The following is a 144179-nucleotide window of genomic DNA, read 5'->3' on the forward strand; positions in this document are numbered from 1 at the left end:
AGGTTTCAGCACATGGAGTCAGCGTTAACAAAATAAATTAATCCAAAAGAAGAATGAGCAGCTTCTCAGCCAGGGAATTTACCTGGACTAAACAGTTTCTAGGTTGGGAGAACACCAAGCACTTGGGGAAGACACAGACAATTATGAGAGCAAGGAAAAGGTGGAGAACAGGGAGAGGAAAGGCAATGGAAGCTGAGACAAGATCCAACCCCAGGCCTGTTAGCATCTCACCTTTATTGAAGTCAGCAAGCAGCCAGCAAGAGAACAAAAGGGAGAACCAAAATGCTGGCGCTTGGCCATGAGCGGATGGCAGACAGAGAAGAGGAAGGTGTCAGCTTCAGACAAGGCTCCTGGGCCACTCAGCAAGAGCGGGAAGAAAGGTGAGCATGGGGAGAGTCTCTTGCTCTCTTGGGCTGAAGGCAGCCAAGAAGTGAGGGCTGGGGGAGACCATACATCAAACCACACACATGTGGAGCACACAAGGCAGCGCAGCCTTCCCACTCCTGCTCCTGCCCTGACAGCACGGGACAGGGAAGGGTGGCAGCAAAAGGAAGGAGAACAGCAAAGGTAGCCATTTCTGCCTCTCACAGGCCCAAAGTGTGTGACCTATGCTCTTCTACCACCCATGCTCCTATCTGCTATCAAACTGATATGCCAGTATGTCTTCTGATCACTGCCAACTTTTTTAACCACTTTTACCCATTTTCTGCTCAGCCCTTCCAGAGCAGCAGCATGATTACACCACCTTGCACATCCCTGCAGAGGTTTGACCTGTTGGGGCTCAAGGATCAGCTTCACACACTTGCACCTGAAAGGTTTCAGGGGAAACTGGCTGGCACAGAAGCGTCCACTGAGCATCTCAGGGTGCGATTCAGGGAAGTCTGTGCCACTTCACTTTCACAGAGGCACCTCAGGACAGCGATCCGACAACAATAAGCAACTCGTTAACAGTTCTCATGAAGAATATTAGACAATGAAAACAGCATAAAACAACATTGCATAATATCCTGGTGCCAGATGTTTTGGTTTCTTTTTGTGCTCAAGTTTATAAAAACATGCTGAAGGGCTCAGTCAAAGACCTTACTTTCCTCTGCCTGGGATCTGTTCCTGCCTTCCCAAATGCAGTCAGCCTGACATTGTGACACAAATGGTGTTAATTAGTGCAATTTGCTTTTTCACTCACCTTTCACTTTTGTCCCAATGCGTCCCCCTCCTCTTATTTAAGGTTGCATTTCTCTTAGATTATACCACATACTCTTAATGCTGAAGTTTGCAATTCAGAGTGCTCTGAGGTAGTCTTACACACACAAGCAAATCCTCTAATTTTAGTGGAGAAAACACATTTTTCACAGTTGTTAAAATCAGGGTATTGCAACCGTGTTAGGAAAATCCATTCTGTTGTTGAACCATCTGAAACATTTCTTCATGTTTGAGGAGAAATATTACTAAGCACTAAAATATTTAGCACTGGTTTGTGCCCATATAACTCAAGCTCTCCTAGAATAATAGGATAATATCCCAGTACTGAAATTATTAGGATTCTTTCAAACTAAGTAAGACAGGAAAATTAAAAGTGCAAACAGCAGGGTACAATCTCATCAAATATCTGGAAAGGAGGACTATTTTCCAAGTGGAACATCAGTTCTCACTGTTTAGAAGTATGTTTCCAGTGAAATGCTGGTAACAGACACGTTGCATCTCTGCATCAGCCTTGCATAGTCCCCCCCACTCCTGGGATTACTGACGTTCCTTAGCCCACAGCTGTCTCAAAACGGTAACATTTTCTGCATTGCTTCAATATCATCCTTCCCACATCCCCATCAACAGAGTTCCCATCTTTCTTTGCATAAGAACTGAAGGCAATGTTTTGTCCTAGTTTAGCATCTTAGACCAAGGGTGTGCCACCGGACACAAAACAAAGAGGTTCTTCTTTCTGAAGCTTATGTATCCCAAGCAAACCCCTAAAAGTCCAATCAACAAGAACGGGAAAGCTATTAATTTTTGATGTTTCTGATACACACAAAAAGTCATTTTTTGACAATTGAAAACAAAAAAACACAAAAACCAACATACCTACATTGATATTTATAAAGGTAATAGGTGGATTTTTTCATTTTTTAAATAAATGTTTCAAAATAAGTACTTTGAAAGCTTGGTCACAGAGCACAGTCCAGCATAAGAAAGCATGTCCATGGCCTTCAGAGACTCTCTACAGCTCAGCCATGAGGGCAGAAAGCCCTCTATCTTAAAGCCCGATGATGCATCTGCCACACTCACCCAGCACCACCTGTATTTGTGTACATGGCGGTCAGAGTAGGGTTAAAAAAGACCAACAGAATATTTAAGTGCTGATGTCTGCTTTTTGCCAGAGCAATCTGTGCAACAACCAAGATCTAAGAAAACAGAAATATTCTCTATGGGTATTTTTTTTGCTAGATATTCTGGACAACTGGAGTTTCAAGCGAGACCTCTTGTGTGGTAGAACACGGGACCTGGCCAACATTTCTTGGTTAGTATAATGTGGACCTGAACAGAGAAGAGCAACAAAGCTGGTGAAGGGACTCAAGCACAAGTTGTATGAGGAAAGGCTGAGGGAGCTGGGGTTGTTTAGCCTGGAGAAGAGGAGGCTCGGGGGAGACCTCATCACTCTCTACAACTGCCTGACAGGAGGTTGTAGCCAGGTGGGGGTTGGTCTCTTCTCCCAGGCAACTATCAGTAAGACAAGAGGGCATGGTCTTAAGCTGTGCCAGGGGAGGTTTAGGTTGGATATTAGGAAAAATTTCTTTACAGAGAGGGTAATTAGGCATTGAAATGGGCTGCCCAGGGAAGTGGTGGATTCTCCGTCCCTGAAGGTTTTTAAGACGAGACTGGATGCGGCACTTAGTGCCATGGTCTAGTAACCACGGCGGTGTTGGATCAAGCGTTGGACTTGATGATCTCACAGGTCCTTTCCAACCCGGCTGATTCTATGATTCTATGATTTCCTTCTCAATGCCAACTAGGTCTTTCAATGAAGGACTAAAGTAACGGGGTTGTTCCAGCTTACTTACTAAAAACCAGTGAGGAATCAGCTTACATACTTAAGTTGAAAGGTGTATTGAGACTCCCATGACAGATACTGGTTAATAAAACCATTAGAGTCAAGAGAGCTATTCATCTCTTTGTAAAGCAGATGTTGGTATCTGGTCAGATCACTCATACCCTCAACTCAGTAAGGAAGACCTCCATGGACTAAACTGGTCTGGCGTTAAAAGAAACCAGACTGAGAGGGAATTGGTAGCAGCACTTCATTAAATGAAGAAGAAACAATTTAAGGACAGAGTGCATGTCCCAAGAATTGGGTTGGGAATTACAGGGATTCAGCCCATGTTTTCAGACAAAATCATGTCAAGATAAAATACTTCACACACCTGATATGGTTCAAAAATGTTCATTCCTAATTTTCCCCTTTAAAATCTCAGCTTAACACAAAGAGTCAAAGACACAAGTCATGACTCAACAGTCAGTGCATCTGAATCTGAAACAGCTTAACTTGGTATATCCACCTGGTTTTCTCATTCCTAATTTTCCATTACTTCATTCTTCATATATTTTCCTTCCCGTGTTTATTGCACACAAACCCTATCACTCATCCCAGGCTTGCATTTCTGTTTTCTTTCAAAACATTTAAACTTTCCCCAACCTGTTCATTTCCTGTAGCCAAACACCACCCAGGCAATTGCAATTAATATACTATGGTGAGTGCAAAGACATATGAAAGTAATGTGCTCCCTTTGGCTGAGTTGGTCTCTTGAAAGTAAACAAACAGCTGAGAGCAGTCAGATAAAAAAAAAACAAAAACAAAACAAAAAACAAACACCACAAACCAACAAAAAACCCCCAAACTGAAACCAACCAACCAACAAAATCCCCAGCCCCACCACCACTATCCACTGAGCCTAAGAAGCAATTATGTCCCAGTACCTTACAATGACCTATCTAGTACCTCACCTCTAAAGGACGAGCATAAACCAAGGGCACACTAAAACTAAACATTTATTTATTAATTTCTCCCTGCCCGCTATTTTAAAAAGACAGACTGACAGACAGAAAAGCACTATGTAGGTCTCACCTTGAGTAACATTGCCCAGTGAGAGGCATCTGTTCCTAACAGAGTACCAGCTACATGCCCAGGCAAGGGCTGAAATCAGTAGCAACAGTTGGTACTTACATCAGAAACAAAGCAAGCAAGATGCAAAGTCCTTCTCTTATTTTTCAAAACATGCAGGAGTAAGAAGCACATGGAAAGATCCTTCCCTCAAAATGGTCTCCAGTAAGAGGAAGACCTGTTCTGGAGGTTTGGACTGGTTTGGAGAGGTGGAAGTTGAGGTAGGAAGAGTTCAGACCTGTTTGAAAACCCCATTCTTGGCAATCTAGACAGCATTAGCACAGTCCTTAGGGAAACAGTGCCTCCCTAACAACTGAATAAAAACTAAATATAAGAAAGGGGAAAAGTAAGTAAAATCATGACCTCTTGCATTTGAACACCAGACCTTCTAAAGTGTGCCACCATTCTTGAAGATTTTTCCCACTGCCTTGCCAATTGCCTCAGCTTCCACCTGGAAGGGGAGACGAGTCTTTGTCTTTCCAGCTCTTGATTTCAGTGCTGGGACAGCCAATGCAGGGTAATGGCAATTGTCATGGTGGTTTTGTATTCATTTTCTTTCAGCTGTCATAACTAGAAAGAAGCCATTGGTAGCAAGGATTTCTGCCATCTTCAAGCTGTACATCTGTTCAAATTTGTCTGTACAGACAACATGGGATGCAATTGCCCTTTCCCCTTGTGCTGAAGTCTGTTTGCTTGTACCGTTTGTCCTGTAAGGGCTTTGATTTTGGAGGCTGAAAAGTGAATCTCCGTGGATGAAAATGGCTTCATGTATTCAAAAAGAAAAGAAGAGGTGAGGCCTTTGCTATCAGTGCTAAACAGTTCCCCTACAGATCATGAAAGCTGAAATAAAATTAGCAGTGGTCCATAAAGCTATGAGGAGAAGCAGCTTGTGCAGGACTCCTCAGCTTGTACAGCAGGACTGGAAGATTCTGGAACTGGTGGAAGCTAATTCTGATTCAAATGGGGCAAATTACAACTAATCAAAATGATCTGCTAGAACAGCAATGGATGATTATATAAGTGAGGAATTTAAAAGCCCACTGGATCACTGTAATGGCATATTTTAAGAACACATAGAATTCCCATCATCTATACAGCCACAATAATGAAGATTTATTTAGGACAAATCATCAGAGGAGAACGTAGCAAAATATTTTGCTATTTAAAAAAAACCAAACCTGAGATTCACACTTTAAAAAAAATTAAAATATAAATAAAATGCTATATATAGATATAGCTGTAGACTCACAATACAGTGAGTTTACAACAGACCGCTCAGATTTTAACAAGTCTCAAAATGGCTCTGCATGACCTTTGAAACAACAGAACACTGACAGTTGGGGAACACAATCTCAGGATTATGGGCTAGTCAGTAAGCTTTACAGAGAGAAAGATTATAATCAAGGCTTGAAAAAAAAAAAGCAGCAATCATTTCACCACTAAAATGGACATGAAATCAGCTTCTGCCTCCCTGCATCACTCTTAGGCAGTTCCAAATGAGCACTTTTTACTCACTCCCATAGTTTTACATGTAATAAAAATAGAGAGGAGGAATATATGACCTTTGAAATTGATCTCAAGGGGACCTCTCTTTTTTCTTTTTCCCTCCTCCTTAAACCAAGCCAGTCTAACTCTACACAGCTTCGACTCGGCAGAAAGAGCAGCAGAGAGATGAAGAGGCTCATTACTTAGAAGAGGTTCACACCTCTTCATTCATTTTACTCTATAACTAGCTAGCCAATCAAAGGAAAAAAATACTGACAGCCACTTTTAAAATGTGTTTCTTTACATGATCCTGCATTAAAATAGACTGCACTTTATAGGTGACAAAAGGAAGACTGGGGAAAATGTGGGCCTACCGATGAATGAGATAGGGAACCTTGTTACACAGGACATGGAAAATGCTGAAGTGCTGAATATCAGCTTCGCCTCAGCCTTTCCTTGCAAGACCAGCCTTCAGGAATCCCAGGTCCCAGAGACCAAAGGGAAAGACTGAAGCAAAATCAATAGACCCTTAGTGGAAAAGGACTGGGTCAGGGAATACCTTAGCGAACTGGACAAACTTAAGTCTAAGGGGCCTGATGTGATGCAGCCATGAGTGCTGAGGGAGCTGGTGAATGGCAAAGTGAGGCCACTCCATAATTTTTGACTAATCGTAGTGAGTGGGAGAAGTGCCTGAAGATGGAATGAAAGGAGATGTCACTCATCTTCAAACAGAGCAAGGAGGAGGACCCAGGGAACTTACAGGCCAGTCAGCCCCACCTCCACCCCCGGGAAACTGATGGAGCAGCTATCCTGGAAACCATTTTCAGGCACAAGGAACAAGATGACGCTCATCACAAATAGCAAGCATGGCTTCACCAAGAGGAAGTCATTCTTGACCAACTTGCTAAATTTCCATGACAAAATGACCAGCAGCCTGGTAGATGAGGGGTGAACAGTGGATATTGTCTACCCAGACTTCAGGAAGGCCTTTGACACTCTTACATAAGACCTGTCGGATACAGCAATGCACTTCACTCGTAAGAGAGAAGTGGCAATATTTTCATTGGTATAAACCAGAGATTTAAGAAAGTTTGATCAAAAAAGTGAGAATGACTTGACAAGATTTAATAGCAAAGTACACTTGACTATTTACTGCATAGAGGACAGAGTCAGACAACACTGACAGGGAGACCCTCCCATTGAGTCATGAGGTTCAGAGAGGCGCCACTTGCATCCTAAACTCCTTCTCAGAGGAGAGTTTAGGTGACAGTGGATCCAGACTCATCCCAGACTTGATCAATTAATTATGTCTAAAGGATTATATGTGTAAATGATGACATCACTTAGGTAAGATTTCAAAGTTTAGCATGCTTCTATACACTTACCAAGAATCTGTTGCAGCAAGAAACCTCTCAATCTTGAGGAGTAACCTTGAGAGGTATCCCTACTCAAGGGGAGATCCTGGTATGCTGCCTGCTGCTGTGCAGGAGAGCTCAATGCGCCCTGGGCTGTCTACTATTTATGGAATAAAATAATTGACTCATAGTTGTATTTTCATAGTTACCAGAAAACCTACTTTCTTTTAAACATGACTTGAGTTGGACCTTGACTGGGCACATTGCTCAAATTATCCCTTGGCTATTGTGTTATCTGTCTCCCCTGAATTCAGTTTGAGTTGGACGCAGCCATGGCAAACGATGCATCCGTTACAACTGACACTAGTGGTTATCATGTGAGCAGAGTTGGGGAAATACAGGTCAGGTTGGTGAAGAGATGGCAAAGGGAAGCACACAGTCAGAAGATCCTCACAGACAAGCTGTTGATGTGTAGGCTGGATGAGCAGACAGGGGCATAGAAAACTGACTGAATGGCTGGGCCCAGAAGATGATGATCAGTGGCATAAAGTACAGTCAGAGGCCGGTGAATGGTGAGGTATCTCAGGAATCACTACTGGCTCCAGTCCTTCTTCACCAATGGTCTGGGTGATGGGCAGAGCATATCCTCATCAAGTCTGCAGATTACACAAAACCAGCAGGAGCGGCTGATACATCAGAGGGCTGTGCTGCCATCCAGAGGGACATCAACACTTGGGAGGAATGGGCTGACAGGAGCCTCATGAAGTTCAGCAAGGGGAATTGCAAAGCCCTGCACCTGGGGACAACTCCAGGCACCAATACATGCTGAAGGCTGCCCAGCTGGGAAGTAGCTTGGCAGAAAAGGACCTGGGGTGTCCTGGTGGACACCAAGTTGACCACGAGCCACAAAGATGATGGACCAGAACATCTCTCCTGTGAGGAAAGGCTGAGAGAGCTGAAACAGTTCAGCTGGGAGAAGGAAAGGCTCAGGGGGAATCTCATCTGTGCACACAAACACCTGAAGGGAGAGTGGAGAGGACGGAGCCGGGATCTTTGAAGTGGTGCCCAGTGACAGGACCAGAGGCAACAGGCACAAACTGAAACACAGGAGTTTCCCTTAGAACATCACGAAGCACTTTTTCATTGTGAGGGTGACCAAGCCCTGGCACAGGCTGTCCAGGGAGGTTGTGGAATCTCCACCCTTGGAGATACTCAAAAGCTATCTGGCCACAGTCTGGGGCAACCAGCTCTAGGTGGGCCTGCTTGACCAGGGGGTTAAACCAGATGACTTCCAGAGGTCCCTTTCAGCCTCAACTAGTTCTTAATTCTGTGATACACTCCTCAACTTTTAATTAGAATAGCACAGATACAAGACAAATCTAGAAATACAAAAAGCTGTAGATTCAAAATCTGCTATATTTAATTAAAAAACATCCATTCTGAGCAGTGGTTTCAGTTTTCCTTGTAGCATTGCTTTCTATACACTCATTAATATCGGTTACTATTCTAAGTCTTATGGCAAAGACTTTTAAAAATTACACAGTTTCAGAGCATTAGAGAACCACACAAAGTTTTCCAAGTGGTCTAGAAAAAAACACCAGATTTAAGACAATCTTTGATAATGCAGAACAGAAAAAAACCTCTCAAAACTGTAAGCTCCAACTGAAAACAGCAGATAAATAGGGTAGCACAATTTGTCCTAAACAGTGACAACTCTGCTTCAAGTTGGCTGGATACAGGCTGCTCTGACTGCTTGGTTCTGGATGTCAGGCCACTGAAATTTAAAATTATTTACATTATAGGCTCACATATACATACCTACATACGAATAGATTTTTATTAGTTACTCATATTTAAAGGAAAATATGACCCTAAGCGCGTCCACTGGAATAATACATGAATGGGAAAAGGTGACTGGAGCCCTCAGAATTAAGCAGAAGATAAACTATTCATTCAACAGAATTTCAATTCTCTGAACTTCACCTTCAATTAAAGACAAGCACAAAGAAACACTTACAGAACTTTTATCTGACTGGGTTCAGAAGTTCAAGATTTTAGTCATCCCTACCCAGGGCTTGATTTTTCTCCTACAGAAGCACTTGAGATACTCAAATGTAAAATCTTCATATCACATTCATGGCTTACACAATCACACCCACTGACTCACACAAAACTGTCAGAGCTACAGAGAAGGTTAATATTGCTTTTTGCAAATTATATTCCTGACTGAAAAGGAAGAAGAGTTTCTACAAATACAATGAGATGAACATCTTTGCTCCTGTGTCTACCACCTGAAGTAAAAAATGGTGTGCCTTTATGAAAAGCAAACAAAAAAGGGGAAGATGCTCTATCCTCCAAGCCAACATTCATAACATGATGCTGCTGCCTTTCACTGTCATTCCTACATATGTGTAAAAAAGTCCTACAATATGTATACTGCCACAGCATATCATACAGCATTCTTTAATTCCAGTATTGCACAGGTCTTCTGCAACAAGAATTGTTAGACCTGCTGGTCCTCCCAGGCAGCAGTATTTTAATTTCAAATTAAGGAGTCATGGCACTGTCTTCCAAGATGCCTGAAAGATACAGAACCAGATAAGCAGATGAATCCATGTTGATAGAAAAGCAACCTGGAGAAACAAAGGGACTACATCATGTTCTCTATCAAATACACACTGAGTATATCAAATCCACTACCGAGTATCTCTGGAGAGAGATCAGACACAAAATGCCTCTGGGCTATTTTCACTGCCAACTTCCAATTTCCATCATTTGCCTGTGAAGGATGTGAGGTTATCATTAACCCAGTCTAAGTTACTTCTCAAGCACAGGCTATCCCTGCGAACAGACACTGAAACAAGAGATTTCTGCATCATAGAAATAAGAAAGCTTTAAGTGTATGAAGTTCAAACCTCTTGCCATTAACTGCTTTGACTTAATACATTTCATGTCTTTACCTGAACGCAGGACAGTTTTTAGCAGTCTCTTCCCCTCACTGGTTATATGAGAATTCTGTAAGTTGCAATAAGATACACAAAAATGAACAGCTGAATAACTAAGTAAGTTGTTGTTTTGAAAGCACAGACAAGTTCAAACATTACTCACTTCAGATGAACAATGTTGGAATGATTTTACCCTTTTGATTAAAACTTCCTTACATCAGATGTTTCCACGAACTGTCCAACACTGTCAGATAAGATAGCTACCCTTGCCTATGCAAACAGCGCTCACACACAGACGCGACATCAAACAAAACGGACAGTTACAACAATGAACAAACTATTTTATTTTTCTTGCTAGATAGGAACATCCCATTGAAAATAAAGAATAAAAAATATATTCTGCTGTAACACTCTGAATGCTTGAACCTCATGCTATAGCACAGAGAAATTCTGGTACAGCAACATCACAGTATTCCCTGTGCACATGGGTGCACACAAAGCCTCGAACAAATATTTATACCCATAATAGTGCCATGTACAAAAATGTCATTCCGTAAAGGCCAAACAGAAAATTTAAACATCTTTGTTTTTTTTATGCCAAGGGCAACATAGAAAATGAAAACTGTTTTCAGTCAATTACTTCCACTTAAACTATATGAGATCTTTTTATGCTGAAGAACCCAAATTCAGCATAATAAAGTGTGGAAGAAGTAGTATACAATTATATATATGTATAAACAATATACTGAACATGTGTGGCATGATGTTTTCCTTAATACATAATTGTTGGTGTATCCATACAGAAGTTAAGTCAGTATTTTTCTAACATAAAGAGAAAATATTCTCTTTCTTCAATCAATGCTCTGACTTTTCTCACTACAAAGAGCATGCCTGTATTATTTGTCTAAGCACACATGCGCCACAAAAGATATGCAAAACAAATTGATATAGATAAACTTTAGTGTCAAATGTCTAATGATGTAATAACAAAAACACTTCTCAAAGTCCAAATGACTTGCTGAATTAAAATTGCATTGCAGTCACTTAAACTAACGAAATACTTGGACTTGTGAGTCACCAAATTCACTATTTTGCAGCAGTATCTCTGTTGAAACCTGATGAGTATCAGATTACTAGTAAAGCAAGGCATTTTCAAAAAAGGAATTTGTAAAAAATACATTTATACTATATGCTTTCATATAAAAAGGCATTAAGAAATATAATAAACCCTAGTATTTGAGGACTACACCTTCCCTAACAAACAGTTTTTATCACTTTACTATTATATACGGTTTCACTATTACATTCAGTTTCCTACACAAAAAGTATATTTTCTTCTCCCTGATGTATATTACAATCACAGTGACAACAAACTGTTTTATTATCACCACTCATTCTTGCAGCTTAAACAAACAGCACCAATTTTACCCCCCAAAAAAAGGTTTATCAGTTACATAGTAGCACTTCCTTACAGGAAATATAAACCCAAAACATAGTAACCAACATGTCTTTCCAAAAATATATCAGAATATATGGCTCAGATTTAAGGGATGAATATTCAGGAGTATTGCATAGTACAGGGATCTCACCTGTATGAATAAAGACACCCTTTGATTGTTTGTCACCTTCTGACTCCAAGAACAAATTAAACAGGTGCTAAAGAAAGTGATACACAGCTAAATTTACTGGTAAAAAAACCAACAAGAAATTGTACAGTTCTCTCTGGCACAGTGCAAAGTACACATTAAAAACTGAATATATATGTACACTGTGTATGTATTTTTATATATATATAGTATGTATTTCCCTGACACATACACATGTACATATAAAAAGTACGAACACACATATCCATGCCAAACTGAGCAAAAAGATGGAATGTTTACGATGTGGATGCATTGTTCCAGTGAAATCAGTTTGTCCCAGAAATGGCTGTTTATACAGCCGTTCCATGAAACAGAAATATTTATTGCCTGCATAAATTGACAATATACCATATATTTGTCCTCATAACTTACTGAAGGACTGATAATCACACTTTATAAAAGCTTATATTTGTATTAAGCCCTCTCTTCCATAACCCTTCCTCTCTTCTGGAAGACCAGACAGAGTATTCACTACAGAGATGAGATCTTCTATTTCAAGTTTTTCTTGCAATATAAAAGTTTATAGCCACCACTGTAAAAATTTTAAACACCTGAAGCTGGTTTATTTTATTATTTCCCTTTGGGATTCAGCTGTTTTGGTTCTGAATATGAACACATTGGCTGAAGCCTGTAATACAGAACACACTTTTCAGGATTAGGAGAGCGCTGTTACCCAACCTGCCCACACCCAGTATGATCAACTGTCCTTGCCTGCCAACTTTCTGAAACAGTTCACAAAAATACCAGGATGAAATACAAATCCCTCCCCCCCTGTTTATCCTGAATGTCTTTTTAACATTTTGAGAGCACTTTCAAAAAATAAAGACTATTTATATCAGCAAAACAGTTTCAAACAAAGGCGATGGCTGTGAACCTGAGAGCTTAGTGTGATACAAACACACACATTTGTGGTATCTCCACTGTCTAGTACTTTCCTTGTTTAAGTCGTTCAATGTGGTAGCACAACTTTAGGGCAGGCCCCAGCTTCAGTCCCATATATTTCACTATCATATCACTCCTGAGTAAGAGCAATGCCTTCCCATCAATTTCCTGCAGATGGAAGAGAATAAACACAACATATAACTTTAACAAGTTGCATGGTAAAACTGGAAAGTACATTATATTTCTTTATACTGTCGTAAAAAAATATCTACTATATATATAACAGTAACTTAGTATAACTTTATATTTACAGATGACCACTGAAATTTAATTTATTTTAGTATTTTTTAATGTATGATTAAGGTATTTGAGTTGTTAAAGAAAGAAAAATATAGTAAATAAAAGGAACTGACCAAACAGCCCTCAAAATTAGGTCCTGACTGGGAAGAAAAAGTGAGTGGGTCAAGGGGGAAAAAAAGAAGCTGCAAAGGAAGGTCTGTGCAGTTACAGATTAAATGATCCAAGCGCTGAGGCCTTGCACTGAACCTTGAACACAGTTGTGGGAGGATTTTGGCATGTGCATGCAAACAGTCACACAGAGGAAGGGGTTATAGACCATCTAAATCTGTGAAATAAGACAGATCTATGTCCATGTCGAACGAGAGAGATTGTTAGGATCAAGACCAAGGACAACTTAGTCAGATTTTAACAGCCTGACTGAGAAGCTGCTGAAATATGACAGTCCTAAGCTCTTAGTATCATTACATACTGTAGACAGGCAATTAGTTTCATAAAACACCATAAAGAGGACCACTCTGTCTTATTTTTTTAAACATAAACCTGACAAAACAAGTGACATTTACTGTTGTTATACAACTAAGAATAAAACATAAGACAGGAATCTCTATTAAAAGTTATTTTGAGTTTTCCTTCCAATCCAGCTTACTCAGAGATTTAACTGTTAGTAGGAGATGGTACAGAACATAAGTGAAACACTACTACAGAGAAAGCCAACCTCTTTTTGGAGGGCCATATATACAATGAAGTAAGAAAGCAGTTCTTTGCTGAGCAACCTGACATAGAAAAAGCACAGCAAGAAGGTACAGGGGAGATCAAAACCAGCACAAACTGACACAGTTTCTATCTCTAAAGATAATATCTAGTCAGACCTTATGAAACCCTGTGCATTGTTTTTCCAAACAGATGAATTCAACATTTCAATTGATTCTCTGAATTCTAGTATTAGTGACCAAGTGTTCTAGCTAACAAGAGATAACAGCATCTCTACTTCGGGACGTTAAATCTCTAAAACAGGGGGGCCAAATGCCCCATAGTGTACATGGGAATACCTTCTTCTCTAGAGGTACCAGGGATGTTGGCCATTAGAACTTGGGTACTTCCAGTATTGGCATTATTCCATATACGCTGGAAAGTACTGGCTACTTACTTTAGTCTAACAAGACTGGAACACAGAGAAAATATACTGCAGGAGGAATTTCAAGTGGAAAAATAATTTTCAGCCTCCCTCTAATATACACATAGAGTCTATTCTACCTTCAAGTGTAAGTAGAGTGATAGACATGAAACCTATGTTTTAAGAGATTAGCGTGACACACAATCTACTGGAAAGGAATGGATATGCATCATACATGTCTCCTAAAGAGTTCTGCATGTGGAGCCAGTGCCTGTGGATCAGCTTCTTTCACAAAACGCACTACTTCATCTATTGACCAGGTGGAAGGGTCCTTATTCAATATTCTTGAAGGTTCCCTTTTTAGTGAATTCAAATCCGGTCCAGTTGTGGAACTTGCAGCTTTTAATATAAAAATATTGTGAAAGGAAGAAGTATCACTTGTCTGTACAGGGATAACACATTTCATTTCAGGTAAGACACTTCAATATTAACTTTTGGCTTTTATTATGCATTCTTTGCAATATATTAAAATGAAAGATGCTTTATTTTCCTTCTAATGATAGTGAATTGTTCCTTTTGTTTTTAAATGCCTTCTATAACTGCAAGTATTTACAGCAGCACAAACATTAGCACTGTGACATACCTAGAGGGATTAGTTTGACTTGTACTTGGCTCCTGGGTCCCAAGACGATATTGACTGGGAATGTGGCAAAGTCAATTTAAGCCACGCAGACAGAGGGAGCGACAGTAGGAAACCCTATCCGTGTATTTCAGCAACATGGAAATAGCTGATAAGATGCTCAAGAAGTGATATGCATATAGGCCCTGTCTGGTCTAGCTTGCTGCAGGTTCTGTAACAGCAGCAAGAGGAAGGTGCAGCAGGCAAGACCCACCTCAGCCTGCACAGCACTATTAGTTCTAACAGGCTTAAGTTCTGCATTTGCAGTTACATTAGCAAGCCTGACATGCTTGGTAACAGCACGTTTCACTCCATATGCAAGCTTTCCTATGGCAAAGAAGTTCTTTATTCATAACTTTGTATGTTAGTAAAAGCAGTTATATACTTTGGAAGGTTTTGTATAATTGCATACCTTCAATTCGCCTCTGTATTCGATTCCTACTGACTTCACAGTAACTGCTGCTCCCAGCAGAGCTCAAAGACAGACTGCGCAGGATTGGGGCTGAATTTGAGGTAGCAGTTGCTGGTTGATGGGAATTTCTGTAATATGCAGCACTTCCTGCAGTACGGTACTCTGTGGAATTTCGACAGGTTGGGCTTGACAGATTTACAGAATTAAGTGCAGAATCCATAGAGTCCTCAGAAAATCGGTGTTCTTTGGAAGTGCTGTTTTCCTCTATAGGCAAAGTTTCTGCTACACAAAAAGCAAGTATCAATATGTTCAAAGTGATGGACATTATACCTTTATTATTTAAGACCTTGCTATGTTCTCTTGAAGATACTGACAGATTATAAGCTTGTTAACCAATCTCCTGGGAGGCAATCACTGCTTTTGAAAGTTTCCCCTTCTCCTTAAGTAATCAGTGGTCTCTTACTGTATTTTTAAAACTTTTTTTTTTGTAGCAAAATATTTAATATGTCAACTTTGAGACAGCCTTCATAAATCATTTCAGTTGTATTTATTGAATCCTATGAACAGGGAAGTGACAAAGGAATTTTTTTTATAAAACTGTCTAGTGTTAATACTGATAAACCAAATAATTTTAGTCAAGAATTTTCATTATTTTTAAAACATATTCTTAAAAAGCTAACCATTGATATTATGTAACAGTTATTTTGCAAGACATTTTTAATACAAATAAAAAACTCATGTTAGCTAATAATTGTTTAAATTGTTCTAAACAGTAGAGGGAGGCACTAACTTCATAAACAAAACAAGTGGACAACTGTTATCTATGGATCCCAAAAGGTTCAGACACAGGGGCCATTGTTAAAAAGGGAAAAGGTTACAGGCAAAGCCATAGAAGGCTGTGAGTGCCCTGTACAGCACACTAATGTAACATGTTTTTGACCACAGTGCTGTACCTACAGACCCTTAGTTCTTTGCACAGGGAGGGGTCTCAGAGTCTGTAAGTGCAGACTCTGGAAAGCTAAAGGTACATGTAAGTTACTGAACATACGGAGCAAGAAAAAAAACCCCCAAAAAACATCAGATCTCATGAAGGGAGTATAACAATATTCTGGTTTTTACAACTTATCATCTAATTTCTACTCTGCAAAAGACAAACAACACCCACTCAGAAGATTTATGAATTTTTAGAGCTTATCAATACTGTTTCTAAGCCAGATTAGCAAAGTTCAGCAGGTCCTTTCCCCTGTGGCATGACACAGGAGCCAGGTTTGCTTGATTACTGAAAACTCCACTCCTGTTCAACCCAATTCAGGTCTGTTTGGAAGAAGCCTGCTATGTGAGGGGAAAAAAAAATCCCAAATAAACAAGACCACCACTCCATTCTCTATCAATCATACATACTCCTCTCTGTTTGCATCAGGCCAAGCAACAGCATGAGAATGAAGTTGGAACCATGATGTACAAATCTGTATGAAACAAATGCTGCTTTGGCAGGAGAGTTAAGAGCTGGAAAAATATAGCTAACAGGTTCACAGAAGTGTAAGCCCCACACTACCATCTTGAAAATTACTCTAGTGAAGTTATAAAACATATGCTAGTGAAGCAGCATATTCTTTGGAATAAGATCTGGTATATTCTGCGAAACAAGTTCATGAAATAAGCTTTTTACTACCCTTTTATATGAAAACTTTCAAGAACTTCTTGGGCAAATCCCGAATTAAAAATAAAGGAAGAGTATTTTCCTAAAAGAAACAGCAAGCTTCTCAAGCATGCTTTCAACTTGGTTCATGAGGTCTCAGGTTCTCTGCTGAATCCTGTTTAAACGTGAAGAACTATTAAGTGTATTTTGGTCCTCAGCCAGCATAATCCTGAGAGGGAATAAAGGCATTCACAGAGCCAGCTCCCTACTTAGTGAATTCAGTAAGGTAAGATCACAGAATCACAGAATCATTTAGGTTGGAAAAGACCACTAAGATCATCAAGTCCTACCATTAACCCAGCACCACCGTGTTCACCACTAAACCAATTCCCTGAGTGCCACATCTATGTGCCTTTTAAATACCTCCAGAGATGGTGACACAGCCCAATGCAGCCTGTTCTGATGCTTGACAACCCTTTTGGTGAAGAAACTTTTCCTAATATTCAATCTAAACTCTCCCATGTGCAACTTGAGGCCATTTCATCTCATCCTCTCTCTTGTTACCTGGGAGAAGATAGCACTCCCCACCCCCCTACAACCTTCTTTCATATAGCTGTAGAGAGCAAAAAGGCAGAAGGGGCTCAGTGAGCACTTCCACCAGCTCCCTCAGTACCCTGGGTAGATCCCACATGGCCCCATAGGTTTGTGCATGCCTTCAGTGGTGTATCAGGTCCTGACCTCAGTCCAATTTCCCCTGGGATTATAGAACCATAGAATTGTTTAGGTTGAAACTGTTTAGGTTGAATCACAGAATTGTTTAGGTTGTCGCTGTCTTACAGCTCATGAAGGTTGTCCAGCTGTCTTCCAGGAGGCTGGGTACATGGAGAACAACTGCTCTTATTATTAAAGACCAAGGCAAAGGAGGCATGAAGTACTTTAGCCTTTTCCTCAACCTTTGTCACTTTGTTTCCCTCCACATACAATAAAGGCTGGAGATTCCCCTTAGCCCTCCTTTGATTGATGAGAAAAATAAGAAAAAAATTTTCTTGTCTTTTACAGCAGTAGCCAGGTGAAGTTTTATCTGGGCTTTGCCCCTTCTAATTTTCTCCTTGAATAACCTCACAGCATCCTTGTAGTCCTTCTAACTTTCCTGTCCCTTCTTCCACAGGTCATAAACTCTCCTTTTTTTCCTGAGTTCACGCCAAAGCTCTATGTTCAGCCAGGCCAGTCTTTTTCCAGCATTTGTCTTCCAGCATTTGGAGACAGCCTGCTCCTGCACCTTTAAGATTTCCATCTTAAAGAGTGCCCAGCCTTCCTGGACTCCTTATCTAAGAGACAGTGTAACATCATTTACTAAATTCAACAGTCATTGAATAAAAAAGTTCTTATGGACACAAGTCCTTCTCTTTCATATAAATAATTCTAAAATAACCACTGCAAAACTTTATAGTTTGTCAAACTTCAATCACAAAAGCAAAGAAGAAGTTACTAAGATTTTCAAAGAAAACAAACAGGAAAATTAACTCATATTTCTCAGAAGTAGTTCCAGCAACTTATAAAAATTAGAAACAAAAGCTATCATTCTATAGAATTTCAGAAAGATTTTAAGAGCTGTAGTCAATGATGAGCACTATAAAATTAAAAGCTAGCCAACCAAGGGAAAATTAGAGCTGTGGAGAATGAAATCACTAACAGAAATCTCAGTCCAAAGCCAAAAGGTAGAGGTGATACTTTAAACAATTACAGCAAAACTATTTTTGTAGCTTTCATAGTAAACAACCAGGAGTCCAAACATAAGATTTTTTTTGAGAAATAATTGTTTCACATAATCTTTCTCAAGATTTCTGAAGACAAAAAAGATTTTAAAAATTGACTGTATTACAGAAGAATTTAATTGTATTTATTTCAATTATATCCCAGATTTCTTTCTGATGTTTTATACCCTAAAGTAAACAATAATAAATAGGTTTGGGAAAGATCAACTCTGCTTTTTTGCCCTAAGATACTCGCATTTGAATTTATCTTACTGTAAACTCTCACATACACAAGGTGGAAAAGGTGGCATATTTCCCATCATTTTTTAGGGAAGGTGTTCGGCAACTATAACGTCCAATCCACCTTCTGTTCCATCCATCTAGCTGCTCTACAAACATCCAGCAAATGGAGCTTTGCAATCCACGGAGTGACACATTCCTCCTACCTCGACGTTTTGAGCAGTTGTGAATAACAGTGCTAGAGAAAGAGGTGGGAGGTTCCACTGCAGAATGCCTGATCTCTGCACAGATTAATAAAAGGCCAATAAGAGGCCTTATGTTTCAAATGTAAGGATGACAGTATACTGTTTAAGCACTGAAGGCCTTAGCAGGAATTGGATGTCTTGTTTTCTCGAAGTTCTTCTGGGAATTAGAAGCCAGTTGTTCTGTCTCATACACAACAAAATGATGTAATCAGATACAGTAGTAAGAACACTCTGTTTTCAGGGGTAGGGAGTCTGAGTTATTCCCCACTCCCTCCTCCTTTATCTTTCATAACTTAAAGAAGAAATTGTTAGGGAGCAAGAAAGGCAGTAAAGTCTGCAAAACATATCCCTGAGTAGATCAGAAGGAAAACGAGCTGTTTGAAAGACCCGTTTCCCACAATTATTCCATTTCACCTTCAAATGATATTTCAAAACAACTATTTTAAGACAACATCAATGGAACAAGAACTTTTTGGGGGCAGATCTTTCTTGCTAACCAACCCATGACTGACCGCTATAAAATTGCCTCCAGATTTTCAGTGGAGGACATTGCCCTAATGGAAAACACACAACACTAGAGAACACTCTGCCTCTTGAAATGCAGAAAGTACAAATTCAAACTTTTGAAACCATGGAAAAACACTTATTTTAATTATTTTTTATCCAAGTAACTGCACTTTACAATGAAGTACTGATCTTAAAATGTATTTTAAAGACTTCCTCTGTAAAAGAGATCCATTACAAACAAGGATTAAGAAGCAGAATGTGCACTCATGTTTACTTTGAGAAAGATTTCTAGCAAGATAATGTAGATCTACTTAACCATTTGTTTTGCTCCAAATGAAACAACTTCATTTGAGCATAATTAAGTGCTTCACACTTATTATGTTACCTACCAGAAATACCTGACTTAGGTGTACAATGTATCTCTGGAATTAAGCCAGTGCTTCTTTCGGAAAGACACAGAAATCGATAATCAATGCAGAACTGTATATAATAACAGCTGCAGGAAATACGAATATGTGAATATGCTACATATATACAAAATAATAAGAGGTACCATTTTAAATAAGCTATCATTTGGAACATTTTAATTTTATATACTTTTCTGCTTTAACAGAAGAGATTATTCTGCCCCCACTCATGCTGATAGATACAAAATCACTTCAGGATCACATAAAAAAAGGGGAAAAAAAAGAAAAAAAAAAGGAAAAAACCTTATCCCCATCATATTTCAAAAAACGATGTGCAAATATCTTGTAGTAAGAGAAAGTATGTATCAGATGGGATGAGTCAATATCATCAATTTACCACGGCTGAACGAGTTAAGTAGCAAATACAGAGTAAAAAAGCATTTTGCTGTGTCTCTCTCCCTGAGGTTTAAACCTAGAGGCTTTACTTCACATCCGAGGCAGACTAAAACTAGACATATGCTCAGTTACTGCAGCTGAATTGCAGCACAGGTAAAAAGTGCTATTTATTAGTGAACAACATCAATCTAACAGTCAGCTGCCACAGGAAGACTACACCACTACCCTGGCCACGGCTGCCTTGGATTCAACCCTTCCCTGTGCTCACCAGAGTCCACAATGAGTCACTCCAGAGAAGTAAACTGCAAGATTGAACCAGAATGTTTTTTGTGCTTTTGTTACACGGTTCAGCTCACTAATCAGCCAGAGAGAGGGAGTAGGGGTGGGCTAGGACTCAATGCGGGGACAAGAAGGCAAGGAAAGCAGGAGCAGCACAACTTTCACAGGCAGACAGCCATAAACTCTGCTAAATTGTATCATCAAGCTGCACCCTTACTCACTTAATGACCCCTGCCTAGAGTTAAAGAGTTGCTTCCAATTTATCTCCTAACCCATTTCAAGGCAATTGGTTTTCAGCCATACACGAAGCAGGAGGCTTCATCTGTCACCTCCATGCCTGAGCCCCTTCACAGAAAAGGCTGCGGGTTTAGGAGAAGCACTGCTGTGACTTGCAGTAGATCTTCCCTAAGTGCAAAATCTGTGCCAGTGATCAATAATTAACATACTTTCACCCTGACCTGTCAAAGGCTAGAGACAAACCAGACACATATGTTGTACTCAGTCCTTTTTGACTGGAAATACTGAAACCATAAATAATCCTCATATATAATCCCGACATAATGTAATTACCTTCAGATGGATGAGCATCCTTTCTGGGAAGTTTAGGGGAAAGAGGAGCAGTATATGGTGGAGAGTCCTGAGAGTATCGTTTAGCATTTCTGTTTTCAGGTACTTCTTCTTTGGCTGTGAAGAGGAAAGTCACCATGTATTATTCCAGCATAAAGCTGCTCATGGGCAAAGTCCAGGGACAAACATCAGCCACTCACCAGGTTACAGCTCAGTTTCTTGTGTCACACAGCCTCAGTCATTTCAATACGAGCTTTCTAAGCTGAATTACCCTGACCCTGCCTATTTATTTTTCTGAAAAGAGTTAAAACTAATGACTTGCACATGACAGATAGGATTATAAATTTAATTCCTCCATTGGAAAGATGAAAAAACCCATATTTTCTAAAGCAGCACCCAGAAAACAGACTCAACTACCAGACAGCTGAGAGGAAGCTTCACTCCCAATACGAATCTCCTGAAATTGCCCTGACAACAAGGCCATCTCAGCTACAGCTCCTGGTGAATCTTGACCCGGGACTTGTAATACCACATCCTGCAAACAATCTGTTGGGAGATGTTGGGCAAGTCATTTCCTCTCCCCTTCACTCTATGTTCCTGGAGCAGCAAAGATACTGGACTCATGGAAAATTTCACAAGCAGCCACCCGCAAAATCCACCTTTTCTACTAAGAAGACTGGACTGTACATAGCAGAATGTAAAATTTTTGGAGTCACCACTAAGTAAGGTGAATAAACAAAAAAGAAAGGACCTTTTGCTAATGTTGGAAGGGTTAGACTGAATTGCCTTTCAGGGCAAGCCCCTTCTTGTAGGCAGCAAGTATCTTTCAGTAAATTTATTTTATGATCCAAAAATAATTTTTAACAAATAAAATGTGAAGTTTTGAGCTTGTCTTTTTAATGGTATCACAGTGGTAAAGTACATATGTTTTCTGGCTTGCGTACAAGGAGGAGTTCGCTGAACAAAATTATTTATGCCCATGTGGTATAAGCTATCCCTTCTGTCAAAGCACTACCACAGTGGAACCAATCCACTAAGAACTGAAGTGTATTAATTTCAAGCCATTCACATCCTAGAAAGACTAAAAATTTACATTTCATAATTTCACCACATTTCTCAAAAATACCAGCACTTGAAAGTAGCAAGTGATTAACAATACCTGGCTTGTTCCTATCATACTCCATAGGACTATGTGCACATCCCATGTAAGGGCTGAAAGGCTGGCTACTGAAGAGATTATCACACTGCAAGCTGTGGCAGAGCTTCTCCAAGAAGCGCAGGACAAATGATGCACTGTTTACAGAAGGGAGATTGATGGCATGCTTTTCCCCATCAAAGGAAGCTGTGAATAAGAAGATTACATCACACATCATGAAGTATAGTAAAATACCATCATTAACTTAAAGGAGAAGACATTCAGATTTGATTTAAACCACACAAGACACGAGAGGAGTAAATAATCATTCCAATAGTTTAAAAAATTCACATCCAAAGGACTGTGTTTACCTTCCATTGGATCCATGTCAGTTTAAATTTGCTCTATAGGAACCGGTTTTAATAAAATAATTTGGGATTCACACTAGTATAACAAAACTTGCAGCTATTTCCTCACCACCAAAACCTTGTGTAATTTCTGCTACTTGCTTATAAAACAGTAAGCTTTCCACCACCTATTTGCAGGAGATAGCACACAAAAGAACCTTTAAAATACTTGCTTAAAAAAAAATAAGCCCAAACAATTATTTTTTTTTAAAGAAGGAATGAAACAAACAATTTTAACATCTTTTTTCTCGGTGTTTAACTGAAGGGAGCATACTTGTGGTAATGTGCTGGCATCCATTACCATTGAAATTTGCCATTTATTTTATCACTAGAGAAATCTATACTGCTGTCAGCACTACAGTGGTCAAGCTCTCACTTATTTCAACAAAAGCTAGGTGGCAGAGACACCACAACAGCCACAAAAGAATCTGTAGTCTTTTAAACTGAGTGATTACAAAGAGCCCGGACATGTGCCTTGTGCTTTTTCCTGGCTGATCTCCTTCCCTGCTCCTCAAACACAATGTGGCAGCTGATATTTTTCCTTTTTTTGTGCAAATTAGTAAGGTTTTGAAAAGGCTCAATACTACCAATATATGGATAAATAATTAGCATTACATCAGCTGAAACTTTTAGTTACTTCTGATTAGAAAGACTTTACAACAAAGCATGAACAAACTTGTAACTTAAGCTAAGCACTGAAAAGAAGTGGCACAAACACCAGGTTTATGCATCAATTTGTCTTCTTGGTTTTCAGCCTGTCATGCAGTTTCTGTTGTTAACATAAGTTTCCAAATGATAAGCAGAGCATTAAAGGATCACATTTTGTCGGTAGCAGATGCATTAAAAAAATTTTAAAAAGCCAGAAATGACATGAAAGCCTTTATTCACAGATTTGAATTAAGGAATATTTCCATATTGTGTTGCAAAAGAGACAGATAATATACACAAAACCAAAGAAAATGCCCAAGCCTAGCATATTTTAGGCTTCCTTAGGAAATCCGAAGTGTCAATTACACTGTTGATGCAAGGAAGCTTCTGATTAGAGTTAATGCAAGTTAACCAGCTAGCATCAACAATAACGTGCTCCCTCTCCCATCTGCTTTCATGACAGACTGACCAATGCAAGTGCTTGAAGTTTAAGAGTCAGTACTACAGGACAAAAGTGTTTCCATGGCCTGTTCGATTTTTCCAGGCTCCAACGTTCAAATGAAATGCTAATGATTAACAGTCCCACATGTGGCTCAGACACAAGGTCCTCTACATCCTGTTTGGGGAAGGGGTCTCCAAAGGCAAATTTTTGCTTGGAACTCAACCAGTTCTGGAGAGCAAATGGGCTGTGAGACCTAGCACAGCCTGACCTCCTGACAAATTTACTGCAAGGTAGTAGCCAGCTACAGCAGAAATTTTAAATGCTTTATAATAGCTTTATGGATCTTCCTATATGACTTTGGGGAAATGACTTATTCTATATCCCTTAATTTCTCATTTTGAAATAAGTATTAGAAAGAACAATGTTATTTAAAAGTTGTCAAGAGGATAAAGCAAGAAACAGCTGAGGCATTGTGACTCCCCAGGAGAACATTCCATGGGAAAAATCCACAAATAAATATTCAGTGCAAACACAGCTCCCCTGTAGTCTGAACATCTAAGGGCAAACAGAAAAACTCCAACCAAGGGTGTGTGATCTAGACCCATAGGCTCAACTGTCTGCTCTGCTTGGGGACAATATGAGCATCTTTCTTCCCAGACAAATGCTAGGGGAAAAAAATTAAAAGGAGTGCTTCTGAGGTGCAATAACCTCAACCTTTAGTGATATATAAACAGGGACTGGAGCTTGCGTGTGCAATCCCAGCCCCCAAGAGTCATACTCATTTCTTTACCTTCCATTGGGTGTGTTATAAATACCAGGTTCAAGCCAGGAGAAAGATTGAGAGCTAAACTATCAAAAAATGTGTTTTTCTGATAGTGAGGAAACTTATCCAAGAATCTGATTTTTATTCTCTCTTGAGAAAATTTATCTGAGCCTCAATCTATTGCATCCCACCAAGCACCACAGTGTCTGTACTACAGGGAGAAAAAAGGGGCTGACACCACCACCATAATGGGCTTGCTAATCAAGCTTTTAATTTCCTTTCAGTTATATTTGCCTGAATTGAAACCTTATGCATCAAGCAAAAATGAAAGGGTTTGTGCCTTCGTTTGAGTAAGAAAAGATGGAAAAATCCTAAATTCAATTTTATTCAAAACAATTATTTTCCTTGGCAGCTGAACCGAAAGAACCCCCTAATTATTCCACAAATTTTAGCAAGATTATTTTATCCATGTCCTCATCAGCACAGTTTCCTCCTACAGCAGGTATAAAACTTGCCATGAAAGCATCAGTTCCCCAAAAGATTTAGATTTCTTTTCTTGTTTTCTGCTGCAACATCCTTTTTTCTTGTCAGTCTAAAAAAAACCCCAAACAAAACGTGAACAACAAACCACCCTCCAAAACCACTTTAAATCAAGAAAAGCTACAAGCAAATACTCTCACAATTTTATTCTGTAATTCCTTATTTTATTCTACTGTTGCTTTCCTCTTCTTCCTTGCTGTTCATGTACACAGATATCTGCAATGTGCTACATTAATCTAAGTCATATTTTGTGGTTCACAAAATATATCATACACAAACTTTTGATACAGTAACAGGGAGTGTTTGCTCACCTGCTTCTCAGCAACCTGTTTGACAAACCAATGAGAAGGCAAGAGTTCAAGAACACCAGAAACCCCCTGGGATCTTGTGGCTCGCTATCACCTGGACCAGGACTCTACTTCAGGAGCAGTCTACATCACCAGGTTCCTCAAATACAGGGCTACAGAGCTGATTTCTCTGAATATAGGCCTTGGGGTGAAGCCAGATGCAGAACAATACTTCCTTTTTGTACAGAATTTTTGAATGTAAACAAACCACAACTTCGTGAGAAATCTGAAATTTCTTTCTGCTCTTTGAAATAATTATTTTCAACTACTCAGTCACAGCCCAGAGTCACCACTGGCCTATGATTTAGTCCTTCGTGATAAACAATCACAAACAGAACACTGGCAGTGAAGATCTCGGTGCATTTTACTGTAGAAAATCGACTTGTCTGAATTAGGTACAACAGGGAGTTAATAATATAAAAAACTTTCATGCGTATTGCAAAAATAAAGCAGTATCAGTTTCAAAACCACACATACAATGCCATTAAGTCTTTACTACACAGCTGAGAAGCAGCATCCATTTTGTGAACAAACTCATGGGGATGCCTAAGCAAGATTACTGTAGTTCTGCTGTACACAGGTTGGGGTGCTGCTTTTTAAATATTGTTACGCAGCAACATCTTTATGAGTATTTAATTGAACCTCTATTCCACTAATCATCTTTCACATCTGGTGTTAATCTAAAGATATTAAAGTAATACAAAGTCTTTTTATCACCAGTGATGGAATTATGAATTGATGTGCTAACTGCTATATAGAATATTTCCTAGCCTAGAAGGAAAAAGTGTCAAGAACAGCTATTCAGTTTGAGAGATAAAGATAATTTATCTACAGACCTGTCATCAAAATGTAATAGAAATAAACCTATTCCATATTAGGGGACATAGGTGGATGAAGATCCTGCTACAGTTCTGGGGAAGGGGGTAAGAGAAGCAGCAGCAACTTGAACATGCGGAATCACTTGCCTGGAAGCTAAACAGATTAGTTTGAGACTTGTCACCCACTTTGTTAATGCATTAAGAACACAAACACCAAGTATGGATAAGATTATGCAAATGACTTGAATTAATAAAGCTGATTACTTCACTTGTACTGAGTTTACTTGACCAATGTCTGGCTACTAAATGAGGTGCACAAGCTCTGCTTAGTATAAGAACCTAACTGTGCATACGGAATTTAACACTGCTATTGCTAAATTCTAATTTAAAGAATTGTTCAAATCACTCTGAACCCAGAGTGAGAGAGATCACTCACCACCAGTAGTGAGGGAGTTCACAAGTATATGTTCTTGCCTGTGTTTACATAGTTACAAAAGTGATATAAATTCATTGCAGTTCTTCAGTTCTTCTGCCCTACCTCAAGTTCACAACCGAGTGAAGAAACAGAAGAAACCAAGCATCTTCACATACCAGTTATCATTTCCCCTCCGTGATGGCCAGATTTCAGAAATCCAAAGACTGTTTTGGCTTGATAGGCACAATCCACACAAGCCTGTACAGCCTGTTGAAGCACCACATTGACAGGACCTGGTCCAAAGTGGTCTGGAAGCTGCTGAACCTTCTTCTTATCCAGGTGAGGCCCAGAATTTCCATGTTTGTTGACATAAACACACACTGAAAAGGTACAAGCCATATTTACTGCCAAGAAACCAAGACACGTTTTCAAGTTAGAACTGCAAAGTGTCATTTTAGTTTTAATCTTGAGGAAAAGATGTGCTGGTCAACTCAAGAAGCTGAACATGCACACGTGCTTTCAGAGCATGCAGAAAGTGCTCTTCCACCAAGGTTCTCCTGCCTGAGTCCTAAACCCACTTTTTCTTCCTGTTCTCTGAAGCCCTTCTCTACCTCACTAATGTAACAAGACTTGTATTTTGATATCTCTGCTCCTACACTAGTTCCAATAAAGTACGAATTACTGGCAGGTACTCTAAACAACTAAGACAATTCTAAAAAGCTGGTCTTACCAAGTTACTGCCTAAATCTTTTCCTGTTTAAGAAGCTGCAACAAAGAGAACCCTATGTTATATACCTACCACTGATGCTTGTTCTGAAGCACCCATATGACACTAACATATACATGCACACAGGGCCATTATACACACACAATGGCTACTGAAGGCCTGTACCTTCAGAAGATCCAAACCTCTCGCATGTGATTCCCACACTGCAACGTGGCCTTCTCTGCTAAATAAAATAAACACTTATCTAGAAACACTGTAAGCTTAGCACAAAAAAACCATACAGGACTTTTGAAAAAATACTTTTTAAAGAGACAATGTGAAATTGTCTTCCAAAGAGACTTCCAAGGCAGAAAAACATGGGAAAAAGATGTAACTGATGATTTTTTTTTCTTGTTCAACTTCGCTATCATATGCCAAAAAAAGGTACCCAAGACATTATTACAGCTTAATAAAGAAATGTGCCTCTGTGGTGATTAAACAATCTAAACATTCTATTACACAAAAGACTGACATTTTCTGAACTGTAGTATGACTTGCGCTTAGATAAAAACCAGGACTTTTAAAACTGAAGTATTTCCACAAGAGTCCTCATGCATATCTGTTTACTCTCTGATGTGTGCAAATTGGAGGAAACCTATTTGTACAAATAATCAAAGCTACGAATCAACAAAAATAGTTTCTACAGCATCTTCTGTCTGGGCTCATCAACAACAACTGCCTTCCAAAAGGTTTATTTTCCTAGGAAAAAAGTACATGTTTTCCCCTCATCCATGACTGAAATTGGGAATGAGAAGAGCCTGACAACTTCAATTGTAAAAACAGGTTTTAAATGTAAAAAGGCATCCCAAACAAAATTAGCATAATTTATGGAGTTTTTAGGAAGATCTGAGATTTCAGGTGACAACACACAAATTGTTTCACTACAGAGTTACCAGTTCCTCAATGGGTTAGTTCATTTACTAACTTATTTCTTTTCTGCCAACTCTTTTCAAGATGCATTTCATTACATTTAAAAGAAAAAAAAAGCAAACATGAGGAAAGAGGAACATATTCCCTCTGATTGCCTTTACTGGGTTTTAACAGAGTTGTTTCTTTTCATGTAAGGGTATACAAAGATAAAATCTCCATTTTGTTATATTACAGTACAGCCTGCATGATATCAGAATACCATAGCTACATCTATTCCCATTTCATACATTAGGCAGTGGGACAGACATGAAAGAACTGTACAATTTCCTTCTTCAGACAGGAACAAACTGCCAGGTCTAGCAGATCTATCAAAAGCCCCTGTGCCCCAGCACTTATTGCTGTAATGCATGCATCAAAATACTAGTTCTGCAAACTAACTCTGGTTCCTACAAATATCTTTAAAAAAATAAAGTAGCTGGAAAACAATTTAGTAATAAGTTTGCAGCACATTTGCCATAAAATGACACTATTATTCTCCTTGATATGGAAGCCATTTCAAACATTTTTTTCTTTGTCTTTTACCTGTGGATATAACTGCTGCAGTTGCACCAGACAAACTAAATCCATCTTTATGTATCTGTGTAGTGCCATTGTCCCCCTCAGGAGATGACTGAGGAGAAGGAGATGCGGGAGTCGGTTTTTCTGGCAAGACTTTTTTCTGTTTAGAGAAAAAAAAACAAAGTCAAAATGTTTAATGTTTTTTAAGGAGTCTGCAAAACCTTTCTGCTATCAGTTACCATCTTAATGAATCTGTGTGGTTCCTTATTACACAAGTATCACACACAGGAAAGAAGGTAAAGTTGTGGAAAGGAAGATCAGAAACTGTCAGTTTGCATTTACAGCTACTTTAGTAACACAGTGAAAGATAAATGACTTATAAAGGAACCCATCTTTACCTAAAAAGTGGGAAAAGAGCAAGCTTTCTATACAAATTAATGAACTCTTCTAAGTGTTACAAAGCACAGAAGAGATGTTTTGGATTATTTTCCTGTCCATGCCCTTCCAATCACCTGGGTTTATCACAACTCAAGTAAGTTAGTTGGGCTGTGTATATACTGCCATAAAAGACCTGAGTCACATCCGAACAGAACCTCACAGTGCACCTCTATTATCCCTCAACTTGTTTTGAAGGAGCTGGAATTCTCAAGTAACCACTTGCAGGAACTGGTGCTTCATGAAAGATATCAAATAAACCTGTCATTACAATCCAGTCATGTTGTTGCCAAAACCTTTCTCTTTCCCAAACCAAACTTATTTGAAGCTTATCATATGACAGACAACCACAGTTTGCAGCACAGAGATTTCGAAATTGGTCAGTGTGCATTATCTTTTCCACCTGAGAAAAGGAGAATTTTTTTGTAATTTGGTTTGGACTGGGCTTTAGAAAAGAGATGTGCACAAGAAAGACCTTTTTAATGTGGTTTGACATACTATGAAAATACATGAAAATTAAAGAAAGAATAAATTAGAGTTGATCACTTCTCCCTTCACTACTTATTCTCACACGAGAACAGATAAAATTCTCATTCTCTCACCTAGTAAAAATTAAGAATATCAGAGATTACTCAAGGTCTTGACACTGCTGAAGGCAGTAGAGACTTGTGGTCATGTGGTAAGGATTTGCTGTTAAAACTGATAAATAGTAAAATAAAAATGCAGTCAAGTCGCTAAGGAAGGCTAAGCCCTCTTCCATTTAGCAGTATTCATCCTTCACACTTTTAGAAGCAGCATATTTTCCAAATAATGTATTAAAAACAATGTAGAAAGCAATCAAAACATACACTTTCTAAAAAAAGCAGTGCTTAACTTCTTTACAACATCTATAAAGAATAAATTAACTTCCTTCTGAAATCCAGGGCACTTTGAAGAAAAATTCTGGTCCCCTTACAGTTCAGAGAAGATAGGTTTCACTGGAGAAAGTCCTTAACAATATGGTACTGGTGGAATCATTATGAACATAAGGAATGGACTGCCAAGGTTTGGCATTGCATTGTGAATGAGATGAGGTGGCACACGTTAGACACAGAACCAAATAGTGATGTATTACTTGTCAGGAATTGCCTAAGTATCTTCACACTGGGTGACAGAAAGGTCTCCCTCCATCCTTAATACAGGGAACAAAAATGGACTTGGGAAGACTGAGCTTTTGATCTGAAATCTAATATTCCTGAAGGTCCCCTGGAGCAGGGGCGGCAGTTGTCCGTTACCATGCTGGAAAATATGGGTGGTCAAGTCAAGGAGAACGATGAGGAAATAGGGAAAAACATAGCCATGAAAACAAAATACAAACACTAAACTAAGAGGAACCATCCGCTCTCCATACTAACTCACAAGTGTGGCGAGGCCAGCCAGACATTTCCTACCTTCTCCCTCAGAAGAAAACACAGCACACTATACTTGCTCAGCTGAGGCTCTTATTTTGTATCCCACACTGAGGAGCAACAAGCTGTGAGCCCAAAGCCACGGTGTTTCACAAGGCAGGCCATGTTCCCAGCAGGACTCAGCACATTTCCTTGGTCTGGTTGTTGCTGGCTGGCCCCTGCCAACTCTGGCTGCCTGTAGAGAGCACTGCTCACAGTCTGGTAACACTGGGCCAACTTCACTGGCTTTACCCTGACACTTAAAAACTCTTTTTTTGTGGGGTTGAATTTAGGGCTGTTACACACACTCAGACCAAGGTGTTTCCTCAAGAAAGTCTGAAAGGAATTCTTTGCACTGTTATGCGAAGTGTACTTTTAAAATATAATGAAAGAGATGTAAAGAGGTTTCTTCTTCATTATGACAGAGTAAAAACATACAGTGCAAACCGTGAGAAACAAATGGAAAACAAAATCCATCATGCATCTCATGCTTGTAGGGAAGCTTAGAAAAAAATTTAAATAAAGGAGAAAAATGACGCAAGAGCTCAACATTCCTAGCTGTTTAATAAAAGTTAATATCTGCACAGTGATAAACATTGCAGCATAACAAACCTAAAAGGGCAAAGAAATTCAAACAACTCCACAGAGTAACAGGCATAGACCAATCTCCCTAAATACAGAGGTTTTGAACTACCACACAGCCAGCTCACACTTGAAGCACAATTATTCAGTCTAAAACCTGGAGGAGTTTTTTTTGATCAGTCTTGGGGGAGATAGAAAAAAAAAAGAAAAAAAAGCAGTTTCAAATCTCTAGGCACATACCATTTGCATATGTCCTGTGAGGTATACAGGCTGTATGGCACTCCATGTCAGATACACCCTGTCTGTGCACAATTCCCACAAAGCTGCATTTCGCCTCTTTACCCTTATGCTAACAGGCGTAATAGCCCAAAGAAAAGCTTGCACATATGTATAACATCTTGGCAATTTAACCATGTAACAAAGCAATAACAACTTTCTATGAATTCTCAAAAGGAGCTAATTTTTCAAGTTTTTAATGCAAAAGTTAATGTAGTAAAACTCCCAAATTAGATACATCAAACTTAGATTTTGCGAAACTAACTCTGTTGCCTGGTCCCACAGAGGAAATCAGCAGTGCACAGATTTCACTATGCATCTCAGAATCACTGCCCCAAGACAGGTAGTGTCAGCAGTAACCCCCATTCTCCATCAGTTCCTTCCCCAGGTACCTCACACAGATCAGGTGTCAAATGCAGTGCTCCAAGCAGACACTTTCAGACATCCAGTCTGAGCCCAGAAGCCTCTTCTAAGGGCAAGATATCTCCAACTATTGTTTCAAAAGATAGATAAAGCCTCTCGATTTCTTTTTAATGAGAGAACAAAATTCATACATGAAAGTGAGCATCCTGCCATACCTGAGTAAGACCTTAAGATTTGACAGTCCAGTGTTCAATGTTGTACTTTAAAACCTCCCCAGACTCGTGGAGAACATCCCACCCACTAGCTAATGCTGAACGGAAGCACCCTTCTCCTCTTTAATCTGTGCCTCTGTGCACTTTTATACACCAAGCAAGAGACAAACAAAATTGGAGACCAATGCCATCAGTTGCCTACCAGTTTGGGTGTCCAACTGGAAGGGGCAGGCAGCAGAGAAGACAGTGCTCAGCTTTCAATTTCTGGTCCCCAAGATCATTTCTTATCTTGTGGTCATCATTTCAACAAAGTGTTGCTTCTAGTTTTGTACTAGAGAGTTCTAGTTACACTCTAATAATGTTACTTCACTAGCACTTTACACTGATCAGCACTGTCACTGAAGGGAGAATTCCCACCTGTGCCATTACTTCACCCCTTTCCACACATCACTAGCAATAGATCCCACAGCCCACACTGATACAGAGTGAAGGAGAAAAGCCACAAAACTTCTGCTTTTTTAATCTTTGGAGGGGGGTGGGTAATGAACACAAAAAACCCCCAAACAACAGTGTCCCCCACCTCCCCACCAGTGCTAATGCAAAGGAGGAAGGAGTAAATTGCCTGAGGAAAGACATTGCAGGATTGCTACTCCTCTTTGACAGCCTGCTGTGCATGAGCAAGCCTCAGAAAATAGATCGTACTTCCACAGCAATCCAAATTGCCCGAAATCTGCCCTGCTGTGATCCTATTCTTCCTTGCAGCAGCTGTAGCACTTGTGCTTTTTTGGGGTGGAGCAGACAAAGAAGGAAATAAGAGGGACGGATGTTGTGCTAGTTGTCTACCAGTTGAGCTTCCTGAACTATCTCACTCAGACAGTTTACCCACCAGCGCTGGTACCACATGGGAGCAGGAAGTGGGGTGAGGGTACAGCAGTGCCAATGTGTACCTGATCAAACAGCTCCACTGTAGGTGAAGCTGGAGGCAGCTGCCAACACTCCAGATCTGACTCAGCTTGGCAGGGAGAAAGGCAGAAAGGCATCATGTCTTTCAGAACAGGGCAGAATTAGGCCCACACCTAGAGAAATGCTTTGCCTGAAAGAAGCTTTGCGCTTTATGCTAGTAGTATCTCCCGGATTAGGGGGTATCCATGAGATTCATTTGGCAAATCCAGCTGTATGCTTAAGAAGCCTAAATTATGCAACAAAGGCCTCACTGTTCTTTTGTTTCTAAACCCAAAACAAAACAAAAAAATTAAAAAATTACACATGCTATATATATAGTTCAGTAACAAACTAACTCAGACTAAAAAGCTTAAAGGCTTTCCTGGCTCTTGTAATTTTACTAGGAATGGCTATTTCAGAATAGCATTTTTCAACACCAACTACTCACCCATAAGTAACTTAATAATCTTGTTTGGGAATAAAATAATCCACAAACTCTTACACTGAAATATTCCAGGATAGCTATTCTAGATTTTTTTCTTGTAATCAGTTGCCGAAAACAGTAAAGCCCTGAAGGCTGAAGAGAAGACAGAAAATTTAATAATAATAATAATAATAATAATAATAATAATAATAATAATAATTTAAAAACTCACTCCAACATTTTGCAGTACAAAGTAAAGTAGTAGATAAGGACTAACCTTTTTTCCAGGTTTTAAACTTTTTTTCCTTGTTTTAAGACTTTCAGTATGAGAGGTGCTTTTTGTCAGGGGAATATTTTTAGGAGACCGGCCCTTCTTGGGAACTGCAGACTGTCCAGGGGGTTTGCCCCGACCTGGTTTCCTGCCTCGCTGTGCTGGTACTGGAGCAGATTTCTGTGGAGACTGCATTGAACGCCGGGTCACTTTGGAAGGGGAAGATTGGATTTTTGCACTGCTCTTTGTAATGGAAACTGAGGAAAAACAAAAACAAAAGGGAAGGGGGGGAAAACCTCAAAATGAACAATGGAAAGCAACTTTTCTAACAAAGGTTTAAAAAAAGAAAAGTGTACTGCACAATTTATATTGTAAAATAAATATACTTTGTATTTTGAACTTAAGTGGTTGGCATGAAACTATGTAACTCTATTGAAGCCAAAGAGAGAACTCTTTGTACCCATTCTTTTAGAGGAGCTTTCCTAAGAGAAAAACATTCAAATAAGAATTGGAAAAAAAAAAGAAAAAATAATTAATCCACTCACCTTATAAATGCTTCCTATAATTTAATTATGATATTTATAAAGTGCCATTCATCAAGAAGGCCTTCATCAAGAAGGCCACAAACTATACAGCCTGTAATGCATCCCTTTTCCTCTAAAAGCAGTTTCCACAATTACAGGACATGCCAACAACTTCCAGGGCGCTACAAAACAATTTTGAGCAGCAAAGAAAATCAGCCCACTGACAACGAAAACTGATGACAGGTAAAAAGTCATTAATAAGCATTTCTCTGAGATGCCAGTTTAGTAAGTTAAGTTCACATAACTATACCCAGATTTTTCTGCCTCAAACCATTTGGAAGAAGGACGTCCAAAAATCAAACACAAAGTATCATTTTTATTCATTCTTTACATTGAAGTGGTTTTCTCCCATGAAATGGGTGAATCTCCCATCCCAATACAAATTCAATATGGGATCCCAATAGATATCCACTTGGATATGATCCAATATGCATATGATATGACTGCACTATAATCTGGTGTGAAGCTGCAGGATGTGATCAGATTTCACTGAATTGAACTTCCTAGTTAAGAGTCTTTTCCATCCAATTCACTCTTCTCTGAAATAACAACGATGATTTTATTTTATCTATTTCCAACCCAACAGACAGATTAAAACACTAAAAGGATGCCAAACAGAACCTTCATATAAGGACATATCCTCACTGAAAAGACGTACCACACCATGCTATAGCGGTACCTGTGGCCAAAAAAAAGCAAATACTAAGTCCAGAAGGCCAACAAATATTCCATTTTGTTGACCTGCTTGCTGGCAGGCAGACAGATTTTACAAGTTGCGGAACAGGTAAGTAGAAGATGAAAATAGAAAATTTTGTGACATCAAGCCACCCTTGTTGAGAAGTATGATAAAGAAACACACAACATATTTAAGCCTTTACGCCTTAAGTTAGACGGCTTTCTAGTATCACACCGCTCCTACCACAGCCTTTTGCATCCCGCTGACGGTAAAATTCAAGTGATTTACCATAACCTTAAATACTATGAACCTAATGTGACACAACTCAGAAGTATTGCAAATTAGGGTTCAAGCAAGCTTTAAGTACGTCAGTGACCAGTGCCTGATCCAAAGCACTAATGCAGACTGGAACTGGAGCACACGGGGCTGCTACTTCTGGATTTTTGTGATTTTGGAATACGTCTTCTCCAAAAAGATTACTATGTTGAGGCTTTCCGGTAACAAAGGAAAACACAAAATAAAACACAAAGATAAATTTGAAATTAGATCTTAAGAAAATAACATATATAAAGACTGAGTAACTCTCTAAGTGATACTCAACAGTACAGCACCTAGCTTTACAACTGTTACTTTAACTCTGTATTTTTACTCAGGAGTCAACTGTTATTAAATATTTGCAATAGAAAATGTCACAGTAAGATGAAATACACACTGTGTCCAGACTTCTTATAAAATACAAGTACTCCTGACACACATTTCTAGAGCTGTAGGAACATTTACATACATTCCTATTTGCCTGATTCGGTTACTAATCTAATATTCCTAAATGGCAGTTCAGAAGAAATCTCTTCATTATAGCTGGTTGCAATCCTAATACATCAAATACAGACGTGATATTCCCTAGGTATCTGAGAAGGACCACCTTCTGGATGTGCGAAGCGATCACTTTCCTTTTATTTATGTATGCCAAAATGTATTTTCATATGCAATGACAGCTTAAAATAAGATGAACAGAATTTTAACCAAATGCTGGCACAGCATTACTTTTATGTCCATGAATTGCTGAATGGCAACTCATGTTAAGCTCTATGTCTGGAAAGCAAAACAATATCAACTGTATGCTGTACAATACAGTAATACATGTTGTGCCCTATATTTGCTTACAACAATATAAAATGCAGCTATTTACTTTTGCCACACAACTATGCATTTAACAAAACAATCATGACCTTGTAAAGAAATGTTTAACAAATTCTTTGTGCCTCTGCCTATGCTGAAATCTAGCCAATGCATTCCTGTTCTCGTATAGTAAAGACACAGATTATGTTAAATATATAGCTACTTTCAAGTCAACAGGTTCTAGGACCACAGGTATGAGTTTTTGGGACGCTGGACAATCCCTATTCCCTTCCAGAAGGACATTTACTGGACAAAGAGTAACAATGCAATCACCTCCAACCACTTCAGGTTGCACTATTGAACCACACGCATCAAGTACTACCTTATCTCAGCATCTTCCTACCTGTGTACGCCAGAGGAGCAAATATTAGCAGCATTAACCATTAAAGGGGGGGAATCAGGTCCCACTGGTATTTTTCCTTCTGCCTAGGGCTGAAGCTGCTTTTTACAATAGGCAGGACTGCAACAAAGCCCATGCTGCCTGGGCAGCCTCCTGGAGATAGCAGCAAATGAGGAGGCTGCTATTTGCATTTGTTGATTTAAGAGAGGATAGGGGGAGCGCAAGGGAGTGGGAGACTGCTAAAGTAATTCCCATATTGTCTGCAGGCTGTATTGACAGTGATCATCAGTCACCTGCTCATACTTCCTTCAGCCCGGCCTTCAGAGGGAGACCAAAGGTTACACCGGGTCACAGGATCTGGAGGGAAATGAAAAGACATGCAAAATCAAGCTGCCAACCCACTGCATCTGTAGACAGAGTTATCCCCACATGGCCACATGTTCCAAAAACTAAGACATTTTAATAGTCTCATGAGAACTTGTTAAAATATAACGATGAAGAGAATAGAGAGGAAAAATGCCAAGCTCTGCTTGCAATTACTGCAGTATTTAGTTGGGATATTTACAACCAAAAAAGCACATTTGCCTTTTCAGGATGCTGCTTTGCATCACAAAGGCCTTCTCATTTGCACAAACAAAATCAAGCATTTGTGTCATGTTGCTCTTCTACACAAATATCCACTGCTCCAGTTTCAGCAGTGGGATGCACAGCTTTTCTTCCCAAGTATCTTATTTACACCCAAAACCTGTACTGGCACTCTCAACAACCAAACAGCAGAGACCACACTATACAGACATACTTCACCATAGTAATGTTAGCAACTAAACAGCGTTTTCAAAGTTCACAGAGCTCTAGTTATACTGCCATGTTTGTTTGGACTATAGGTGACTACCTTCATGCAACTCACAAACAGCTTTCACATTTTCAATCACTTGTCTTTCAAAACATTCTTCTTTTCCCCCCCCCCAAGCAGTTCTGTGAGAATGCCAACACCTACAAACTTTGTATCCAGTGTACATAAGAGAAATCTCAAATCCTGTATCTTGGAACTCACAGCCTAAAGATGTGGGGCTGCAACTCAGCCCTAGTTAGAACAAGCAGATCCACAGCAGTCAACTGAGCTCATTTGCATGAGAAGGACATGAAAGATTAGACTTCACATGAGGACCAAATTCTACTTTGCAGAAGCAAAAAAACTGCCCAGACACAGGCAGGACTGCACAATTTGACTCCAGAATATTATCTCCAAGATCTCTTGCCAGAATAAGTCAGATATTAAAGGCAACTGTGAAATTTGAAGTTACTGAAACCTCCAGTACTTGGGAAGGGAATGGAACAGATGACAGCTCAGAAGCCTGAATTCTCATGCAATTCTAATTACTAAAATTCCCTCAAATAATCCACAGTGACAGTTTCACTCCATGTTTTTATGCAAAGCAGGGAAAAAAGGTTCAGATTTGTAATATTTAAACATTATAAATCTACTGTTCAGCTAGTGTCACCAAACAGCAATTACAAGACAAGACTTAAAAAAGCTCAAGTGAAATTACACAAAGCAATATAGAGGCTCTCTTTGCTGTACATTCTGTAAACACAGCATTGCTACCTGAGGTGAAGGTGCCAATTAGGACAGTAAAAACAGCAGTTCACTGTTTAAACTAGGGTTTTTTTCAAGACAGAAATTATTCTATTTGTACTGCAGTATTGGTCCTATGCCCCCACCGATAGGCAAATCCAATGCTCTTCTGAGAATAGAAAAACTAGGTCCTTCTCTCATCTACAGCTGAAGAAAATGAGGCAAAGAGATTAAGCAACTTACCCTAAATCCATGTGAGCATTCCACAGCAGAAGTAATGGAAACATATCTCCCGAGTTCCAGCCTGGAATTTTAACTATAAAATTAACCTTCTTTAATACTGTAAGTTATTATCATGATAGTTTTGACAACTGGCAAAGGAAGTGGAAAAGATTAGCAATTTTTCAAAACAGCTCACTGCCAAGGATTATAAAAATTTATGTCCTTATGTCTCAATTGAACAAGAGAGCCATACAAAAGCATAAATATCTGTAATACATTCCACCTCTTTCTATCTGTGTTTGGATTACTTCTGATTAAGAGGTAGCTGCAAGATACTAATTAATATGTTGCTATGATACAAAATCAGTTAAAAGTAATTATTTTGCTATCTAAAAAGCAACACTGCACTTGGAAACTCCAACATCCACCTTGGCAAGACATGGACAGTACAACATGCAATTTTCTTGATTTCTAGATTTTAGTTTCTATTGCCAGTATAATAAAAGAAAGAAAAACATCTCTTGCTATTTTCTGCACAAATTTTTAGCCTTTCACAGCCTTGAAAGGTGAAATGGAGGGCTCCAAGCAACACAAGACAAAACTGGAGGAAAGGAAAAGCATTTCTCTCCTCCTGACTTTGTCAGGCAGCATTGTAGCACCTTCAGTCCCTCACCTCTAGCCCTAGTCTCCCATATTTTCAAGAGATAGGCAAGACAGCCCCTAGAGAACTGACCAGTGAAAATACCATTTAAGGTGCATCAAAACCCACTGCTAGCCAAATTACACATATCACTTTCAAAAAACCCAACTTTTAATAGCTCAGCTGGGGCAGGGGATGTGTGGGAGTAGGGGGTACAAGCAAAACAAAAGAAAACTACAGCAAAAATCTCTCAGTTAGTACCCAGAAACCAAGACCTTCCTAGTTTCACCCATCAACAAGCACTGCCACTGCAATCACATTAGCAAAAAAACCCAAACCAAACCAAACCCAACTAAAAAAAAAAAATCCCCTGTATTTTGTTGATAAAAATCTGAGACGGAAAACAAGGAAGAGAACTAGTAAACACCTCATAAACTATCAAAGCAGCACAAACTTGAGTTACCTGAAGAGAGTTTCAGTGTGCTGATAATGAATCTAGCAATAAGACTAGCAAAGCCCATGCCTACACTCAGGTACAAATTTAACAACCTGATTTTTTACCCCATCATTACTGATTCTGCCCTGGTTTTGCCATTATTTTTCCCCAAACAGCATAAGCAGTATGAAAGGTGGGCCCAAAATGAAATAATAAAATGCAACAACCTTCAGAGGAAGAAAAAAAGAAATACAGCATGGATAGTGCAATGCCACAATTTGTTTTGTCTCAGTATCTGAATGACAGGACTGATACTCTGGACACAACTTATATGTACTAACACAGATTTGGAAAAAATCCACTCCCAACCACTTGCTGTGGTTTGGCACAACTAACTTACTAACTCCTTACTGCTTAGTCTCCATATAAGTATTACTCGAACTGCAGGTAGGAGGTCTGTACAGTAGTACAACTTTCTGCTCTGAGTATATTGAAATATCTGCAGTTTAATACCTGAACAAGTGCAGATAAAAAAAAAATCCATGTAGCAGTCAAAAATACATGTGTTGGAGTACTTCCAATTTACAAGAAAATTATAAACTATAACTACCTTATAAATAAACATGGTAAGATGGTGAGGGAACCAGACATACAGTAAGGTCACAGCTTTGGGAAAGGCAAAACCTTTATTTAAGTGATTACTGCACTGTAGCAGCACCATCCAGGCCTTGCTGCAGGATGTCAAGAAACATTAATACCAAATAAAAAAGCTTAACATTTGAGAGAATGTGGCAAATCAGATTTTAGCCTGAAGCACTGAGGAGTTTTTCATGTACAATTCTGAAGACAGCATAAATCTGCTTACTGTATGTGCCTGACTTAACTACTGTGACCTGCTCATGAAGAGAAGCTGGCTGCACTGACAGAAAAATGAAACCTCCAGCAGTATGGAATTGTACCATTTCACCTTTTTTTTCTTTAATGAAACTTAATTACCATGCTTATCTGATTTCTTTTGCCTATTCCAAACAACGTAGTCTTTTCACAGACCTAACTAGCTCTGTCTAAAGTTTTAGCACTTCTTTTGTTTCATCTGCAAATAGGGCAGTGCTTCAGTTTATACTGATGTTGCACAATCATGTGCAACTCAGCTGAAAATATAGCACAGCTATTTTCACGTAATTTCATCAATAACAGAGAAGACCGTCTCCAGTATCTAGCTTGGTAAAATCTACCAAAGTAAGCATTGAGAACATGACTGAAAATTAAATAAAACTAAACTAAGAAATCATAAAATAGACAATAAGATACTTTTAAATCTCTGCTTGAGCCTGTGCTATTCTTATTGCTTCAGACAGCTTTTGAAGGAGACCTTTAACATCACAGGCTGATTAGCGTAATGAAAGAAGATTGCTCTCACTGACAATAAATGCACTGAATTGGGAGAAAAGCAATGAGGGAACACAGGATGTGGAAGAGTGGGAGACAGAGAGGAAAAGAAGGAATATGACTAAGGATAAAAGTTACAGTGTATCACATTGTTTGTTTTGTTTTTTTTTTAATTACTTCATTGTCTTCCTTTGGTCCCCCAAATTTTCTCCTGTAGAGCACAGAGAGCAGTTCCTCCTTTTTGAGTTCTTGCACCACCTTCATCCTTGCATCCAGCTTCATAAGGCCGTGGGGATCACAAATATACAGAAACTGATCCCTCTCCAGATGCTGCTCACATCTAAGCGATGGATACTACTTTATATTGAAATCACTCATAACTTGTCCCCAGTTGTTCTTCTGTTTTTTCTCTTTTATGGAAAAGGGTTTACTTCTATTATAAACAAAAGAGGTGGGTTGTCTAAGTAAGTGCCATTTGCATATAATAACTAAACAGTAAAATAAATTTATACAGAAACAGCAAATAGAAATTGTTCTGAAAATCTCCAGTCATCTGCCACCTACTTCAATCATAACCCTCAGACACAACTAGTTACAGAGCATAACAAGAGTATTCTTAGGTATAGCTTTCTATTATTCAACTGAGTAAAGTAAAAATTGCAATCTATTCTGGTTAAATAGAAAGCACAATACATTTGGCCTAGAAAAAGAGTGAGTAAAAAAAAGATGCAAAAGATATCAAGCTTTAAAAGCTTTCTTAAAGCATATCAAAAGCAGAAGTTATACGGACCCAAGAGATGACTGAATTTCAGAATGACCAAACGCAGAAGGTAATACTAGAGCAACAAGACAATGTTCTTTTGCATTCATACTCACTCAAGGAAGCACATCATATCAGTTCATTGCTCTGTAATAGTCCAAAAACCACAAACACCAATTCACAAATAATTACGGAAGGAACAGAAAACCTAACAGAAGCCACCACTATGTCCCTTAGTTTCAATACCTTGTGCATTTCTGGTTCCAGTGGCTCAAAAATGCCATAGCTGAAAAGGAAACAGTAGAGAAGAACAAGGGTGACCAGGGGAATAAAACTAATCCCAGAACAACAAAAGTAAAATCTTCCTGTACAATTAGTGGAAGTACAAGAAGCTATTTCAATACAAGAAACCAAGGACAACAAATTGAACTACCAGCAAGAAACAGGAATATCTCCTTTTCCACAGAACATACACTCAAGTAGAGAACTCCTTACTACAGGATGTTTTAAGTGTCAGAAGTTCAGATGGCTCCAACATATAATTGAACAGATTAGATCAAACTCCTCCAGGAGGTACTCAGCATAAAAGCATTATTCTGGGCTTGGAAGGTGCTGAGTTATAGAGGGACAGATACTAGGAATAATTCTGCAAACTTCTCTCCTATGTGCTGTGCTTTTCTTCAGCCAGTGCTGAAGAAAGCCTGCTAGAACCTTCAGACTGGTCCAGCATAAACATTATCATGTCAAACTGTTTCACCTGCTATAGTTCACAACAATATTTATGGGTGACAAGTCATCTCTAAAAGCACATAAGTGATCAAGAGACACAGAGAAAATAATCTACTGCATCCTTAAAATATTAACCTTGAGGCAGTAGGTCAAGCCAACATCAAGCAGTGAATTTAAACCATATACAACAAATTACTACTATCGGAGACATGTCTAGTGAAACAAACTACAATATTAGCTAAGCACAGCTTCTAACAGTATAAATACTGAATGCTACATTTCATACCACTGTACACATACCCTGACATCCAGCCAGGTCCACTTAAGTCATGTCTTCTGGTAAGGACCAAAGACAAAACACAAACACAAAGATTAAGGCCTGAATGCTATCAAGAGTTGGTCTAAAACAAATTCTCTACGTTATCTTCTATTAACTGTGTCTTAGTTCATGAGCTTATCTGTCTAATACCAATGAGAGTTACAGAAGATACAGCTATGAAGAGCAAATACACCACGTAATCTGGCCTGAATAAACTCGCCCACATCCAAGAAGCTGGTGTTTAAACACCTCCCATGGCAGACGTCCTACATTCTCTCTGGGCATCCTAAAAGGCCAAGACAGTAACCAGCTAAAATAAAATCTTTCCTAATTTTCATATTGTCCCTCTTGCTCCATTTCATCTCTCTTTCTAAGGGTTAAATTAGACCACAAAATACATCTCATGGCAGGAAATTGTTGTCCTAGATATGGATGAAATTTAAAGCATCCTTTATCACATTCATACTTAGATTGCAGGATATTGGCTTTGCTTGTTCCCTAAAATCTGAGGCTTTTGTATTTTTTTAAGCTCTTTAAGTAGTGATTTAGCACATGTAAATGCTTTCAGGAAAGGTAGTTACAAAAATCCAGAATATTTCTCATATTCACTCTGACATTTAAGCCACTCTCAGTCAATTATTTTTCACTTTCTATTAAGGAAATTTAAGGCAGAAATACTAAAGTAACCTGCAGGAAAAAATTCCAGACCAGAATAATACTGTAATATTCCAAGTGAATCCCTGCAATGTAGTATCTGTCATACTTTCTTCCTTAACAGGAGTAGTCAATGTTAACGTGACTTAATGAAGAATCCTGACAACATTATCATATTACTGAATTGAAATGACTTGATTACACTCTTCTTGAAGCTATTACTTACATCTCAGTAAAGGACTATCATTACAGTTCTTCAATGGCTCAAAAGCAATCAAATAACAGTGAAAAACATAACCTGAGAACAAAAAATATTTCATCTAGCTATGTAAAATTGACAAGTCTGTATAACATCCACAAACAGCACAAAAAATAAGCACACAAAGCAAAACAGAAATAACAAATTATTTATGCTCAGATTGGTGAAAAAAGGAGCAAACAATTTCAATAAAACTGCAGTTAACTTTGTACTCACTTTGAAAATCAAAAATACAAAATCTCCAGTCTGCAACCTCTCTGCACTCAGTTTCTGTCACATGTCCAAATTTCTCAGTTTTGACTACAAGTCTGTAAGAATCTTACTTCACGTTTTATTTATGCCTAAAGTGTTTTTGTTTTCCATAACAAAGCAATAGTATCCTACCTGGGTAGGTATTTCAAGCCTTCAGCAAATTTGAACATACTCAAGAATTTTGTTTGGTTTATTACCTGAACAACTGGATTACATAATCAGCTTTACTAACTAATTGTCAAACAATTCCTTGAGCTCTATCAAGCACTAATCAGGCAAGAAAAATTCTGTACGTATTACCTCAAAGTATTGCTGGCTTTTCAGCAGTGAAACTGGAGTAGACTAAACAATTTAATAATATTTCTTTCCAGAAGATGAAATTGGACTGAGCAATCTGAACTGTCACAAAAATACCTTCTAAAAATTCTATGCCACTTATTTACACAGCCCCTTTTGTACATCATAGAATGGGTAAGGCTGGAAGGAACCACAGTGGGTCATTTGGTCCAAGCTCCCTGCTCAAGTGGGGTCATTCCAGAGCACATGGCACAGAATGGCTCTTGAACATCTCCAGTGAGGGATACTCCACAACCTCTCTGGGCAATCTGTTCTAGTGCACAGTCACCCACACGTTAAAGAAATAATTAACTTACCATAATAAGACAACTCATTCATGATCTCTCAAGACAAGGTCAATTCTCTAAAGAAGCTGAGAAAGACACTTCAGAGACTGGGAGCACTGCAACATTAAGACTGAGGTCAGCTTGTTACCTATTAGATGACTTCTCATCAAATGTAGATCATTCTCACCTGAATTTGCCTTTCCCTCTCACTGCAGGTTTGTACCAGCAGATCATCTTGGACAGTACAGCTACACACAGAGTTGCTCCCTTGCTGAAATCCACCAAAACAGACTAAACTCGACTCCAGGTACTATGACCACTGGCAGTAACTACAGACAGGCAGGCAAGGGCAAGGATGCAGAGGTGCCCTTAACTAATTTTAGTTAGATTGTCCATAGAGTTCTTGATCTGCTGGCAAAAGACTGAGAAAAACAATGGGGATGGAAAGGGCAGAAAACATGACTGATTTCTTGCCTTCCTACTTCTACTCCTTTGGTACTTCCAGTGGGAGTTCTGTGACACCAGTGTACTTGTTTCTTACTCACCTAACACCACCTGTGAAAATTCTCATTGAAAACAAATTTTTCCTGTTAATGATATTAAAGTAATTAATTAAAATATGTTTCCCCTCTTTAAAAATCTCTCTTCCTGACAAATTTTATGGGATGAGGATAGAAAAAGTTTAAACAGTTTGACAGAAAAGCCTTACACTACAGAAACCTGACAAGTGGTCCCCAGAGTAGCAAAGGGATTATATTCAGGGATATCCCTCTTGATGCCATCTCCCTCCTTTCAAAGGCAGGCGGCTTTATGTTATAAAGCACAGCGGTCATTCGTTAAAGGGACATTATGACTCACTCGACAAACATCCTTAAAGGAAGAGGATGACAAAGCATTCAGAATAGGCAGCTTCAAGACAGAATTTTTTAAGTATGAAGGAAGAAACAATAAATACATAGTTTAGACCTTCAATCATTACAGAAGCAAAGACTACTTTACTTTTTTAGCTATTAGCTTAATATAAAGTGCTGTGGCAGCCAATATATTAGTATCATCAAACCAGAGTGTTTATCAATAACACAAACAGCAAATCCAGTCTAAGTCCAAGATTTTTCACAAGCACACAAAAATTAGAGATCATCAGAAGTCCTCCTGATAGTATTACATAAAACATGTTCCAGATTTACTATGAACAGGCAAAAATTGTTTCCCAGCAATTCCTATTAGCTTTAAACTACATAAAGAAAATTCAACAACATTTCATGCTCATCAGCTACTCACAAATCAAATCTTCAGTGTTATCTGCATACAGCCAGCTGGTTTTTAAAATTCTGCTGTAATTGAGGAGAAAAATAATTAAGCAATATTATTAGTCATCTTACCATCATTCCCTGGTGGTTGTAATGCATCTCCTGTCAAGCTACACCATCCGACTGGGAAAATATCTCGAGAATCACATCTGCACCAATAGTCAAATGCTCCTCTCCAGCCATCAAATGTAACAAAAACTTCATCTCCTTTAACATCTCCAATGGTTGCTGGACAAATCAAGTATGGGTTCTTTCTGTCTATAGCTTCAAGTTTCATTCCAACTTTAAAGCAATTTGGCACAGGTTTTGGCGGTTCCTACAAAAATAAGAGTGGCAGAATATCCGTATTTCCATGGCCTCTTAAAATAAGAAGAAAACACAAAAGAAAACAACAACCCTTTATTTTTCCTCAACATCCTTACTACTTATACTCACTATTTTCAAAAAGTTATAGCAGACATTCAAAGAAACTTATACATATTGCAATTTTGCCTTTGCTCTTCTGTATTACAAAAATCTAGATTCTATTCCCACAAAGATAGCTGGAATAACTAGCCAAATTCTCCATGACAGAAAGACCCTGCTAAAAGTATTTACATAAGCAATTGTTTGCACCCAATACATTATGTCTGGGCAGCAAGACAGCAAAGACACTAAAATGAAATTATTACATGCTAATAAAGAATAGGAGGTTTGCAGAGCATGGATATTTCTGGGGACTGATAATTGTCTGGCAAAAGCTTTACCTCTCAATTAATCCATGAAAAATTCATTAGCATTGGACATTATTTATAGGCATCTGCTAGCTCAGTTGGCCTTAGACCAATTCCAAGTGGACAAAAGAAAAACAAAAATCAAGCCTATGTGACCAACATATGTGTACTTCCACAGCAGGACCTGTGATCCAATGGAACACCAATCACCACCTCAAGAACCTTATTATTCAAACCCATCTCAGATGTGCTAGCCCAGAGAAGCATGGCTCATCACACCTCAGAAAATTTATATAATCTTATCTAAAAAAATTATAATTATATGAAGTTAACACCAAGTGATGTGACTGCAGGTCCGAACCCAACTGTTTGATTTGCTGACATAGTTGTCAATATCACTCTCAGTATCCAACATGAAGACACTCAGCGTCACAGCAGGGTTTTATCACCTCAACAAAAAATTGAACCAACAAGTCATTTTAATATTACTGTTGTTTTTATATAGTTTTTCCTGTTTCACGGTAACTTACTCAAGAGTCATGTTTAAAAAACTGAACAGCTTTTTCTGCTATTTTCAACTACTTCTTGCTACATTTTAAATATGTGCCCAATGAAAATGTTTAACAAAACCCTTCCAAGTACCACTGTATTTCAACAGCTCTCATTCCCCCTTATTTTTTTTAACTCCTGTGCACAATCACAAGTACAGTGCTGCTAAGAAATGTGATATGCATTGTATCTAAAATCTGTGAGACAAAAAATGAGCAAACACAATATTTCTAAATAACACACCATACTTTGAAGTCTCAGCTAAAAGTAGAAATGATGGAAAAGAAATGCCAATGTCAATGGACTAGTAGCAGATTGCTTTCTGTCTAGCTCTGTAGCTTGTCAATCCAGTCCAAAGTAATTTTAAATAATAGTCTTGCCTTCCCTGTCTGTGCTGCAGAAAACAGGGTAATATCTTGGCATCCTCACTAAAAAATGTAACCATGGACCAAGTGATAGGAAGTTGTTTACTAGAAATGCTTTTCTTCTTACCTTCCTAAAGAATGCTGCAGGTGCCATTTCAGCTCCATTGAGAGTTCTTAAGAGAAACGTTGGCCAAGATGATGCATTCATCTGGAACCCTGAGTAACAAACAAATAAACAGCCCTACTTTCAGTTTGTAATACACAATAGGAGGAGAAGGATATAATGTCTATTTTACTAATGCCTCATTCCCTCTATTTTAGACTTGGCCAAAATAAAAGCAGCCAAGAAGGAATGAACACGGTCACTTTCGGTACAGAAAGCTGTGCAGTGCATTTCCACTCTGAGTCACTTGCCTGCAGAATCACTCATCATACAGAGGGATATTATAGATAAACTTCTAGGATTTAAGGACATGCAAGTTCTAACACAGTAGTTCGTAAGGTTGTCCCATATAGTTCCTGGTCCAGTGGAACTTCCCCAGCCCAAGCATCTTCACTTTCTCTTCAGGTCTGCTTTTCTCCTCTCATTCTAAAACAATATCCTCCTCATTTATTGAGGAGACACCTTTTTATTTTTGAGAATCGTGTCATTCTTTCACCAGACCACAGACAAAAAAAAAGAACAATTGGTTTATTTTCCCTCCCCCATTAAAACAAATACATAAATGGCCATAAAAACCAAAGAATGCCTAAGAGTGAAGAACAAATACAATTATTTTAGTAAGTATGTGTATCATATTGAAAAACATAAATCAGAAGATCTTTCTACTTTATTATTCTTCATTAACAAGTGAATAAAAAGCACAAACAACAATCAAGTATGTTTAGATGAACTACCTTATTAAGCAGAACAAAGGTTTGGCTGAAAACATTTTCATTCCAGATAATCTTTCCTCATAATCAACTACTTTTCAGTTAAAAAGACAAACCAAAAACCCAAAAAAATCCTTTTGCTTTCTGTGCTTTCCAAATGAATGTTTTAAAGTAATGAGTAAGATAACAGACATAGTGGACATTTTTTTCTGCATCTTTAGCAGTTATATGTCTGGCATAGTTCTACAGAAAAATAGACATAACAGAGCAAATTGGAATTTTTTCCATAAAGCAAATAGTACCAGAATCTGCCAGGAACTGACAAGTTCCCTCACAGCTGAGCCTCAACAATTCTCCTAAAAAACTAACTCGAAAGGCAGAATATATCTGCAATTCTTGATAAGTTAAATCATTTACTCATCTAAAATTGGATTATATGCTATAATGGTTCTTTAGCTCATAGCTTTAAGCTACCTTCCATTGAATAAACAGTTTTCACGTTGGAACCACCTATGCAACACTCAAACTAATGTAAAGCTCGTATGTGATAAATGGTGTCACAATTTGAAGACTGCTGAGCTGATTTTTAGGCCTGGTTTCATACCAGAGTCTTTATACAACCTAAACATGTGTGGTACGTGAAACACAATATTCCCAGCTAGCTTGCCAGAAAACAGATACAAGCAAGACAGAGAAATGACAACCAAACAAAAGTTTCAATTAATTTCATTTGGCCTTAAAGTTGTCCTGGTAAAACCAGAGAAAATGTTGTCTGCATTATAATTTGTTCAGAACATTAAGATCTCAACAACAACACGTTCACCTATGGAAAACAGAGGCCGGAAAAGGAGCCCTTTGTTACAATAATCACTTTCTCAAAAACGTTATGTAACATGCATAATTAAACCCATGTAAAAATCAGGTAGGAGGAACTGTTTTATCTAGTTATTATGATAGAAGCAGAACATTAGTATCCAGAAGGTTCCCTGCTACTCAGGAAAAAAAAAATCAGTTGCTTAAATGTCTAACAGGAGGTAATTATACACCCAATTAGCTCCCAGCTTTGCCCAGGAACAGGATGCTGTACAAGTGCCAAAAAGGCTTTTTCAAAAATTTATCTAGGTATGCCAGAATGTTTGATTGCTGGAATTCAGCCTATCTCTAGAAAAATCTAGGGCAGGAGGAACAAAATAATAGCACTCACATTCTTTTCTGAATAACCAGCAATTGTTCAGTGGGCAGGTAAGCTTACATGCCTGGGTGCAGGAAAACTGCTTGTGAGGTTCTGCACAAACAGCCTGATCAAATAGGAGTAAGAAACAGTATCTGAGGAGAAGGCATCAACCTTTCTACTGATGAAAGTTTCACTTCTTAACAAATTGACTGCCCCCATTATATATAACTGGAGTTGTTTTATTCATCAGACTGGTTTAGAAACACATTTTAAAAAGTGCTATGTTCCTGAAGCCATATATTTAACACTGTACATATGTGCAGCTGAAGGAACTGGTGTACTCTTCCCTTTTCCATACTGGTATCACTTCATTCATTCTACAAGGTTATATCAAGAACTTCAGAGAGGTTAAACTGAGAAACTCCTCAAAAAAAAAAATCTTTTCCCCCAATGTCAAGAATTTTCAGTGTTTTCATTCAAAACCGGTATATATCCACAGGAAAGAAGGGCAAAAAAAGCCCTTCTGGGCTTAAACTGTATCTATCCTAATAATATTTTTCTAGACTGGCACCCTGATTGCATTGCTTTTCTGAAGGAACACAACAGCACAAAAATCTGTAATCTCTGCAAAGTATCTTAATGGTTATGTCAACTGCTCCTGTGTCTGTCTTTCTACAAGCAAATCAAGCTTCATGCCATAGTGAAATGAGACTTTTCACTTTGTCTTTCAAACAGAAGAACTGGAAGTTGCTAATAAACTGGGATGACAAGTTTTTGAGAGGCTACTAAGAGAAATAATGCCTATCCTCACTAAACGTCTGATGAGAAATCTGTAAGAATTACTGATGACACCAAACAAGAAGTAGGTTCATAACTATAAGATGGAATCCATCAGCAACTCATTTCTGCACACAGTTAATTTCTTATATTAAGATCATTATTTCTCGCATCTTCTAAAAATTTCAGAACGAGGTAACAGGTGAGAGAGTGTTCAGGTAAATTTCGGCCATTAATTTTCCTCCTTCTTAAAAGTAAAACTATTTTCAGACCAATGTGAAATCTTCAAAGACTTCCACATGTAGAAGTTTAAGCTATAACAAATACAGTACAAGAATGGAGATCTAAATATACAGGTTAATCACAGCAAAGAAAGGCAATGTCACGCTTTACTACTCCTAGTAGTAAAGTACTAGTAGTACTAGTAGTAAACTCCTAGTAGTTTATTCAAAGTTAACTCCAACTATTCATCAGCTAGTGAGGAATTCCTTTGTACAGTTCCCTATTTAATAAACTCCCTCAATAAGACTAAGCCCAAGCCCTATTTCTCAGTTTGGGAAAACACATTGTGTTGTTACCCATATTGCTCACGGAAGGCAAAAGAAATTCTGCATGCTATTTCTAAGCATAAGAAAGCTACAGCTTGCTCACAAGCATTTTGTTGCACTCACAAACTAGCTATGATAAACTGATCTGACACCCCAGAACGTGTGTCCATTTGAGGCGATGAGAATGACATGCAATACAAGACTGCAGTTTGCTAGAACTCTGGAGTGCTACTTTTCCTACCTCAGAGTAGAACGCTGCAATTCCACACTAAACCAACCCTGTGCTGCCTTTCCCAGAACACAACCAATTCACTCAGTGCCTGAGGAAATATTCCAACAGCCCCGCAGAGACGTGTCTCCAGCAGCCCTGCTGAGGCTTCCCGGGCCGGTAGCAGCCAGTGCCCTCTCCTTGGCTGATTGGATGCACTGATGAAGAATATAGGGGCAAGTTCCCCCAGCTTTTTCCAAGGGCTCCCAACAGAAGCACACATGGCATTGTGCAACACTGTACACTTGTAAGGCAGGTTACACGTGAGGGAATATTTACAGAATGGGCACATGGCTCTGTATCTTATCATTAAGAAAGTTGTCGGACATTCCCATTTAATACTAAGGGACTATTAAAAAAAAACAACAACCAACCAACAAAATCCCCCCCAAAAAACAACAAAAATGCTCATTCTTATATCAGAAGAATCCAAAAATAAGAAAAAGTCACAATTCAATTAGCCTGAAGTAGTTTGCTTACCTCTTTTTCAATTAAATTATGGTTTGGTGAACTGTTAATGCTATTGAATAGTGAAGACAAAAAGGTAAATTCGATGTCATGAAAGCAATCCTCCACACACATTCGTTCAGAAGCTTTGTTTCTTACCCAGCGGAGGCTGGAGCATGCCCCCTTTCTTTTCACAGGTCCCGATGGGCTGTATGTCTGAGGAATCCACAAGCCTCCAAAAGTCATTTTTGTTGTCACTTCCATCCAGCCGCAACCTTAGCCTGGCACCAGTGATTCCAATGACCGTAGCTATACAAACTGAGGTAACATTGCGAGGATCACGGGCTTCCAGTTTCATACCAACTTTGAAATCATTCGTAGGTGGAATTCTAGACTACAGTAAAAGGTAAAAGACTTTTTCTTATTGATGTTAGCATTGTTAAACTTACCAGTCAGTTCAATATACAGCTTTCATCCATCCAAACATATCATGTAAGTGATAAATACAAAGAAACTTTTGAACTTCAAGTGTTTAGCAGCAAGTCACAAAAGGCAGCTGATAAGCCCACCAAGAAGGGTAACAAGGGAATTCTGATGAAGATATGAACATAAAGACAGGGAGCTGTGGCTAATACTTTAAGTGAATGGAAAACAAGGACATTGGGAAACATGACATTCAACTCAAAAAAAACCAAAAACCAAAACACAAACCAACACACACAAAAAAACCCCCCACCAACAAGGTTTATTATCTTTCAATTCAAAAGAAATGGTTATCCTCACTGTAATATTATTTTGGAAATATAAAGAAAATTCGGACCCTACTGTCCAAGCTCAAGCTAAGAGTTTCTGCATCAAAAAAAGCTTGCAATACAAAGAAAGAAGACAGAAAAAGGAGTTAGTGCTAACATTTTACAGAAAGAAAAAACAGTTCTAAAGTCATATAAAACTTCTATACTAAGACAAAAACTGCAGCTTGTGCTTATTCCTAGAGAACTGAATATAATCAATAACATACAATAAAATGCAAATTTAATTAGCATAAGGAAAAAATGTGACAAATACAACTTCGTCTTTGAGCAGAACTTTTTGTCACATGCTAAAGATGAACAAAAAAGAATATTTTTTACTCATGTATCAACACTACTGGCAGAGATTGACTGGATCACAGTCTGATTATTTGCCCTCTGTGGAATTGTAGGCAATGACATCACCTAACGATGTTCAAAACTTTGTATTAACACTAACAGAGATTGAATGCTTCTCACTATTCTCTTTAGATGTCTCCTAAATTTGTGAATGGAATTTTTCCCAACACTATAATTTAAATTCTATTTGCACTTTTGCAAATAACAACAAAATCTACTGTGCATTTACAGAGAGCAACCTGGCCTTTTCTCAGCACCCTTTCAATGAGGTAAGTAAGTCAAGCACTGAAGTTTCTCTTAGGAGATGATGACTATTCTCCTATCACACTGAAAGCTCTTTTCTGCAACGCTTCAGTACAAAGTTGTTTTTGAATGCAGACACCAATGTAAGCAGCCTTTTTCATGACATTTAAACCCAGTAGCTATCCCATACAGACTAACATAATCTGACTTCTAATACAGGAGGAAGGTAGAATACCCAAAACCATGGGCATTCACACTCACAGGATTCCTATGTCCCCTTCTCCTGCCCACCTGAGCAGGTCAGGCAGGGATCCCATAGTAAGCAGATACAGGTGTGCTTATCTGTCTGGGGACACAGGAAAAGACTAAACAAACCTGCTCCTGCAACAAGCATTAGTGATATTTTTTTCTCCACCACATTTGAATGTTTGAAATACACCTTCCTCTACTTGCTGTGTTGTGCAGGTGCACTATTTACAACACACCCTAGATCGACAGCAGGAGCCCTGGAGGAGCCTGAGTTCAAAAAACAGCGGCAAGCAACATTCAGTGAATGCTGAGTGTAGCATCTGCCAATGCTGCACTCAGACAGCAGGCTGTCTGAAAGGGGAGCCTGAGCATATTAAATTTAAAGGGCAATTCAATTTCAGGATATTGCTTGTCAAGCTGTTATTTTCTACTACCAGGAAAAGCAACAGAAATTGAGAAATTGGAGAGTTTGTTTATTTATTTGCGGAAAAGGTGAGCTTGTTTAAATACCAATAACTCAAGGCATTCTACTAAAAAGGTAACTCTTCCATGCTAGTTTGTCCTTACAGAAAAATAACAAAACCCCGCTCAGTAACAGCCTTGTTTAAAGTTCTGCTCAAACCACAAGGGACTGAGCTTTTACATTTAAAACTTCCAATTGCTTCAAAAAAAGTTTCAGGGCAAGAGAATGGGACGTGAAATGCATTGAAATTTTACGTAGTAACTAAAAACAACTTAAAGCAACAGATAAAATACCTTCTAAATTAAGATAAATACTTTAATCAATTTCCATTAGCTGTCTGTGCCTGTGTCTTAATTTATGGTAGAGGCTTTAATTTATTGTTCCCTAGGTCATTTTTAATTACTATAAAATTTAAACTTTTAGAATTCCCACAAGTCACAAATTCTGAATATAATTGTCAAATTAAGTTTCTCTCTGCTCTTTATTTTCTGGCTGGCCACAGCAGTGTATTTATTTGTGCTATATAGATAATGACACGTAAAATTCATGTGTAACCCAATAAAAGTCAAATTAATCCTACACAAAGCACAAGCACTTTAGGTTTAAAATCTGCAAACATTATGTAGCGAGAGGATCGAGCTGTGCACTAATCAACATTGCACATCACTTTCTACTTAAAGGTCGACTCTTAGAAAAACTGAAAATCTGCATACGTAATTGTTTTGAATTTTGCTATGCATATAAATTAAAGCTCATCTTTCCAAGCCACACACTTCTTAAGCAATCCAGGTCACTTAGATTTACCTCAGTCAGTGTATGTCACCTAAGCATCTCTATATAAGGTGTTATTTGGTTGTTCAGTTTGGACTTCTTGAGCATTATTAGGGAAGAGGGAGATGCAAGAAAGGCACACAGAAAGGCTTCTGAGCAGCTTCCTGCAGTAGCTACATTTCTTAGGAGCATACACAGTGGTTTATGGTCTGTTAGTATGACATTAACCTCAGGATGATCCAGGGATATGCCAGCACTCTCTGCCTCTATCCAAGCAGAGTTTGAGGTCTGTGCCTTGAGCTGGTATCCACTGTGAAAAACACATACTGTGAAATTAATTTCTGAAGCTCCACTCACATAGAGTGATCGACATCACTCCTCTTAGCCATGTCTCATTGAAAGCAGCAGGCAAGGGGCTCTTTGCCCTTTATCCTCATCTGCAAGGAGCAAGCTGAGATTCAGGATTTAGCACGAGGAAATGCTACCACCTGTATTTCTCCTTATTCTCCTGCAACTACTTTAGACTCACTGAGTGATGGTTCCTCCCCTCCTCAGACTAATCCATTCATGTTGCTTTTTATTTGGTCTCCCACTGCAGGCCAGTATCATTTACAGTACAATCGGACTACCAACACACCCTAGAAGATACTTTCTGAACATGCCCAAGCCACTAAACTAGACGTGCACTGCTTGTCACACCTATTACACTTCTATCAACCTGAACTATCCAATTCCTTCAGCAACTATCTTCCTAACACAGTGAAGGCATACAGATCAAAACACACCCTATTACACAGACAAGATACTCCTCAGCTTGGGAAAACACCGGCCTTGACTCCCAATACAGAAAGATGCCTGCAGAGATCGACTCAGTCTCCAGAGGGCTGAATAACTGGAGGTCATCAGCTTACACAAGATGGCACACTTAAACTGTACCTGCAAATATATACCAAACCATCAGGCGGGGGGGAATCAGACTTACAGGCTACAGTGTAATATATAAAATAGTACATTAAACACCCTTTGTTATAAATCCAGTATTTCCTTTGTATTCCTATACATTCCCTTGATATTTTTTTAACTTCAATATCTGTTACTTCTTAGTAAAAAGCGCTCTGCTCAGAAAGAGACAAAATTAAACATATTTGAGAGATCCAGGAAAGAAGTGGTGACTAAACTCTGCTAAACACGCATCTTGTAGCTAGACAGAATTGAAAGGAATCTTTCAGAAATGGGGCAGAGGAAAGGCTCCTCTGACAATCAGTAAATTTCTAATTCTCACTAAATCCATGGTACCTCTAAGATTACTGAAAAAGGTAGAAAATACTTTTTAATTCTGATAAGACCATCTGTTTTCATTAACTAGTCTTTTCTTAAAGAAAAACAGAGTCCAAAGATACAATTTTAATGAAACTCTCAAAGTTTGGCTTGAGGCGGAAACCAAGAATGAAAAACTTCCGTAGCTCTCATCTGCCCAAACTGTAAGCTACTGATAACCAGAGATCAAAAGGAGTAAAATAGGAAGTCTAACCATAAAAGTTGCTCCAGGATCACCCTGTAACATGCATACATACACACACACTCGCGAAAAACAGTATCTGGCATACCTGTCTGAAACAATGTAGAGGGGCAGCTACTGATTCAGTTTCTTTCAGATAATCATCCCAATTAAACTGTTCTGGAAGACACAAGAGAAAAAAAGACCATATACGCAGTTTTAAAATGGAACTTAAATTAAAAGGGGGGTTGGGGAAAGAAAGGGGCAAAGTAACCCAACTATCTTGTAGAATACCTTTTTTTTCAAGAATAGAATTACTCTCAAATGGAAACTCTACCTTTGAAATACATACAACCTTCAAAAGAGCTTCAAGAGTACCATTAAGTCACAGGAGTGATCACACAAAAGGCAAAATTAATATAAACCTTCCCAAATTATTTTTTTTGTAGTCCACATACAAAAATATACAAGTCAGGATACCTAGATTTAATTCTCTGCATAAGGATCTCCTGAGCATCCGTGTATGAATCACATTAGCCTTTCTATATCTTAGTTCCCCTAACAGCAGGGTTGATATAACTTCATATGAGTACTGGGATGATACACACTGAAAAACACACACATAGATTCTGTTGAAATGTATATTATGAGCACTATCCCCAGTCCACTCGAAAGCAAAAAGCCTTCCAATGGCATCTTTGCCTATTTTCATCTGAAGTCTGATAAAGGTTTCTCTTTGTAGAATATTAAGTATTATGGCAATTAAAGGTAAACATTAAGAAACAGAATCATGAGGTTTTTTCCAGTGTTAAGAGTGGCATTGTTTATGTGCATGGGCAAGTGTACTCTGCATTTGATTTAATCAGTGTTATCAGTTTTGCATGAATGGAAAAACATGAAGTACTAACATCAAAGATACAAGCAAGCATTAATTAAATTAATATAAAGTGGAAGATAAATGCTTCAATGGCACAGCTAATATTTTTGTTACTAAATTATCTGAGTTATTTTGCTTATTTTTCTTGTTTGGGCAGCTGACGTCTTTCTGATGTTCCTGAATAATAAATTACTCCTGAACCTCAAAATGATGCAGTGATGCCACCCAGCGGCTCAGCAACAGCCATTCACACAGCCCATAGCAAAATCCTTGGTGACGACCAAGAGCCCACACAGGGCTTGCCAGTAACCCTTCCAAAAACACCACTGGGTACAGACACTTAAACACATCCCTGCAATTTTCAAGAAGAGAGAAGCAACAAAGAAACAATCAGAAAGCGGCAGCATTTTTCAGCACTCACACACTGCTTCTCTGAAAGATGCATGGTGGCTCAAGCGCAGTGTGTCTCCATTAGCACAGCATTTAGATTGTCCCCTTGGCCTGACAAGATCCCCTTTTTTCAGCATAACGCTCAAAGGTGTACAAATGATTTGTCCTTGGCACTGTAGATGCCACATGACTGTTAGCTATGTGATAAGTCAACAGCAAGTCAGTGAAATCTCAAAAGCTGTTAATTTGGTGGTCTGTAGTATATATAGGCTGGTAACAAAGACATTTCCATACAACATCTTGGAAGTCTGCCTATTTTGGAATGAAAATTTTATTCATATATTTATACGGTAACACCGATATTGTATTACTCAGAAAAGGCAGGGTATGTTAACCTCAGCATATGTTAGATATTTGTATTTCAGGAAGGCAGAAATGGCTCTTCAGAGCTTTCTCCAGAAAGTAGCCTCCAGATTTGTTGCTCTTCTCATTAATAAGCCAAGGAGGGTACAAAAACTAAAGATGATAAACAGCTAGCAAGGTTTTATCTTATAGAAGTTCTTCTGGGAGCCTAATAATAAAGTTGCCACTTCAGGTTGCCTTCCGATTTACAAAAAAAATTTTAAAATTTTGGTTTTTAATCAGTTTGCCTTAACAAACTACCTAACTCAATAAAATTAAATCTAGCAAAAAGAATATGTCAGCTGTGTCCCAGCTGTTTCAGAGCTAACATGATGTAAAAGCTGTAATCATGATCAGAACCTCTCTGTGTTAGGGACTGTGTAAATATAGATCAGACACAGCACCTTTTACCAGGAGAAACCCCCAATCACCTCCTCCAAAAAAATTATATACCAGCATATCCCAAATAATCTCAGTTGTTATAACAGGACTGTAAATTTGGTGGAATGACCCAAAAATACAGAGGGAAACAGTCTTATTTCTTCCAGGGAATATTTACTAGAAAGAGATGTAAGGTAACACAAGCAGCCAGTTGCAGATAAAGCCAAGAGTAAAACAAGATTGCCTGGCTCTTTGCTTTAAATCCTGGCTATCAAAAGCTGTTGCATCAAGCAGAAATGTCCTGGAATTAAAATCAGAACCTCTCCACCTGTGAAGATACCCTGCATTAAATTAGAGCCAAGCTCTCAGAGATGGTGCTAATTATCATTTAATTACTGCAGTCATAGAAATAGGAGATGTATGAATGTTTGCAACATGTAAGATGCATCTCTAGAAAGACAATCACGTTGAAAAAAATATCTACACAAAAGCTTCTCTGTATTCTCAGTGTGCAGAGGTAAAGAAGCAGCTCTATTATATATATATTTCTAATTCTGAAGCCCCTGAAAACATGCAGCTTCTGACAACTAGAAATTCTTTAAAAAAATCAGCTCGCACTAAATGATTTAACATGCACCTCACACTCAAATCTGCAGGCTGAATTAAACAGCTCAAGAAAAACTTGTTATGCAACAAGCACAACTTTATAACCTATCAGCAAAGTGAAAATAAGAGAGAAGGAAATTTTACACTGAAGAACAAATCAGCATATACTGGAAACGGGGCGGGGGGGGAGGCAGAGAAAAGAAAAACAAACAAAAAACCCATACCAAAAAAAAAACCAAAAGAACACACCAGAACTTTTTATTTTAAAAAAAAATTAGTTTATAGCCAACACAGGAGGGAGGCTCTAAAACAGCAATTCAAAACAAGCAGCATGGACAAAAAGTCTGATTAATTTAAAAATTAAGGAAATTGTTTATACCCGGTTGCCTTCATTACTGGAATTGACCCATTGCTCTCTGCAGTGCTGTACCAATACCCTATCACTTCTCATCAAACCTGCCAATCCTAAAGTAACTCAAGCTAAGAGTGACCCCAGGAGGTCTCTAGTTCAGCCTCCTGCTCCTCCAGGGTTCCATCAGCTTCAATGTGAAGATTTTTTCCTTCCATTAAGGAGGAATTTCTTATGCTCCAGCCAGTTATTCGTTGCTTCTTCTTCCACTGCACCTCAGAAAAACCTGGCTGTGCCCTCTCTACAGCTGCCTGTCAGGTAATTGAAGTTAGTGAGACCATCTCCCACAAGCTTTCTCTTCTTTTGGCAGAAAAAAACATTTTCTGGTTTCTATATCACTTTTTTTGCTTACACCTTGCATTCCAGCACCTTCATTTTTTTTGGTGGACAGCCAGCCAGCCTGCTCCAGTATAGCAGTGCCTTCCTTGTACTGTGCAGCTCAAAAGTGAACCTAGTTCTCCAGATGCAGTCTCTGAAATACCCCAAAGCAGCGAATCCCTCCTCCTGGCCCGCTGCCTGCAGTCCTGCCGACAGGATCCCTATGCAGTTGTCATCTTTCACCACCAGAGCACACTGCTGGTCCACACTCAGCTCTCCGCCTGCCAGGGCTCTAGGGCCTTTCATGCTAAATTCCTTTCCAGGCAGCCAGCTTCCCTCCTAGGTTGCTGCAGGGCTCTGGTCTGCCCGAGGCAGGGAGGGACTCTCCATTCACCTTTGAATCCCACGGGGCTCCTCCACGGGGTCATTCAGTTCCCTTAGCATGGGCAAGTACATCCGAAGAGCAGTTCTGCCTTCCAGCGTACAGTCTACCCCCCCCATGAGATGCCGCCCACAAACTGGCTTGACAGTGTGTTCTGTCCCATTGTCCCATCTGACAGCAAAGTGTAAAACAGCATCAGCTCTAGCCGTGACCTCTAAGAAATGCCATGAGCTACCAGCTGCTAGATGGACTTTGTACTGCCTGGCAGCCCAGTCAATTTTTCATCCACCGATCCAAAGCACATCTCACCAGTTTGGCTGAAAGGACACTACACAAACTGTACAGAAAGCCTTGCTGAAGTAGAGATGAACAACTTCCACTGCTCTCCCCTTGTTTACAGAATCACAGCAGAAGGTAATCAGTCATGTATGGTTCACACCTGGCAAATCCATCTCAGCTGTTCATAACTCCATCTTTGTCCTTTATTTGCTTGGAAATGACTTCCCGGAGGGTTTTCTCCACAGTCTTCCTAAAGACTTGTATCAAGCATGCCAGCCTGCAATTCCTCAGGTGCTCCATTATTGTCCTTCTTGATAGTGGGCATACTGTTTTACCTTTTCCAGTCATCATGAAACTTCCTCAATCACTATGACCTCTCCAAAATGAGCAAGAAGCCTCACAGTCAACTACCTCAGCACCCTCAGAGGTGTGACACCTGCCACAAATATGTGAATGCCAGTTTGCTGAAGTGCTCCCTGTCTTCCACTGTACATAATGCTTCACTTTAGTGTAAGTCAAAAGTTTTTCAAAATTTAAATTCAAGATTTAAACTATGAGTTAAGCATCACTTGTAGATTGGCAGAATTTAAGGTCCTGGTTTATTTAGGTTAGTTTAATACAGTATCACTACAGCCTAAACACTAAACACAGATGGAGCACCTCATGTCTTCTCATATCACCCCAATGTTCCCTTGGCACACATCTGAGACTTTGGACATAGAGAAGTATCTTTTCTAGTCTTCATCCCACAATCTCTCTTCTTCAAAGATGAGATTTCCTTCTAATTTTCATTTACATACTCTTGCAAATACAGTAGTTTAAGCGTAAGGTATGTCATACACCACTTTATGCCGTGTACCTTCTTCTATATGTTGTGATCATTCAGTTAGAATTTTTCTCGTCCTCATGTCTTTCTCTACTCACTTTGGTCTATTTTTTCACCTGTATCTCTGTGTTTCCCCTCCTCTTCAACTTTTCCTATCACACATCCCCCTGGGAACTCTGGAGACTTCCTGGATGTTAGCCCAAAGCATTTAAAGGCATTTTTCTTCATCCAGCATCAATAGGCTCGTTCTGCTTCCTTGCCACCAAAAAGCAACAACCCCAGATAAAAATTATCTTCTCATCTGTAGAAAATCAGAGATTTTGCAAGGTACTCTTCTCTTTTTGACAGAGTTGAGCCCCGGTTTCATGCGTAAGTTCAGTGCCCAGACACTCGATTAACATGTAGCCCAAGTGGAAGAACACAGATGACTGAATAAGGCTTGCCTGCTTAGCACTGCTTCTCCACAAAGCTTTTTCAACACTTTGCTCTCTGCTGCAGGAGGTGGCAGGGACATTTTCCAGTGACTCATGAAATATGGTTATCTTATCCACATATGAAAAGCATATTGCTAGTGGGGGGGTACCCTATGGGGCTCCATCTGTCATGTCAGACAACATGATTTTAAAACACAGACACGCTGAGTCCAGTTTGACTGGAGCTCCTTTTACACTGTAGAAGAAGCAAAAAGACACAAATATGATTCCTTTTCTGTCTCAAAGTAACAGGGACAAATAACAAAGATGACAGGTTGCCCAGAGAGGTTGTGGAGTCTCCTCCTCAGGAGATATTCAAAAGTCATCTAGACATAATCCAGAGTAAGGCACTCTCGGAGACTCTGCTTGCAGGACTAAGATGACTTCTAGCGGTCCCTTCCAACCTTGTCTATTCTGCGACTGCTAGAACCCCAATAAACGGAAAAATTAGGTCTGGTAAATGGAACAGCAGAAGGCTCTATTATGGCTGGTTGTAACAAGGCATCGTATCTTTTATGCAAAGTCACCACCTCAACTACCCAGCTACCGTGTTGGTATCTCAGCATGTTTGTTCAGTGACTATGCTACTCCTAAGGAACTTCTCCACCGGTACCTAAGAAAATCCCTGAGCCAGATCATCTCTCAGGAGTCACAGGGCACAGAAATGTGAGCAGAGTAAGAGTTTAAATAACTCTGTGACACTTTTCCGAGAACTCCTGAAGAGATTTTGTACTTAGGTCAATAGTACTCATGACATTTCCTAATGTTCCAAATTTGAGCAACCATCATGAACATACAAAGGATATGTAAGGGTGCTGCTGTTCTCTCACTGCAGCCCACAAAAGCTAAACTGACAGCACCCTCGTGTATATGCTGCCTTATGGCACCTGTTGAGGACAGCAGAGTTAAGTTCGGTAAGAATCTGGATTATTTCTGGCAAGTGTGTAGTTTCCTCAATTTACTATGAAAACACAAATTCTGTTTTCAAATAATTTCTTTAAAGTAAAATTAGAATCCTAGTCAATTTAATCCAATTAGCAATCCTAAAAACTCAGCCTATTAAACCAAAAATCCTTTCTTTGGCACCAGCAAACATATTAAGGAAAGAGAAAATAACTTCAGCAAAAAAGGCATGAAACTGAGAAATACATGATGACAAGAACAGACAAATGAGTAATGGTCTAACAATATTAATGTTTACACAGCATCTTTTATCATACATACAAAGAATACTTGGCTAGTAAAACAATCAAGCTCAAGTCAAGCAGTTTTAACTATCATCTTCTATACCAAAACATACTTTCCTAACAGAGTTAGACAAAAGTAATGGTATGTTTTTAACTACCCACCAATAAGAACACAAGAGAGTGCCAAAAAAAAAAAAGCTTCAGGAAATAGTATGATCCCAACACACACTTCTTCTTTTAAGGTACCTTAACTAATAACCTGTCAGCTGCAATACCTACCACTTTTTAAAGACGGGTTGTTTGCCTGCTGATTCTTTCCATCTTTCTCTTTTTTAATATTCTTTGAATCTAAAAGACAAGATTCCGTTACATAATAAATGTAATATTCACATCATAACGATGTCCAGCATAACACAGAATGCTTTCAAACAATACAGAATATCTTGTTCCAAATACTGACGTTCTTTTATTCATTTCAGTGCATAATCAAAGGGTACTCTAAATTTATTCACTGCACTATTTTCCGTTCAAAATATATTGAGAAGTACACCATAAAAAAGCAGAGCTTTTGACTACTTTATATCACATTATCAGAATAAATGTAGTTGCAGAACATGTAGTATTAGCCCTACAGACAGTAACTCTGTCCTAATTTTTAATAGTTTTACTCAAACCACACAGAATTTGAGATCCTTAAGATTACTGGATACCTTTATAAATCTTGTATAGATCACTCTGAACTGAGAAACAAAGGGAAAAAAATAAACCCACCCCAAAAGCATATTTCTGAGTTAAAGATTCCATTCTATATTTAGATTCTTGAATACTCAATATTCTCAATATTAAATTCTTGAATATTCAAAGCAGTTATCTCAGTGCACATGCTGGTTATTTAAAAGAATCATCCAGAAGAATCTACCTTCCCTATAATTCATCTCTACACGCATTCAAAAAGGAGTCTGTCATATTTTATTTTTGACAGATTTCAGCACATATGAGAGACACAGTGGAACTGGGCAGCTCAGAAGACTGAAGGAGACAGTCCACTCATTCCTTTTAGTCTTTAATATATGTTGGTTTGGTGACCTGCTTTTGACACTCATGGACTCAAGCACAATTCAAATATGACACCGAGTGGGCAATGCTTTTTTTTTTTTTTTAAAGTTTGCTTTGGAACATTTTTTACTGGATAGGTTCATGGAAAAAAATCCTTATGGAGGTCAACTTCAGATGGAACTGCTGAAATTATTCAGGATGATGCCCACAAGCTTTAACCCAAATAATTCCTCAGGAGTAGGGCTTTAAGCCACGCAAACGGACACCCTACAACTACCTGTGGGAACCTGAGAAGGGAAAGTGTTAGAACTAATTCTACTGGGCAGCAGCAATCAACAGCAGAGCCTTTTGCCATGTTCTATAAGCTCAGTTAGTCAGGTTTTCCCAAAAACAGTCATGGGACTATTGCAAACATCAGGCTATCAAGCTTACAGAATAAATAACTTCCCAATCCACCTATTTCTAAAGAGGAAATCAGTAAGTCTCTCATGTGGGACTCCACTGAAAAAAGAGAACTAATAACTGCTTCCTGTGAACACCCAAAGCTTGAAAGGACAGAGTGCCAGATTTCAAACAAGATGACAGCCTTTTACGATGAGAGACATCAAGAATAGGTGGAAGAATGTGAAAAACTGCAGCCTGGACACCACATGTGCTCTTGCTGACAATCACCACACGAATTATTTATTCTCTGTACCATTTAAGTTTAGTGCCTATCCCAAAAATATCACAGCAAATATGACAGCTGAAACAAAACACTCTTAGCAACACAGTTTTCTTATCAGCCGTTGGAAAACTACAAGAACAAGAGGAGATGATTATATTAATGAGAACTGGATTTCTAAATAGCAATTTAAACATCTAGATCATTTGAGGTGGAGGCATTTTCATTCACAGTAAACACAAAGCACTGTCACTATCACTTGTTTTTGATGGCCAGAAATTTGCTCTTTAAAATGCTCAAGTAAATCTCACCCAGCACATGCAGAAGCATCCAAAAATATGTCTGAATAAAGCCAAGATTGCTTTCAAAAACTTCCCTTGCTTTTATGCATTCCAACCTTCAATGGGAAGTTGGGAATACCATTACAAAGCTGGAGTGTTTTGTCTAAGCAGATGAAAAGCTGCTAGCAGGAAGAATTACCACCTGATTCTACATGAGACCCTGTATCTACTACCAGCACAGAAAACTTTTCCGTAGTCTATACTTCACAATTGCTATTATGCCTTGGTCAGGTGTGCCTTTTCCAATGTCAATAGTTAGGGTGGATAAAAAACTATGGTTTATTTTCAAAAGCAACAATAAAATTTTATTGAAATTCAATTTTATAAATATAAACACATGCTTTTTCTTTTTTTTTTTACTTTAATGCATGCCAGTCTGCATTTGAAATTTTGATATTCTAAATTCTAGTGAATTTAGTTTCCAAAGATCATGGAAAAAAAATTGAGACAGAAGACTATTATATCAAATCACTGGACTGAAGATGACTCCCTCCGCACACGATCCTCAGCTTAGTCAAACTTTGAGATCAAACCTCAAAAATGAGATTATGAAAGAGGAAAATACTTCTACAGGTACAAAGAGTTATTTTGTTTTCATCTCCTTCCAAATTCATCTCCTAGCCACATTCAATGACTAATTCCTTGAAACCTGAAAAATGGACTTGAAAATAGGAACTTTATACATATACTGGAGACAGGGGAGACTTAGTAGTTCTAGAGTCTTGAAGCTCATGGTGGCAAAAAAAAAATAGGTCAGTTTAATTCATTATCTATCTTCTTCTGTTCACAAAGTCCATTTCCAAAGAGACAAGTTTCAGTTTACTTTCCAATGTAAAGCACAGTATGTTTCAGATCATTTGCCCAAACAAGAGTTAGAATGAAATGCTGCTACTGTGGACTTAACCAAATGCTACTCGGTTCCCTTTAAAAAAACAACAAAGAATGGGATATCAATTTCAAAGAAAGTTTTAAAAATAAAGTAATACATATAAGTACATAGAATTTATATATTTGCTATGTAACTAAACATATTTAACCTATAAAACATACAGGCTAAATACCTCATGAAAGATTGCTTTCTTCTAGGTAGCAAGATCAGAGTACAACATATACTGAAATTATAAAAGCAACACATTCTATTGTTCACCAACTAATTTTTTTTCTACAGTGCACTTCACAAGCTAAACCTTTAGATACAAACCAAGATTAAAGATTATTTAACATAGTGTTTTCTGCTTACCGATCCAAAATTCCATGTGTTTACATAACTCCCACCCTATCTGTAACCACAGAATTCTGCTGATAAGATTACTCAACAGAAGACAGTCAAGAGCAACCACATCTATCATGTAAGAAATTAAAGACGAAGAAAAAGACAAAGCTATCTTGACTGACTTGTGAATACCAAAAAAAAAAAAAAGAATCAGAGAAGGCAGTGGTAAAGCTCTGGTAAAGATAATCCTGGTGACCAATGTATATTTCCTCCTATAAACTCCCAAGTTGAACTCCAGCTTCTAGCTTGAGATGCTTTGAAACTCTGCAACACTTCTTTCTAGAAGAATTAACCTTTCAACAAACAAGATGATTGCTTTGTCTGAGTGATGGCAAGCATCACATCTCTTGACAGTAATAGTTTTTATCACAGAATGGTGTGCTACATGAGGAGGCATGCATGTGCTATCTTCTAAGACTTGCTATTTGCTTATTGCAATGTGGGGAAAACACAGTTCACAGTCATGCTTTCAAGAGTTATGTAGCTATCTCTCAACCCCCTTAAAGTCTTCAACTCTTCTGGGTGTTCAAAACATTACAGGATAACACTTTTCTCAAAGAAACCCCTTGTCTCTTTCCGATGGATGAGAATACCTTTGCATGACTGAAACTTTTGCTCTTCCTGTGCCATGCAGTTACTCACCTTCAGATGAGCTTTAGTAAACCTTACTATCGCTCAGGAAGGAGCCGCCTTCGCACTCCCTACCACACAGGGTTGTGAGCACCTTTTAGCTGCCCTTCACCAAGCCTCAGTGCACACAGTTGAGGATATCAAGACAGAGTGAATACGAAATTTCTCCTTTCCCTTTTTTTTGTGCTTCCCTAGTGGGATTCTTATCTTATCTGCCTGGAACAGGGAGTCTCTCAGTATATTTAGACAACAGCCATGCTGAAAACCTACAAGAGAAGGGGATAGACCTCCTCCATAAACTCTTGGTGCAACAATTAAACGGATGACTCCTGCCATTACAGAACATATATTATAGCAAAAGACAACTATTTACCAAGGGAACACACAAGCACATAAAGCACCTTGGGCTGAAGGTGGAAAGCTCAAGGAAAGTACAAAAATGTTAGCAGCCTTTTATGGGGGAGGACTACCAATCTGAAAGCTTTGAAAGCAGCAGCAACCTAGTTTCAGACAGTGGGTCTTTCTCTCTTCACATTCTCTTTGTTTCACCAGGCCAAACACTCATTTCTTCTTAAGTCTCACTCTTTATTTCAGCACATAATTCACAATTAACATCTTCAGACATGACACAGCAGAAATCACGCCTCTGTGGTACACTCTGTATTTGTGGATGAATTTCTTTTAAAATGTTCATTTTATCTTCCAGAAACAGCTGCCAATGCCAATCATCTTGATAAAAGTTGATTCCTTGTACTACTCAGTTATTGTCCTGCTAAATTACATGCAGTTACAGAATAAAGCCCTCCATGTTCATTAATAGCACATCTAGACACATTCTTCAATTTCAGAGAACAATTGTTTCAAAGCTGCCACAGGACAGAACAGCTTTGGTTGAATTTGCAGGACAGCCAAATTTAGCATACTTATTGTACAACAACGTGAAGTTTGAACTTACTTGTATTCAGTACATATCACAAACTGTCTTTTTAATCTAACAGCATAGTAATTGTCAACTAATATCCCACTGGCTTCAAAAAGAGAATTTAGCATGTTCTGTATTTTCATTCTCTTGTACTAAAGCTACCAGGCCTTACCTTTAACTGCTGTTCTCCCCATGGTAACACTTCTGTGATCTTCCCTCTCACAATAAAAACGCTGAAGTTGAAAGACCAGTTAATTCTTCCTTTCAGCACAACAGTTTCCTGTGGAGCAGTAATACAACAAGTTAGGGGGGAGGCTGTTGTTGGCACTTGGGTTTTCTATTTTTGGAAAGGATGATATTTTTTGTATTAGTGTATAATTATCTTGCTGGTTTTAAGTTGCAAATGTTTAACAAACTATGTGTAAAGAGTAACATGTAAACAATGGTTACATACTAGGAGCAAGGGTACCAAATGCAAACTTTCATTTCGTTGTTTTAGACAGTTCATTCTATAATTATCTGCATTTTCTGTGGCTTTTTAATACAAAGAAAGATATAAAGAAAGAAACATTACTGAAAAAGGGAAGAAAGACTATTATATGTAACCTACTCACCCTGCCTCACTTGTACAGTTAAACAATCATCAACTTGAACACCTCTGGGTAAAACACACTATCTTCCACAACTACAGCTGACGAGGGAACAAAACACTGATGTAAAAAATTTACACAAAGGCCCAAGTGCTCACTGACATCCTTGCCCAGTACAACTTGCAACAGAGCACAGAGAACTTGTTGGGGAAATGCTAACTGTAGATAAAAGCAGTGAGCCAGATTCTTGTAGGGTTTAGAAACCAGAAGGGACAGATTAGTTGAACTAGTGTAAAACAGCAAAACCAAACTTTGTGTGTGTGTCTGTACTGTGATTTTCTACTCCAGCACCTAGGTTTTTGAACTTTGACTGTGTACAAGTCAAACTCATTTGAAGCATTTAGCCTTGAAGCGACAAAGCAAGCAAATTTATTATTTTTTCCACTAATTTTTCAAGTAATAATGGGTAAAAATATATTCAAATTTCTGAATTATATTCTTATATATATATGTTAACTTCCTTCCAAGGAACACCCATGAGGTTTAAAGCTCATATCATCAAAAGTTTGAGATTTTTTTCAAATTTAAATATGTGTATACTTTTTCCAAAATTAATTTTCTCAAACGTAACATTTTTAGAAGATATTTCTTTTATGTAATGGTGGAAAGATGTAATAGTTAAAAAGCAGGCTATCTACTTGGGATTTCTTGAATCTTTTATTCACATGCTAAAAAAAATAAAACACACATATGTATTACATCTAACAAGAGAGGCATCATACAACTGAGTATTTTCCTGAAACTGTGACATTTTAGTGAAACTTCAAGGGAACTTGCACACCGTGCTGATGGACTGCATAATGAAAACTTTATACAGTGCAAGTCTCATGGCTAAAACTAATTAAATGCATTGCATATTAATGTTTTGTTAAAATACCAGGGACTGAAGAATTTGTTTAGTGTGTGTGTGTTGCGTGTGAACATTCTGGACACTTACTACAAAAATTCTCAAGATTGAGACTTGAAAGCAGTTATAAATAAAACTGAATACTACCATAAAATAAGCAGGTTTTGCTACACAATAGCATTCATACCATAAGTGATCATCAGGATTAAGAGCAGAAATCCTTTTAAGCCATCAAATGAATTTGAAATACTTGATACTTTCATAGACTCCCCCAAAAATTCAAAGCTTTTCCACTGCAAGTAATAAATCATGAAAGGTGATGCAGAGTCAAAGTAACTGTTTTTACAGATTACTTTAAAACAGTGAATGGTTTTTATCTTTTTGTTCCAAGTACCAGATTGCACTTGGTGCAGTAATAAAGATTCCAACCCTGCAGTGATAGTCATCAAGTTTAGCACAACCGGAGCGTCTGTCAGGACATAAAAAGGATTCCAGCTTTTCATTAGCTTGTGTTGTACCAGATAGGCTGTTTTACAGCATGCCCACCAGCCTGTTAAAAATATAAGACAACTGAAAGTTCTGAAAGTGCTGTTTGAAACGAGGTAAACCCAACTGCAGGAACACAATATATTGCTGTTTTGAAGAGGTGCTACTTAAAACTCAGTTACACCTAAGTATTCAATTTAGAGCTGCTATTAAATTAGCGCATAGATTGTGCTGTTTGTCACAGAAACATCCCAGAACGGGATTTCTGAGCCTCCATCTAACAACCACTACATGCTGCTGAACTACCACAAAATGAAAACCAGTTACCTCCAAAACAGAGCAGGGTCAGCCTGAAACAAAGTGTAACTTCTTTTGCAGGGGCAGAGCAAGGAACAACTTTCCATCACCTCACATAATTAACTGGTAAACCGTAAGCAAGGCAGTTATGTCCTTTGCTAACCAAGACAAAGTCGTCTTCTGTCACACTCACCATCACCAGCCTGGATCAACCCACAGCACACCCACCACAGAAGAGAAGAAAACCACCAGCAAATACAGGGGCGACACCTCCAGGGGACATTTTGGTAAAATTACACAGCAAGGACAGAGCTCAGGGCATTCTTGTACAAGCAAGTTGAGTGAGAAAGACGGGTTAAGAAATTTATGTAGCAGCTTCTAGAAATTAAAGAAAAAACTAAACAAAACAAGGTCAGGAAGATATGAGCAAACAAAGAAATGCAATGGCAAGGCTGCAGTACAATGGCTTTAAGGTGTACAAAGGAGCAGAATGAGAACCAAAGTTACTAAGACCAAGCTAAGCACATAGGTTGTCAGTCATGGACAGAAAATGGCCAAAACATTTAGGGACTGTCAGTACAGAATCCAGTGAGAACCGTTTGCTGTAAATTGTGGAAACTGAAAAGTCAAGTGGAAAACAATCCATGAACCCAGGCTAATATGGGATTCCTTATCAAAATATCTTCAATCCAAAGAGTATTTAAAGGACCTCAACACTCATGAAGTGTGTTATTTACATACATCTCAATTCATCCTGTAAACCAAGTTTTAGTCTTTCTCTGGTTAACATCCCTTGCATCAGTTACTTTTTTAAAAATCAGATGGAATGCATTCATCTGCCTTTAATTCCTTACTGAAGTTTTTATTGTTAATCCCCGAATCACTTCTATTAGCCACCTCCCACTGTGCAAGTCCTTTGTCAGAAAGCCATATATTAGCAGACAATCCTTTGCTCTCTCTGCATTGCTAGTACATAATACTAGGTGTCAGAAAACAGGATGGAAAACATTTTTCCTGCCTAACTTTGCTCTTTTTATTTTGAAAGAATTACCCAAAGGACACGTATTGCTGCATTTCAAAGAAGCTAGTATTCTACAGAAAACATCTAACTCGCTCTGTTTTGCCTGCCATGCATCTCCATTATCCTTTTCACTGTAAGCCAGGCACTCAAATAAGCCGAACGTCCTGAAAAAATCATGCATATTTAGGGCTTCCCAGCGCAAGTTTATCTTGACAGCATGCTTGCTCATAAAAATACATAGCACATAATTATGAAGATAAACATAACATTTAAAAGAAGCCTAATCACCCAGGAGATTGTGGGTTTATTCCCTACCAAAAAGATTAAAGTTTTTCTGTCAATGACTCTGCATCTCTTTTCGAGAGGTAAGACAAGAGACGCCAATTTTAGAGCCTGTTAGCTTTTTTGACCCTACCACTGGTACAAATGTAGTAACTCAGACCTCATTGTTGGTGATGTCACTTGTGGAATGGACAGCTGTCAATGGGCAGTCTCTGCTGGATAAGGACTGAGGTTGTTCTTTTACACAGGTACACAGCACAGAGGAGGAATCTAACAGAACATTCACTCTGAAGCATCAATGAAGTTCTTAATTGTAGCTTGAAATAAAGGCAGATATTTTTCAGGCTTAATATGAACAAGGAGTTATACTTGCCCCTCTTTTTCTTCTACAGATGCTTCCATATTAAAATTCCACATGCAAGCTGGGAAAATGATTTACAAACAGTTTGAACAGCAAAACCAGTTATAGACAGAAAATTAGGTACAGTGTAAGGTAAGAAATATTCTGCCCCAACTCCTTCATATGTGTAAGTCCCACACTTGCCTTCACTGCCAGTGTTCATGTGCTGTTACCTTTAGAAACACAAGAGACAGCAGTTACAACTGCTGGCCACACTCCCACTGCTCCTCACCTCCTTCCTGCTGTTTGTTACCGCCAGCACTGCAGAGGCCTTCAAGAAAAGGACTTGTGCAGCCTTTCCTTGGAACAACACACAATCCAGCAACCGCAGTTCCCACTCCAGCTGCCACACATGGGTAACAACTACCCACAGGCACCAGTCGCTTCCCAAACAAGTGTGATTTCACTGCATTACTTCAAAGTTATCTGTCATTAATCTGGAATACCCTTTTCTTAAACGTAATCATCTATTCACATGTTGTCTCTTAATTAAAAGCTCTACTTCATACCATTTTCACAAGTCTTTAAGGGGTTGAAAAAAGACAAAGAGAGTAAGACTTAAAAAGAGGTTTTTAATAAAATACAATGGTTTCAAATTTCCAATACTTGAAAATTTACTCTCCAGTAAGTTACCCAGCATGTAAACTCATCTAGTATGCTTCAAGACAAAACAGCATCTACTTCCTTATTTCCGTAATGCAGATAATCACTTCACACCTCTTAGAGCATACTGTGACATCATTAAAAAAGAGTAAGATCTCAAAGGCTTAAAGAAAAAAACTTACACAAATGAATCAGAACTTCACAAAATGTAACACAAGCTTTGTAGTTGTAAATTCAGTATTATTTAGCATTGCACATATATGATTTCAAAACATTAAAGATCGGGTCTTCTTTCATTTATACACACAAATATATAATCAGTCGGTGTTCTGACAAGAAATTTGATCCAAGTTGGAATCCCTTTTAGTTCACATTCTTCGTACAAAAAAAAAAAAGAGATTCTTTCAAGGAAAAGAAATTAAACTTCCAGATTTTCATACAGCAGAGCTTCTAATAAACTGTTATATCTAAAAACCTCTTCTAGTTAATAAAAATAGAGCTAGGACAGATAAACTTTTGTCAAATTTACAAGCTCTCAGAACAACAAATATTAGCTAGTCATATATATCATTACAACAACTAAGCTTGAATATTTCTTAAGTTGTTAAAGGAAGAGCATGGGTACTTAGTGCCTTACAAATATATTTTTGTAATGTCATTTGCTTTAACAGCAAGAAGAAATTTTCTGCACTTGCAAAAATGCTCTGAAAGTCACCAGCAGTGTACTGCTCGCTATTTATGAAGTGATTAGCATAAACAAACTTTTAAGCTGTCAGCAGTAAAATACTGCCTGTAAATGTTCTGCTCTCTTACCAGGTAAGTTTACGATCTGCTTAAGAATATGAGCAACTGTAATTACAGTAAGTCATACATTTCAAGACTACAAAAATCTCTCTAAACTCTCAAACCCTATTAAGTGTGTTATTCAGTACAGAGTAAAGCATTGTATATTTTGAAAAGCAACATTAACAAGGTTTAGACCAAAGACTTGTCCCAAAAATTCCTGAAATAAGAAATAATACTTATAAATAACAACATCAGAGAACTAAGGTCTCCAAATTAAACAGCATAGCTTGTATCAACACACAACAGAAACAATTTTTGTCACGTAGATTTAACATTTACTAAACTGACAGTAATTTTAAAAATTGTAGTTTAGAGCTGCTCTATGGCTACCAGCAAAAAATGAAAATAGCTTTTCTCCTCCTTCCCTCCCTCCCCATCCTGCTTTAAAAGTCAGAAGATTTGGGGTTGTAAAAACCTGAAAAAGGAAATGGTATGTGTGAAGTCAGCAGTTCAGCAAAGCGGCTGACTGACCATTAACAGCTTTAAATATTCCTAAAATGCCAGTCTTACCACATGAAAGGTATTTCAATCTTATATTCAAATAAATAAAAAATACAGCTTACATTTCTATCTTGAGTAAAACTGCCAGTTTCAGGAGTTTACTAGTACATATTTACAGTAGCACAAGACTTTGACAATTTGTTTAAACATTTTGGTGAATTCACACTGAAACCTCTGTGCTGTTTTCCACTTCCCTCTTCAAGCCTGGAGTACTCTTCCTGAAAACATTCATCATCATTATTCAACCTGGCTTTGTCCAAATGCCTAACTCAAATTTCTTTCATAAAGCAAACTAATTAAACTATGCACACAAAAAAATCCCAACATAATTTTGTATGATTAGCACTGGTTAAGAGCTACATACCTGTATGATATTCTCTCTATACGCAGACACATCTCCTCTGCCTTCTGCTCAGCCTCTCTTGAGGCAGAAGTGAGGTCTCAAACTATTTGTTCTGCGAGGCATTGAGCATACTTTTAGCACAGTGTAAATACAGCAGGTAGGGGAGAAAAGAAATTGCTGTTGCAAACACAGGAAGAGATGCCCAGATGCTAGAGATCCCTATACAGCTTTTCTGCACTTGTCTTTAGCAGACAACAAGCAACACCACCAGCAGCAGTCACACAGCATGTATATATAAGGGGAAAAGGGGGAGAAAGACAAGCAGAGGTGGGATGGCAGAAAAGGGATTTTTCACCCTTTTAGGCAACTTTGGCTTTCTCACTTCTACACAGACTCCAAACTGGAAAAGGAACTGTGGAAGCTTGGTTTCAGATATGATCAAATGGAGTTCTATCCACATAGTGCATAGTCAGCAAACCCATCCCTGCAGTCCAGATTTTTTACTCACAATAGTGTATCCAGAAAAACACAAACACTTTTAGTTGGATGCAGAAATCTGTAGAAGTCAAACAGCATGCACAATTTATTTTTTTCATTAAAGGCATGAGGAATAGCCTTGGGCATTTCTGCATAAGAGCCAACTGCTGCCAGCACCCCAGGTGAAGCTGGCTTATTTCAGAACATTTTTGGCTCCCCTTGCTTGTACTCAATGCCAGCAGCAACATACTTCTGCTGCCATCCTCTTCCAGTGCATAAAGTATCTGCCTCTCTCTCCCCACGTGAGAATCCAAACAACATAATGCTGGCTGAGGCTCCATGCCGCTGTACATTAACAAAGACACAACTTGCCTCACCACATTTTTCCACTGCTGCAACACTCCACAGTGTACCCCAGCTTATATAATGAAATAACTACACTGATCCCATGTACTGCTGTCCAGTCAGGGAACAAAAACAAACCAACCAACCTTTAGCAATTTCCTGATAGCTTCCCTTTCCAGAGAATTTTTCTGAAGAAAGACAAGCCCAGAGAGCTGCTTGCTGTTTCCAGGCACACGCGCATCCCTGCACTGGGCTCATCTGTTGCTGGTGCCGAAAACCTTCTTCAGTCCCTTTACACAAGGGATCTTTATGCAGCTGCCAACAAAAATATTTGTCCATCTATTTGGACAAACTTTATCATAGAATCATAGAATATCATGAGTTGGAAGGGACTCACAACGATCATCAAAGTTCAGCTCCTGGCCTTGCACAGGACAACCCTGAGAATCACACCATGTGCCATTCCTAAGCACCATTCAGTCCTGCTGGACATTTCTGCAGCTAACAAAGCACTAACAGGTCATAAAAGACATGACAACTCCTAAATGCTCAAAGGACTAGACAGCTGCAAATACTCAGCTGCACTATTTGCTTCACTCTTCAAAAATGAAAGAAGACGAAAGACTCAAAGCATCAGGCACATTCACAGCAAATCTGTCTCTCTCCCATTTCCCATGACAACAATTATATATAATAAAACCCCACCCACAAGTGAAGCAAGCAGCTACAGGGCAACCTCCTCCACCTCTTCCTCAGCATGACTACACAGCTGCCACTGTCCAGTCCAGGACAGAGGCAGAGCATCCCCCTTTCTGCTACTTCAGGAGATCACCCTTCTGGAGGCAAACCCCCTCTCCCTCCTCCACTCAGTGCTTACACCATTGAGCACTAGGGAATATTCAGACTAGGTAGTATTTACCTACAACAAGCTGAAAAAAACCTACAAGCCACATTCAAAGTTTTCCATCTAACTATAACACTGCTCATTTTGGGAATGAGGATAATTCAGAGGATAATTCATATCCTCTGACCTTCCCAGAAAACCACTGTCTGACTCTTTATAGCCCTCCAGTGCAGGGTACACATACAAGAGGTTTGGAATGGGAGGTGCCATCAAACATGTGGCAGCCCTTTTAATCTCTGAGCCCCTGAAAAACGATAGTGACCATAAGAGTTCCACCAAATTTAGCAGCTCACATTCCTCCATGCGCAAGACTCACTTTTACAAACTATTCTTTTTAAGTGGTCTTTTAAAAGTGCCCCAAGAATTGCACTCCTTCCACTGAACCTTCCTGCATTAATCTCTGATAGATTCCACACAGTACATAAATAATGGAACATGCTTCATTTTAGGTATGCACCTCATTAAAATGGTGCTACTCTCTTATAGGTTTTATAAACTTCAGCTGCTCCCTGAACTAATGTATGCTACAGAGGATGAAAGGCTCAACCCCATCTTTGCCCTACACTAAAAGGAATATCGTATTACCTTGAGAAGATAACTGACTCAGATAGATTTCCGTCAAAGAAGTCCGTCACTTTTATGAAAAGACTGAATTCCCTTGGTATCTTAAATAGAATTTGACCTGATTTGTGAAGCTGAAGGCCTAGAATCAAATGATTTAAACAACCCATCTACCTTTAATGCAATGTCTTACTTGGTTTCGATGATAACATACAAATGGGGAGAATACATACCATTTATGGGTTAAAAATAAAAATCAGCCCAAAACACTGCTCATGCTTAACCTGCATACAGCAATACTGTTACAAAGCCAAAAAAGAAAATGTTCTTTAGGATTAGTTTGGACATAAGGTATCTAGACGGTATGTTCCCTGTGGAGCAGAAAGGCTATCACCCTGCTAAAACAAATGAAAGCACACTAAAATTCTGTTAAAGGTTTAGTATTTCAGAGAGACTTTGATATTAGTCTCTGCAAGTAATTCAGAAAAGCAGGAAGAGAGCACATGAAAGAACCACAGTAAGCACACACTAGGTATTGCACCAATTTGGATCCAAAGCAATCAACCACTACCCATAAAGCAGGTGCCTCAGTTAAAGTGCAGAACTATGAACCGCTCTTGAATCTACACTGCTGAAGTAAAAGAGACACGTAACGTAACACCATAAAGAAGTGTATACTTCATTTAGATCCAAGATAAGAAAATAATAAATTTTTGGTCATATCCCAAGAACATAGAAACTAAAACTATTACTTTTTGTGACAGGGAATTTGAGAGGAGAGTTGTTAAGGGTAAACACACAGTATATCCCTGCATACACACACTGCTAATGGTATAGCACATTATATCCCCTCAGGTACAAATGGTTTAGTTGTGTACACCTGTGCCCAATGTCCATTGTATGCAAAAGAAATTATCAGAGCAAGCCCAGATAAAAGAGATAAGGTGGCAGATAAAGACAGCTACTGCTTTCTGAATGGTTGTGAAGCAGCTCCTGACTTTCCTCCAGATCTTTGTCCTTGTTGAGGAAGCAGAAAGACTAACAAGGAAGAGATAAAAGTACCTCGGAGGGTCATCATCACCACTTATGCACCAGTTACTCTTTGTGTATGTACCTATTGCAGATAAAAGGGGAGCCTGCTCAGTGTTGGCTCAGGTACCTGAAGATACTCTTCCCATCCCAAAAGAAAAAATATCTACTTGAAGAGATCACAGACACAGAATACAAGTTTTAGGCAATGTGGGGAGTTTACACAAACACACCTGGACTGAGCTGGTCACTCACCAAATCATCTATTGCTGCTCCATGCCCAGCACTGCAGCAGGAGCAAGGGGCGGCAGGAGCTGGAAACACACCCTCAGCCCTCACTGCCCACACAGGTCAAGTCAGCTGGCAGGTGCATGAAGGTACAAAAATAGTACTTACACAGAAACATACTCTTAAAAAAAAAAGCTACAGCTCACTTAGGGACTTAACTGTCTCACTTTTTAGAGGCTTTACTTCAAACAAATTAATTGCCTCTCCGCTTAGACATCATAAGTAAAGCTGTTCACACACACCATTATCAGTCGGTGTTACAATGCAAAAATAAACTTAACTGCATATAACTAATACTAAAGCTTCTACCACTGAATTATAGAACACTTGGACCTTAAAAGAAGTCTTCAAAGACACAGTAGGGAATTGTATTAGGAAAAGTACCTTCATATACAAAACCCACAAATCACAGTAATAAAAAATTATTCACCAAATTGTATTACAATGTTAACAAATATTCTGGGACTTCAAATTACATTTGAGCCAAAATGTAAATCAGAAGGATTTGCAAAAATACCAGGACTACTACATATAATGAAAACATCTGTAACATTCAAGCAAAAATAATTTTCCATTTAACATTTCCATCACTTTATATCTACACACTGCACTATTAAGCCGTGACAACTTCATACAGGCTTTTCTGCTCTTCCCACATGCCAGAAAAATGTCAGAATTCTGGGCAATTTATGTTGCGTGTCTTACACTTTAAAGAACACAAATGGTATAGTCCTTCACATTTAAGATTTTAATCTCTGGAAGAAGCGCACTAAGGCTGAGTGCCTGAGGCTATTTCTTTCAAATGGGAATGAACAGAACTTTAAATGCCCTGCAGATGTGGAGGTCACAAAGTTAGTTAACAACCTCCCTTGTGTAGACTCCTTGAAGCAGTTTCTTGGTCTCTACCTGTAATTTGTTCTGTATCTACAATTAGACAATATCACAGTAGACTGTCAAATGGTATTTCTAAAGATTACCTTAAAACATGCAAGAACAACTATGTATTTCACCCAACCTTGTTTGAGGTAGGTGTATCCAGACAAATAAGAAAGCCAGCATCACTGTCCTGGACAGTTAATGGCAAAGGGCGTTTCCTGTTAGTGACACTATTTCGTACCAGGGCATAATTGCTGAGAACACTTCATTTCTCCCCATACATTCACTCAGTAAAGGGAGTAAAGAGGACTTGCTCACAGCTCATGATCCCATTGGAATATTAAGAAAACAATGAAAGACACCCATGTACAATGGGCTTTCTATGTTTGCTTTGTGTTTTCACATTCTCTCTGAAGTAAAGCCACATCATTGTTTTATACACGCTGATTTTAGACAGGTAATGGAATTAATACTTCCTCAGTACTACAAATTTCACACTAGCAAAATGCCTCCTTTGAACTCAAGCAGTTACTCCAGAAAACAATGCCTCTGCATTATGAGAGCACACTATCTGGGCACAGCAAGGGCAGTCACAGTGAAGGGAAAAATAAAAAACATCTGCACATTTAAAGTAGGAATATATGAAGTCTAAGGAAAAATATTTAAAAGGACTATCATTGTTTGTTTCCCAAAATTCCTACATCAAGATCAGTACTTACACATGTCCAAATGTTAAGAATAATCTAATTATGTTCCATTTATGCATCTACATAGCTTCTGATTGGTGTGAAAGTAGTTTATACTTGCAGCTATAACACATCATGAAAAGCCAGCATTTGTTTTTGTTGAATCCAAACATTACTATAAAATTATAAAATACCAAGCAACCTGAAAGATATTACACAAATATTGCTATCTATTTACATCAAATAGAAAACTAGAACACCAACTCCATTAGATGAATTTCAAACAAAATCAGTAAATGCTACTTTCATATTCAAGACCAGACCATATTAAAGTTAAAAGCCACACAAGCACTTCCCAGTCTCAACCTCAGTTTCACCATACACTGTTTCCTGCTGCCTCCTGCTTGCATTACTGTGAAACTTCCCATAAATAAAGTACTAACAGAAGCGTCTCCAATGTGTTTTCTTTATATCAATTCAAGTAATATCATCCTTAAATAGTACTTACATTTTATGATACCCTAAGTGAGAAAACCAGCTCCCCCTGCCCCCAAACGCACAGCCTGGCTGTACAAGTAATTTCCCTGGACGCACCACCAGTGAGGTCACTCACATGGGCTGTTGGTTGCTGCAGACTGAGCAGCACTTGCTGGTGGCCTGTGAAAAACTGGTACACCCCAACATGGTCACTCCCCTATTTATTCCGTAACTTTACATGACAGCTCAAAACCCAACTGTGACACAGTGAATGCCCTCCTGTCACTCCTATTCCCACCTGCACCAGTTCTGCAGTTGTTACTGACCTGAGCCTCACCAACTGCTTTTCTCTGCCACTTCTCAAGAGTAAAGAGCAGTATGAATGCTTTAAAAATCCATAAGTTTAAGACTGCTACTCTGAATATGAAAAGATTCACAACCAGTCAGACTTGAAGAGCTGTTTACAAGTCAGATGCGGCATGCTCTGAAAACCTACTGTCATATCCACAGAGTCTATGCTTTTTAAGTTTTAATCACCACATCTAAAATAGTTAAGAATACGCATGAGTCACAAGTGAAGTTTACATTAGTAGAACTCACTAAGATATCAGTATTTCACCTCTTCTAAACCTTTTAGGTTTTAGAATTATTTTTTGCTATCTCCTACAGCCTAAATAATCAGTGAGAAACAGAAAATAACTGTAGGGAAAGACTTCAACTTGAAATTGCAGTAACACTTAAAGTGTGTCTCCACTCCTTAACAATAATTCAGCATGAAATTTAACTTGAATATTGATTTAATTACTACAGCCCTGCAATGTGTTCTGTAGTTTGTCACAACAGCTAAGACAGCGATGATGCACGACACTGTAAGAACAGAATTTTTTATACTTAAACCACTTTCTTCGGAACATCCGAATATGACTCCCCGTGCAACATACCCTCTCTAAGTCGTTAACCAATATTTGCCACATACGCAGTTTAACCCTCATGAAAACGGGAAGACCGCCGCAGCGCATCGCAACGCGACAAGTGCCCCTCACCCGACCACCGCGCTGTCTCCAAGCGGCACCCCCAGCCCCCTCACCAAACACAGGTGCGCGCCCCGAACTGTTAGCATTTTTAACGCGCATCCAGTTTTTCTGGATAATGCCCGTTTCCCAGCACCGGGGGCCGCGGCGGGAGCGGGACAGGGGCAGCCCCGCCGCCCGGGCCAGGAGGGTGCGGAGCCGCCGCCGCGGGGGAGACAGCGGGGCCGCCCCGGCCGGGGGAGGCGTGTCCTGCCCACGCTCCTGTCAAACGCCGCCGGCCCCGCTGCAGCCCCGCCAAGGCGGCACCGCCGGCTCGGGGACCTCCCGCACCGCCCTCGCTCACCGGGGCTCCCGCTGTCCGGGACTCGCGGCCACCCCGACAGAGAGGGAGGCGCTTTGTTGGTGCCGGGAGGCAGAGCCGCCCCGCTCCTCTCGCCCGGGAAGCCGCTCCTGCCGCGGCCACCGGCGGGTCCCCGCGGGCGGGGGGCGGCGGGACCCTCCGAGGAGGGAAGCGGGCAGCGCAGAAAGGGCGGGACGCGGTGCCAGAGCGCGGTGCAGCCGCGGTCGGACCCGGTGCCGCCTCCAGCGCAGCGGGGCTGGCGGGGAGGGGCACCCGGGGGCTCCCGGGACCGCGGCGCCCGGCGCGGCCACGGCAAGCGGAGGTCGCGGTGCGAGTCCCGGGAAGGGGCGCGACCGCCGCCTCGCCTCCCTTTCTCTCCCCGCTCCTCCCTTCCCCTGCCTGCCGCGGGGAGCGGGCAGCGCCGCCGCCACTCACTGGGCGGGCGGGCGGGACGCGGGTCCTGTCAAGCCGCTGCTGCCGTCGGCCGCCTCACGCCGCCGCCATGTTCCGGGGGCACGGCGCATGCCCGGCAGCGGCACCGGGGGCGCGGGGCCTCCCCCCCACCGCCCCCCTTCCGCCCGCCCGCCCGGCGGGGCAGCGGCGGCGGCAGCGGTGGGGGCGGTGCCGCAGGGGGAGGGGGGAGCGGGGGTCGGGGTTTCGCGACAGCCGCCGCGTCCCGCCCCGCGCCCGCACCTGCGGCGGCAGAAGCGAGCGAGCGGGACCTGCGGGGGGCCGACAGGAGGGTCGAGGTCGGCGCGGGCTCCTGCGCCCGAGGAGCAGGACCGCCTTGTGAGGGGGAAGATCACCCCCGGCAGGTGTTTGTGTGGGAGACTTCGGGGTGTGAGGGATCGACGGCAGGGGTTTCTGCAGGGAGACCTGAGGCAGCCAGCGTCAGGCGCTGCAGTGCCGTCGGCACCGTCCGTGTGCACGGACCGGGACAGTGACCCGCCTTATAGTGCACAAGGGATCGCAATATACATGTACAATTGTATATAATCAACGTGTATAATGCGCGTTAAAATTGGTGCATATTCACCTGGGAAATTTTACACAATTATTTTGCAGAGATCCACGCTTTATAAAAACTGTATAATAGCCAAAAAGTGCCTCCTTAGCTTTTTAGGAGGGGGTATTCCCATTGTATAAGCTTCGGGTATTATAATTCAGACCCCAAGTGGTATGTAGACATAACTGGTAAAAAAATCATAACTTAAATACTACCAACCTTCAGGGGGTTTTGTGCCCAAGTTTCAACTTCACTATTTAACATGACTTGAAAAGTGAAATTTTAAATTCTAAATTAATCTAAGGTCATGAGAATGCGATTCTAAGAGTTCTTTTCATGAACAAAAAAACAAAACAAACCCACACAAAAGAAAGCTCAAATATATAACCAACCCCCCCTCTAAATCTTCTACATGAAAGTGGAATTCATACAGCCCATTTTAGTATCCTGCATATACTGCAAGCCACTACTAACAATTTATGTTAAGCACTCCCATAAGCAGTAAATGGTTCTTCAGAAACAAGGAAAATGAGCCCTTGCTGTAATTATAAATATTTAATATTTTGACAACGTGCTAATCGAAGTGAATTAAAATACACAAGAGAAATAGTGAAATATGTGTACAGAAAATCTTTATAGCGAAGTGTGTTATGCTCATCACCAATGCAGATGAATGCTGCTTAATTTGAAATATTTTCCCCTTTCTGTCATATGGAACTTTTGCAGGAAAAGGAGAGATTATATTCATCATAGAGATGGATACAGAAATGTTCCAAGTGTCACAGAATAAGTCCCTGTGAAACACAGAGGAAACAAAAACATATTTTAAAGTCATTCTTTAAGCCCAAGCCAGTGCTAGGTGTAACGTCTGAGGAATCTGTTCCCTGTGAGCCAGTGGGACACCATATCATTGTTTTCTACAGCTGTTGCTGCAGAGCATGTCAGATGAACTGGTGCAGTCCTGTACCTGCTCATAATTTCCCCAGGAGGCTGAAATCAGGAAGCCCAGCTAACAATAATCCTGCATCTTAGACCCCTGATGCTATGAAATAGAATAAACAATTGATGTAAGAATAAATGTCTGCAAGATCACAGATACATCACCAGTAAAAAGAGCAGAAGAGAACTTTTAACAGTCTCTTGTAATCCAGGAGTTGAAAGGAGCTATGATGCCTTCACGTGTGTCCTTACCGTACAAGCTACAGCTGAAGTAAAGCAAAAAATTTCTTTGCAGGATTATTAGAAAAGGAATAAGAAATCCTGACATCTTCCATTTTCCAGCAGAATTATGAGCTTGTTTTCTGGTGGCTCACTTATCATTTTTCATTTTCTTTTGTAGGTATTAAACTGAAATATTTGGGTCAGAAAAACTAGGCATTTTGTAAGTTCTCAATGTTCTTTACAAAGAGGGAGATAAACACGAGTGCATGCATGAATATATAAGTATGTATGTATAAATATATGTGTATATGTATACATATATGTATGGCTTCACAGTTTTTTGGAGGGAGATTCTGTAATTTTAGAAAGAAGTAACAACATCAAAACAAAAGCAAGACATTTCATGGAAGTAGGCTCCAATGAACTCATACAATGTGTCAATATGATGTTCTGGGAGGTTGATGCAGGCAAAAAAAATGTTTAAGAGAACTGACAGTTCCTCAAAGAAATAACATTAGGACTATAAGTAAGTGAACTCTGTGCAGAAGAAGTAAGGGCAGAGTAAAAGATCAGCCTGGCTGTCACAAGCTCCTTCTGAACCTCAGATAGGAATGAAGCATCCAGAAAAGAAGCTGGGTCGGGTTACTTGGGGGAGTTACAAAAGTGTAGCCTAATTATGCAGGAATAAAGTCAGAAAAGGCAGCAGGAAATGAAACACGACTAGTAATTTTGGGATATTTGGACTGACATGAAATAATTTCAAGTACATTGCCAGAAAAGAATGAGGCAAGTGATTATGCCAGTATCAAGCAGAACTGAAAAGTTTTTAACAGACAACACTGAGAAAGCCAAATTTCTCAATATTTTTGCATCTAATTTTTATTTTTATATATGTATATATTAGACATTATTGATAATGGGGAAAACAAGCAGATTTCATATTATACTATCAAAAGACCAAGTGAGAAATTATTCAAACAAAATTTGCTGCTTTCCTGTCAACTGGATTTAAAGGACTGGATAATGAAATCTCACTTACTAGTGGTTATTGTAGATTACACACAGTGAAGGAATATTACAGGACAGAAAGGAACAAACAGTATTGTTGAAAGGAAAGAAGGAAATAGGAAATTATATATACCAATCTATTTAATCTCAGTGCCCAGAAAAGATACTGGAGCAAGTAAACAAGCTATGCTCAAGCAGTTGTAACACAATAAGTAACAGCCAACACAGCTTTGTCAAGAACAAAAATGTCAGATCTAATCTCTCCTGCAACAAAGTAAGAGGAATCATCAGTGGAGGAGAAACACTGAAGGTCATGTTGAATGTCCCTTTGGTAAGATTTTTGACATGGTTTCATATGATACTCTTTCAGTAAACAGTGAAAATAATGTAGATGAAGTTATTTAGGAAGCTGGTACAAGCGCCTTGTTGTCAGAAGGATGGTAATGAACTCAGCAATGGTTCAGAAAACATGTTTACATAACTGGAGATTATACCAAACTGGGAGGCTTTAGCATGCTGGAGGACAGATGTAGGATTTAGAATGATTTTCGCACACTAGTGATTTGGTCTGGAAAAAGGAGGGTTCTATTCAACAGGGATAAATGCACACTACTGGGCGGAGGCAGATATGATCAGCTACACAAACAGGAAAGGAGGAACTAATGGGTGTTCTGCAGTGCAAAAAGCTTCAAATATGTGACCAAAAAAAAAAAGAAAAAGTTCTGTTATGTGAATCACAATCTATACAAAGGGGACAATGTCAGAGAGCTACAGCGAGAAAGTCAAACCACATGAAATAATACAAAAAAAGAAGCATAGACTCTTTGTGAAATGGCCTGATTTACATGGCCCTAGGAAAACTCAGTAGCCATGGTCTGTCTGACTTCAGAAAATATGTAGCCCATGAAGAGTGCAGAAAAGAACAATCTGAATGATCATATGTCTATAAAACATGACTTGAGAAGGAACTTAAAAAAAATCAACAGGGATTTAGGTTGAAGGGGGGAAGTGGAAGAAGAGGAAATAACATACATATCTATGCAGTACTGATATGAATGTATATCAGATATATGGAGGACTGTTGCGAAAAGGATGAATTTGTTCCATATTGGATGGTTCAAGGATGGGTCAGGTTTAAAACAAAGCAAGAATAGTAGAAAATAAAAATGGTAAGGATAGGGAAGAAGATTGTCTGTGTTTTTGTGCAGCCTTCCAGCTCAGACTCTTCAAGAAGAGCTGGGCACCATTGGTCAGAGCTGGCACAGGTAGAGTGGCCCTCAGGCAGCAAGTGGACTCAGCCACCTCCCATGGCCCCTGCCAACAACACAACTCAATGAATGTAAGCTTTCTTTAAGCCTATTGGAAAGTATCAGCTTCCTTAGGGAAAGCATTTTGTTGTTTCTGCAGTGTGCATACCACTGTCTTCCAAAAATAAATTGTTTCAATAAGAATTTTAAACTGCTTTTCTATTTTCTGAATCCTCCTTCTTTCAAGCTGTCCCAATATGATTGCCCTGTGAGACCAAGTATATTGCAGATACATGAGAGGATGTGCAGCTTCACTACCTGAAGAAAGCCATAATTTAGACATAAATAGGTCTGCCTTCACATTCAGTTTATGTGAATTCAACCAATACTGTAAATTTTTATCTGACAGCAAGTTAACATTGTGTTCTTTCCCAAGAATGAAGTTTACCTTTTCCAGAACAGCCTCAGAAATCCTTCAAGGCCTGAAGTGTGACAATGACATATGCTTTTAATAACATCTTCTGTAAATTTTTTCTTTCTTTTATGCTGGCTTGTAGAAAATGCCATCACCTCCTTCACAGTTTTTAAACCATGTAGATTAAGAGCAGAAATAATTTCAGATGACAAGTGTAAAGAACATTCACTGTGACTAGAGTAAGTAAAAACATTCAGGCATTCTAAAGCAGTTTCATTTAATGCTATAATATTACAGTATATACATAAGATGTTTAGACATGCATGTAGGAACTGGTAACACTGAAAGAAAAAAAATTATGTTACTTCCACTTGCATAGCTGCAAACCTGAAAATAGCTTCTCTGAGGTACAGGAAGCTCACAGAAACAAGTGGGAACAGAATATTTGCCACACAACCTGTTAAAATATTTGGCTGTATTAGTTAAAAATTGATTTGTAGAGGAAAAGCAGGGAGAAACCAATTTCAGGTAAGACAGATTTAAGCTATGGGTAAGCTCTTGCCATTGGCTGAATAGTGATTAAAATTGCCCCAGCAAGGGGAAACAGATTTGTTGTATTTGTATTATTTAAAGTGAGTGCTCCCTGCACAGTGAGAAACAAAAAGAAGAAAAAAATGTTTATTCCTAAAATCTTGGGGACAAAAGCCTGCAATAGATTTGTAATACCAAAAAAAGATTAAATTTGAAGTGGTATTTTTTGTATAGCTGAAATATCAAAATCCTCAACATGTTCATAAACTGACCAAGTAAAACCATTTCAGTAAATAGAAATAGTTTGTTTCAGTATTTCTAAATACCTGATTTTGACCCTTTCTTTCTTTTCTTTCACATAAATTGCATTGTGTTTGAACTGAAATTATGTGAATCAAATGTTTTCAGAACTCTTAGCTCTAATATCCCATTTTAACACTTAAAATATCAACCTTGTTTGGGTTTTTTGTTTGTTTTTTTGCATCTAAGAATGGCAGAAAAATCATCCCTTTACCAGAGACAATTTCAGTGAATCAGAACTACTGATAGGGAGTCATGGGGAGCTTTCCAGCTAGGCTAAAACTCATTAATAAAATGGCACAAAACATTTTATGAAATGGATTTACACATGGGATTTGAAATAAACCATGGAATCAGGAAGCAAAACTGCTACTTCTGAGTTATAATTATAGAATCATCAAGGTGGGAAGAGATCTTCAAGTAACTCCTAAACCACTAAACCATATCACTCAGTGCCAGATCCAGATGCTTTGAACACCTCCAAGGATGGTGACTCCACCACCTTGCTGGGCAACCTATTTCAGTGCCTGACCACCCTAACAGTGAAATTTTTTTTCTAAAATCTAATCTGAATCTCCCCTGTCTCAGCTTAAGGCCATTTCCTTTGGTCCTCTCACTGTAGGCACGGTAGAAAAGACCAGCTCCCACCTCACTACAACCTCCTTTCAGGTGGTTGTAGAGAGCGATGAGGTCCCCTCTGAGGCTTCTCTTCTCCAGACTAAACAAACCCAGCTCCCGCAGCTGTTCCTCATAAGACATGTTTTCTAGACCCTTCAGAAGCCTTCTTGCTCTTCTCTGGACACACTCCAGCACCTCAATGTCCTTTTTAAAGTGAGGGGCCCAGAACTGAACACAGTATTCAAGGTGCAGCCTCACCGGTGCCCAGTACAGTGGGACAATCACTTCCCTAGTCATGCTACACTATTCTTGATACAGGCTAAGATGTCATTGGCCTTCTTGGACACCCAGGCACATTGTTGGCTCATGTTTAGCTGCCTGTCAACCAGCACCCCTAAGTCCCTTTCTGCTGGGAAGTTCTCAAGCCACTCCTCCCCCAGCCTGTAGTGCTGCCTGGGGTTGCTGTGACCCAAGTGCAGGACCCAGCACTTCGCCTTGTTGAACCTCCCGCAGCTGTCCCTAGCCCATTGATCAAGTTTGTCCAGGTCTCTCTGTAGAGCCTTCCTATCCTCGAGCGGACCAACACTCCCGTCCAACTCCCGTCTGCGAATTCACCAAAAGTGGCCTCAATCCCCACATCCAGATCTTTGGTAAAGATGTTTATTAGGACCAGCCCCAATACTGTTCCCTGGGGAAAACGCTAGTGACCGGCTGCCAACTGGATTTAGCTCCATTCACCACAACTCTCTGGGCTTGGCCATCCAACCAGGTTTTTTACCCATTGAAGCATCCACCCATCCAAGCTAGTTTTTTTTAGGAGGATGCTGTGGTGTCAAATGCTTTACTGAAGTCTAGATAGGGTAATGAATGGTTGAGCTCTTCAGTTACCACAGAGGAACTATTCTGACTCCAGCTTCATATTTTGGCAAGCAAAATCAAATTCTCCTTTAATGTGCTAACATTTCTCCTTTGGATGCTCTTTAAAAGTGAAAAAGAAGTTCAAGAAAAATAGAGCACCCTCATCCCTAAGAGAGAGAGCAAAAAAGATGAAGTGCTAGTAATCCCTACCCTCGAATTCAACAGTTGGTGCAAAGGCTTCCATGTCTCTGCCGCTGGGACTTATCCAGCTGTCTGGAGCCATCAGGGCCGAACTCAGTCCCAGGCACGCAGCAGAAGGTCTGTGTGGCAAGGTTTGACAGCTCTCTGAGTGGTTAACAAAAAACAAAAATCCAGCTCTTCCTGCTGTGGGAAAGTTTTGAGAAAATGAAAAATTAAAGCAAATGCACTGTTGTCCCCCACTATTTTTAAGCAATCTGACACGGTCATACTGACTCATGTGAGGGGTGACTCTCTCTCATATAGAGCCTTTGGACCCCATGGTCCCACTGCTTCCAAATCCAGTACAGTTTCTGTGATGCTGCCAAACTGAGCACTTCTGCCATGGGATTTGCCAGTTGCTGTCAATAGTTCCCTGACATTTTCTTTTGTCTCCTTGACCTGCCAGCACCTACTGGCAGCCTCCTGTGGCCCCTTAGCTCTACTGGTGGGGGGGAGTGGGCAGAAGGAGGCCAAGACATCGAGCAAGCAAGGTAGCAAGGAAGAGTCCAGCTGGCAAGAGGAAAGGGGATGCGGGCCAGAAGCACAAGCTGGCCACCACCTGGGCTGCCTTTGAGGGCAGCAACTGTGACCTGGGGGAATCGTGGAAAGGAGCCGCCCCAGTTGGCAACAGGATCTCAAATCCACCATCAAATGAATCAGGCCTCTAAATGATGTCTAAGTCCTGCTTGTGCTACACGCCTTGGCAATCATGCCCCAGATGGAATGCAGATGATAGGGAGTGCCATGGATGGGTGAAAGGCCAACTGCTAAATAAATGTGCTGCATAAGAATAAAACCAGAATGGTGCTTTTCTTGAAGCTGAGTATATCAGGATGTTAAGCCAGGTTGCTATCTCTTTCCATTAGTACCCTAAAAACAAAAGAACAATTAACTGATAATAACATCACTAAAGCACTCTTGAAAGTTTAGTTTCAAGTTATACATTGTTTGGCATGATGTGACCAACCATGTACACCCTGAGGCCACCACAGGCATGAATAATATGACAAATGCCATTCTTTGTGTGATCAGCACTTATTTCTATTTCAGTGCAATGAAACCTGAGATGCCAGAGTGGTTAATCCTGTCTAGTGCTACCGCCAAGGCAGAGATCTGTCAGCGTTGTGTTTTCAAATGATGACAGAGGCAGTTTGTTTGCAGCTTGCAGCTTTACCTCACAAATGCCAGTGACTTCTGCTTTCCTTAAAACACTGTTCCGTGTAAACAGCATAGCTTGGTTAAAATAGAATGCATAAAGTACTGTTTCACTTATTCAGCTTCTAAATCATTTATTTATTCATTTATTTGTAGTTTAGTTTATTTGACTTTATTAAGAATAGATCCTTCTGCCCACGAGGGTCCTCAGCACCCACCTTCAGAACACTGTGGGCACTGTGGTAGTGCGGGCACCTCTGCCAGGCACAGCTTTTCTCAGCTTCCTGGTGCTGGAGCCCCACCAAGTGCAGAAGGGCCCAGGGTGTACCCTGGCTGCTGGAGAGAGTGGAGGGAGAGCAAAAAGGCAGGTGTCCAGGGAAAGGGGGTAGGACAAGGGCCATGAGCACAAGCAGCTGCTGCTTGCACCTCTGTCTTTCCCTTTCTACAAGGCAAGAGTGGTCATCTCCTGCCACCCATCCCTGTCCTCCTGTGGAGCTGCACCTCATCTGCACAGCAACAAGATCGAGCAAGGAAGGATAAGGGAATGTCAAAAGCTCTGAAGCAGAATAAGAGTCCCAAATGGAGCGTTCTTATTAATATTTGTAAGTAAGTATTATTTTTACCAAGACAACTGTTTGAATTAATAATAGACAATGCCAAAACAGCAGTACATAGAGGTAATGGGGTTTTTACTTTCTCTGTGTCAAAACATTACTATTAAATATTTAGAACAAATACATAGTTTGTTAGTATAAGAAATGATGTTATGGCAGTTGAACTATTTTTTTACAAAGATACAAAAATAATGTGCTTTTCTGTTCCCATATATATACCACTTTACAGCTTTCAGCTTTTGAGTGAAGAAAATGAAGCATTTCAACTATTTTAGTTAGCTTTCAATTTTAACAACATTTTCCCATGTGTTACATAAAAAAAAAAAGTAAATGTTCTTTGTTAAAAATATGAGGGGATGAGTAAAGTTCAGGTATCGAGGAGGAAAGAAACAGTAAGAAAATGCCAGAATAACCCTACACCATTTCTGTACTACCTCCAGGAAGTAAAGATGAAGACTGAGGAAACAGAGGGAGAGATGTTGAAACAGCAGGATGAAGTGAAGAACAAGTCAAGTCAAACAGTACCTTCAGAGAGTTTTGAAATAAATGGTGGCACTGCTAAAATAATATGCACTCACTCTTAGGCAGAACAAAGAGATACTTCTCAGGAACTTCTTAGGACTACTTTCCCTGCCTCAGCCTTAAGAAAGGGTCAAAGATTTTACTGGTCCCTAAGGCAAATCCTGCAACACTTTGGAAGCATCTGCATAAAAGGATCTTTATCAAGAACAGTCTATAAGGAATATTGAAAATAACACTGACAGCACACAAGCATTATTTAAATCAGAGGTATATTATCTACTGTGTTTTAGTTTATTCTTTCCACCTCAAAACAATGCAAACAAAATTGTTTCAAAAACAGATGACGAAACAAATTAGAAATTCTCTTGAGACTTTTATACAAGGAAAGCCCAAATACATGGGGCTGTTTAATGTCAAGATGAGTGAGGGGTAATAAATAAATATTTTAAAAAAAGAGAGAAATACAAAGAATGCAAAGTCATATAGTCTTTTTATCACAAGCATAAGAACATACACTGAACTTGAATATCAGAAAATGTGAAGATCTAAAATAGAAAAATCTGTTAAACTCCTTACCAAAATATAACATTGCTGTTACAAACAGTTAAGAGGATATCACAAAGGGATAGACCTGTAGAGATTAGAATAGTCCTGTCTGTCTTATGATGATAATAATAGAGATAATTTTAAATAGGGAACATCCCTTCAGGTTTTTCTTTTTTAGCAGACAGTTGGTAAGGGTAAGAAAGAAAATTCTTTTGTTTTGCCTGTAACAATTGCTTGTAGTTTTTATACAATCATTTATGTTGTCATTGTCAGAGGCAAGTCATGGGACTTCTGATCTTATAAAGTACAAAAATTCCTTTGTTCTTAAAGATGAAAAACTGTCATGACCAAAATACCAGCTGAACAGGAGGCAGGGAAGGAGAATCATATTTCTAATGGAAACACCAGAGATGTAAAGAGAATGAGTTGCATGAAAAGTAAGATATCAAATATCTGAATTATCAGAACATAGTATTTTTTTCTTTCTAGTAGTTCGATTTTTTGCCAAGGGTGTAAGTTCTTACATGCTTGGCATTAATAGCTTTTTCTTTATTCTTTCACTGTCTAAATCTTTATTCTTGTTCAGTTGCTTGTGAAGTTATTCCCAAAATAACTTTAAGTAAGCTCTAATGGAAAAATTCCCATGCCTTCAAAGGAAGGAGTATATGAGCACAGAGGCAGAGCCCAAATCCTTTCAAATGAAGCCCTCTGAACTTGCACCCAGTTGTTGGTGCAGAGGTTGATGTTCCCATCACGAGTGAATTGTTTCTACACATGCAATAAGGATCCTTGAGCTCTGCTGCTGACTTAAGTGCTTGAGAGGAGAATTCTTTACAGCAGGATACTGCTGCTGCCTGGGACAGCAGCAGTGCTATATAGATATGTAGGTACCAGATATATATATACACAATACAACACAAAGCGTATTTTCTGTATGTAAAGTATATGTAAAATGGGAGAGAGATGGGAGAGATCAGACTTGAGAATGGCTGGAAGGTGCAATGGAAACTGAGAAATTGAGGAAGTATGGCATGAGTACATCGTGTAAGCTAACATGAAATAAGATGCAATACTACTTTTGCACCGCTGAATCAGTGCTCTGCTCCTGGTGGCATTACCCAGTGTGTGCAGCCTGTTAGAGCCTGTTGGCCACTGTTGCCTGTTACAGCAATCTGTGTGAGTTGTGTGAGTAGTCAAAGCATCCCTAAACTGTAACTACCTCCTGGTCAGCACTCTCCTCTCCAGATGGAACCTCCAACTGCGATGTGGGCCCACTGATCTGGCAATTTTTTGTGTATACAAGTGGAGTTTTGCCCATTACCTGCTTAAAGGACCTCAATCTCTTAGAAAGAATGTGAAGCATTAGCCCCTTGGCCACAAGCTGGTCAGAAATGCATTGGCCTCATCAGTCTTGCCAGCCATCTGTGTGAAACTGTCTTAGCAGGAGCTGAGCATGTCTGAACACAGGTTGGACATTTTTGTGCTAGGAATTGTCTAATCCAGTCAAGAGGCAGTGTAATGGAGGGGTTGCCGCTAAGTGAAGTGGCAGATGTGATCCCATACCTGTTATAGGTCTTTTCCTATCTCTGTGGAACACATAGAGTTAACTTCTGGATGTCTTCTTTCTCAGGTTAAAGATGCCAGTAGCTAAGGAAAGAAAAGTGATTTACCTTCAAATAGTTCAACTGACCCTACTCATTTATCACTTTACAGGATTTCATTTTTCAATGGAGTCTATTGTTTCAACGCCATTACCTCCACTTTTAGCAAAGACAATTACAGGGCATTTATTTATACACCACAGACACATTGCTTAGATTTTTACATTCTTTTCACCCGAAATGGTTCTGTCACAAAACAGTTGTTTGTCTCAAGCAAATATTTCTTCTGTCCAAGTTTTACTTAGAAATGCTCAAATGTCTTTTTATTTGCACAAGACAAAGACCCTTTTTACTACCTGTGACAAGTGAAGAACAAGTTGAGGTAATACACTGACAGGACATGGATTACTTAGCTAATGTCATACTATTGTATGGACAGACTTTATTTGAGGCTTGTAGTTTTTTAGGGTTTTTTTTTGCTTCTCTTAATTGAGCTAAAAATTATCTTTCTACCAGACTGCCCTTGTAAACAAATAGCAAGTTACTAATGTCCTACTTACAACTACTTAGCAGCAATGAAAACTCAGTTATTTTGGATTTTCTAAAGATTATTATTTAACATAAAGATTGTAATTTATTATTTAGATAAAGATTATTTTAAAATATTGTTATTTTAAAAACATTCCACTCCCTTCCCAGTCCCCAGCCATGTGATAACTAGTGAATGGATATTATCACCTTAATAATTTGAAGATTAAAAACCTCCACTTTTTTTTTGTTTTTAATTTACAAAGTGGCATGTGCAGAATAGGGCCCTGACCTGCATTCACAGTCAACCGTTGCAGTTTATGGCAACATTTCAATATTCATTCCATCTGCCACTCTTGGCTATGGCCAGCTAGCTGTGGTGGTGCTCTGTTCAGACACACCACAGCAGCAGCAAAGTTACAGGACCCTCTTAATTCATAATTTTTGGCTGGAAGCTGTTCCTTAAATACATTTGTAAAATCTCACACATGCTGGAAGTGTGCCAGGACATTAGCCTGTAGAAACCATGAGGACTGACCAATTTTTCTTGTGGACATGAACCCACACTTTGGGGTGTTTTATGCTTCCAGCTGAAGCTGGAAGTGTTTTATGCCTCCATGCTCACCATGGAATAGCATATAGATGTAATTTGTTTGGTTGACTTTTCTGAGCCAATGTAAATACCTGAAGGAGTGATATTGAAGGACAAGAAGAGAGTAACACCCAAGAGATTGTGGGATGAGAAAACAGAAATGCCATTGCGCTATCCCATCATGTATCACTACACTATCCAGTCCTAGTCACAGGAAACTCCTTTTGAAGATAGAAAGTTTTCACTACTGAAGAGACTGTAAACTCAGTTTATTTTAATATACAAAGTCAGAAACCTTTTTTTTTTATGATTCTTAATGCTAACTCAGTAATAAAATATGCTTTGCAAAATCATTTCCTAGAATTCTTTGTTGAGTTAAGTTTAATAAATTGACATTCCAAGATGCCCAAGGCATTTGGAGAAATGACTACTGCATAGAGATGACACAAAGAAGTGTCAGTTTCTCTTATTTTGGTTATAATTAAACTCATGTAATGCCCTTTAATGAAATCTGCCCTTTTTTGCTCATTTTCAGTGCTTCAGTAGCTTTAGGAAATAGTGATCTTATGAAAATATAGCAGTAGGACATGAAATTACCTTACTTCAGAAATCGCAAAGTAGTTATGCAGGAAACAGAGAGGTAAATATCAAATCTGAAGATTGGGCTACAAACTCTTGTGAGATGGTGTATGCTCCAGCAGAAGGAAAAAGCAGCAGACTGAACAGAAAAAGAAGGTAACTGCTGGCTTCGTTTTGCAACTTTGGAAAGCCCCCAAGCTTTAGCTTAGCCCCTCCAAAGCTCTACATTTGTTAAAAATAGGAGGTAAACTAGGACTGCAAATCTGTAAATCTGACTGTAAATCAGGATGTGAAAATCAGATACTGAATTTGATCAAAAATATATTCCAACAAAGATATATTCTCAGGGAGAATAATGGGATCCAGATCAAATTAATTTTCTGTCTCTCATGAGTCAGGACTGTGTTAACATCGCTTCAAATAACACTGAATCCAAATCACATTGCTCTGAACAACTTCCACATAATATCAGCCTGCATGATGTTACAGGTCCTGGTGACCCCACCCTTAACTTACCTGAAGTCTAACCCCATAAAAAAAAAAAGATACATTTATATGTGGTTTTTCTTTTTTTTTCCTTTTAGCTGCATTTGAAGTTTATGTGCCACAGTAGATTTTCATATATATCAATATTTATTTTATCAAGATGCTTCATGGTTTCCTTGAAGCTTTGTTGGCTATTTCCACTACGAAGAAAGCTAATTACATCAGTCACTGATTACAGGAGCATGTCTTTGGTGCTATCTTTTGTGGTTTACAGAGGCTCTTTGCACATCCCTGTTGCCCTGAGCACTGGAGGAGTCAGATAGGAGGAAGCTGGTCTCCTTCACAGTACCAAGCCTGCTTTTCCAAAAAACAACCTGATGAAGCTATCATGCAATAGTGTTTCTTTTGCTATCTCCTAATTCTACATGGGTTTTAAAGCTGCCATCATCAGAGCCTCAGCAGAAGACAGTTCCTTATGTTTGGCTCTGTACTGCGGCAGTGTCTCCATTTCTGGAGCTACTAGTAAGCAAAAGGGTTTCTTTCAACTCAGAGCATCGTATGCAGCATAAACAAATAAAGCTGCAAACCCCAAACAAAGATATACCTATTCAGAGCTCTTAATGTCATATGTAATCCAGAATTCTTAACTATGCCTTTAAATCCAGCGTTGTGCAGATTAAGTGGGACTACAGGCCGACTGACTCTTACGTATTCAGCACCTCCTGAACACCTGTGTGCTCAGTACCTCCCTTCCCTCTATTCACATATTAATATATTACAGAATAAAAATGCTTAATATTTTAGTATGTACTGGATTTGCCTACTTGAGTTCTCACAGGGGCTGAAAATCAGAAAAATCAGAAAATGTTTAAAAAATTAACTAAAAAAATTTAATTTTGGACAGTCTTTCTTTAACAGCTTTTAAGATTATTTTTCTACATCAAGAAGCGAATGTGAAATGAATGTTCCATTGAAGGTTCAATCACAATTACTAAAAGTAAGGCATGAAAGAGAGCATCAGAAGCATCAATCAGCCTATGATTGAAATAAAATAGAAAGAAATCTTCCTGTTACAATGTGGGGGAAAATGACAGACATAAAATGACATAAATTTCTCCATATTGGCTATGTTAAACAGAAAAGAAAGCTCTAGATTTGCAGTAATAACAATATTGTCAAAATAATACTAGAGACTTAAGGTGCTGAAAAGGGCTTAGCAAGGATATATCATTATCTAGAAACATTCCAATCTCATGAAAATTACCAGGAACAAAGAATTTAATTCAAACAATCATAATGTAATTGTGGCAGTAATTTTTAATTTTTTTAGGTAAAGAAAAGTATCTGGGTGAATCAAACAAGCCATATTTCAGAGGCGTGTTCAGTATAAGGGAGCCAGCATGGCAGAAATGCTAACAGCCACTGCCTTTGGGCACAGATACAAAAGTCTGAAATACAAGACAACACACAGTTCAGATTCCTGCTAAACAAATGCTCAAGAAGGAAGTATTGGATATGATTTGGGTCAAACCTTTCCCAGCTGCATACACTTAGGCAGACTGAAGCTGGACCTTCCATGAAATGAATATGCACTATAAGGAATGTAAATCAGGCTGATTGTGTTTGCAAGGTTACTGAGAATTTTTTATGTGTTTTATGCAGTGAATCAGCAAAACAATGCAAACCCAGGAGACCCAGGAAAATGCGTATGATAATGGTAGGAGGTATTCATAAAATAAATAAAGTCAATCTATGGAAACTGCATAGCTAAAAGCTTTATCCAACTTGCGGTTTTCCTTGAGAAGGGCACTATCAAAATGACTCTAAAGATTTTTAGCCATTATTTAACATGACTCCATACAAAGAGAAGCAAAACAAAGAGAGGGTAACTTTGTAAAAAATATTCTGATCCAACACTTCTGTTTTCCTGCAGTCAAGGACAAGATGGCTCAGAAACATTCATTTACTAGCATCACTTTGGCATTTCTCCCAGAACTTTCAGGGTCTACTTGGCAGAAAATGTGTAGCTGAATAATTTTAGTGTACTCAACATCTTTTATCCCATGCATCACAGTCATATTCCCGGAAGCTCTGCTTAAGCTGAAGGTGTGTAACCATCAGCAACCTCTGTATTTCAGCTTCCTTGGTGATGAGAAGGAATCACTGACAGTCTCTGGGACTATTGCTTTATACAGCAGCCTCAGCTAAGTGTTAGATAACCTCAATCATGCATGTGTGGGAGCAAAAAAGAAGGGATACACATATGTCAGACCAGAGGCAGCAATCCTGATCACTTGGCACTAATAATCAACTCTAGAGAGGGTTATTATCAATACAAACACTACCAAGAATGCTCCATCTCTTGAAATAACAGGTTGGTATTGGCCATATCAGTATGACAAAGTCCATCCTACCCAAAAAATTTACTGATCTTAGAGCAGCGCACAGACAGTACTCAAGACCAACATGAATCTCAGTTCTGTAGCAAAGACAAAAGTGAGCTTGAAATATACCCCATCTTTTTTCTTTCCCTTGCAGAAAATATCTTTACTGCTCTTTGCCTGAGAGAATATCCTCACCGTGTTCATACTGAAGGGGAACCCTCACTTCGGCTCAGGTGATGTGCATTTTCTGCCACGAGATCCTCCTCAGGAACAAAACTGAGCATTGGATCAGGCCTTCCTCTCATGCACTACAGTCAAGGTTTATAAAATGGCATCTCAGCAGCTTCTACTTCTCTGAATATTAATTTCCTCATCTTTCCATATAGCCTGCTTAGGGGTTAAGTGATTTAATCTGTTCAGTGTAGAAAGTCTTGTTTCTCAAAATTAAGGGTAGCTGTAGGATAGAAAATCCTTGTGTGACTTCTGAGGCATGTGGCAGACAATCACATCATGGCCAGTACCAGGGGCACATCCAGAGTATCTCCAGAACTAGCCTGCAAGAAAGTCAAGTGGCTGCTTTCTCAGAGGATGCCCATATGGTAAGTGAAGGTTTTAAACTGAGTTTATTACCATTGTGACCTCTCTTGTGATTAAATACTACAATTAAAAAAAACCCATAATGTTCATACAATTAAAAAAAATAAGATAATGGTAAAAAAAAAGAAAATATCAAATTTTGGAAAAGAGGAAACTGAGGAAAGAAAGAGGAAACTGGGCAAAGAAGAACCTAGGGGAAATGTTCTAAGTCAATGGCTTCCATATAGATATGGTTAAACAACAATTTCAAACCCCCAAAAAGCCCCCTTTGCAGACCTCATCAGTAGGTAAATAAAATGTCAGTGCTCCTCTTTTGCATACTAGTTTGGAAGGTCTAATCATCAGTATAAGGACAACGGAATTGTGTTATTATTTAATATACAGAAATTATTTGAAGAACTGATGGGTTATTACATATATTGGGTGTAATCTGCAAGACACCGGCCAGTCATAGTTAATTGATTGACAACTTTTATTTCCATATTTCACTGTTCAGACCGTTACAGAGGATTTGCATGTTTTTATTTTTTTCCACACCTTTCCACCTCCTCACTGCCAATTTAGGAGCTGTTAGTTTCGGTTCATAGTAATTGTGAGAAAATAAAATTCCATCTGTTTCTGTCAGGAAAAGGAAAGATATGGAAGGGAATGAGAAAATCGACAGAAAATTCCACTTGCTAGACATCCTTTACTGCTAGCTATTACTTTTCTAAGGGGTGCCTTAAACAAAGTACCTAACACTTAGCATATATACTGTATTTTAATTTTATGCATGTCCTTAAGTTCAGCACTTCCAAGAACAACGTGTCAAGCACTATTCTTCCACTGTTCATCTAAATCCATAAATATGATCCCCATGTGCAAATAGTGGCATACAGACCTATTTAACTAATAAGCAGCCTGAAACCCATTTTTTCCCTCACTGGGTTTTCAGTTCCAGAAATATTTCTAATAGAAATGTGTAGGAACTCATGCCAGAGTTGTAGAACATAATAGCAAGATTCAGGCTTCTGTCTTTGCAATCTGTCTTTCCAATAGCTTTGGAATGGCTCAAAGGTGAACAAATAATGAGGAAGAGAGACCAGAGAGATGGGGAGGGAGGCACACATGCTCAGACAGAAGCAGAGACAGATTTAGGATAAAAAGCCATTAAAAGTTAAATGATCTGCAAAGAGTAAAGCCTTGAAATTCAATTTCACTCGGTATCAAATAGGAGATTTAAGAGTGGTATATTAGAAGAGGCTCCTTTCATGAAAATGCAAATATCAGCAAGCTGTTTTAATTATAGGCTGGAAATGTTGCATGCTGGGAGACCAGAAAAAAATGCAGGAGAGAGCAAAACCATAAAATCATCCCACTGGTATTTTCAGGTCTTCTTTAAACAACAGTATTCTCAATAAAAAAATATTTTGCAGCTACGTTATGCTTTTTTTTCTAGCTCATTGATAGTTTGGCACATGCATACAATTATGGGGTTTATTCTGCTTGGAGATATCCCCTCAAGGAAGATCTTGCAACTAAAAAAGATAAAATGTTGTCTGCTTCAGAAGGATGGAGGTGCAGGCATTTTCCTCCTGAGACCTTCATCCACTGCTGCCAGTTACCAGAAGGTTAGATCTCATAATCCAGTTCCCTGGAAGACAGAGGTGGAAGCATCCAGATAAGGCAGCTACAGACCACAAAGCTTTGTCAGCAAATAAGGCAGATTTTCCCTACAAGCAGCTGTACATTAGTCAGTAAAAGCAGGGGTTCTGTTTCAGTGCTTGCTGAAACAGAAGAGCATAAAGAGGAGAGCATAAAGAAAACACATAATCAAATATGCTCTACCTAAATGTAATAAAAATACAAGCAGTTCACCTTAATTGCAGAAGTGACAATTCTCTTCGTCCTTTCCACCTTTTTCCACCTGCTGCAGCACCCGGGTTGCAGCCAGCTCTATCTGAACACTTTGTATGCTTGCCAGGCCCCTAAATTCTAATCTCTCCCCTTCTTCAGTGAGAAAAAAAAAATCACTTCAATTCTCAAATGAAGAACGAACTAAAATTAAACCCAGTCTTTCAGGAATTAAATATTTGCATACAAAACATGTCGCAGAATACATTAGTTAGGTATGTGTTTAAAGTCTGGAAACATTGTGATGATGGGTGCTGAATAACAATCAGATAATAATAGCTCTGAAACATACAAAGGGAAAAATATGAAACCCCTCGGTATTTAAAAATACATTAAATTTCTGATGTTTGTATTATGTTTAAGAGGCCAGTGCTGCTTTCCCGAGACTTTTGTTGCTTTCCTTCAGTAGATGTCACTGCAGTACAGGATAACTAGTTCCAACACAGTTCTGGAGAAAAGGATATTAGTTTCACCGGGGAGTGGTCCACAATGGAGAACTGAAGCCTTAGTTTTCAGATTTTCAGCAGCTCTGAGTATCAGACCTCACATCCAGATTTTTTTCTTACGCTTTTTCTTTTTTGGCTGGGGACCAAACATGAGAAACTATTCGCTGTCATGGTTGGATGCAGCTGAAATCACATCAGGGAAGCTAATCTGGGACAACCATCGTTCTGAACCAAAACCAGCTTTCATGTGCCTCATTCATGTTGCTTCTGAGGATTCAAATCACAACCTTTTTTTTGATGCAGCTTGCATGTCCTTAATGCCACATATGCATTATTCTGATCAAGATTTGAACTCTCTCTGCATTTCTTGCCATAACTTGAAAGCAAAATCTCTACCAGATTAGTTTTTAATTTTTCTGATTTAATGTATTTCACTTCTAAGATGGCTTGGCCGCTTATATAGTAAAACAAAATGTTGGTTTTAACCAACAAGGGTCAAGGGGTTTTACTCAAAACAAGAAATCTTAAGACATTAAACAACAGTTAAAATATATGAAAGTAACATGTTACTAAGTTAAAAAATATCCGTATAAAAATATTCCTGGAAATGCCTGGATGTCAAACACAGAAGGACTGAAGCTAAAAATGGAAAATAACAGAATGTATGTGAGAAGCAACATCAGAAACCGAGGAGGGTTTTACAAGATTAAAAACATACTTGCAGCAAGCTCATGTACAGTTAAAGAAATGTGGTTGCTAACAGAGTCATCAGAATGTAGTCGGTGCGTACAAACTCCTCCTCTCTTAGTCATTCCTAGAAAACAAATCAGAACCGCAGTCTGCTGCGGCTCCCCAAGCCTAACAACCAAATCCCTTTTCAAAAACAGGAAGGAGAAAGTTTATCTCGGAAACAGGCTTTGTAGCTTCAGGCCTTTTTGTAGACATTATGACTGAAATGCTAATGCTGGTCGAGAGCACTGTAGTGAGTACCCGAGGTATGAGACCAGCAGACCTTTCCCCAATCCGAGGTGAGAGCAGAAGCCCTTCACCAAAAAGCCTCAACTGCTGAGTTATTACAAGGACTGAGTCGTGTAGTCAAGCAAGATGGATCCCATCCCAAAGCTTTGCATGTAAAAACGCACACTTTGAATTTCACAGGAGCCAAAGCTGCCTGCTGGGAACATTAGGAGGAACTCACTCGGTGGGTGTTCTGTGCTTGTGTGGGGAAGCTACTTTTTGATCTCTGGGCATGGTCTTATGGAGTGTTCTCTGCATAAACCCAAACTCCAGGTGACAGAAGCACAGCAAGGCCTGTGTCCAGGAAAAAAACGGTATCCACTTCCAAACAGAGCTCACACTGAAAGAATTTTTCCCTGGAGAAACAGGGAAGTTCATAAGAATGAAATACTTTATCACACCATTATCAAGCAGCAGAGCCCTCCAGGGCAGACTGTTGAGATAAACTTGGTCTCAGCCATTTAGGCTGCATTCAAGCTGAAGTTCATATTATGCATTAGTATGGACGTCATCCAAACAAATCTGCCAAATGTGATGAAACAGAAACATCTAAACTTGTTTAGGAATGACACTATTAACATCTATCCCTTCTCTCAGCTAAATGAATCATCTGATACTTCATTAAATATAGTTTCTATCAGCCTTTCCACCAGACTAATGAACATACTGAAGAGGAGAGAGTAGGAATCCATAGTTCATTTCCCTCTGCTCTCTCCAGAGAAAAGGGACACATCTGAGCTACTATTTATAGATTATGTCTGTAAAGAAAATAGAAAAATGTTTTGAGGGACTCTGCTTTAAGGCCACTTTCTGCTAAGATGGCTAAACAGAATTTTGTCTTATGCTACATCTTCCTTTTTTACTACTTCTACCTGTCTTGTTTCACAGCTTCAAATTTCACACCCACACCCTTCTTTCCTCCTACTCTCTTTGTCTCTGTGAAAAACCCCTGTCATCCATGACTTCTTCATACGTCATTCCCTTCAGCCTCACCAAGTCCTGGATCCTTTTATTTCTCTTCCCTCTCTTTCAGAAGTTTCTCTTTTCTATTAATTTCTACCTCCCAGGCTTAATTTCATGGCAGTCACACTGGGCTGCTTCTCTTTCCCTGCCCATGCTTCTCCCTGGCTACATCTCTTATAGTCTTTCTCCATTCTTAGCAGCATTAAATACAATCCTTCTCACTTCCCCCTATCATTTTCTTTTTGTCTGCTCTCCATGTGGCAGTTCTCTTCAGCCTTGTCCTTTGATTTCAAGTCAAGGCATACTGTTTGCCATGTAAACCTTTCCTGATTCACTCAGTCCCCTTGCTGAAGACCCCCACATCTCCACTATGTGTTCAGTTGGCATTCCTCCTTCAGCTCAGCATATGCCAAAGCTTACTGTCTTGCACTGATTTTCATCAGCCATATTCTTGAATCTCTGATGCTGAGTTCCTCCCTTTTAAACAGTGATCATATAATTTGCAGCCTCATAGTTGAGGTCATCTTCTCTCCCCCATGCTTTGTCAATCAATCTTTTCACAATTTTCAGATGATCGGTAATTCTCAGTATTTATCTCCATTCGCTTTTCCCACATTTCTTTTCTCCTTTCTCTTTCTATCTCAAGGACTGTTAATTTTCTACTTGCTTCTCTTCACCCCTTTTTTCCACTGCAAGTTTGTTTTATTCATCTTTGTTTCTTCCGGTTTCCTAGTTAAGTAATTCTCCATTCTCCAGTTGAAGAACATCTGTCATCACAAGTACATTTTTTGCTACCCTGAATCATCCTCCCTTTTACTCTGCTCCTGCATCTCCTTCACTCTCCACATTGGGATGTCACCAATGTCTTCTACATGAAAGCATCTGCTTTCCATCACTTCCCTTTCTGTAACCCCTTTCCTTCTTCCTTGTCACATCTTCAGATTTTCTCTTTTCCAACTCCTCCGTTTGCCTCAGTTCTTCCATCTTGAGCAAACTGTTGTTCACTCCTACTTCAGTTCTCACGCTCCCACCAAAAACACTCTTTTTCTGATCCCCTTTTCTCACCAGCTCTGCTCCTCTTTCCCATCTCCAAGCTCATTAAACTTACGTCTTCTCCAGCTTCATCCCAGAACCTCTGTAAATGAGCCTTCCTCCCTTGGACACAACATAATCTGCTCTTACCTTTGTCTCTTATTGAACTGACCTAAAGTTGAAAAATAATAATGCATCACTAAAACCTTGTCCTCCTTAAGTTTCCATGACTGTAGGTTTTCTTTGTTTTCCCTCTGTGTATCTATCCATTAGCATTTCATGCCATGTGGAATTCTTTCAAGACCCACCTCCAGCATTTATGATAATCAAAATCTATTATGATTTAGTTATTATTTTGAATATTCATCTCTTCACTGCAGATCTGCCTGTTTTTATCCAAAGGAAAGTCTCAAAAAATTTGGCTCAGATTTGTTCTCTGGGGACATGACCCCAAGAACAGTGTGTTTTAAACAGCACTTTCAGTTGCATCTCCTTCACAGTCACCATGACAAATCATATCTAGCCTGCCACTTGCACCTTCCACCTCCAACTTTTTTGCTCACAGCCAAATTATGCTGTAATCCTAACAAGACTTTTTTTCTAACATTTCTAGTAGAAGGCTTTTTGCATTTATCTGCATACTTTAAATCCATTCGAATTTTCATTATGCCATACATTTATTGCTGCAACATCTGTTTCCTTACCCTTGCCATGGACTACCTTAATAATTCATCATCATTCGGGGAGATGGTAAGTTCTAAATCTTCCTCTCTTACAACCCCCTCTGTTCTCCCCATCTTTACAGCATTAGGATACACTGCTTTCATTTTCAAGTCCTTTTGCAATTTATCCCCACCATATTATCCCCACCTCTCAAGCTCTTACATTAACCCTACCCAGGATGAAAAGCATCATTTGCTTGTTAAAAGTTCAGGTACGCACACCTCTATGTTATCTCCCATATGCTCCCACATGCTCCTGCTGCATTTCTCATAAATATTTTCTTAACAGAGCCACTTCAGTATTTTCCTTAAAAATCTCTATTTGAGGTTCACCTCTGCCACAGTGCTACAAATTTGGATAAGTCTAGCCAACTGTCTATCACGTGTCAGCTACCTCATCCTTTCCCAATACTCTCTCACCATTATCTCTTGAATTATAAGGTTCTGGGGGACAGGGATCATCCTATTATTTTGTGTTTATGTGACATCTGATCCACCTAAATAAGAATTCTGCCCAAGAGCAAGATTATCTTTAAGAATAATTGTGATGATAATGTTACAATAAGTAGAATTGTAACATCTCAACTGGGTTGATATTGTTGTCCAACCCTCTTTCTCTGCTATATTTAAAATCAGATTTTAGAACATAATCTTCTGTATGTCGGGCTACAAAAACACATGCACATCTTCCCCCCTAATTAAAAATACATTGAAAGCAAGTTATATTTTTATTTAAATAAAGATTACATTTAGTGGGATGTCAGCCTAGATGCAATATGACATATATTACATAGAGGTTTTGGGTTCTGTACACAGATGCTAAATGTAGCGGAACGAGCTCAATTAGGCTTGGTTTAGTAAAACAGTTAACAAATTCTATTTCTTCTCGAGACAAAGGGTGATTCTTCTTCCATATGGAAAGATCTCTTAAAAATTAGGTTAAAAGAGCCCCAAATGAGGGATACTGCTGGTATAGCAGAAAACAATAGTAATTAAGTAGTTTAAATGCAACCAAGAGAGAAATGTGTAGGAAGGAGAAGTCAGACAGCAAAGGAAAGTAGAGTATTTTAATATAATAAAAGGAGCATGCTTTGGAAAATTGTTTAGAGAGTTACAAATGTTCTGAAAACAAAACTGATTTTAAGAAAATAATCACTATGAGAGCTATCCTATCTAATCTGTTCTCATTGTGACATCGTTACGAGAGACACCAGAGCTTCATGGGGGAAAAATAGGTGGAAAATGATGTGATGTGTGTGATTATAATGATATATGTCAGTACCATTTTCCTGAGATGAGGGTGAGGACTGGAGCATTGAAGGGTCTGTACAAGCAGGAATTGCCCTCAAGAGCTTAACACACAGACTACTGGAGCAGAAAGCCACCCTGCAATCATGTCATCTTACCCTCTGTCTTGTTCCAACCAAATGCTGACATAAACCTATAAATTATGCTCAAAGATGAAATACCTCATGGGCAAAGGTACCTAGGTGCGTGCTGAAGGTGCCTATTACACACAGTAAGAGATATTAGGATGAATGAAATCCATTAACCATAACTGGTCATTATTATTGAAATAAAGATGTATAGCTCTTTGAAATGCCAGATTGTCTAAATTACTGTAGTCTGGAAAGAAATATTTTTTAACATTATTCTGTGTACTATTTTCTTTTCATAGAGAAGTAATAAAAACACTGATTTTCACGAAAGAAAAGCAGAAGTGTTTTTACTTTGCTAAAAGCCAATTTACTTCATTAGAAAATACAACGCAAATTATGGCTTGCACACATAGGTCGTTTTCATCAGGTATCAGCACTGTCGTAAGTACAATAAATTACAGTAACAAGTGGACCAAGTTTGCAGTATCTAAACAAATTAAATGCCTACAACTCAGTTATTCACCTTTGCTTCTGCAAGTCAAAACAGTCACATCCTGAACTTGCAGGTTATAATTAGGCTGAGTCCTGGCTCTGTAAAAGCAGAATGTCTATCTTGCAATCTACCCACATTAGTTTAGGAAGCCAGCAGAAAGGGCAGTGGTAATGCATAAGAGGAGAATACAGCAGGTGGTTAAGCAGCACAGAAAGCCTATTTTTAAACTAAGAGGCAGAGAGTAGATACTTTTCACAGCCTAAACAAGTCTTTTTAAATAAGACAGTAAAACTATTTCTTACAGACCGAGCACTATTTCTTCTGTTATTTTCCCACTCTTTGAAGGGCTGGGCAGAGCAGTTTGCAGTTCTGTAGTGGAGATGTGCAGAAAATCCTCATCTTTACACACGCACACACACACGCCCCCAAATACCCATGCCAGGGAAATCTTGTGGAGTGAACCATTTGCCATTTCGGTGAAGGATGGTTGCATCACCCAACAAATAGATTAAGAAAGTATTGGTTTGTAGTCCTTGCATGGAAATGATTGTGCAGGAAGGAATAAAGCCTTAACTCTTTGACCATGGGCCCACTCTTCAAAATGAAATGATCCCATTCAAGAGTGATAGTTGCAAATTACACATTTTAAAAGATACATTTTAGGAGAAGTTTTATAAAGGGATGTTCAGTGCAGTTATAGTAGACTCTACCACCTGAGAATTGTGGCTGTCAGCCTTTATTGCATGTATTAAATATGCAACACTGTGTAGGAAATTCACAATAAAATTATTTTTAAATTACTGATTGCTCAACCGAGAGCTTGGTTCCTGGGAAAGCAACAGCCAGTTTGTAGAGAATAATAATTAAACCAGTATTGTTCCCTTTTGTTACACTGTTTTCTCTGAAGACCCTAGGAAAGAAACAATATCTATTGACTATTTCCTGTTTTCTTTTCTTCTGTATGTAATGAAGTATCACTGCAAGAAACAAGAAATGAATAATCTGCTTCTATCCATGTGCCAATTTCTGCACTTTTAAGCTAAGTAAAACTCCCATTGATTTTTGCCTGTTTCAGGGCTCTTCTAAAGCACCATGCCCCACGTATATACATTTATACCTCACTAAACTTTGCCATCCACTTCCAATGATGTTTACATCAAACTTATTCCTACTTGGCTCTTAGTGTCAGTGGTTAATACGGATGCAGTGGGTGATCAGCTCTTTCCTTCCAGGCCATGTGACATTGGTTGGCCACCAAACCAGGAGCTGCCCGTGGGCCCAGCTGATGCGGTGACTCACAGGCGCTCCCACAGAAGCTGAGTGCAGGACTTGGCACTTCATGTCGTTTCCAGCAGAACGGATCAGACTGCTCTGATCTGCACTGGAGGGCCAGCCTGACATGGAGCCAGCTTGTTTGTGGGACCAAAAAAGGAAGCCAAGACAATCCGGCTGCTACCTCCAAGTGTTTGTCTCTGACCCTGGTCACTCCACCACAACCCCATTAGGAGTCCCCAGAAAAAACACTCAGGTGGCCTTTAGGTAACTTGGGCATTTTCTCTCTTTTTTGTAGGAAAAATGTCTTTTAAAAAAGATATCTTGTTATGAATGAGACCTGCTGCTTGTTTATATTCAGTCATAAATGCTTGTTTCACCTGGCAAATCATGTTTTTTTCCTATATTTTGTTTTAGTGACTTGGTGGAGTCTAGTCTAGGCTCCCCAAAAAAATATCTCTATTATAGACCATGATGTGAGTGTCAGAATAAAAGGGCCTGGCCTCCACATCCATGCCTGATTTGAAGAGTTCACATTAAAAAATTCCATCTTTATAGTTGAGTGAAATTAGCCCTAAACTTTTGGACACAGTAACCAAAAATCTGCTGTTCTAACATTTCTGTACAACCACAAGATGAGGGCAAAAAATATTATAATGAATACAGAAGTAACCTAGAAGACAAGTGAGCTATGATGTTTGATTTCAGGCATGTAAAGGCTTTGCAAAGCCCAAGATTAAAGTTTATAATAAAGCATTCTATCTTACCTACCAAATAACAAATTTCTCTCACACACCCCTTCCAAAAGAAGACAGATCTCAGTAAAAAGAGTAATTATGTCATATTAGTGCATGAAACTGGTTACCTGTGAGAAGCACTGTAGGAAAAGGTAATTTATTTTGTGTACATTATGACAAAAAAAATCTCATCTCTGATTTTGCCACCACAGTGGTTCTGTCTATGCCTTCTCACAAAAATTCAACATCTGCTACATTGCTTACAATATGGCCTCATATTAAAATGATAAGATACACTGATAGAAAAAAAATGTTTTAATTGCTAACATATGTTATCAGAAGTTAATTCAGTTATCTTTAAGCATTAAAGCATTGCCCAGTCATTTATTTTTAACTTGTAGCACCACTGCCTTCTATCCCGGAATCAGTTGCAGGTATAGGGGGATAATTAGGGACCACAAAAGCCATTGACAATATCTGAAATAGCAACACCGGCAGCACATTTTTTTACCCTTTAGACAACAGCGTCAGATCTTGAACTCAGTTCAAGTTATCCTTATTGCTAGGGATGATGTGATGTACTCCTGACACAAGAATATGGGAAGATCCATATACAAACTGGGAGTTTTGGCAGACTTTTAAGCATCAAAGTTTTTAAGCATTGGTTTGACTGTCTGCTGTGAACCATGAATCAGGTCTTTCAGATGTTACATTAAAAACCCTCTGGGATCTTCCTTCTGAACTACAAAGCTCCAAATCTTCAACTACACAGGCGAGCACCAAGGTCTAACAGAAGACCTGTAGAGTGCAGCAGTTGGTGCTGAAAGCCTGATCTTCAAGCTGTACACAGTTCAAGGATTCCTACTGTTTGACTAGTTCAGTTTGAGTCCCACCCAGTGCCCATTTGTGGCTGGAATGCATTAGTTTAGCTTCATACAAAAGAGATGTACTTCGTGCACTCCAACACCACTCTACACTCTGAATTACAGCACTGTTAGAAGACATGATGACAGCAGTTACTTCAAAAGTGCATCCCTGATCCAAACTAAAACACTTCAGTGCCCCAAGGCTCATGAAGCATCCTGTGTGGAACAACAAATGAAAATGAGATGCCTGATTTTCACGCACTGCAGTGCCTTAAACTCTGTTATCTGTCTGTGCAGATTTTTTTTAAGGTTTATATCCCTACAGAAAAAACATACTTTTGGTTAGTGTTAGATTAGCAATACTCAACCATTGCTGAGTTCTGTGTCATGTTATGTCCAGTGGGCTTCATAATATCTTTCAAATTTAAATAACCATTGAAGCATACCAAGAAAATGGGAGCCAAGTTCAAGCACCCAGAACTACATTTTGCCATGGTGCATCTGATATTCGATGTTTGCCTGAAAGTGGCTTTAAACTGTAATTTTAATTTGTGTGAGCGAAGCTGAAAGGTGAAAGCCTCACAGCCGCCAGCAACAGAATCTGCAAGCCCAGATCGTGGTTTTGTAAAAAAAAAAGGATGGAGAAATGGCTTGAGTGCTGGACGGATTTTCACCGTGTCAGGAGCTGATCTGAGGGGAAAAAAAAAAAAAGAGACACTGCATTTTAACATCCCCGCTGCCCTTCCCTCCACCCATCCAGCAAAAGCAGCAGCGGCGGCTCCCACGGCGCTTCTCCCGCCTCCCCGCCCCGCACTCGGGTGACTAACGGCCCTGCGTTCCGGGGGCGGGGAGCGGATTCCATGCCAAAAAAAGGGGAAAAAAAATAATTAAAAAAAATAAAGAACGCGCCCATCCGTTCCGCGGAATCCCCCGCACGAGAAGCCCCCTCCCTGTCAGGAAGGGACATAACCTTCACGGCCATGCCGTGCCCTGCTGCCGGGAGCTGACCCCTGCCCCTTCACCTGCGGCGGTGCCCCCCTGTCCCTCATGCCCGTGGCCGGACGTGCCCCCGGCTCCTCAGCCGCGGCCCCTCCGCCCACCGCGCCCGCTGCGCCTTAACCGAACCGGCCCGGCCCGGGCGGTGCCGCGGCGGGGCGGGGACAAGAGCTGACGGCCGCCTGCTATTGGCTGAGGGGGCATGGGCGTGGCCCGGGGCCGGCTGGCTGCTCTGCTACTGGTGGGAGGACACGTCAGTGCGGGCGGGGGGCGGGGCCGGCTGGGCGGTGCTGGGAGGGGCGGCGGCGGCGGGGGCGCGGAGCGGAGCGAGGGGGCGGTGGCGGGTGGGGAGGCGCCGCCGGGCGCAGCGGGAGCAGCGGCAGCGCCGGAGCGCAGGTAGGGGAGCCGCGCCGGGGGGCTGCCCCGTGCCCTCCACCGCCCTCACCTGTCACCGCCCGCCTGCTGGGCTCTTGCCGCTGCTGCGGCGAGGCATCCCCGCGCCTCGCCCCCTTCCCTCGGCTCCGCGTCCGTCCCCGCTGCTCCCCGGCCAGCTGCGCTTCTCTCGCCGCCCGCCCTCCCCCGATCCCGCCGGGGCCGGGCAGTACGTGCGCCCCGCTCCGCTCCCAGCCCAGGTGCACCCGGGGGGCCCGGGGGCGGGGCGGCGGTGCCCGGCGGGGTCTGGCGGCGCCGCGGGGTCTCGGCAGGGACAGAGCCGGGGGAGGTTCCACGAGGGTGCCCCGGGGCGGCCGCTCGCGGGGTTCTGCCCGTGGGATTCCGCCCGAGTGCCTTGTCTTGCGCGAGCTCTCCCCCTCTTCCTCTCTGATCCCTTCTCCCGTCTGGCTGGAAGGGCTGAGGGATTTTTTAAAAAAAGATGCTCTTTAGATTATTATGATTTAGAGGGGAGTGTGTTTCTCTGGTTGATTTTTTTTTTGTGGGTTTTTTTTTTTTATTATTATTTTTTGTGGTTTGTTTTTTAATCAGTCGCCCTGTTGCTGGGCTTGTGTATTGTCGGTGCCAGTTGCGAGAAAACGCAGTAGTTGTTGCAAGGTAGGCAGGTGGTGATGGAGAGCATCGGAGGGGACAACACCCAGGAGGGAGGGAAGGCTGTTCCTCACCTCGAGCCGCTAGGAAGATGAGGGATGCCGGGATTCCCGTTGCTGGGCTATTCCTTGCTTCTGCTCTCAGCTTTCATCTTTTGTATTGGCCGGTGAGCAGGGAAAACTCGGCTGCTGTCCTTGGAACCATATGGAAGGGAAAAGGATTTTTTTTCAAGCAGGGTTTGGTGTGTCTGCAGCAATGCCTCTTCTAGGGCTGGAAGAGCAATAAGCTCAGCTCCTATTCCATTCTCTTTATGTATGTGAGGGCTCTGTGCGCTGTTGCTGTTGCTGAACTCCTCCAGGCTTGCTCTCGGAGATCCTCCTCCTGTCTGCATCGTGCACGGCCGACCATGGCTGCGGCAGGTAAATGTCTGAGGCAGCAACAGCCTGAAACTGCCATAGTGAAATTAGTAATGATCGTGCATATTCCTGTGTGCTGTGTCTTGGGTGAGGGAAGCTATTACCTGACTTGTACTCAGCAGACTTGTCAAGATGGTAATACATTAGTCACAGTCGCATCTGAAAGACTCATTTATGGCAAATACACGTTTATTTAACAAAGCTTTGGAACGTCTCAAACAGGCTGTAGGAGAATGTACAACAGAGAAGGGCTAGGAAAATCCACTGGCATACTGATAAAGGCAGATCACAAATGGCTGTGGGGTTCTGCAGTATTGCAGGAGAGAAGTTTAAAATTGTCCTCTTAGTTTCTTTTGTTGTCCTCATGCCTCTCTGCTGCTTTTCAGGGAGGTGTTGAGCACCACCAGCTTCCATTGTAATGAGTGATCAAGTTGTATGTTGCCGAATGATAATGGCTTCTTGGCTAGGACAATCTACAATTCCCACTTCATTTTGCTATCTGTGCATACACAACTATTTTTTTCCCAGATCTCATTGTAAGTGTTTCAAATTTTAGCGTTTCAGGTAGTCTGTTGGGTTTCCCTAAAAAACCCATGATCTTTAAGATTGCTCTTGTCTTAGCGTGTGTGTATGTGCAGAGAGATCTGCACTTGGGAAAAAAAATTGAAGTTTTTTATAAAATGCACTTGTGTGTAGTAGGAGCATGAAGTGCCATTTTTAATAGGTGGATTGATAATAGAAGCATTAGCCTTTTCTATTGTACAGACTTAAATACCACCTCTAGGTGTGTGGTTGTTTAAAATTTCTCTCATTTTGCTCATTTGGCAATAGGAAGGAAAAAGCTCCCCCACTGTACTTCGGGAAAGATGTTCTTCAAAGACAGGAGCTCTCTGCCTCGAGAAGCCTCTGTATTGAATGACTCTCAGGAGTATGGCCTTGTTTGTCAGTATTTACCTCAAACTGTAGTATTTAGGGAAGTAAATCAACGTTGTATCAAAATCTTTGTTGCCTGGATTTAGCTACTTAGATTTTTGTAGCATGTGGAAGAACTGGATGATATATTACAATGGGTGAAAGAACACATTTTATAGGAGCAGGAAGAAAACTAAAGCTGTAGAAATCAAGCACTGCAAACAGCAAATGCAATACCATATTTTGGAACTAGATCTTTTGAATCAATTTCAATCAGTGCTTAGACCTGCAATTAAAAGCAGTTAGCATTGTTCAAAAATACTCATGTAAAAGATACTTGCATTATACTTGATTTTAACTTAATGTTGACATTTTTAATGAATCTGATATATAATCCATAGTTGTTTCATGTTAAAGACTTTTTTAAATGTTTTAGATTTAAATGTTATGAAAGTTGAAACTAGAAATTTGTTTTGATTCGTGTCTGACTTTAAAATGAGATTCATAATAAACATGTTAGTGTTGTAGCTGATACGCTCTGCCTTAGTTTTCAAAACTTGTGTTTTCAACACAAACTTTGTGTTGAAACAAAGAAATTGCAGATCCATTTTTAGTGTTCTCATAGATCCTATCAGTTTAGTTTAATAATGATGGGGGAAAAATACACATTGAGATTTATGTACTGAAATGCTTACTGTAGGTCTATGTTCCCAACAAAAAACTTGAGAATATCAATTTCGTAAGCCTTCTTTACTAGTGAAGCAGCTAAAGGAAAATGTAAAAAACTGTATGGTCAGTATAGAGAGAGCTCTTTATAAAAACAGAGGTTTGGGCTAGTTTGGTGGAAACTGTTATTGAAGCACTGATCTAATTAACATCATGTTATAGTATTTAAAGGGTCGCTAAAAAGAGGATGGAGACTTCCTTTTACAAGGAGTCCCATGGAAAAGATAAGGGGTGATGGGTACAAGTTATTCCTGGGGATACTCCAGTGAGACATAAGAGGACAATTTTTCACAATGAGAACAGTCAGCTGTTGGAATAATCTTCCCAGGAAACTGGTGGATTCCCCAACACTGGACACTTGTAAGGTACAGGGTGCTGGGCCACCTTGTCTAGTTTGTGATTTTCCAAGAAATGTTGGGCCAGATGATCCTTGAGGTCCCTTCCAACCTCGTATTCTGTGAACTGTAGTGTCAGTGTGGTTTGACACTAACAGTGGCTATTTCTATTGGAAACAGAACAGGACTATGTGAGTGGGAGGAGAGCTAAGACTGCAAGTACAAGGTAGAATAACAGAATAATTTCTGTATGCAGAAAACACCCTCTCTATATATAACGAAAAGTCAGTTCAGTGCTGTTATAAAAATAGCTATTTATAATACTGACTATATATGGAAACCCTTGAAAACTGTTCACATGTGAGCCTTGGCTTTTAGTCTCTCTCGAACACATAACACTTAGCAGTAGAAATCTGAGCAGAAAAAAACTAACCAACAGTTTTCATAGGTACTATTTAAGCTCTGGATAAGATATGAGTTCTTATTTATGAAAATTTTCTTGTGCTTGTGTGCTTATTCTGTGTAGATTATGAACATCAATCATGAAACAATAATGAGGGAGAACTACCTTGAAAGTGTAGACAATGGGGATAAATGGAATCATTGTGAACTATGTGCTCGTCATGAGAAAGGAACAGGAATGCCTTATATTTGTCATAATTTCTATTTGAGAATTTTAAAGAATTTTAGCTCTACTCATGAGCTAAACCTAATGACTGGATTTTTGTCTGGATTTTTACTTCAGAACATCAGCATCCTCATGTTATTTCTAACATGAGAATGATCAGTGACTTGCTATCACTAAAGACTGTATGTAATATAGTGAATAACAGAGTTTGTTTCCTGGTTCCAAATTCCATATTCTAACTGTAACACTTTAGTATCTAAATGGAGATTTGTTTGTGAATGATTATACCAGCTTTCTGCATCAGAAATAGTAACAATTAATTTCATAAAATGAGTATTAAAACAATACATAAGTAAACTGAGGAAATCACTGTTACATCAGCATTTTGCTGAGTCTATGCAGTTTCATAATATTAAATGTGGAAGAAGGAAAATGTTGCACTTCTAAATGTTCACAATGCTAATGTATTCAGCTTTTTTTTTTTAATTTAGAATACGGTAATTTATTTCTTTGTCGCTGTGTTAAATAAGATATTTTAGCATAGCAGAAATAGTTGTGTTAAAAATCTTGACTAAATCACAATGAAAGAACAAAATAAATTTTAAAGGTGCTACATGTCTTAAACTCTGTTGCTATAGAAATATTGCATATGTTTTTTCCCTCCCTTCTCTGAAGCAATCATGAGCATTTCATTGGAAAAGGCCAGCTTTCAGAGAACTTTCATGCCTGTTTCCTTTAGGCAAAGGAACTTTCAGAAATGAATGTGTGGGCTCTCAAGTTAGTTGTGTTCAACTTCTCTATTCATAAGAAGTTTGAGACATAAGTTTTTTTAGCTGATGTGGAGTAAAAATAATCTATTGCTGTGTTTTAAAATGAGGAAAATGCATAGATAGATATAGGAATAGATATAGTTATTATCTGATGACTTTGTGTGATACCTTTCTGTGACACTGAAGTGTCCAGATCTCCAGAAGCTTTTAATTCTAGCTTTAGTGCAATTAGACTTATTTTTCCAACATTACTCAGCAGAGATGTTTGTGTTCCAGTTTGGATTCAAATTTGAATTCCTAATACAAGCCTGCTGGACCTTCCTGTGTTGGAATTGCCTGTTAATGTCTTGAAAACTTATCCTTTAGTTGATTCATTTATAATGATAGGATAACTTAATTTAACACTGACACTTAGTTTGGGAAAAGAACATAGTCTTGCTGTGGGTGGCTTTCACAAGAAATACTTGCATGGCAATATTAAAGAAAAAAAAAGGAGGAGGAAAGCCCCCAAACCAAAAAACAAAATCCTTCTGAAAAAACAAAGTGTGAATCAATTCTTAACTGAATCTTCATTATGCCAGCCACATAGAGCTCCATTGTTTTGGTGAATTGTATCACTATCTCTGTTAATTTTTTCTCAGAGATTACTATAGTAGTACTGATGTTAATGGTAACACACTGCTTCATTCAGCTGAAAGAAGGGAAGGATGTGGCTACAACGTTCAGTAGAATAAAGTATTTATTCAACTATTAAGTATCAAAAAAAATCTTTCTTGGAGAAAGATATGAAAACAAAACTTTTTTCAGCCCCTTCTCCTCTTTTCTTCATGATTAGGTGTCAGTCATCCTGTATTAAAGGTCATCGTTTATTGTAGGAACTCTACATTTCTTAGTGGATTTGGAGAAATGGTTTACACTTAAAATGATTTCTTTGTAGAATTATGTTTTGGCTGATCTCATCATCAAATTCATAGAAGTTGTGATCCTGAAATGGATTTTGTAAGTACCTATTAAATTGATAGTTATCTGGGGTAGTGTCTGGTATAGAATCACCTGGAGTTTTTCAGTGGGTTTGGTTTACTTCGAGTGAGTTTAGTTAGTGCTTATGAAGTGAGCAACTCCTTGGCTGTGAAGTCTCACTTATATGTGAAGTAAGTGAATAGCTACTTGAGTGTACATCAGTTCAGTGCTTTTCAGTCTTTTCACCCTTTCTGACTTAGAGAAGGTAGATCCTTCTGTTTGGCCTGCATATGATAGTCTAGGTGATACTTTAACTTATTAAAACAATCTGATTTCACTTGCTTTGTACTAACAAGTGGGACTTTGTGCTTATATATATTTATCTTTAAAGCGCAGAAACTTTTGAATTAAACTTGAGAGCACAGTAAATTTGTGTTCATAAGCTTTCTACTTTTTGCTGCATTTCCTAATCTTAAAGAAGGCCATATTTATTTTTTATGTACTTTTTGTGTAATTTGCTTCTCACAAGCTCCCTGTATTTGCTTAAGAATGTATCAGCACTATGCTGGTGTTGGTAGAGCAGAAGGTCCAGTGTGCCCTGAGAGTTGGGGGCTCATGATGCTTGGTGGTGTGTGCTGCTCTTTTTCTCTCCTCTCCCTTTTCATCTGGACAGCATTTCCAGGTGATGGTGAAGAGGAAACTGTGTTCTGATGAGAGTCCTGTAGTAGATAAACTTCAAAGTTTGCTGGAAGGATTTGGATATTACACTCTGCTGGCTCTTACAACAAATTTCAGTATGCCTGGTAAGAGTGTCTTGCATGTTGCAGCATATCATGTTAATTGCAGGTTCGTCAGAGGCATTTTCTGTGAATAAGTGTAGTGTAGTTTGATTGTTCTGCTTCTTCCAAGTGGAAGTAGTGGTTTGTGGTTTTCGTTTGTTTTTTTTTTTTTTTCTTGTAGGCGGCATTTTTGGCTCTTATCTTAAATATTAATAGCAAAACTGAGGTGCATGGAAGGTGGGGACATGTCATAGCTTTTCATGAAGCTCCTCTTGTCAGACCTATTACACTTGTTCTAAATTCCTGTTAACCTGCTGTGTTCAGGAAAACTTTACAGTAGCTGAAAACAAATTTCAGGAAAAGTTTTTTTTTTATTTTGAACACTTGGCATCATTTTGTTTATTCCCTGGAGTCACTTAAGCCTTCTCTACAAATATTTGTGCACATGTAATAAGTTAAACATATGTTGAACTTCAGTTGTATTTCTTATGAAGAAGTGTATGCATATTGGGGCCCATCTGACCATATGTGACCCCCTTCAGAGGTGAAGAAATCTTAAAACTGTCAAAACATACAGCACCTCCTATAGTATAGGAAATTGTTTTTAACCTCACATTTTAATTGATGTTTCAAATTCAGGTTGTTCAATATAGTTGGTAGACATATTGGCAACTCCTAAGTGTTTTCTGTGTTGTTAGAATTTACTCTAGGGAGGTAAAATAGGAGTTGGGTATAGGTTTATAATACCTTAAAACAAGTTTGCTTTTAATGTTATGTACGTATGAGATAAAAAGGGTTTATTTTGCTTATGGGTTATTTAACTGTTCAAGCTGTTTATTAGTCAAAGAGTAAGCAATTGTCATAGCAGTGCCAAGTAAATGTTACTAGTTTTCAGATGTGAACTTCAGAACATCCACTTCTTTTAATTATGAGCTTTTTTATTGCAAGATGGGTGCTTGCTGAAATGATGCTGAATCTGTTAGTAAATATAGAATATGCCCTCTCCAACTTTCTACTGCTGTTTTTAATAGGATTGCATGGGGTATTTTGAAGTGACAATTGACATGAGGGATGGAAGAGGGCCCTCAGGAGATTTTCTAGTTAAACCTTGTGCTTAAAAGCTGTATTTTCCTAAAATTATGTTTATTTCTAAAATGTCGCTAAGAAGAAGTTGTATAAAATTAAATTATTCTTCTCTTTCCAGGGAATGCACACACTTGCCTGCTCAACTCATCTAAATGACACTGTTGCATTATTTTCTTTTGAGCACTTCAAAAGAGAATTCCAAATAAAAGCGAGCAAATATCTTTGCAAGCAGCTGGTTTTTTCCCACTCCTTTTGACTGTGCTCTCCCTGCGTATTTGTTTCTACTTTTAATATACCACATCCACAATGTTGCCATCTTGTGTTTGCTTAACCTCTGCAAAAATGCTTCCAGTCTTCCTTGCCTTGCATGTTGGACAAGGATGGAGTATCCCCAAATCCACCACTCCAGACATGTACACATGGTATGCTGTTATCTACCTACATTTGTAAGCTTTAAAAAAACGCCAAAGAAACCTCCAACCCCCCTCACCTTAACTAATCCTTTTATGAAAACACCTACAATGAGTCTGTGCTTGCTTCAAAAGTTTCATGCTTTAAAAACTTGAGTCTACCTTATGGACCTCTTCACACTTTCCTGATCCATCTGTTCATCTAGCACAGCTTCTTCTCTATCCTTTCACACAGTCTTAGGCTGTTGAGATGCAAGACGCCTTTGCAGATCCTTTAATTGGTAGTAGTCTTTATTTTTACTCCTCTACATCTTTCTCTATTTCTTTAAAAACAAAACAAAACCAAAAATCACAAAAAAAAAGCGCGGCAACCCCAACCCCCCCCCCAAAAGTTTGTGTTTTCTTTCTCCTTTCCTTGCCAGCCTTATTATTATGAAGGATGGTTTAAATTACATGCCATTATAATTTTTTTTATGCAACCATTCTTTTTCTACTTAACTGTGAAATCTTGTTTGGGTACAGCTTGTGTTTGAAGACAGTTATTTATGGAGTGCTGTAGCTGTACATCGTGAGGTACAGTCAGTAATGTGTTGATCTGGGAAGTCTATAGACCAAAGCTACTACTTTATGCAGTATAGCCTATTATAAAACAGAAAACTTTGAAGTGGGGAGTGGCCAATGCTGATGAAATGCTTTGTGGAACAGGTGGGACTTCAAAGTTTTATTTTAGTTTGAGGGAAGGTTGCTTATGCAATTGTCCCATCTGTCCAGCCATCTGTCCATTAGCCTGTCCTCCCACCCTGCCAGTAACTTCTGAACCACTTGCCTAATTCCTCGTCGACTTTGGCAGAGGGGCAGTGTTCTCCAGCCCTGTTGCACACATATACAGGTCTTACAGAAACAGGGAGATGGTTAGACGAGAGACTGAGCAAAGAACAGGGGGAACCCTGGTCTATGTCTCTGTGGTTGGCCTGTAGTAATAGCCATCATGGCATTTGCTGCCTCTTGCCAGGCTGGTGTGCAAAGGGAAGGTAGTTTGGAAAGCAGGACAGTCATGAAGCTGATGCAGTAGGTTATTGCAGTGTGCATGATGGGACATGTCACAGGGGCAATAATTTGGGGATATTATTGTGGGTAGGAAGTAAGGTTAATCTCATGGATACAGAATTACTGTGGGAGACCTGTTTGACATGTAACTTATTTCTTTAAAGAATTTCCCATCTTTAAAGGAATTGGGGAAAGTGCTGCTCAACTCAGACCTATTAAAAGAGCAAGGAAGAATTGGTGGCATAGAAAACATCATCTGATGTACGTGGGTAAGGGGTTGTGCATATCCTGCAAAGTCAGTGACAGAAATATGAGCTTGATGAAGGAAGAAGACTGTCAGCCATCCAGGAGGAACTTCGAACATAGAACCTCATATATAGAAAGGAGGGGGTTTGGAGAGAAAAGAGGTGCTATAGCAGAGCAAATCAAATTGAAATCATTGAAGTATTTCTTGAAAAACTTGGAGGGCTGAAATGTTATTTTTCAGCTTAGGATTTAAAGAATTCTGTGACTTCAACGTGAATGGGTTTCTTGACTCTTTAGAAACTGTACTATTACAATAAATAAAAACAGCTTTCGGTATGAAGGTGACAGTGTGGGATGCCCACAATAATAGTAACAAAACAGTATTTTCAGAAGGTGAACCGTGACTCTGCTTCTCCTAACCGAATAGCTATTCCTGTCATTTGGGGATCATTAAATCAGTTTCATTAAATTCCATACGCATTGACATTTTAGTTGCGTAAGGCTCTGTGGGTGAACAACATATCTGAAAAAAAACCAACCCACAAAAACAAGGCATGGCCTTCTGTCTATTAACCTAGTTGTTTTTCAGTTGCTTATGCTGACTCAATAATATGATGTGATGTAACTCACAGAAAAAAAATCTGTGTATATTTGTAATTAATGTATTTGAAACTCAAGATTGTTTTAACTGTAAGTTTGGATGCTGAGAGATGTTTGTTTGTTTTTTCTTCTGGGGGAAATCAAATTTGTCTATATAAGTCGCTATAAAATACAGTGACTAAAATTATGTTGCAAATAATATGTAGGGATGAGGGGAGATAGGAAGATACTTGTATTAAGGTCAAAGTCTGCTTGCCTTTGATGATACAAAATACTGAACAGCCCTGGGAAGCTAGGAGGCCTATCCTGTATTTTTCCACACCCGTAAAATGGGTGACCTTTTGTTTGACTGTTCCAGTTATAGTCACTTAAAATAACATTTGAGCTATTGTTGGCTATTTCACTGAAACTGGAAGGCAGATCAAGCTTGTTAGCTTGCTGCTCTTCACAGTAATTAACAAAGAGGAGGCATGCTGTCCTTAAAGAATTAGTCTACACAAAGCTTCAGTGCTAGTGAGAAGAGATTGTTCAATTGTAGAAAAAATAAATAAATGGTTTTACACTAGTAAACATACTGTCCCACTTTAAATCAAGGGGTATTTTTTTGAAATACTGGTTCTTACACTTTTTCATTTTCTAGTATTTTTAAAGAATTTATTAATAATAGTTGTAACTTTCACTTTGTGACTATCAAACTATTTTGGAATTTTTCTTCCATTGTTGTCTTGCTCACTTCCTGATATTTTGATAGTGAGTTTTATTTTTGATCTCTTTGTTACTCATGAAGTACAGCAATAGTTACAACAAATCAGTTCCCACCAAAATGCACGAATTGCCAAGTCCTGTGCACCCATAGCATCCAAAGGTATTCATGCCCCTGAATCTGGGGAGTGACTTCTAGTATTAAATGTACAAGGGTGGTGGTGTAGGGCATGAAAATTAGAGTGTGTTTTTATACTGTTCAATCTCAAGGGTAAAGGCTATATGATGGGACCTACAACCTAATTTGTGCTTATGGAAGTTGCCGTACTGGTAAATGACCACTTCCAGTTTCTCCTACCTGTTGTGAATCTAACTAATAGTTAGAAAGGAAACTATGGTGTCTTTCCTATCCTTACAGCTGGTTTTGCATACAATGCTAGAATGAAACAGTGGAAACTGGGTTGCAGTAGTGGAATGGCAGCAGGCATGAAAGCCAGACTATTTTGTTGAGCATATTTACAGATTTTTTTATCTGCTGTGGAGCCCTGACGTTGGGAGACCCGTGTGTTGGGGCTTAGGGAAGACTGTGTGCCTTATGCTGGGCTATCTGATTGAGAAGTGTTTGAGAGGATATTTAAATAAATATTTAAATTGGGGAGCTGCAGATTCAGTTTTATGTTTAAAGTGTGGGATTTGACAGCTCTGTATGTAGCATATATATTTGTGCAACATTAACCTTTTTTTTTAATCATTTCATGGCTCTTGGGATGCAGTCCACCTGTGAAGCTGAAATAATAGGGTTTTATTTCAGGTGCAATGATATATAAAGATTAAAATGGACCTCTAGAATCAATTACATTTGTAATTTGTTAATTTTTTCCTAACTTCCTTTTACTTGTGTAATAGACTTTGCCATTTTATTGAGGAACTGCAGGACAGATTAAATTACATATGGCAGATTGTGGTGGTAAAGTTCCTCTGCTGTAAATCAGAAATAAATTTGAACGTGATGTGAATTACTTAATGCCTGAAAATGCGTGGTAGTTACATAGAACAGATTTTCGGCATGATACCACAGCAGAAGTGGCATCATAGTGTGCTTTATCCTGAAGTTTGAATCTGGAAGGAAAGTAACAAAAGCTGAGATTGTTTTTAACGTGTGATTACACCTGCATGAAGCTGCTTTTGTCTAGTTACATTTTGCAAGCAGAAGCACAAGAATATTACTGTAGCATAGTATGTGCTGATGTTTAAGTTCTGTAGGGCCAGTGGTAGAACAGTAAATGATGCTGAGCACCTAAGTATTTGTAGGCTACAGGATTTTCTGTGATGTGTGCTTTAAGATTGACTCTATGAGTATGAAAATGTACATAATATACCATTAATGCTCTACAATTTTATTATAAATCAAACTATTAAATGTTTGTTGCAAAGTCAGATTATTTTAAATTACAAAATACCTTCATGGCATATGTAAGAAACAGAGAAAATAATACTGTCCTAACAGCTCATATTCTCCTGATGATTTTTTTTTTAGAAAACTGAAAGTGCTTATACAAAGGCCACAGATTATATTGAAATTTTTGTCTTTTAAATATGCCTCTGAAATACTTGAACTGAAGAGAAATTATCCAAAAGGTATATGGATTACTGGAATATGAAGGGAAGTGTTTTTATATAGTTTTCAAGAAAGTAGTCTTATGAAATATGCACAAACTATATTTTTTCCTAGTAATTCTTTCAGTTTGATAAGTCTTTTTCCATTTCTCTGATTAAATGAAGACAGGTAGACATTCTCTTTTGAACATGGTTCCATAACAATACAGAATAATGTATGTTGTGTTTATCACTTTTATTATGACTCATTAAGATGCTTTCTGATAATTCCACCTGAAAATAATACTGCCATTTAATTAATAACAAAACCAAATCATTGGCAGAGGAGAAACAGCTCAGTGTAATAAAAAAAAATAAAAGCAAAGGTTGATCAGTTGCACTGCAGTACCTAAGAGAAATGTAATCTTCCTGAAGGAGAAACACAGCCGTGACTGGAGTGCTAAAAAAATAGTGGAATATAAGTCAAGGTAGCAACTGGACTAAATTGCAGGTGACTAAGAGTTCTAGGGTGCAGCCACTGACTAACACTTATTTTGGTTCATTACTATGCTTCTAAAATTCTGTAAACAGGGCATACCTGAGTTAAAATCTAACCACTGTTAAACATACATCCTTATGACCCTTCCCTTTCTCAACAGAGAGATTAAATGAAAACAGGACTTGGTCTTTGGGAAGTGCGAAACAGATTAGTGAAACTGTCAGGTAATTAAGAGTACTTACCAGCATTTGTTATATGATGAAAGCTGTATCTTTTCTATCAGCGCTTTTGAGAGCCAGTTTTTGCAAACAAGTAGTCTGAGTTTTTTGTTTAAAGGTCTTCTGAAATTGTGGGACATAATAAATTGCCCTTATGCCTTCAAGGAGTTTAGGTAGTAAAGCATTGTGTACCATGGTATAAAGGGCTATGACCAATTGCTCAGAGTTATTAAGTGGAGTAAATAAAATATACTAAATTTACAAACAGTGGAAAAAATAAAAATCTGTGCTGTATAAGGAGTTGTGCTGAGCATGACCTGAAGTTCCATGAATGGGCCTACTTAATTGCCTTGGTTTGAATGTCTTCCTTTAAAAGGTTTGAGAAACAAGGTGGAGAAATACAAATTGGAGCAAAATTTGAGAAAACAGAAATCTGTAGCATGCTTATGCCTCTTGGTAGAAACAGTGAACATTCTGGGCTGTATCTGAACCTGCTATGTCATTTTCATCTTTGTTACTTGGCTCTGTTCAGGGTGGTGCCTTTGTTCTTTCATTCCCCACTATTCATATGCTGTTGCTTATACAATTTTAAGGTTAAAAAGTGGTCAGTGTTTTCTTTGGCACTTACTTATAATGATTCTTTTAGTTAAAGAGTGTAATCATCAAGCAGCCTTTTTGCAAAATAAACAACATAATTCCCCCTAATTATATGGTAATACTATAAACTATCCTTGTATTGTATGTATCTCTTGCAGTAGAGGCACAACTTAATGGCATTAGAGCTGGGGGTTGTAAATAACAAAAGTTTTCATCTGTTTTACTTGTACCAGAAGGCAGAGCTTAAGTGGAAATGAGTTTTGCTGGTGGATATTCTGAGGTGACATTTTAGATAGATTTTGTAGCTTTGTCAGTGACATGAGATGGGATGTTCTGAGCACACCTCATTGTCCCTGCTCCCATCTCTGTGTACAGGAAGTTGTTTGGAACTCCTTGATTTTCTCGTTTTGGATTGTAGAGTTCCTGGCTCAGCATTTGAAATTACTGAATAGAAACCAAACCTAAAAAGTCTCCCTAGGTTGTAGACTGCTTTTAAGATAGAATACTGAAGTGTGCTGAGCTCTTTTATTTAGTGATAATTGTAATTTCTCCCTACAAGTGCCAGTAATATGTCCTTCACTGTTTTGCCCATTTGTATTAAAGAAATGAAAGTTATTCAACTGCATAATGCATATGTTCTTTTAACTGGGACACAAAACCCCACTATGATCTCAATGATATTTTTCTCTTGAAGACTAAAGGCCTGGTAGTAATTAAGTCATAGTTACATAAACTTTACATTTCTTGCTTTGCAGTTCAGTTGTACTCTTGTAAAAATAAAGAAAATAAAAAGCAATAATTGATGAATGAAGTGATAGAATGCGAAAGTACCAAGAGGGGAAGCATTGAAGCATTGCTTGTGAGACTGGGGGAGGAGGGGGGAATGTATTGCTATAGCACATCTATAAACACATTTTACAAATACCGTAATTCAGAAACAGCAGGCTAATTTGCTTTTTCAACTGTGGGAAATACACCTTTAATGAGATCTGCTCTTCTACTCTGTTTCTTAATCTCTGTTTCTTGGTTTTTCCAGTGTGGGTTATTCTGTTTAGAAGGCTTCTACAGTTGTGAAATTTTGGGGGGGAACTTCTGCAAATGTTGCAGTAAATTAGGGGGAAAAAATCGTGGTTGGGAAAAAATGCTTGTGAAATATTGAGATCAACCCTTCTGTGGGCTTTTTAGCGTTTAAAAACTTCATGTTTAGATGCCAGTTGTCTGCTGTGTCAAATGGAGATAGAAAAAAGTCAGTCTGCACTGCATTTGCATTCATTTTCACTAGAGGAAAAGAAAGTGGTTTTGGTTTTGTCTTACAATGCCCACTTTTCTTTACCAAATAGGGTTTTGAAGTTCCTTCAACTGAAGTATTAAGAAAGCATATTTTGAAAATTATGGTGAACTATGTTTTATCAATTAAACAAAAAAAAATGACTGAAATGAATTAGTTAATTGTCTTTTATTCCTGCTGGTGTTTTAATAGTTACCTCTAGATATTTAAAATACACAGTCCAATTTTGAAGAGTAAAAAACTCTAGCCTTACTATTTTTTCGATAATGGTGGCAGCAATGAAATGACATGCTGAACTAGAACTATTCCCCAAAGTCTTATTTCCTATCAAATATCCCAGAAAATACACAATGATGCAAGATGTCTATCCCAAATTAACTGAAAAAGCTGATGCTTATTTTCTTGTTTCAAATATGACAATAATGCCTTGATCAGGTACTCTGAAAGAAGGGAACATGCAAGAAATTATTCACCTCTAGAATACTGATACCTATATGTAAAATTGACACTACTTGCCAGGCTCTGCTGGTGGGTAGGAGGTGTAGGAAATTCTACTTTGTTAGTCATCTTCTACATATGGAAGTTCTGTTGTTATTCTGCTGCACTTCCCTGTGTCTAACATCTTAATATGTGGTGGAAATAATAAAATTACTATCAGCAGTCTTTGACATTTATTGATTTTTATAAAGGTGTGTTTTATAAATGGAACTCATACACGTATGAACTCTGACTTTGTATTACTTACCAGAGAATAAAAATTCACTGTTACTGCCTGTAGGGTTTGTTTTGCAGCATAAGATCATGTGACAGTGTCTTCAGTAAGTGCTTTATCAGTTTTTCTGCAACTGGGTCTGTATAACACTTGTTCACACTGCATATTTATGGCAGATACAAGATGTTATTGAGGATCAACTCTTTTTACAAGGCATTTAATTTGGTAGTGAATAGTGTTAGTCACATGTTTGTGTACTAATCAATGGAGATACATTGAAGGAGATCAGAAAATATTGAGTGGTAGCTTCATATTGTTCTGTGTTTTGTATCATTAAAAGCATTAAAGAAATGCTTTTAAACCAGAAATAATGTGTCGCTTCTTTTTCAGGAAGACTTTCATATGTTTTGCTTACAATTTTTAAATATAAAACTATTTCTAAAAATAGAAATAAAAAAAATTTAATTACAACTCTTCATGAGTGTTCAGTTGGATGAATTAAGTAATCTAAAATTCCTGAAATACTGAAAACACCCCATTCATTCTAATTCCATTTAAACAGCTTAAATAAATGGAGAGACAAAGAAGAAATATGACTGTTGCTGTATACTAACTTGGGGTTGGTGGTCAGGATTCCTTACTTAAATGGGTTATGACAATAACTATTGGATCAGTATTACAGTAGTGTATTTTAAACGAAAAAGGTCAAAAGGTAGTACTGTTTTTTGGATGTCACAGATCTGCAGAAAACCCAAGGGGCAAAGAAACTCTCTAAAGGCATAAGCAGATAAGGGTTGTTCTGTTTTGTTAATAAACTTAAATGAGAATTTCACAATAGAATTTTGTAACAACTGAGAGGAAGAGAGGGAATCTTAGAATCATAAAATGTCCTGAGTTGGAAGGGACCCACAAGGATCGAGTCCAACTTCTGGCCCCACACAGGACACCCGAAGAGTCACACCATGTGCCAGAGAGCATTGTCCAAATGCTTACTGAACACTGTCAGGCTTGGTGCTGTGACCACTTCCCTGGGGAGCCTGTTCCAGTGCCCAGCCGCCCTCTGGGTGAAGAATCTTTTCCTAATATCAAACCTAAACATCCCCTGACACAACTTCAGGCCATTCCCTCGGGTCCTGTCACTGAGAAGAGAGCAGTGTCTGCCCCTCCTCTTCCCCTCACAAGGAAGTTGTAACTGCAATGAGGTCTCCCCTCAGTCTCCTCTAGGCGGAACAGACCAAGTGCCCTTAGCCCCTTCTCAAACAGCTTCCCCTCCAGGTCCTTCACCATCTTTTTTGCCCTCCTTTGGACACTCTCTAATAGCTGATTATCTTTCTTATATTGTGGTGCCTAAAACTGCACACAATATTCAAGGTGAGGCCTCCCCAGTGCAGAGCAGAGCGGGTCAATCCCCTCCCTCGATCAGCTGGAGATGCTTTGCCTGATGGCCCCCCCGGACCCGGTTGGCCCTTCTGGCTGTCGGGGCATTACTGACTCATATTCAACTTGCCATTGGTTAGGATTCCCAGGTTCCAAGGTGCTGCTCTCAATCTTCTCCTTCCCCAGTCTGTACCTCTGGGGTTGCCCCATTCCAGGTGCAGAATCTGGCACTTTCCCTTGTTAAACTTCATATGGTTGGTGATTGCCCAGCCCTCTGATTTGTTCAGATCTCTCTGCCTTTGAGGGAGTCAACAACTCCTCCCAGTTTTGTATTATCAGGAAACTTACTTAGTATACCTTCAAATATAGATGCAAGACGTGCTATTTTCCCTTCTCTCCCTGCCCTCTTCAGCTCCCTTTTTGTAGTTAAAGTTCAAATTCATCAATATAGCTGCATTGCTACACTTAACGGCACTGACTGGTTAAATGAGAAAAATCACTCCTGACTAGATGAAGACAGATGACACAGATAAGCTATGACTACACCTATAACTTAATAATTTTTGAAATTTCTAGGTTCCCATGTTCTTTCTGGAAGATACCGCTTAGCACTATTGTTGATATTCAGTGAAAGCATCTGAAGACAGGGTAGTCTATGACTATTACTAGTCTAGACATGGAATGCTTAATTGTTCTATGCTTCGGGTGAGCTATTGTAGATGAAAAATCCTTTAGCCCTTAGTTACTTCCTCTGGGATCTTGACCTTTTCTGTTGACGTATACCCCCTTTAGGTCCTTCAAATAAGGTACATACTTTGTGGCCTTTTAGTAATGAATGTGACATTTTTAGAAAAAAATTATTTTGAACATAGCACTGAAATATTATTGTCTGTTTCAATTAACTATTGTGATTCTTGATTAGCTAAGGCAGTTTGGTTGTTAGCTTGTTCTGTTATGTAGAGCTATATTCTTTTAACCACAGGTAAGGCTAATAGGTTTTAAAACCAGGAGTAACTACTGTAATCAACTTCCCTAGTCTACTATAAATTAGTTTATGAAACTCCATGGACTAAAGCAATGTGTTTTGTACAGATGATAACGTGAGGAGGTTTTTACTGGTGCCTCTACCTGCTCTTCCATGATGTTGTATTGGGACCACAGTTCACTAAAATAATTCCTTTTACACCAGCCTGTCTGTCAGCATTTAGGTGTCATCAGTAGATCCCATTTTGTGAACACAATAGAAGAATTTGAGGCTCCTGAAAACCTCAGGAACTCTGAGAAAGAGAGAGCATCTTTTTAATCCAATATGATGGATTAAATCATCATGATGGAAGAGCCTTAAGCAGGTCAGAGGCAATGGTTTCAATGCCAGTTAAACTATGTATCTGGGAAAAGGACCATAAATATTATCTTTTTCTCCTGTTTTGTATTGGTTTACTTGATGTAATATCAAATGTTATAATTGGCACATGATATCTATAAATGGACATGCTTACTTGAGTTTTTTCCTGCCCTAGTGCTTGTCTGTGGGGAAGACATGTTGAGCAGTTCTTTGATATGTGGATGTGATTTGGTAGCCTCTGAACTGTGCCTTGTCAGTCTAATTGTAAAGGACAAATTGTGCAGGCATCAGTTTTGGAACAGAGTTAAGAAACTTAAAATTTATTTTCTTAGGGCTGTGTTTTGTACTGAGTGCCAGGGCTGGCTGTGCCCGCATGTTGAAATGGGAGAGGTGTATTAGAAGGGATCTTGTAAGCCGAGAGTTTTCCCTTGAGTCTCAGCTTATTCAGCGTGGCAAGTCAGAGAGAGAATAGAAGCCAGTCTTTCTTTCTTGATTGTAGGAGGCCATCCTTTCTAATTTGAACAACTATTGCTTCGTATACTGGTGTACTCCAGAGAAATCATAAGTATGCTTAGAGTTAAGCAAACAATGAAAAGGCTAAACCCTATTGTTCTTGTGGGAATAAAAATACATAGTCTGGTCCTTTTCAGTAACTTCTTACTGAAACCTTTTCTCTTCTTTGGTATTCTAAGTAGTAAACTTTTCCCCATCTGTTCTTCATCTCCACAGCAAATTAAAAAGACTAAAATCCTATGAAGAACCTGAGTTGGTGACACATTTTTATGTTTGGTTCAAAGTTTGATCAATGTCCTACTTGTAGGACTGAGGTTTTATAGCATTATATCACCGTGTTCTCCTAGTTATACTCCACAGTGTTCTGTCATGGCTTTTTAGACTTGACAGTCTTTTCTTTGTAATACAAAGTAGAGAATTTAGGCAGCTGATACATCATTTGCTATACAAATAAAATCACAAAATGGGGAGTAATGCACTGGTGAGGCAAACACAGGTAACCTAGAATGTCTTGAAAAGTAATTTCAGGCTGTATGCAGGATTTTCAAGGGACGTTTAAGTTCATCTTGCATCTCTGTTTCATTTTATGGTCACAAATGAAGATGGCCCAGCTCCTTTCTTTTTTCCAATACAGAAAGTTAACCTATTGAAATAATTTCATTCCTGGGGCCTCTGATAGGAACTGTAAGTGAATAACATATTGCCTTAGTTTTATTAGCATTTTGATGATGGATCATTGAAACTATTCCAAAACAAAAGTTGCAATTGCTGAACTATCCCTGAAATTCTCAAGCATTTTTGAATTTCTGTTTGCCAAAGTAACTGCTATACAATATAAAAAAATTGGTTAATTTAATGTAGCAGATGTGGGAATAAAGCAGCAGTTATCTTTTTTTTACCCTTTGAAAAAAATTTTTATTAGGAAGCTGTAAAGATGTTCAGAAAGTTAGGGAGACACTTCGCTTTTCATTGGAAGACAGAACACACAATTCACCTTTGGCACAATAGGCATCTGACCCAAGATTAGAAACACTAGGTTTAAAAACGGTCTTGATGTAGGCATATCTGAAGGAACTATGTATGGATAGCATAATGTTTAGAAAACTGCTAGCTGCCTTGAATTGTGGGCAGGAGCAAAGGAATATCTCAGGGCTAAAGAGACACTTCAACATTGATAAGATCCCCCTCTGATCACCTGTCCAAAGCCCATGGCACCCTAGTGTAGGCTATTGGAGAGTAGCAATGCCTGTGGACTCATAAAGCCACGCTGAATACTTGAGCATTCCCAGAGTTGCACCACCTCAGGTTGAGGGCTTGTGCAATCGCAGTTCATACTGCCTCTCAGTTTTTTGATTCACAACTTTGACTGTTTTGATTCTTAGACCAATTTTTTTTTAATGATAAAGAAATAAAATCTCATTATTGTGTATTGGATCTTTACTAACTAGAGGTATTTTCAAAAGTGAAAGTTCAAGATATTTAATCATATATATGAAAATGGTATATAAATACTTCGCAAAATCCCATAAGTCTCTTCAAATGACCTTGAAAAGCTGAAAAGTTATCTGCACCTATACACCACTGAACTAGTTGCTATACTTCATTTGGTTTTCAATTTGAAGGAAAAGAAAGTTTCTGTTTTCCAGCTCAAGATGAACCCTGCTAATTTTGCTTGGATTGTGCAAGTGCTTTGGATAACTGAGGAGAATGTCAAGCAGTGCTTTTCTCCCTCAGCCTTCGGTGAGGTTCACAGATGTTGAACATGCAGTCATAAACAATGTTGCTCAGCAGTTTGTAATCTGATCAAACACATTACCGTATCCCTTTCAGTCTCACAAATACATGTTGAGCCTGCAGTTGGTTGATTATTTCTTAAGCAGTTCCTCTCTAATTCAATGTTAATCTTCTGCTTATTTTCTATTTCCGTGGATTAAGCTTCTGAATTGACAAAATAAAAAGAAGAACATCACAATCTTATTGATTTGATCATGATGATGAAAGTGAATGAGAGTCCATGCCAGCATGCTCTTCGTGCTGGCTTTTTATCTCAGAGGTGTGACTCGCTAAAGATTCTAGTCATGAACAAGCAATGTTATTTTATGTGAGATTGCCATGGTGATCAGGTGGGTTGTGAAGCACAGTGAAAAAATGCCTTTTCTCAATTTATGAGATTAGGAGAAAAGGGGAATTTGGGAACCCCCGTTAATCTGAAGCTGTCAGGATTTTTTGTGTCTTACCAGTACTGTTCTAGTGTTGCTAAAAGGGCAAGGGGAGGGAGCACAGTAGCCCCACTGTTATTCCACCACTGTGTAATTGGCTGACTGTTGATTGCTCCTATTTGAGCTTGTGGAGTATCCTTAGTTTGCAGGTGCTGGTGGAGCATGTCCAAGTAACTAGGAAACCTCTGTAGCCTTCTGCAAGTGACTTGCCTTTTATCGCAGGACTTTCCAGCCGCTGCTGGAATTGTGAGGTTTCTAAACAATCCTTTTTACCAGTTGACCTTCTCAGCCATTTCTACTGTACCTCCAAGAGCATACAAACCAAGTAGCGTGAATGGATCATAAGAAAAATTCTTCACACTCAGTTGAACATTTTTTGATGATCTCCTCCTATTGCTACAGCAATTAGTCCAAGAATTCTTATGCTGTTATTGAAATTTTCTTGTAATTACTGAGGCTGACATGCAAGGCATTATGTCTGTTTCTGCAAACCACAGTGTATTGGAGGTGATCACTGTTGCTGTGGGATAGCATAGATTGAAACAATGCTCTGTTTATCAGTTGTTGCTGTTGGTACAGAAAGAAGTGACTCATAGTATTCTGTTTAGATGTCCATTTATTCATGCAGTATTCTGCTGTTTAATCGTTTATGTAGGGGTTAAAGATATATGAAACTGGATCATATGGAAGGGGATTTAATACAATAAAAATACTTGATATATATAGAAGCAATGAATTAGAATTAAGAGAGGCTGTGCTAGAGTTGCTGCAGGGAATAATATTATGTGTATTATAAAGTTCATTGTTATTGCTCTGTATAGACAAGCTCAGCACCTGTGGTAGAAACATAAGCCTTTTAACATTGGTTTGCTTTCTTTTAATGAACACTATCCAAGTTAACAAGACCTTAATGTGTTCTCAGAAGTTTATAGTTTGACCTGTAGAATGAGTGTGTACAGTACTAAAGTCATTGAGGTGATTGACTGTTCTTATATGCTGGATTTTAGAGGTGTACATCATGCCAGGAAGGGACAATTTTTAGTTATTTTGAAGAAGATAGGTGACTATTTGGATCCTTCAATTTTTTTTCCCAGGATAAAGCAGTGTAGAGAAAAATATGAATGCTGAAGAATCTTCTATGAAAACTAATAATTGGATAGAATGCCGCCTTAATGCCAGTCTCCTTGTGTGCTCTGATGCAAACTGATTTGCTTACCAAATTGTAGTGGCCCAAGGAGATAGGAATAGGAACTGAGATACCACTGCAGTACAGTTTGAGATACAAATGTAACTCAGGATTTGGCTGAAATTTGGGTTCGTGGAGAACAGTGTCGCTGGTAGATAACTGATGCAGATGATCAAATATCTTTTGCTTTTCTCCAAGGCCTACATTTCAAGTTTAAATTTAACTAAGCTGCAAAACGGGTTCCATGATCTATATTTAAACAATATTTAACAGCTGTGGGTGCTGGTCCCAAATACCATTCTTTAAAAGGTTGTGTAACATTTCCCTCTCCACAGGACCATGAAGGGAGTTCCAAAATTGAATCTGATCAATTCAAATTACATAATTCCAAGCAGAAGTTCTAAATTTTATTAGGAAAATGTGTGGTCACATTTAAATATTTCTTTTGCTTTCTTCAAGTGATGCTAAGCCTTAAGAGAAATAAATACCGTGAATGAACATTAAATCACATTTTCTTGGCAGATATATAAATCTGATTATCAATATTAATCTGCAGTGTTAATTCAGGAAACAGAATTTGTTAATGCTTTTTGTGGTCGTGAAATGGCAATGTAGCATCACCCAGGAATGAGTTTTGAAGGTTCTGGTGAGAGAGTATGCCGAGTCTCTATTAGTACAAAACAATATTAAATGTTTCTTCTCAAGCTGTAGAGTTTTATTTTTCTTGTGACAGTAAAAAACCATTACTGTAAAACATTTTAGAAAGCCAAAGAATCTGCAATAAAAATGGATGTAAAAGACTAGGGTTTGAGGGGGTTACCCTTCTAGAAAATGAAATTTTGCTAATGAAACTTCTGCTCCCTTCAGGTAATCCTGAAAATGTCCTACTGAGTAAGCAACTGGCAGTCTTTGACTTAAATTACATTCACATCTGTTTTAAGTCTATATCAGTTTGCTGATCTAAGTTTTGTGGTAAAGAAATTACACCCATGCACTACCTAATGAATTGGAGTACTTCAGAAGGGAGTGGTTCCACCACCCCATATGTAGGATTTGAAATACTTTCCTTGGTAATTGCCTTTCATTTTGTAGCCCATTATCTTTCCCTCTTTTTTTTTCTATTGTTGAGCTTCTTTTGGTTACAGTTCTCCTTTATTTCAGTCTTTTTTATTTCACCAGGAGCAACTCATCTGTTCTTGGTTGCAGATCTGTCTTTTTATTAGATCTAACAGAAGTCATGTATCCATGATTTTGCATGAATTGCTCTTTTGATCTAATCTGTTTTCTTTTATTTCACTAAGTGAAACTTCTGAAGAAGCCGTATTGTGCAGGAAAGAAATGCTTGGTTAGCTGATATGGGCTTCTTGATATGGCTTTAAACTGTGGCAGATCAGAAGACAGTTTAGGGAATTTAAAAAAACAACCAAACCCCACAAACAACAAAAATCCAAACAATAAGCCCAGTTCCCCGTTCAAAGTTTGTGCTAAGGTGTGAGGTTTTTTAGTTTTGTTTTTTTCAAGACCAGTGCTTGCTCTGTTTGTGATTTGCAATCCTTAGCTCACTTTAAGAACTTTTTTTATTTTAAAGATAAAAGCATATACATTAAAAGCAGTATTTTGTTTATCTTGCAGTGCCGGTTTTATTTGTCACTGAAAGGAAGGTTGCAACCAGTTTACACCACATACATACATCACAGTGAATCCATCCCTTTCTGTTTGTCTCAGATCTCTGCTCTGAATGAAACAAAACCTTCATCAATATCATGGTTGTCAGCTTGAAATGTGTAAATTTGAGAACTGAATACTGTGATACTTACAGATTTGGAGATAAAATGTGAGATCTATTGGTTTGGAATAGATGTTTATATACAGGAGTTTCTATGCTTATTTAAAAAAAATAAGTGATGTTTCTTTACCAAAGACACAAAAGGAATAAATTGAAACATCTGGTCTTGCTAGCTCTTTGGATGTTTTTTAGTTTGTTGGGTTGTGGGGGTTTTTTTAGTACACAGGTCTAGAACTCTATCTGTAATTAAGGTTTCCAAAGCTTCCCTTTTAAGATCCAACTTTTAAATTGCTTAAAACTTTTGCCAAATTTGTCGGTGCTGACTATTTTTTTTCTTCCCTCCACCCTCCTTATACTGGATGACTGCCTCAGCTTGATTATTTTATAGATCTGCATGTGCTTTGGTTCTGACTCTTCTATTTAATTCAAGCCAAAACAGTTAATTGTTGAGAAAGAAGCTACTTCAGAAGAAAAAAAATCAAAGGTTTCTTTCAAAATGCTGTTACAATATCTAATAAGGGATAGAAGAGGCACCTTCTTATGATTATGGTCGAGTTTTTACAAATAATGATAAAAACCTGGCCAGGTTTCATACACTTAAAAGAATATAAAAAAATCCTGTTTGAATGTGCTTATTGCTGCTTGGAATTCAGCAGTTGCCTGGATCCAAAGCTGAAAAGCCTGAGGACAGTAGAAAATTGATTTATCTTGATATGGAGACAGGGCTTATAGGATAATGGTGTGGGGAGGGGAAGGAGTGGTATTTGAGGACAAGGTAGAAATTGATTATCGAGAATGGGATATAAGAGAATGAAGTCGAGAGAAAGGGAGTCTGATAGAATGCCAGATTTTTGGAAGGGAGTTTCTACAGTCTCCCTCTGCTGTGAAGCTTGGTAGCAAGGTTTCTTATCCCTTTCTATTGATTTGATGTTTCTTCACAGAGTCAGAGTGGTTGAGGTTGGAAGGGAATTCTGCAGGTCATCTGGTCTGACTCCCCTACTCCAGCAGGTAAGAGTCAGTTGCTCAGGTCCATGTCCAGGTGGCTTTTAAATATCCTCACGGGTGGATACTCTGCAACTTCCCTGGACAATCTGTGCCAGGGCTCAGTCACCCTCACAGTAAGGAAGTGTTTCCTGGTGTTCAGAGCAAACCTCCTGTGTTTCAGTTTGTTCCCATTGCCTCTGGTCCTGGGCAGTAGTGCTGCTGGGCACTACTGAAAAACTTCTTGTGAAAGCTCAGTTTTCAGTGGGAACAATGTTTTAATGACAATGATATGTCTGGGGCAGTCAGAGGTTCTGACCAGCTTTTGAACTATCTACAAGCATCATGTAGAATGCAGATTTAATCTGCTCTTCAAGTTTGTCCACACCACCTGGAGAACCCACATAAAGGTATGCATGTGTGCACATGGGCAAATTGTTAAAAATCTTAGTGTCAAAATAGCTAAGAAAAGAGAAAATCAAGGTACCAGTCTTCTTAATTTGTGGCCTACTATATTTGCTCTTCAAAAATCATGTGATTGCATACCCACACTAAACAGGAGTTAAAAAAAGTGAAATATGGAATAACCAATTATTAAATGAGCATTATATATGATGCAGAGTGGACAAAATTGTAAAGAAAACGGTATTTACAGTGTTTGAACACTGATAGGAAATCAAAGTTGTTAGCTTTCTCAAAGGCTCTGAGTGTTTTGACCACTGTATGGTATGAGCACTTGGTACAATTCTCTGAGTTTGTCTTATACTTGGAGGGATCTGTGCTCCAGCCTTGAATGCACACAATGTTTAAAGTGTTTTTTAGTATTTAGTATCTTATTTTAGGTAGCTTACTTCTTAGCATTTTGTTTAGTGGTTCAGTTTTTTACTCTTCTTGAAGTCAGTTGCAGCCATGATTATTGTCCATGCTTGGAAAACCCTGCCTAAGCTACCAAGAGGGGAACCCAGGGTAGAATGACAGAAGAGTCTTTCCATGCTGTACAGACGTTTTTGGTAGCATTTGTTTTATGGAGTTTCAGTGCAGGCCATTTGGAAATAATTAAATTTATTGACTTGTTTGTCATGTGCTAGAACTTCTTGAACTTAATTCCAGAAACTTCCTGTCCATGTAACTGGCTTATTTGTACTAACTTCCTTTGTTTATTACAGGGTATAGTTCATTAGTTGGAGGGTGGAGATGATTTAATTTTTCTTAGGTGATTTTCAGGAAATTTGGCTCTTCCTTAATAGCTTGTTTGTATTGGGGGTTTTGTTTTTGAGATTTTTTTTGTTTGTTGTTTTTTTTATTATTTGGTTGGTTTTTGTTTGTTGGATTTTTTGTAACTGAATGGATAGCAGTACAGAGCCAATACAGGTGTTTCAAATGTTTAAGAAGAAAAGATAAATGTCTACTTTTTTGAATGCTGTAGGGTCTTTAAGAAAACAAAATGTATCTCTTTTCTCAGGATGATTCATAATGCTTCAATGTATTTATGTCATCCTACCAGTCTGAAATATTGAACTTAACATAAGGATACCTCAAGTACTAGAATAATCTTATCCCTTACATTAGGAAGGGAGGGATGGATAGTTACCCTGTAGACATGTATTCTTGTGTGTTTTTATAGGGATGCTGATCAACTGTTATGCTTTATTTTTGCTTGCTCCAGTTCCCTCATCACTGTAACTTAATGATCTATATTTAGTATCTGTAGGCATGGAATTAAACAGTGCAGGGTAATGATATACCCAGATTTAAGTGTGTGACATGGCAAACACATTTGCAGCTGTTAAAACTAAGTGAATCTACTGCTTTTTAAAAGTATTTTTGTCTTTCTCAATCTTTGTTCAAGCTAATCAGTGTTGCGTTAGAACACAAGACATTAGATTTTTCTTTTTTTCTTAACAGGTTTGACTTTTACTATTTTAATTGTTGTACTATGAAGAAAATTGTCATGCTACTAATCTGTTGGTGGTACAGTAAGACTTAGTCACTTCTGTTTGATATAGAGAGTTAGAAGACAACCTTAAATTCGTAGTGTTGAAATCTTAAAATGTTAACCTAAACTGGGGTAAGAGGAAGTGTGTGAGAATCCGTGTATTCTAGGTAGCTTGATCTGTGAATTATCTTCTGTGACATGAGGCTGGAATTGTCATGTAACCGGAGAAAACAGTGGCAGGACTCTGAAAAATGTTTGATCTCTTTTGGAGTCATTGTATGACAGACCATTAATAATCTGGCAACTTGGGATCCAGATGGCAAAGCTATTCCTGAGTGTCCCTATAAGCCTGCTGTGATGGTGGCCTAAAGGGAGAGAACTTTTCTTGGAAAAAAAAATATCTCTGTCCTCATTGTGTAAAGTCTTCTGGACTGAAACAAGAATATAGTAGGTTTATTGCAAAGGTTTTTGGAAATAGCACCAAATTTCAAAGAAGGAAGCTAAATAAGCGTGTGGAGATTTCTTCTTTAAATATATATATATGTATGTATGTATGTGAACAAATAAAATATATTAGTGTAAAAAGTTTTAAACTAGAAGAACTGCTCTTTGAGCCTGGAGTAGTAGGGGTGATAGAAATAGGGATTTGTGATCAGCTGAGGATACTTGGACTTGCAGACAACTTTATATGGATCAGTAACAGCTAGAATTGAGTATCTGATTATATCCTGAAACATTTAACCATTGTCTCACAATATTTGTGGACAATTTAATTTTTGTTAGTTTTGGTTTTCTATTCTATGATCTTCTACGAATGCAAGCTAAAACGCCTGGTGTACTTCACAGGCTCCTGTAACACCAAGGAAAACAACAAATCCTGTGCAGGACTAGGAGTTGGATTCAATGATCCTTGTGGGTTCCTTCCAACTTGGCATATTCTGTGACTGTGAAATCCATGCTCAAACACTATAAGATAATATTTGGGTATTTTACTCTTTCAAACACATGCTGGGTTTACCATGGTAGAGACCAGTACTTAAGGATGAGGCCTCAGCCAGCTCATGTTGTCTTCTCTCTGAGAGAGCCGACCCCTGCAAGTGCTGCAAACTCTGTTTGCTGTCTCTGCAAGGTTCATAAATTTTTATTAGATTTTTTGATATGAATCAGGATGAGGGCTTTTTAGGAGGGCATTTTTGGGGGGTTTTTTCCTTTAAGGAATAGATAATGTTTTCCTATAGTTTTTGATGCTACATAGAAGTTTTCATAGAGTAGAGCCCTGAAGTACTTTAGCTGGAAAAGATATTAGAGAAAGGGGAGGGGAATAACAAAGGTAAAGAATGAAAATTTACATAGACAATAGTGAAACAACCTTGCCAGAAGAATCTGTTGCATTAACTGAGAGTTAATACTCATTATAATAAATAAATAAATATCCTTGAAATTACTGCAAGAATAATGTGTAGATTTGAATCAAAACCCATATAAACTTAAAAAGGGGATACATTCTTTCACGTTTTCTCATATAGAAAAAATGAAATGTTAAAAATTGTAAGGTTTTGGAACAGGTTTTACGTAGACGAAGTCAACAAGGATATGTTAAAGTTCAGATGGAATCTGTTGCAGATATTATTGAGTGCCTTTTTGCCTGCACTGTACTGGCCTGACAGTCATTACAGCAATCCAAAACCAGTTATCTGTTACTGTTTCATGTGTAATGAGATTTTTGGGAAATTTGATTGAAAAGATAATAGATACTCAAAAAATGGCATGTGTTTATGTATGGCATTTTTTTTCTTTGTGTTTGAATTCAGTACTAGTCTGTGTGAAGACTGTTCTTTTTTAAAAAGTGCACTGCACACCTGTATGTATACTGAATGCTCCTTTCCATGTACAGTATGTTAATGATTTGAAAAATACAGTCAAACATTTTGTAACAGCAAAAATAAATGGTAAACTGCACAAAATTAATATCAGCAAAGCACCTCAACATAAAATACTGTGCTATTTTAAAGAAAAATAAAACCTGTAGTATTATTGTATGACTAATGTATAAAAATAAATACCATATGTCTTGCAAAATAACATCTGTTCTCTTGAAAAGAAACTTCATCTATGCCTTTTGCTTACTGTACCTATTAATTTAGTTGACTGTAGTCCCTCAGTACAGTCAGTGTTCTGCTACTGATGAAACTATTTTAGAGCATAATTCTTAAAAGTTGTTTTAAGTAGACCAAAATATTAGCTTAAAACAAAGGCTTTTTTTTTCTTTTAATAGAACAACATGAAAATACTAAAACCGGATTATTTTTCTTGGGTCTGTAGAAAGTGCAGACTCTATAAAATCTTGTATGTGAGATTTCCAGTCATCCATTTCTGTTGTGGCTAATTCAGATAGATTGAGCTGCAAGTTCTCTGGAAAACTTGCTAGTAATGGGGGAACACCTGAGAAAGCATCCAGCATCTCAGTTGATCTTGTTTGATTATTCAGCTCATCTGGGCACTAGCTTCTCCTTCTGGAACATACTTTTTTGTGTACTCAACTGATTTACGCAGGAGAAACCAAGTAAGCACAGGGCTTTTTAAAATGGTAATTTTGGGGACTGACAAGCACTTTTCCTTTCTGCATTTTGATTTGCAGGGAGGGGTTCCCAGTGACAACTGAGGTCTTACCTGAGTGCAAAAAAAGGAACCAATTAGCCACCATGACACTAAAGAAAATAGATGAGAATGCATTTCAATTCACTGCAGAGAAGAAAAAACTTGATTTTCCTTTAGGGATTTTTCAAGACGAATTGTGTGCCATTTGAGAAACTGTTAAGAGGACGAGATGGAATGAAACTTAGAAGTACTTTCATAGACTTCAGTTTTGTTACCATAGGCATAGTATAGTGGGTTGGTTTGATATTGGGAGAGTGACAACATTTTTAAAAAAAGCAAACAGCGAAATACTAGGGTTTTGTAATGTAAGAGTATTCAGTACAGAAGCTTCCTTGAGACTGTTGAATAGTTATCTGCTCTTCCTTGTGCTCTTAAATTTTTTGATTTGGCTTGGGGTTTGTGTGAATTGTTTTCTTGTCCTTGCTGATTTGACTCTAAATGTGGTACAGGATTATTTTTTTTGCTTTGGATACTGCAGTCAAAGCACTTCTGTCATCATGTTGTTCTAGCTTGTCTTGTTTGAAATGCTTCACAAACCTAATAAGGATTATAGACTTGAGTCCTGAGCAACCTGATTGAATGCCTTTGTCCCATTTTGAAAAAGATCAGAGCAGGCTCTGCTCAGCTGCTCCCTTACAGCCACATTTATTCTGTTGTTCTAATCTAGTGCACCTCTTTCTTTATGGCTCTGCTGCTTACTTCTGGAAACCAGCTTTTGTTTTTTCACAGGCTGGGTGTGGTTATAGGTATGTCATCCAGACATTCTCAAAGACAAATGCTTCTTTACATTTTCTCTCCTATTATTTTTTCTTACAACTATATAGTATGTGTATATTTTTATAAATATATATGTGTGTATATAAAAATATAAACTGTATATATACAAGAAGTGTTGCATTTCTGGCTGCTAACACTTGGTTGATGTATCTGGAGCTTCTTGCATCTTTGCTTCTGCTGTCTGACAGGTTGTGTGGTGTCAAGAGTTTATTGTATGAAAGCTGATACTTACAACTTCAGTTATGAGTGTTTAGAAGCTGGTTAGTAAATTGGCAAGTGCTTTCCAGTGAATTAAATTAGGTGTTATAAAGGTGAGCATTTTTAATTAAGGTAGTACGTTTGATTGTAGCTGGTTTACACATTGATGCCAAATACCCTGAGTGTTGAAAAGTATGCTGATCTAAGTTACGTGTTGAAAGAGAAGCTCAGTGTAGGTGTAGCTTTGCTGGAAGCCGAGCCTTTAGCAAATGTTGATTGCTTTATTCCTTCCAGCTGTAGAAGCTCTTATCTGAATTTTCTACTCTTTTCAGATCAGCTGAGCTGTTGAAGCTCAGTATTGTGGTTAAAGGCATGAGCATAGGTACTTGTTTAACTCCTAATGAAGGAGTCCTTGGGACATTAAGATTTCTCTAATGTGGTCTCACTGCCAGATCTAGAAAGAATTTCCTGGTTTGCTGTGGGGGAAATGCACGTGGCTGTTTTACTGAAATGATGGGGTTTTATCTGTTGTGTAGGAATAGCATGAGATTAGACTGGACAGTATCTCTAAAGGTGCCATAGAACTCTGTTGCTGTTGTATTCCCACCACTCAAAACCTCTGTTTATATTTCACTTTCAAGGTAATTTTCTTGGGAATATTAAGATTCCTCTGAGCCAGGTTTCTGAATCTGGCTTTTGTTCCTGCAGCAAAACTGTGATAAGCAGGTTAGAGCCCTTCTAAGGTGTGGGACTGAGACCTTGGGTGTCTTGTAAAGAAGGCGATGGAGAGGGCCAGAGCCTTGTATTCTTATTTCCCATTGTCTTGAGTTCTATGAGAAAGTTAGTTGGTTGGTTGGTTGGTTAACTGAAGGCTTGTCAAGGTTTTGGCTTTGTTTCCATGTGGAGTTTAATAGACATTAGAGCCTCTAGTGACACAGCAGTCCTTTGCTCTTCAGTTCTCAGTGGCCTCTTGCTGATTTATGTGCAGAATATGTAACGCTCTTTATGATGAAACTTTTTTGGGGATGAAAAATATTTATGACCTCAAAAACTGACTTAGATTATATCCAAAAGAAAAACTGAAGTAATTTTGTTTTGGTTTTTTTGGTGTTTTGGTGGGTTTTTTTTCTTCTGTAGTTGAAGTTTTTTGAATAAGGAGAAAAGGTGTTTCACGATCTACACTGTCATATACTTTGTTGGGAAGTGGGTGCTGGGATCCTTATTGTACTGAGGATAGGGAATGCTGTAGTTCTGTAGTTCTGTGCCTGTGAATAAACTGGAACACAACACCAGTGGCTGATGCTTTGTATTGTGGTGGCCTTGGTTTGTAGACTTTTTCCAAGTAGTTTACACAATCTTACAATAAAGCATAATATATTTACTATAATCTTTTCAGTACTAGACAGATTTGACTTCTCATAGTAGTAGACTTTTAAAAAAGTGTTCTTGATTCCTTTAAATGTGGCACAAATGTTATTGGTGAAAATTTTGATTTTTAGTTTAGTGTAAATCTACCATCACAATACTTATTTTTAACTAATTAGGTTAGAATTGAAAATAAATCAGGCTTTACATAGTAAAAGCATGTTTTCGTTGCCAAATTCAAGCTGGCACATTCAGTGTCCCAACAGTTTACATAAACTAAGTAGGATAAATTTAAATTGGGCAAAGAACTGATACAAGGACACCAACTAAATTAAGTCTGGGTTTTTGTATGAATTACAGTTGCTTAGTGGCCACTTGACAGTACCTCTGTTATAACTAAGTGTTTGTTATGCCTAAACTTTTAGTCTCCTAAATTCTTGAACTCAAAGTTTAGTGGTTTGCCACTTCAGTTGGATACTTCAGTTGAGGTTAAATACTATTTCTTCTTTTTCTTTTTATTAAACATTCGTTTCAGTGTGTTTGCTAAAGAAGTAGACACAAGTTTACAAACAGCTTTAAGGAGGGCTTGCCTGTGTATGGTGTGTCTTGGAAGGGTATTTCCATTTTCTCATACAAAAAAATAGGATGCAAACTATTTTTGATGGCATAGTGTATTTAAAAAACAGGTGAAGATCTTTACTTCTGCTTTTGGAATCAAGTCTTGCATGATCTCATTAATTCAGGTTTTTGGGTGCAAATATATTCGTCTTCCTAATAATGGCATTTGACAATACATTCTTTAATTATTAATAAAACTATATTAGAAAAAGTCCATCAACACTTCTTTCAGTGGGCTTAAAATAGTTGCTTTTGTTTGCAGTATGAATATATGTGCATATTTCATTACCCTTTATCTTGTGTGATGTGTTAATGTGTGCTGGGGAGACCTTCAAAATGCCTGAAGTTAACTATATTCTATGTCCTATTTCTAGTGTTACTGAGCTCCTACTGCTGCTCACAGGCTGAAATAGAAGTAAGATCATTGCATTTTACTGCCACAGGAGCTAAGGGTACAAAATTATTTCAGTTCTCAGTTGGCCAAGTTCTCAGCTTGCCAAGAAACAAGTTTCTAATAGTTGGAAAACATGCTGATGAATTCCTCCCCCCTTCCCCCAATTAATTGAACTTCAAGAGCTAGAATATATTTCTGAAGTGAATTGAGAGCTTATTATTGGAGCAGATTCAAGTACTGTAAGGAGAAGTTCTAAGAGAAGAAAAAAAGGAAGGCTTGCTTTTACATAAGTAAAAGAAAAGGGCTGATACCTCCTCCTCACACCCCCAAACAAGATCAGAATGGTATTAGATTTTGCTTCTCTGTTTTTAATTGCAAATTAATAAAAATGGCAGTATAATTTGCATTCACATCTCATGGCAATAATGACAGACTATATATTTTGAGAAATTGACTCCTTTAGTGCTGGAGAAAGTAGACATTTTCCTTGCAGTTGTCTTCATTAAAGTGAATATTGTTCTCCAATACGCTGGGCGAAGTGCGATCTGCGTATCTGTTATACCCTCGCGTGGGTGACATTCCTTTGTTAATTCATGAGCTGCTATCTTTACAGGTTTGTAAACATGTAATGCCTTCAGTCCAAAGCGTGGCTTTATTTTACAAGTATTTTCTATATAGAGCTTTCAGAAAGCAGTGGTCTGAATGAATCTTCCAGGCCACAGGTGTATGAGAGATCTGATTTCCTTAGTAATTTTTCTGCACTGCAAAAGTGTAATTTATTACTGTCATGGCATAGCCTTTTATAGCAGATCTTCAACCATGGAGAAAGATATCCATCAGACCCCTTCTTCATTCTTGTGGAGTTCAAGTTGTGAACTTAGACTAAAAATACAAAATAAATTACCTTTTTCTTGCTTGGGAACTTGGGATCCAATTAAAAGTGCTAAAAAGAGAGTAAGTTTTGATTTGAATGAAGCTTTTGGGTTATGTATGATTCATTTCTAGAAAGTAGAAAGAGTAGAAGAGGTAATCCAAATTATTCACAATCACTTTCAATGAAGACAAGAAAGATGGTCATTTAGCTGAACTTCTAAGAAATTAAATTTACTGGAAAGAGGACTTTTACCCCTGTCATAAGAAGTAGTTGCATGCATATGTACATTTCTCTGTGTGTGTGTATATCTGTAGAGATAAGAAAAAAATAATTGACCTTGTGTGCTTGTGTAGCTACTTGTGCGTGTATTTGCAAGGGGGTTTGGCTGTTGGTTTGCATGAGAACCAGTTACAAAACTTGCCAGTCATACTTCTAGGAACAAGTTGGCCAAATCCTCATTTTGTCGAGCTCAGTGAAGTGTAATCATGTTTTTAAGAAGTCCCAAAAGAACAAAAAAACCCACAACAATATACCTCGACATAAGAATTGTGTGCTGTTCTAGGGAGGTGGGGAGTTAGGGGATTCTAAATGAGAGGACAAAGCAAATGAAAGAAAAACATATTTAGACTGGACCATTGTTTGGACTAAAAGACCCATTGTAGAAAGAGATGTCGTGTCATATCTTTTTCTTGTTAAATTTCTTCAAAAAGACAAAGCTATTGTGTACCGCCCCCACCCCAATGACAGCAGTGACAGCCTTCAAAAGGCAATCTATAAACTAGTTGATAATTTTTACTCCCCTTTTTTTTTCTCCTCCCTTGAATTAGCATTTTGGACTGTTTTATCCTCCTCCTAGTGAAGTTAACTGTTAGTTCTTTTGCAGATGAAGCAATTTAAATTTTTGAAATTTTATTAAATAAGAAAACTGTCATTATTCTTTTTTGTCTGTGTTCTGGGTTTCTGAAACAACAACAAAGCATATCCATAGACTGACAATAACAAATTTTATGTCCATTTTACATTACAGGCAACTAATTAGATTTATTCTTTTAAAACAATTAGAAAGCAGGCAGAGGATATAGCCTATTTTTTACCATTATTCAGTATTAACAATGGAGAAGAGAAGGTGGCTTCTAAAGTTGGGTACTTAATGCAAATTCATTCTCTTGCATAAGCTACAGAGCAGTAGAACATAACACT

At 38.8% G+C, this 144179-nt stretch overlaps 2 protein-coding genes across 12 annotated transcripts in view; one reads left to right on the top strand and one right to left on the bottom strand.

The window, feature by feature from the left end:
* Positions 1-10703: 10703 nt before the first annotated feature.
* On the bottom strand, positions 10704-80902 carry SCML2 (Scm polycomb group protein like 2). 9 transcript variants are annotated; one of them, XM_027689029.1, is made up of 15 exons: positions 80816-80902; positions 67263-67370; positions 62484-62552; positions 55784-55854; positions 51462-51696; positions 47343-47431; positions 45661-45904; positions 33647-33897; positions 28733-28868; positions 26691-26894; positions 22159-22341; positions 21003-21116; positions 14966-15247; positions 14110-14273; positions 10704-12628 (listed from the first exon to the last, which is right to left on the bottom strand). In XM_027689029.1, the coding sequence occupies exons 2-15, from the start codon at positions 67282-67284 to the stop codon at positions 12503-12505; spliced, it is 2190 nt and encodes a 729-aa protein (XP_027544830.1). In that variant the 5' UTR covers positions 67285-67370; positions 80816-80902; the 3' UTR covers positions 10704-12502. The 9 variants fall into 9 exon arrangements, with proteins under 9 accessions (XP_027544830.1, XP_027544831.1, XP_027544832.1 ...); XM_027689030.1 differs by lacking the exon at positions 80816-80902 and adding an exon at positions 80384-80489; XM_027689031.1 differs by lacking the exon at positions 80816-80902 and adding an exon at positions 79907-79990.
* Positions 80903-109519: 28617 nt separating this feature from the next.
* The window catches only part of CDKL5 (cyclin dependent kinase like 5), a 123566-nt gene continuing 88906 nt past the window's right edge, over positions 109520-144179 (top strand). For 2 of the 3 annotated variants that reach the window (XM_027688897.1, XM_027688899.1), the window contains exon 1: positions 109520-109580. The gene's annotated coding sequence lies outside the window, so the exon portion shown is untranslated. Of the gene's footprint in view, positions 109581-110297; positions 110645-144179 lie in introns of those variants that run through there. The other variant, XM_027688898.1, reaches the window with a different exon arrangement.

This window comes from Neopelma chrysocephalum, unplaced genomic scaffold, assembly GCF_003984885.1.
Source record: "Neopelma chrysocephalum unplaced genomic scaffold, ASM398488v2 Primary Assembly neopelma1_76, whole genome shotgun sequence".
Taxonomy (NCBI): domain Eukaryota; kingdom Metazoa; phylum Chordata; class Aves; order Passeriformes; family Pipridae; genus Neopelma; species Neopelma chrysocephalum.

Bases quoted from the DNA above. Each gene is read 5' to 3' on its own strand.
- SCML2 (XM_027689029.1), bottom strand. From the start codon at position 67,284: ATGGGGAGAACAGCAGTTAAAG. The intron at 33,898-45,660 runs GTAAGATGACTA...GTTTTTCCTCAG, and splicing joins ACAACCACCAGGGAATGATG to TTTCCATTACAAAGAGCAGT. The intron at 21,117-22,158 runs GTATTGTTAATC...TCCTCTTCACAG, and splicing joins GTATGATAGGAACAAGCCAG to CCAAAGAAGAAGTACCTGAA.